At 38.5% G+C, this 144,179-nt stretch overlaps 1 protein-coding gene and 1 long non-coding RNA gene across 2 annotated transcripts; one reads left to right on the forward strand and one right to left on the reverse strand.

Annotated features, from left to right (window-relative positions):
- Positions 1-14,642: 14,642 nt before the first annotated feature.
- Positions 14,643-102,142, reverse strand: ENPEP (glutamyl aminopeptidase). The gene is made up of 20 exons (XM_047857149.1): positions 101,350-102,142; positions 89,436-89,577; positions 87,255-87,386; positions 72,483-72,603; positions 70,142-70,296; positions 67,924-68,037; positions 64,476-64,610; positions 62,386-62,451; positions 56,832-56,897; positions 56,547-56,698; positions 45,923-46,002; positions 35,597-35,733; positions 35,411-35,466; positions 28,170-28,320; positions 27,096-27,169; positions 26,885-26,989; positions 26,626-26,796; positions 24,841-24,981; positions 17,975-18,053; positions 14,643-16,573 (listed from the first exon to the last, which is right to left on the reverse strand). The coding sequence occupies exons 1-20, from the start codon at positions 101,976-101,978 to the stop codon at positions 16,421-16,423; spliced, it is 2,859 nt and encodes a 952-aa protein (XP_047713105.1). The 5' UTR covers positions 101,979-102,142; the 3' UTR covers positions 14,643-16,420.
- On the forward strand, positions 39,404-61,074 carry LOC125164434 (uncharacterized). The gene is made up of 2 exons (XR_007151762.1): positions 39,404-39,496; positions 60,788-61,074. It is a non-coding gene; the product is annotated as an uncharacterized LOC125164434 (long non-coding RNA).
- Positions 102,143-144,179: the final 42,037 nt, after the last annotated feature.

A 144,179-nucleotide genomic window follows, 5' to 3' on the forward strand; every position in this document is an offset into this window, starting at 1 on the left:
ACTCCTATGGGTTCTTCTAGCAGTTTTGTAGTTTTAGCGCTTAGGTCCGTGATGCTTTTTGAGTTAATTTTTGTATATGATGGAAGAAATGGGTCCTACTTCATTTTTTAATGTATATCCAGTTATCCCAACACCATTTTTTGAGGAGGCTGTTTTTTTCCCCATTGAGGTGTCTTGGCACCCTTCTCAAAAATCAAATGGCCATAAATGTAAGGATTTATTTCTGGACTGTCAATTCTATTCTGTTGACCTATATTTCTATCTTTATGGCAGTACCACGTTGTATGGATACTGTAGCTATGTATTAAGTTTTAAAATTGAGAAATCTGGGGCAGCTGGCTGGCTCAGTAAGAAGAGCATCTGACTCTTAATCTCAGGGTTGTAGTTCAAACCGCACAATGGGTGTAGAGATTGCTTAAAAATAAAATCTTTAAAAAAATAAGATTGAGAAATGTGAGCTCTTCAAATTTCTTTTTATTTTTGAGGATTATTTTGGCTATTTTGTGTCCTTTGTATTTCCATACGAATTTTATGATCATGTTGTTAATTTCTGCCAAAAAAAAAAAAATAAGCTGGGATTTAATAGAGATCATGTTGAATCTGTAGGTCAGTTTGAGGAGGATTGCCGTTGTAACAATATTAAGTCTTCTGGTTTATGAGCCTGAGATGTCTTTCCATTCATTTAGATCTTTAGTTTTTTTCAACAGTGTTTTATAGTTTTAGGCGTAAAAGTTTTAGACCTCTGTTACCAAATTTATTCCCAAGTGTTTTATCCTTTTAGATGGTCTTAGAATGACATTGATTTTAATTTCATTTTCAGATTTTTATTGCTAGTATATAAAAATGCAATTAATTTTTATATATTTACCTTGGATCCTGCAGCCTCTCTGAACTCATTTAGTAGTAAATGTGTGTGCATGTGTATTCCTTACAATTTTTATAAGCATTTCTTTTTTTTTTTTCAACGTTTATTTATTTTTGGGACAGAGAGAGACAGAGCATGAACGGGGGAGGGGCAGAGAGAGAGGGAGACACAGAATCGGAAACAGGCTCCAGGCTCTGAGCCATCAGCCCAGAGCCTGACGCGGGGCTCGAACTCACGGACTGCGAGATGGTGACCTGGCTGAAGTCGGATGCTTAACCGACTGCGCCACCCAGGCGCCCCCCTTACAATTTTTTATATACAAGACCATGTCATCTGATAATGGAGATCATTTTAGTTTTTCCCTTTCCAATCTGAATGCTTTTTATTTCTTTTTCTTTCTCAATTCCACTTGCTAGGACCTCCACTACAATGTTAAGTAAAGTAGCAAAAGAGAACATTTTGGCACTGCTACTGACCATTGGGGGAAAGCATTTAGTCTTTTACCTGTGTGATGGTAGCTGTGATGTTTCACAGATGCCTTATATCAGGTGGGGGAAGTTCCCTTTAATTCCTAGCTTGTTGAATATTTTATTATGAAGGGGTGTTGGATTTTGTCAAATGTTTCTTTGGTGTCTGTGGAGATGATTATGTGTATTTTGTTAACATGGCATGTTACACTGATTGATTTTCATAAGTCGGAACAACCTTACTTTCCTGGATAAGGTTCACTTGGCACTGGTCATGATCTTTAATTTTTTTATGTTGCTGCTAGATTTGGTTTGCTAGTAGTTTGTTGAGAATCTTTGTGTCTAGACTCAAAAGGGATATTGATTGGTCTGTAGTTTGGGGGGTTTTTTCTTGTCAGGTCTTTGCCTGGTTTTAGTGTCGGAGTAATAATGATGTCATAGAATGAATTGAGAAGTGTTCCCTCCTCTTCTATTTTTTTGCAAGAGTTTGTGAAGGATTGGTGCTAATCTTTCTTTAAAATGTTTGGTAGAATTCACTAGGAAACCATCTTATACTGGGCTTTTTTTTCGTGGAAACTGTTTTATTGCTAAATCAATCTCTTGTTATAGGTCTATTCAGATTTTCTATTTCTTCTTGAGTCAGTTTCATAGTTTGTGTTTTTCTGGGAATTTTTATATTTCATCTAAGTTATCTGATTTGTTGGCACACAGTCGTGTATAGTGTTCTCTTCAATCCTTTTTATCTCTGCAAAATTGGTAAGTAGTGTGGCCCCTCTTTCATTCCTGATTTTGGTCATTTAACTGTTCTCACTTTTTTTCTTGGTCAGTCTGGCTAAAGATTGTCAATTTTGTTCTTTTCAAAGAATCAACTTTTTGTTTTATTGATTTCTTCTATTGTTTTCTATTCTTTGTTTTGTCAAACATAAATAGCTGAAGTAAAACCAGTGAATCACCAAAGTATTAATTACAATGTATTGTGTGTCTACCAAAAGACAGTTTGCAAACTGGGCCACTGAAACCAAAGCATGGAATGAGGTTCACGGGTGTATTGTTACAAAGCAGCTTATATAATAAGAAAACAGTGGCTGTTTATTCTTCACAGTGATTGGTTATAATATTAGAATTTTTTTAAATGATAGGGGGTTGGTCAGTAGTTACCTCATATGAACCTTGGGAAACAGTTTAAATTTTGCTTATGATTTTCAGAGGCATAGGCAAGAAATGGCCCAGGTCAAGTTAGTCTTTTAAAATAAGCTAAATTAAGCTTTATTTGTACAACTTAACTGGTTTTGTCTGCTCAGGGAATTTTCAAGGCTGCTCTGTTTGTTTTTCATTTTAACAACCGCCTGCTTTTGGTCATTCTATCCACAGGCTGAGAGTATGACCAAGCAGTATAGTGTTATTCCCATTTACCACCAGTCAGGCCGGAGAATCACATATCTCCTATTTCTGTTAGTTGAGTTGTCAGGCTGGAGGACCATGTAGTGATCATTTATGTGGCTGTTATTGATTTCATCCAGTTGTCTGATCCTAATGGATACCATTTGGCATGTAAAGGACTGCCAACAGACTTTTAAAAACCTCAAGAGTATACACATTAGAGAAGTTAATATAGTAAGTACACAAAAAACAATAGCCAAGGTTTGAAAAATTTCCTGAAGCACAGATTTCCAGGAGCCAAGATTTAACCAATTAAATAACTCAAATTGGTTCTAATTTTTTAAAGTTGGCATTTTTATGGAAACAAAAGAAAAACAAAGCTAACAGTTTGAGCAAATTATAAATTCAGTTTCTGAATTTAGAGAGTGGTCAGTTGAGAAAACTTCTAGGTGTCAGGTTCTCTAAGCATCTTCAGATGGAGTGACGTCAAGCAGTGACAATCTGATAGGTTTTTCTGGTTTGCAGTTTGAATTGCCCTGGTGATCTTTCTTTTTCTTTCTTTATTTCTTTTTAAGTTTATTTATTTATTTTGAGAGAGAGAAAGAACAAACCAGTGGGGAGGGGGAGAGAAAGGGAGAGAGAGAGAATCCCAAGCAGACTCCTGGCCATCAGCACAGAACAGGGTTCAAACTCACAAACCTAACTGTGAGATCATGACCTGAGCCAAAGTCAAGAGTCAGATGCTTAACCAACTGAGCCACCTGGGTGCCCATTCCCTGGTGATCTTTCTGAGTGCTACTAGCAACAGACATGAAGTTTGTCCACACATGAGCTATTGTGATGATTTTTCTGAAGGTTGTATCAAGTGTCCAGCATTAATTGCATGGCTTTGAGAAAAGAGCAGTTTTAGTTTCCTGGAGGTTCCAAATGGAAAGAGTGGGAGAAAATGGGAAATGTTAGTTTGCAGAGTTCTAGCCTATTATCCAGTCCAGTTTTCCAGTTACAAAACAAAACCTCAATTAACAGCACTAGAATCTGATATCAACAAAGGTGTATGACTGAAACCTAATTTTTCTATAATCATTCCCATTTCTTTCAAAGGCAACCATAGTAAGACTAATTTGTTTACAAATTGAGTCTGGTTTCAATAAACTTGGCCTTATTACTTATATTAGTACAACAAATAAAGTGATAAACTGTAAGCTCTTTTAAATCTGTGTTGCTGGAATTTTTCATAAGGAATTTCAGATTGGACTTTTTAAAGCCTCCTGAGGCTAGGAATCCAAGCCAAGGACTTGTCTAGTTGTGTCCTGTTGCAAAGAGAACAAATTCTTACTGAACTTATGCAAATACATATATTGTCATGAAAAATAATATTTATTTAAAAATTTTTAAATTTAAATTCTAATTAGTTAATATACCGTGCAATATTGGTTTCAGGAGTATAATTTAGTGATTTATCACTTACATACAACATCCAGTGCTCATCACAAGTGCCCTCCTTAGTACCAATCACCCATCTAGCCCATCCCCCACCCACCTGCCTCCATCAAGCCTCAGTTTGGTCTCTATTGTTAAGAGTCTCTCCCTCTCTCTCTTTTGAAAATTAAGAATGTTTAATAGAGTTTCTAAATACTCTATTAGAATAGAATCAGGCAGGGAGAAGAGGATAAATATTTCAACCTTCGTTGCAAAGATCCACTTTCCCAAATTTCTATGAGTTACACATAGCTTAAAAGAGAGGAGTAAAGAGAGTCCTTTAAATCTGGAAAACAGAACATTTAAAAATTAGCAACATTTTAAATAAAGTCATAAAAATTATAATTATCTTTCTCAGTTCATTCAGTCTTATTAATTCTTGTTTTGCTCAGTCTTGGGTTAGCAGCTTTATGAGTCAATCAGTTTTCCATTAAAGTTTTAGAAATTCTTACCCAGCTTCAGTGTTACAATCTTCAAGTTATCAGAAACCTGCATTTTAGAGTGCCTGTCTGGGTCTTTTCCATGAATCTCTTTGAAGATAAAGCATTTTTGCTGGAACCCTTTTGCAAAAACATCAGAGTAAAACAATAACTGTATGTAAATGACAAAAGACTTAAATAGCCGTGGTTAAAGATATGGTGAGGGTTCACATACACATACACACAAAAAATGATGCAGTTGATAAGTAAATTTGGTTATTTTTGTGATATACAATATTTTAAGATGATTAGAATTATGACTGATAAGATTTACCAAGACATATCAAATTTTTAAGAATTTCATGTAATTTCTAAAACATTTATATTAATGATATATACTTATGTTACTATAACCCACGAAAGTTAAACATTACTTTTTATTTGACAGTGTTTCCCATTCAATTTAACATATCAAATACACCTAAATAAACATTTCTGTTTCTACTTCATTCAGAATTTGATTTGGGGAAGTTAAAAACGTCAAAAGATTAAAAACACTTAGTCAAATAGGATATAAACAGGTCATCATGAAACAATACTAAGTAATCCATTCAACCAAAGTGACAATAAAAGATTTCAAAGGCAAGTGTAGAAAGCTACATAGTTGTAAAAAAGCATAGTTCTTTTAATAGAGAAGAATCGGTTATTTTTTTAAGTGATCACAGACTTGATAAAAACAATATGAAGCACAGGAAATATTTTCATAAGACACAGAATCTTTGTTTCCTAGGCAGATTATATTAAAGGTAAAGAATTTCTTATTAACAGCAGACCAATAATCTAAAAAAACCTGTGATTTTAACAGAGAGAACACCAAATTCTAATTTTGCCCTAGTGTAATTTTAATATTAAAACTCTCCTTTTTTAAAAAAACTTAAATAAATCTATTACAATTTTATTTAGCTTGCCTACACATAAAGTTCCTTTTTCACAAACCATCTGCAAATTACTGTGTCCATTCAGGTTTTGTCCTTTTTCTTTCTTCTTCTGGAACAACCATTTTACCTTTACCAAAACAAAAACAAACACAAAAACACCTGGAACAAAAAACTATGTCCTTCATACCTTTACTTATCCGAAAACACATTCTATTTTCCTGACCCATGTCTTTTATTCAGTTATTTTCTTTCACCCTTATTATTTCTAGTAGCTTTAATTACATTTATTAATTAGAATTTTTAACCCTTAGAATCCTTAATTCCTAATGAAAACTAAGAAATAAGAAACTGCAAACTGACAAATTTATAAACATATTTTATAATTTCTAAAAGTATACTCTTCCTCATAGTACATTTTCCAGTGTAGTACAAAACATGTTTAGTTATAGACCCAAATATCTTTTGTTTCTCTGAAAAAATTAAAAAGTCAGAAGTAGATACACTTATGTTTAGCATTTAATGTTTATCTCATTTGCAAATTATTTAGTTATGCAAGGAATATCCATTATTCAAAATCTTTATTTTATTTACATTTATTTAAATTACTTGTAGGGCACATGGGTGGCTCAGTGGGTTCAGCATCCCACTTCTGTTGGGGTCATAATCTCACAGTTGGTGGGTTCAAGCCCCATATAGTGCTCTGTGCTGACAGCTGGGAGCCTGGAGCCTGCTTCGGATTCTGTGTCTCCCTCTCTGCCCCTCTCCCACTCATGCTCAGTCTCTCTCTCAAAAATAAATAAACATTAGAAAACTTAAATTACTTGCTTTTAGCAATTATTCCTGGATTAGACATTAACCAGCTAATCATTATCTTAAGTTATTTTTCTTGTTGACAAATTTTGAAGGTATAGAGACAGGATGAGCTTATTTGATTAGTAAACCTAGGTAGAAAAAGTTGTATGTGTGCATTACATTTTAATATTGACAACTTTAAACACATTCCTGTTTTTATTAAACCAACAAACTTATACTAGCTTTTATTTATCAAAGATTATCCCAGATCATGTAAACTTGAAAAACATTTGGGTTAGTTTCTATGTTTCTGAGACTATACTTGATTTATGTAAACGCTTAACTTTTCTTTAAGCCAATTAAGTAGAGCTCTTTACAAATTAATTTTGGCAATACTATTCAGAAGTAGAAAAATATCACGTGTCTGTAACATACATACATAGACATACATAAACATATAGACAAACAGAGATCTTAATAGCTTTTGTTTTAAAATTTCTAGCCATGTCTCAAGTACAAAACTCAAAAGAATAGTTGGATCCAAATTGTGTTTCTGGTGGATGGACTAAATTAAGGTTATGTTCAGATGGCCAAAGAGTTTTTACTAAAGATTTTTTATTTGCATGCTGTAAGGATCCTTTTAGAGATGTTTTTTGAAATCATTTTGTTTTTTAGAAGCTTCCGCATACCAAAGAATGCATTCCATTGTCTCTGAGATGTTTGGTATCCTCTCTTTTAAGGGTGCCCTTTAAGGTGGACTTACCTAAGTTAAAGATTCCCCATAGCGGCCACTACAATTCCACAAGTTCACCCATTTTCCAAAAAGGCCCAAGATCCTGGTCCATAGACCAGGTAGAATCCAACTTTGCCTTCAGATTCCCTAAGACCTTTTAACTATGAGTGGCTCTGTTTACCAACAACTGTTCTAAAACACATAGAATCACACGTTTTCCCCTCTTTTGAACAAAATAGGGGGACTTACCAAGAAGCTTCAACAAACAAAACATAGGCATGCATAATAAAGTTGGAATGCTCAAAATGCAGAGAGAACAGAGCTCAGATCCAAGAGAGATCCTCAGATTCCAGAGTCAGCGAGAAAGTAGTGAGAGTTCAGCGGCTCTGTGGGTACCAGCACTCTTTGCTCACTGGGCTTGGAGTCATTTGGGGTCTTCTTTGTGTCTCACTTCTGATGCCATGAAATGTCCAAAATTTATAAGTAGCAGAAATAAAACCAATGAATTACTGAAGTAGCAATTAGTAAAAGTTTATTGTGCACACATCAATAAGACAATTTGTAAACCGGGAGCACTCAAGTCAAAACATAGAATGAGACTTGGGTACAGTATTATAAAGCAGCTTACATAGAAAGCAGTAACTGTTTATTCTGCACAGTGATTGATTATAATATTAGAATTTTCTTAAGTGATAGGCAATTGGTCAATGGTTACCTCATATCAACTTTGGGAAGCAATTTAAATTTTACTTTTCATGATTTTCAGAGGCATAGGCAAGAAATGACCCAGGTCAAGTTAGTCTGGCAAAATAAGCTTTGTCTGACTAAATTGGTTTTGTCTGTTCACAGAATTTTCAAGGCTGGTCTTTGTTTTTGTTTTTTTTATTTTTTTATTTTTTTTTTTAATTTTAATAGTTTCGTTTATTACTGCTGTAATTTTTACTATTTCCTTTCCTCTAGTGGCTTTAGTTTACTCTTTTTTTTCTAGTTTTTCAAAGTGGAAGCTTGAGTTACTGATTTGAGAGCTTTCTTGTTTTTAATATACATGTTCATAGTTATGAATTTCTCTCTGAGAACCTCCTATACTGCATCCCGTAAGTTTTAGTGTGTTGTGTTTTTGCTTTCATTCACCTCAAGGTATCTTTTAATTTCTTTTGTGATTTCTCTTTTGATCTATGTTATTTAGGAGGTGTGCTGTTTAATTTCCGCATACTTCTGAATTCCCCAAATTTCCTTTTGTTTTTGATTTCCAAGATAATTTCATTGTGATTGGAGAACACACTTTCTGTGATTTCAGTTCTTCTAGATTTATTGAAGCTTGTTTTATGTCCTCACATGTGGTCAGTCCTCGAGAATGTTGCCTATGCACTTATGAAGAATGTATATTAAACAGTAGTTGGGTGCAATGTTCTATCCATGTCTGTTAGGCGCATTCGTTTTTAATAACTACCATTTTTGTTGTAGGACAGGAAGCTTTAGACTGAGAAAAATAAAGACAGCAGCTCTTTGGTTGAGAGGAACACTGACTATATAAGTTACATGTATAGAAAATAAGAAAAGCATTATGAGTTACTCTCTAAAAAAATATGTTGCCTTCATTTCCATTTCTGGGCTTTATCCCTTCTTAGGGTATAGGATCACATTCTTTTAATTAGACAAGTAGGCAAGGATTCAAAGATACAGAACGAGGCTTTGCAGTTGACAACTCTTTTCCTTCTTATAGAAAAATAACACACTATAAAATTAAAAAAAAATTAAATTGATATCTGTCATAAAAATTAAAATTCTCCCTAGGCATTTGAAAACATATAATATGAGGGGCACCCTGGGTAGCTCAGTCGGTTAAATGCCCGACTTCAGCTCAGGTCATGATCTCACAGTTCCTGAGGTCAAGCCCCACTTCCAGCTTTGTGCTGACAGCTCAGAGGCTGGGACCTGTTTCAGATTCTGTCTCCGTGTCTCTCTGATGCTCCCCAGCTTGCATGCACTCTCTCTCTCTCTCTCTCTCTCTCTCTCTCTCTCTCTTTCTCAAAAAATACACATTAAAAAAATATTAAAAAAATAAAACACGTAACATGACACATGCTTGAATTAACAAACAAGTATCTTATAAGCTGTAGGCTTTATCCTGCTTCATTAAACAGTTTTTTTCCTTCTTCATGTATTTTTTTAGCTTTTTCCCTCAGTTTCTCCGCTCCTCTCAGTTTTTTTCTCCTCTCCTCCTTGCAGGAAGGGGAAGTGGTTACTTTACTTGTTTTTCTCATGACCTTGGAAGTTCAATGATTGATTGCTTTTGTTTTCATGATAATAAGTATAATATTGGTCTTAGTTAATAGGGCTGTTATTTAATTTTTCTAACTCTGAGTTTTCAAGTGGAGAAAAAAATCGTTATGGGAATATCAGAAAACAAATTAGAGACTTTCTTCCATTTACATGCTGATATGTGATGATAATTTATGACAGTTTTCTTACTTTCCCTTCCTTTTCAATTAAAGTGCTTCCTTCCTCTCTCTATACCTCCCTTCTTCCCTTAATTTTGCCTCCCTACTTCCCTTCCTTCTTTTCTTGCTTTCTTCCATCCTGTAACAATTGTTGACCCTTTCTATTAGGCTTAACAATGTTTATTTCCTTAACATTCTCTTGTAGCTATATAACTTTTCTTGAGAAAATGTGAAGGAACTCTTTTCATTGAAAGTAAGAGAAACTCAATTTAAACTAGTTCAAATGTAGAGAAAATTTATAGGTTCATTTTTTTTCTTCAGAGAACTAGGGGATGCCTAAATACAGACAGATTCAGAGGCTCAAATAATGTAGGCAGGATTCTGTCTCTTTCCTCTCCTGCTCTGCTATTTCTGCTTGGCTTCTCTCCATGTGGTAGCAAGATGGCCAAGAATGGCCAGGAATCTTCTGGCTTGGAAACCCCAGCAGAAAGAGGACCTCTCTGATATTCATGTATCATAACCCCAGAATATGTTAATCTGCTCTGCTTTGGTCAAGTGGCCACTCCTGAGCTTACCATTGATCATTGGGATGGGGCACCAAGGTGGGAGGGGTGGCAGGTGGGGGAAATGAGGCACTGTGATTTTTAGTTCTGTCAAGATCACGTGGAATCCTGATGATGAAAAATGCAACTTAAGAACCAGCTTCATCTTTGAATGAAAATATAAGGATCTTTTGGAATTAACGATGCAAATTCTTGAATCTGGAAATAGAAGCAATTTTAAGGAGACAAAAGCACTTGGTGGAATGAGCATTGTCAGTATCCATTGCAGAGAATATAGGACTTTCTCATGAGCCAGTACTACTGTTTAGTGAGTTTTACTGAAGCTCCAAAAGGGGAAGACAGCTTTTTTGGTAAAGCATTATTGAGATATAATTCATATATCATAAAATTCAACCTTGTAAATAGTATTACAATTCAGTGGTTTTCAGTATATTCACAGACTTGGGCATCCATCACTTTATCTAATTCTATTTATTTTAAATTTTTAAGTAGGCTCCACACCCTACGTGGGACTTGACCCTGAGACTAAGAGTCCCATACTCTGTCGATGAGCTAGCCAGGTGCCCCACCATTATCTAATTTTGGAACATCCTCATCATCTCAAAACAAACAAACAAACAAACAAACAACAACAACAAAAAACATTACCAATCACTTCCCATGTCCTCCTCCTGAGCCCCTGGCAACTACTTATCTACTTTCTTTCTCTACAGATTTACCTATTTAGGACATTTCATAAAAATAGAATTATACAACATGTGGCGTTCTGTGACTAGCTTCTCTCATTTAGCATAAAGTTTTCAAGTTTCATCCTTGTTAAGGTATATATCATAATACTTCATCCCTCCTTGTGGTATAGTCACACCACCGTTTGTTTTATCCATTCCTTATGAATGATTCTGTGAATATTCACGTATCAGTTTTTGTGTGGACATACATCATCAATGCTCTTGGGGTGTTATTAGTAGTGGAATTGTTGGAACATTTGGTAACTCTATGTTTAACATTTGAGGAATGTTTGATGCTTTCTCAGTGATGCATTCTAATATGCCTATGTATCCCAACACAAAAGGAAAATACACTGCTCCAATTTTTTTCCCCTTTATTACAGATATGAATCTGTTTCAAATACTGCCTATCATGATTTTTTCCATGTTCTAAAACTCATCAAGGCTAGAGTGGTCTCTTACAGGGTCAATCCAGTCCACTAGTCTGTGTCAAACAAAGGACCCAGCTTGGAGCTTTTTATATATGAAGGACAGTGGGCAGAAAAAAGAACACTGGGTAAAATGGAAATACAAACCAAGACAAAATCTGTAGTCCACTTGTATCACTCAGGGCTCAGTTCAGAAAGCAGAAAAAGATTGAACACCAAGAATTAGACACTCATACATCACTAAAAGGGCAGGAGGAATAGAAGTTAGAGGGTCAGTGCTAGGCTTCTGGTTTCAGGGTTGCATATCACCACCTCTCTGACCCAGAGATCAGAAACTGCTAGTATCACCCAGAAGTGAGAAAACTATGAATGTCTCATCAGTGTTTCCCTGCATCACAGCGATGGTAAATACACAGGGACATGGAGTTCAGAAGCTGCCAACTCACATCTACCCCAGAAACTTCTTTCCCCTGCACTCTCTTGGAAACAGCCTCTTCTCTCTTTTCCTTCCAAGTCTCATAGAAGTGTATATCACTGGCAGAACGTAAATCATGCAGAAGCCAGGGAAGTACAATTTTTGGCATCCCAGCTTGGTAATAGAGGGGATGAGGACGGAAAAGATGATAGAAATGAAGGCACAGTGACAATAGACAATGTCTTTTTCTTCCAGTTGTCTTCTAAATCCATTCCTGAACCTAGGACAACCAGTACCTAAAACAAGGCTTCTCATACAATAGATATTTTATAAATATTAGTTATTTTTTTAATGTTTTTATTTATTTTTGAGAGAAACAGAGTATGAGTGGGGGAGGGGCAGAGAGAGAGAGGGAGACATAGAATTGGAAGCAAGCTCCAGGCTCCCAGCTGTCAGCACAGAGACTGACGTAGGGCTTGAACCCATGAACTGCGAGATCATGACCGGAATCGAAGTTTGATGCTTAACCAACTGAGCCACCCAGGCGCCCCTAAATATTAGTTATTTGAATGAATATATGAATGAATGCTTTATTCAGCCTTCTCTTCATCATCAAGCCTTTCCTCTTAACGGTCTTTGAATGTCTGTAGTCTCCTTACCTGTCATTTAAGGTGGCTAAATAATGCCCATAGCATTTATTCGCAAGTTTAATGTTAGGCAGTAATTCTCAACTGGGGAGATTTGGCCTCCTACAGGACATTTGGTCATGTCTAGAGACATGTGGGCTTGGGGGATACACTACTGGCAACTAGAGGATAAAGGCCAGGGATGCTGCTAAACATTTCACGGAGTACAGATCTCCCTCTGCAACAAAGTATTAACAGGCTCAAAAAGGCAATAGTGCTAGTGTTGAGAAACACTGGGTTGGAGTACAGAATAGAGGGGAGAAAGGGGGAAAATAATTGAATGCAAAAGGAGGGAAGAACTAAATATAAGATTAGGGGCCAGCAAACTTTTTTGGTAAGGGACACAGAGGTAACTATTTTAGGCTTTTTGTGGGCCATAAGATCTCTGGTGGCAACCACTCAGCACTGCGGTTGCAACAGGAAAGCAGCCATACTCAATATGTAAATGAATGCCTGAACTTGTGTTTCAATAAAACTTTAAGGGCACTGACATTTAAACTTCATACAATGTTCACATACCACAAACTATTATTTGTATTTTTCCCAACCATTTAAAAATGTAAAAACTATTTTTAACTGTAAGTCTTATAAAGATGAGCAGGCAGAAGTTTTCTAACCCCTGATAGAGGAAGGACAAGGTGAGAGAACTGGAACAAAAATAACTATGGGAGAGTATCACAGTTTAGTGTTCATACTAGACAGATTAGGCTAGCTTATGCTGAGGTACAGACAACCTCAAAATCTTAATGGTTTACAATAACAAAGGGCATTTCTCACAATGCAGGTGCACTGTGTGCCGGCTACATTCTGCTCCGTGTTGTTTTCATTCTGGAATTCAGACTAATAGAGGTGCCTTTATCTGGGACATCACTGGATCTAGTGGCAGAAGAGAAATGGAGGAGGTGGGAAACCATGTGCCAGCTTTGGACATTTTAGACTAAAATCAACATCGTTCTTACTCATATTTCAGCCAAAGTAGGTCACACACCCATGCTGGACCATGCTAGAGATAATGAGATCCTCATAAGGGAGGGGCAGTGACTGAACGACAGCATAGTTTGACACACTGCGTCTCCTTAGTGCCTTCAGTTGCTTAGGTTTGCTTATTCTTGAACCCAAGTTTACTGTGTTATGCAAACTAGTGTCTTAAGTGGGGACTAGGAGATACCATAATAACGGCAACAAAAGTGTCTAGTGTTTATCCAGTGATTATTTCCCATACATTCATCCTTTACATGCATTTTTGCATTTAATCCTCACAATAACCTGTTGAGATAGTCATTATTTTTATCCCCACTTTATAGATGAGGAAACTGAGCAATAGAGAGATTGAAGGTACTTGACTACCAAGTAGCTGAAATTCAAATCCGGAGCACTCCAATTATAAAGCACATGTTGCTGTTCTAACACTGGGGTTGAGGACAAAGGTTCTGATGATAAATGGCCAAGATTCAAATTCTGGCTGGTGCCAGACACTACTTTAATGACTTGAGCAAGTTCTCCAACTTCTCTTACTGTTTCCGTCTATAACATAAGACATTAACAGTATCTACCTCATGGGGTTTTTATAAATTTAAATATAGAAATTAATGTATGTGGAGTGCTAGTATTTAAAACAGTGCTTGGTTAAAAGAAAAACTTTGCTACTGTTATTAGTAATGTTTTGAAAAGCTCCACTGGTCATTCTATTCCCCTACTTCTGTTCCCTCCTTATTCTCAATTTCCTTTGAGAATTGTGGCACTAAATTTTTGTTGCCACCTTATGTTTATTTTTCGACTTACACTTTACCAACATGGAGGGTAAACTATAGGAATACCATTGCCATCAACCTAGCTGTATATCTCTGCTTCCCAGACCTTCTCCATCTATCACTTTTATGTTTATTATTTGAATTCCTAGTTTATATTCATGTGGGTACATAGCAGTGATCTGGGATACAGTAGACTGCCTAAGTCAAAGGTACTAATACCGGCCCTGCCCCTTGCTACATGACCATGCCGATCATTTCTTCCAGTTAATTTTTTAAAGTTGGTTTACTGTGTTTTAATTTTGGAAACAACATACTAATTTTCATCCCTTGTGAAAATCATGACAAACCAAGCAAGCAGAGTAGTAAATTGTTCTTGGCATAGGTCTATCGGTTGTCAGCCTTTTAAAAACCAGATGCTTATTGGAAGGGCCCAAAGGGCTAGTGGAGTTATTATGACAGAGGTGTACACATTTCTTTTTCACGTGGGGTAAAGAAAGCTAAGCAATTGATTCTCCATTGTGGTGCTTAAAGTGGAAGGACACAGAATAACTTCTAGGCAAGTTGGAATTTCTTTATTTACCATCGCCCTCAAACTTACATTTTTCTTTAAAAAATTATTTATTACATAAAGCAGGAGGATAAACCATTCCACTCCTTATTTGTCCACTTGAAACAATACATAGACTTGAACTGCTGGTTTTGATTATGATTAATCTGAAGTTAGGGTGTTAAGCCTCATGAGGATAGTGGGACTTTCCTGATGATTTATGGTGTTAATGTGTCTTTTCTTCTTTTCTTCTTCTTTAAATATTTTTAAAGTTCTGGTCTGGAAATTTCTTTTTTTTTTTTTTTAATCTTTTTTCCCCCCAGTCCACATTTGAATTTGCCAGTTTAGCTGCGTAGATGGAGAAGCAATAATTATGAAAGAGCAGTAGGAAAGTTTACAAAATTTGGGAGTATTAATGGAGGCACATTATTATGTAAGTAAAGTCAAAGCTAAGATTTTCATTGTTCTTATATGCTTGAATTATCATCAGACCAATCTTAAATTATTTTATACTTCTGAAGGTCCCAAATAAATTTAGATTTTCTAGATATAGCAGACTGGAACATAGTCATTTACCTTATTTTCTGCCTATTGGACTTACATTGTGGGTCCACTAGGCACCAAGTGCCATATTAAACATATTCTTGCCACCGGCTTCTACAAAATCGATGTCTTTAATCAAGTCACGAACATAAATTTGATCGGTGCTATTCTGTATGGATTAGGATCTAAGGGCTTATACATAAAAGTTGTCTGTAAGAAGAAATATCCTCAGATATGCAGAGTCATGCTGGAGACATACATGGGTTTCCTCATTTTCACACTTAGATTGCTAGGTTAGATCAAAGCTAAATTCTAATTCCATTTAGTTTTATGGAATAATCAGCCTTCTCTCTTTCCTGACCAGTTTCCAATTATTTAGCCTTTTTCCTCTAAAATCCATGGAGCAAAGTTAAGCACTATCTTCCCTCTAATTTCATAGCATATTTGAAGGAGCTTTGTAGGGAATGGAACAGGATGACAGAGTACCAAGCATGAAAAAGGCTAGGTTCTTGAATCATATTTGCCTCATGCTAAATTATTTGGGGAACGCTACAGTCATTATTATTCGAGAGTAAAGTGACACTGGAAAACAATACATTTTTTCAAGTTAATCATTCAGATTTATTTTAGAAAGGCAAAGAGAGTTCACTTGTTGATTTTATAGTGAAGGCAAAAGCCATTTATTTGGCTAATTCATGCAATCCTTGAGTAAAATTTAAACCTGGGTTACTTTTTAGGATTTAAAGGAGTAGGACACATGTGAATATAATGATATTAGATATGTGTAATTCTGAATAATAAAATAAAGATTAAGATGGTAATTTTGGTCCCTCAAGTACTGGTATTTAAACTTTAAAAATCAATCAAGAGAGAAGATTAAGTGGTGTTTCTTTGGTACTAAAAATGTAAAGCTAAGACCAAATTGTTCTATTTTCACAGATTTAAGATATAAAGAATGATATTTAAAGACATTAAAATGGCTATTAAATTCTCTTCAGTTTGCAAAGAATCTCCTATGAAGTACACTTAGAAGAAATCCCTGAGTACATTAACTACTCTATTAGTATCTTCCTTCATAAACAAAGAAGAACAATTTAAAAGTTTTGCAAGACATATAAACACACTACTTAGCAAAAGCAGTATCTGGGTATAAGACTCCCTCCATGGTGCTTCTAAATTAGGCCACCAAATGTTTAACAGGAGAAACAACAGATTCACAAAATTAAAACATGATATTTGAACACATTAACCATTCTTAGGTAAATCCAAAAACCATTGTCTTATGGTGTTTCTATTTTGTTTTAACCACTCAATATTGTTCTTCACTGTTTCCAGCACTTGCTGCCTAGGTTTTTCTCCTGCTCCAGCTTCTGGATATTTTTTGAAAAAGCTTTCCATCTAGAAAAGAAAGGGAAATAATGAAGAAAGTCATTTTAAGCCCAACTAGTCTTCCAGACTTTTACTTACAAACTGGATTGGTTTCTTTCTTCCCTGGAAACTCATTATTATTGTACAACACCGAGGTACAGTCTTGGTGCATCGTTTAGATTAAGCCCATCTCTTACATTAGCAGTCATTACTGGACTTCTGGCACCATGTCAAGTCAAAGGAGGCTCTGCCATATTGGAGAAGGAGAAGCACACTAAATTGCTGGCATGGCCTGCTGTGCTTCTGGGGCTTTCTCTGTTTCCTATGCATTCCCCAGGCATTCCCTGGAAAACCTGGTCTGTGGAATGATGGCTTTCCTTATTAGCCTTTCACTTTGGGAGTCTGGAATATGTTAATATACTCTCAATTCACTTATTAAGGACTTCCAATAACATCTCTTTTAACCTTCGTTCTATTTTCCCTCTTCCTTCCAAAGTCTTTCCCCAAATTCAATTATAGTGTTGTTTGCTACTTACAAAAATGAGAATTCTTTTGTTTCTTTCTAAATTAATTAATTAATTAACTAATTAGTTTTTGAGGTGGGGAAGGTGCAGAGAGAGAGGGAGCAGGCTCTGCACTGGTCCATGAACCATGAGATCATGACCTAAGCCGAAATCAAGGGCTGGACACCCAAATGACTAAGCCATCCAGGTACCTGAATTTTGTTTCTTAATACACAGAATATTATCATTCCAACATATAATATGCAGATACTGAAAATTCATATGATCTCTATTTGTCCAACATTAATAAATGTTTTTCCTTCTGGGAACTGAGATAATTTGAAACTGAGATAATTTGAAAGTCTTTAAATTCCAAAACTATAAAGGGGTGCCTGGGTGGCTCAGTTAAGTGTTGGACTTCAGCTCAGGTCATGATCTCAGGGTTTGTGGGTTCAAGCCCCACGATGGGCTCTGCGCTGACAGCCTGGAGCCTGCTTCAGTTTCTGTGTCTCCCTCTCTCTCTGGCCCTCCCCCACTCACACACATTCTCCCCCTCTCTAAAAAATAAATAAACATTAAAAAAATTTAATTCCAAAACTATGAATTTTAAGAGGAATCAAATCTTGACCATCTTATTCCAGGCTACATTTACCGGGGGACACATACTATCCAAGCTTTGGTAAGGCAAAAGGTAGCCTTCTAAGCCTCCCAAGGCCTCAGCTTTCTCCACTTTTAAACTTTGTTTCTTGATTATTTGAATGTTTTTCAGTTTAGAAAAAAATAGGTACACATTTAATTAGATATAAGAATTATTTCTTTCTCCCTGTCTTCTGCGACCCAAACAGAGAAAATGCCATTTCTGTTTGAAACAAAGAAAACAGTTAAATTCTTTCTTCCTAGACAAGTCCAGAGGGATTTATGTTCATACCTGCCAGAGCTGCAGTTCGGTGTTGAATGGTTCTGCTATGGTGACAATTCTGCCAAGGTTTCTGTCATTGAGTGTATATCTAAAGAGAAGTTTAAGGAAGTAAAAGGGAATATAAGTGCCTAGAACTTTAAATCATTTCTCTAGATGTAGACATCTGCTTTTGATTTGTGTGTGTGTGTGTGTGCGTGTGTGTGTGTTAAAGTAATTTGCAGAGTAAGTAAAACATAGAAACGCATTTAATTTAATATTTCTATTCAGGAAACATTCTTAGTAAATCCTTCACTTTTTTTGTAGACAGATCCACAACACTATCCCGGATGTGGTAGACTGCTTGCTGTATTCCCCAAATCTGTTCTTCTTTCCTGCACTGTGAGAACCCGGATAGAGATTACATTTGTCAGCCTCCCTCATAGCGAGGTGCAGATGGGTGGCTCAGTTCGTATCAGTGGAACACGAGCAGAAGCGGTATGTTCAACCACTGCCTCCTTGCTTCGGTAAAGGAAAATCGCTTGCCTCGGACTTCTTTTTCTCCCCTCCCTCCAACCTTCAACCACACCAATCGGATAAGGTCCTATGTCTCATAGAGTAGAACTACTTCAACAACTTAGAATGCTCACTTCAGCAGACTAACGTGAGTGAGAAATAATTACGCACATCCTTTAAGCTGCTGCATGTCTGTATTTTCGATACAGCAGGGTAGCTCTAGTCACCTTTATTCTGACAAATACTCTGTGCATCTTCCCGCAGGTGCAGAAATTTGAATATAAGCTATTCATTCTTCTTTCAAAAAGCTCTATTAGCTACTTGCATACCATATTGGTCTATATTAGTCTATATGATCTATATTAGACTAAGCAAAGACACAGCTAAGTGCAAAGATAGGATTTTAGAGATGATACTCGATTCCTTTCCCTTTTGCACTTTTTCTCTTAAAGAGCAAGGATCAGAAATTTCCTTACAGACCGTAATATGAATAATTATGATACAGGTAAAAATCTCATCACAACTAGTCACAGTGTAAGAAAAACAACCACAAGAATCATGTATTAACTTTGAACCACTGGAATGCCAGAAAAGAATAAAAGAAAATATATCACTATATAGAGAGGTAAACAAATGGTAGGAGAAATTCTACACTTAAAAATTGTCACATAACAGAAGCAGAAACCATGGAGATAAAAACTAAGATTATTACACACATCTTAAAAATTGTTTATACTAAAATTCAACCTCATAAAATTAAGTCAAAATTTGTTGTTTTGATGTGAAAAGAGCAAATATTTTCACTATGTAAATATTTCACTATACGGTTCTTCACTATACAAATACATTTCACTATATAAATTGGTAAAAGGGAGAAATATGCCAACGTGAAATTATCAAGGAAATGAATCCACAGTTTGCAGAAGAAACATAAAGACAAAATATGCCAATGGGAAAAAACATGAAATGTTCTAATAACTAACCATTGTCAGTGTACCAGGTCCAGTGCCACCAGACCATCAGATCTTCCTTTTCCTTGCACTTATTTTCTTATATAGTTTTGATTCCTTGGTCTACCATTTTCAACATTTTTTTCTCCTCAGCCCTAAACTCCCTTATAGTTTAATAATTTGTTTCCAGCAGAAATCCAGCTTTGGAGAAAATCAACTGCCCATTTCCTCTGTGTTTGCACCAGGTGGCTAATCTGTCAAGGACGGTCACCCAACTTTCTTCATAATGTTTCACTAAAAATTCATGAATATCAATCTTAAATGGACCCTCCACATTGACAGTCCTCCTACATTACCCTGGTCAATTCATTCTCTTTATCCTTGAATTACTTTTTTCAAGTGTTGTCACTCTCTTCCAACCTCCAGACGTTCTCCTGCTTTCCTCCCTCTCCAACAAAAATGACCTTGTCTTCTAATCCACAGAGAAAATATATAGTAACTCCTACATCTTTTAGTTTGCAAATATACAAAGATACCTAGTTTTCTTCTATCATCTGTGCATTGGCTCCGACTTCTCTCCACTTAAAAACTTTATTTTTGAAAGAATCTTTTCTGGGGGCGCCTGGGTGGCTCAGTCAGTTAAGCGTCCGACTTCGGCTCAGGTCATGATCTCGCGGTCCGTGAGTTCGAGCCCCGCGTTGGGCTCTGTGCTGACAGCTCAGAGCCTGGAGCCTGTTTCAGATTCTGTGTCTCCCTCTCTCTCTGGCCTTCCCCCGTTCATGCTCTGTCTCTCTCTGTCTCAAAAATAAACAAATGTTAAAAAAAATTTTTAAAGAATCTTTTCTGTACTACATGTTAAAGCTCTCATTCTTCACTGGGTCTTTCTCATCAGTTTTAAAATATATTAAACGTATTAAAATGATCTTCCACATAAAGAAAGAAAAAACTCCTCTTCCTTGATCTGGCATGTCTCTCTTAGTATATTTTTTCTCACCTTGACATCCAGAGTTAACTTATTTTTTTAAAGAATTTATTGTTATTTTTGATAATTTTTTTAATGTCTATTTATTTTTGAGAGACAGAGAGAGACAGAGTGTGAGTGGGGGAGGGGCAGAGAGAGAGGGAGACAGAATCTGAAGCAGGCTCCAGGCTCCGAGCTCCGAGCTATCAGCACAGAGCCCGATGCAAGGTTTGAACCTGTGAACTGTGAGATCATGACTTGAGCCAAAGTCGGACGCTTAACTGACTAGGCCACCCAGGCGCCCCCCAGAGTCAAATTTTTCAGAGTCCTCTACATTTCTTGTCTTCATTTTTTCACCATTGACTGTTTTATTAACTTGCTTCAATTTAGGTTCTGCCCCCATCACTCCACTGAGAAACTAGATCTCTAGAGATATTAATAGCTCTTATGCCAGTAAATATAATGGGCATTTTTTGACCCTGGATTTACTTTAAACTTAAATATTTAAGCATTTGACAAGGGACTATAACTTCCTTGAAACCATCTCTACTTCAACATCTCAAAAGAGACTCAAAGGCATCATAAATCGCAAACTGAAGCCATTGTTCTCCTTCTACAAGCCTTATGTTTTCTAGAAATCTAGGCACTATCCTTGTCCCCTCACGACGGTCCTGTTTCTAATTCACCAAGTTCTAAATGCTGTTCCTATCTCTTCATCTTCATCATTACATCCATCGTCCAATCTGCCACTATCTTTTGCTGGGACTGTTCTAGTAGCTCTCTGACTGCTTCTCTCAAACCCACTCTGGCCCCTATCTAGGTCTGTGACTTACTACCAGAGCTTTCTTTTTAAAGTAAAATCAATCATTTCACTTTCTTACTTAAAACCCTTTAGTGGCTTATCATTGCTCTTATAACAACAGCCCAAATACTAACCTGACCCTGCAAAGGTTGGCCATTATCTTTTTACTTTTCTGATAGTAGGCATTCAGCCAAGAGTGCTTCACCTCCTGTTCACATAAGTCACTCCCACTTTTCCTTTAGAATTCAGCTCAATTGTCACTTCCTTGGGGAAGCCCTTAAAGTCCAACTTCTCCTGACTTGGTCAGTTTCCCTTTTACATTCTTTCAGTGTACATAGAACCTCTTCTATTTGTAGTTATTACAGGTTTAAGTATACTTGTATTAGTGTGGTTCTTTAATTAATATTGCACTCCATCACCAGATTCTCAGCTCCATGAGGACAGAGAACCAGGTATGTTTCTACTATCGTATCTTCAATGCCAGGCACGGTGCCTAGCACATAATGGATGTTACACAATATTTACTGGGTGAAAGAATTATATTTAAAATGAGATATCAGTTTTTATATACTCAATTAGCAAGGATAGGAGTAATTTTTTTTCTGGGTGACAGTTCTGCCACATTCATCACAAAGTTCGGAGCAATTTTATGATCCAACATATGGAGATTGGCCAAATAAACTAAGATGTGTCTACACATTGAAATATGATTGAGCATTAGAAATAACATTGAAGAAGCATACTTAAAGACATGAAAAGACATCCATGATATAGGATGATGCAGGGGAAACAGCAGGTTATAAAATCACATGTATAATATGATTCCATTTTTATAAATAAACAGCCATAGGAAAATAAACTCAAGGAAACAGTGGTGTGACAATAAGGGTTATTTCTAAATGGTAGAATTATGAGTGATTTTTGCATCCTTATTTTTGCTTATCTGTATTTTGTGCAATGAAATACATACTCATTTTATAATAAGAAAATGGGGATTTAAAAAAGGAGAATCACACTAAGTTGCTGTAATGATATTCTATAGATTCAAAGAAAGTCTGCTAATTAGAGATAAGAACACAATTTTTCTCAGTGACTTTCTAATAACTCCTGTAATATTCCTCTTCTGCTTTGTTCCTAGTGACTATAAATTAAAGAATATTTTGGGGAACTAGCAATGGAGAGATTGAGTAAAGACTGAAACTACTTGTATAAATACTAAAAATGTCAGAACAAAATATGTTTATCCCAATAAACCAACATCACATAGCCTGTAGCATTTAAAGGGAAATATGCTGTATATTTATCCCATTAATTACTTTTAAAACTAAAATAAAGATTTATCTTAAATATTTTAAAAATAATAGTATGTAACAATCCTCTTCTTGGATTTAATATTTACGTAAGTTTTATCATATAATTCAAAAGAAATTATTTCATGCTCATAAAACTTGTAATTAAATTCTAATTAATTTTTTTTTGTTTGAGGCAGTCTTTAAATAGTTACAATCATGTCTCTACTGACTTAATTTTCATCCATAGTCATAAATTAAAATCAAACTCTAACACACCACACTACTGATTTACTAAGTTCATTCCCCTTCACAGTTTCATCTAAGACCTTACTGGGATAAACAAAATCAAAGAATAATTGCTGAAGTATCCTTGGAACTTTTTGGTTAAGTCTCAAACTAGAAAGGGCATTAGTGATGTGGCCATCAGTTGTCATAAAAGTCATATGACAAACCCTTTATAAAAAAGCAGCTTATTTATTTTAGGATGACAATAAATTGTTCAGGATCCTAGGCAGGAAAACCACTCATTCGAATTCTGGAAAATATTCAAGTTTGAACATATTTGTATATAGCTTGCTCATTTTTGTTTAATTTATCCTATCCAATTTTAGTGGGAAAATTCTATTTATTCAAACTAACCATAATTAATATTGGGCGTTATTTTTGTGTTCACCATGTGGTTGTAATATAATTTTATGTTTGAGTCTATGTGAAATAATGCCTCATGAGAATTAGATCATTAGACTATGAAGAAATATTAAAAGCCCTGGGCAAGGGTTTTGGAAGTAGCACTGGAAATAGTTTATCATTTTTTTTTTAATTTCAGGATTAGGTCTAATTTACTTTAGGACCAGATGGTTATGACTTTTATGACAAAGTAACACCTGTTTTTTTCTAGTTCTTAATTATTAAGAGGAATGACAGTGAACTAATTTTTTAAATGAAATATGCATTATTTGAAATCAATCACACTAGAACTATTCAAATAGGCCTTGAGAAGTATTATATTTAATAAACAATAAGGGAATGGCCACTTTATTATGCAAAATGGAACATTATTTACTTATTTTGTATAATAATTCAAAAGTAAGCACTCTTTATCTGCATAGGTTTCTTGCAGCAAATGCCAAAAAAAAATGACTTACGGTCTTTTTGATTAAAACAAAAAACTCAGTACATGTCACTAGGCATATAGTAAGCAAATGGAAGGTACTAGCTTGCATAATATGAAGTGTTATCTCCAGATAACAACATGTTCCCAATAGGTAGATTTATTAATTCCATCATGCCTTTCATTGAAATGGTTATACACAGATGGACAGGCATCACACACACATACACACGCACATGCACACGCATCAGTCAAACTTCATAGAAATGGAGCAGTTTCATTCAATAATTACAAGAACAGAAAGGGGAAAAATTCATCACAAATAGGCAAAAGCAATGTAGGGTATTGGGGCTGAAACATACAGATACAATCAATCTCAGAAGGATAAGAAATGTGAAGGAACCTAATGGCAGTCTGATGAATGATGGGGTAAAAAAGAGAACAGAAAATTTTCTTCAGAGTTAGTATCTCTGATAAGTCATTGTCAACTAGGTAGTGCTGATGGGAAAACAGGAGAGATTAGGAGAGGATAACGGCCCATTTCCCACCGTGGGGATTGCACACAGTAAAGGTCTTTTGGTCAATGTTTGCACATTTATTTGGGATCTATTTTTTAATGGGAGTAAGCAATAAATTTAGAAGATTAGCACCACGAATGGCAACATTTCTTCTACATGGGGCTGAAGAAATAAATTTGGGAAAGCATCCCTTTAGTTTGACTTGTTCTCTTGTCCTTTCTATTTCCCATCTTAAGATTGCTATTGCCTGGGAAATATAGGTCCCTTTTTAAGAAGTTTTCAAAATACCTAAAGTTTAATTATCTGGTCAAGGGAGATAAAAATTATCATCCATATAAGCTCAGTAAGATATAGAGCTACAATGTGAACCTAGGTCCAGAAGTTCTCACTTCGTTTTCATTAAATATTAATCGAGAATAAATATGTGTCTGCAATTATACTAAGTGCTAACACAACAGGGAGATTTATATTAACTTATTTTAACCAAACTAAAAATAATACAATTTAGGCATCTCTCCAGATTTCAGAACTCTGTAGATCAGTTAAAACAATAACTTCCAGAAAAGGAATTAGGCCTAAAATTAACTAGTATATTGCTTCCTTAGGAGGAAACTACCATGATTCTTTAGTTCTAATAATATGCCATTCCAGATAGTGTATAGATGTCAGAGAAAGCACAGCAAAAAGAAACAGAATATGTAGATGATATCAAACAAAGAGAACAACAGACCATTAGCTGATTATCCCACCTGTTGACTAGATAGTCCCAGTTGAGTTGAATCCAATTCCAGGCCATGGTCTTCCCATAACTGTTATATGAGATATATCGGATGACTGTAAACACATCCTGAGTTTTAATAAGATTTGGGTCCTTGAGAAAATCCAAATATCTAAGAAAATCCAAAGAGAAAAACAATTCAAATTTTAGCTATTAACTTTTAAAAATTAACTGCATTTATTGAATAAAAGCACTTCACCCACTTATTATCCCACTGGGGAAAAAAAAGGGGGAGCCAGTAAATTAAGGGAAAGTATTTATACTTTTATTTTCTAGAGGATAATAGTCACATCTTATTGGTTCTTCCTTAGATTATAGGAAACAACCTTTTAACGTAACCTATATGGTTAGATTAATTACCTATAATTATAGTATAATGCAAATAAGTCCAAGATAAATTAAGTGACCAAATCAATAGATTTTTTATTAACTTTATGCCATGGCTGTACCTAGAGGGCATACCTTGACATACTCTAGACCAGTGAACTTCCAGAAACTGCACTTTAGTGGTGGTCCTGAATTTTTGTGTAACTTATCTTTTATCCTCTAATTCATAAGAGTCTTAGTAAGGCATGTAAGCACTTGTTAATTTTCTCATCAGATAGAACAATGCCATCAAAATAATGGATAAATATCACGTTTTATGGAGTGGCAAAACGATCAAGTTCTTGATAGACTATTTTAGGGCAGCGAGAAGGAGAATTGGCATCTACTTTGAGATAAGATGGTGAAAAACTATTATTGGCTCTGCCAGGTGGATACAAGGCGTTGCCAATAGTCCTTACAAATTGGGTATTGCATTGTAATTTCCCATTTATACTGTGCCTCTCTCATGAGCTATAAGCTTCTCAAGGATAGCTATCACATCTTATTCATTTTTATTCCCACAGTTTATAGACCTATATATAGAAAGGACATCCTCAGTGTCGGTTAAATGAATGAAGTAAATAACTCAGAAACCATAACTGTACAACAAATGAATGAAGACAGATGTTAGTTGATTTGGAGGCATAGGTGTAGTGGGAGAAGATTCATAGATGGTCTTCAAGCAGTCTTTCTGAGTGGAATATAAATGTATTTGTGTGTGTGTGTGTGTGTGTGTGTGTGTGTGTGTGTGTGTGTACGCATATTGTGGCAGATACTCCTCTGCTGACAGAAACAATTTTGTTCTGGGCTTGGATCAAGGTATCCCTGATCCTAGGGAAGTAGGTAGGCTCCTACCCCAGCCTCAGAGTATGACGATGGCCCAAATCAGTCAAAGGAATTCAAGTTCTTCTTAGTCAGCAAATGATCAAGTGGTAGACCTAGAGTATAACCCAGAATGATCAAGTGTGATCCAGTTCTAGTTATGAGGGGAAGTGGAGATAATTCAACTTTAGCATAAAAGAAACTTGTGAGGAGAAACTCTTTGCTCTTGTTCTGCTTTCACTTAACATATTTGTGTGAAGACAAAATCCTTGGAGCTCTAGAAGTTATGAGACATCCAATATGTTGAGGATGGCAGAATATAAAGAGAAACACCCCAGGTCCTGGATGAAAATATTGAACCACTGCTCACAACTAGAAACTGCCTACTTCCAGCATGTTTTCATGTGAGGTTACACTTCTTTATTCCACTCTTACATTGATATTTTGTTTCTTGCTAGGAAAATATGTTTTAATAGATGTTCTTGGAAATGTATCTTACTTTAATTAGCATCTTAAAGTGACACATAAGCCATCAAATGCCATTCATATAAGTGAAGAGAAAAGTTACCTGGACAGAAGAGTAACATTCTTCACTGATGCTAATCCATACAGTAGTTTTTCTTTTTCCTGAGCTAATGAAGTTTTCTGGTATTGATCAAGAGTATAGTTCCATGAAGTCTCATTACCAGAGTTCTGCATTCCATACCGATATACCAGAAGCCTGAGGTTTACAGGAAGCCTAGAAGAAGAAACAGTGTTTCAGAGGTTTAAAGTCTTCATTTCTAAGTTTGAAGGCCTCTAGAAATGAACACCTGCTGGACAGTCACCTTACAGTCCCACTCAGCCACTGCTGAAATAATTGGGTAGCATTGTCCAAAGCTTCTCGATCTCCCATCTTGCACGCAAGCCCTAATACGGAAGCACGTAGTAACCTTAAAAAACAAACACACACAAAGCTGGGGCCTTGAGCACTTTTTAACATGTTTTAACATACACTGACAAATAATTAAGTGAAAATTTAAAAATGTAAGAAATAACTTTGTAAGGTGGTCTCCGATATCATTCCATCCCAGAAAATCTGCAATGGGCTTCACTTGACTCTGGAAGTATTCCTGAAATAAAAGCACCATGTACAGTGAGTAAGAATTTACTGTTTATCAAGTTTCTTAATAATTATAATATAAAGCCCCTGTTGTAATCTTCTTTCATACTAGTCCAGAGAACTTTGGGTCTCTCGTTAGGGAAGGGAAGTATTCAGTTCTATCACATTGCAAATTTGCTTCAGTCCTGAAGATAAGAACATCCTGGGTGATTCTCTAATGTTTTATAAAACGTTGGGTGAGCCCCTTTTAAGCTCTACTTTTTAGTTAACATTTGTGATATGTAGAGTAACGCCTGACCTACCTACTGCACTAAGAAGATTAATCAAGTATTGATGACATTAAAATAGTGATAACTAATGTATGTATATTGCTTTTGGATTTACAAAGGGTTTTTATTTTATATGGTCTGCACTATCCCATTGCCATGGACAGTGAAGTGCTGACATTCCTATTGTACGAAGGAAATGAAGATTCACAAATATTAAAACATTTGTCCAAGTTATTGCATTTAGTAAGTAGAAGAGCTACAGATTTGAATCCAGAATTTCCTTAAGATCGCAAATGACCTAGCAAAGTGTGTCAGAAATCACAAGACAAAGTAATCAGAATAACTAGCCCATCATAAACTCTCTACGTGGAAATAACAGCAGTAAGAATAAGGAAATATAATGTTATATTTTGGTAAGAATAAATTCATTTTAACATTGACAAGTCCATTAAAAATAAGATCTAGTTAGTATCTTGTCTATTTTAACTAAAATATTAATTTTTATATTCTTTCCAACACTAAAATATATCATTATGTGGTATACTGAACCAGAAATACGGACATACTTCAAGTTGGAAAAAACAGAGATAGCATCTCTTTGGTTTGACTAGTCATGTCATTGTACTTTCCTTTCATTTCACTTGGCAGGTAGATGTGCTTTGGAAGCTCCTTCTCTCAGAAATCTCCCTACTCTTCTAATTGCTACACATTTACTTTCATAAGATCTAGCATTAACATCACCTCAATCACAGGGTAAAGCTCTTTATCATCTTCAAACATGCTAATGATATAGGTTACGGCTGAAATTGCTCTCTGCCATGGTAAAAAATCTTCTTCCATTCTGAGATACTTGGTCAAGTTTAGAGCCATCTTATAATCTAGAAGTTGAGCTCTAAGGAAGAGAAAAAAAAAATCAGTTAATTTAAAACCAGAGACTAGTACTCATTTGACTGAAAGTACTCATACGGAAATCACAGAATTCAACATTAATGAGAATCCTTCTATTAAACAATTAAGAAAATGGATTTATTTGGGGGGGCAAGTCAAAGAGGTTTGTTCACATGATGCATTAGTGCTTTCATACTTTCAGTAGTAAAGTGGAAGACAGAATATTGAAAAGTACATTTGAAAAATTGCTGAGGTAAAATTTTGGATAAAAGCCATTTAGCTATGGCTAATATTGATGGATAGACATAAGCTGATTGTAATATACACATGTACCGTGATAAATATATCTTATGGAAATTACATTTGATGTGAAGAAGCATGAATGACAACACTCATGAATTATGAATACTTAAAACATTCCAATTTAACTTATATTGCCCATTAAAACATCTTTTTCATACACTTCCAAGTAATACTAATAAATATAGATTTTGTTCGTCCACAAAATCTGAAGTTTCTATTGACATTTCAAAGTTTAAAGAATCCAATTTCTTCCTCCTTAAAAGGGATTCTAGAGCCTTTTGAAATACTGTCTTCAGAAATCTGAATCTAAAATGCCTCACATTTAGACTAGGTTTTAAAAAAGAACCTTAGATGGGAATCCTGCCTTTTCAAATTACATTTTGAAAGTTTAAGTTAAATAATAAATGCTAAATTATTGAATTAGTAATATTGATGTGTTGGCTATTATGTTTGAAATTATTTTGTGAATGAATAAGACAGTAAATATATCTTGATTTCTTCCCAAGTTTGATTACAGGATGTACTAATATTGGACAGATAGAGAAGAATACAAATCTTTGATATCATTTGATTTACATAATGAGATATGATACACAGCTTGTTTTCAGTTCAGAGAGTTGATTTCCCCTATTTTCTCAGTTCCTGATCTTATTTAGAAGGAATTATATTTTGAAGCATTCAACCTCCCTTAATAATAGTATAAATAATATGGAGGAATGGTGTGTTTTATTCAGAATGTTGGTTAAGTAAAAAAAAAAATGTAGAATTTTGTGTTGATACTTGAAACTTGAGAATTTTCTAATTTTAATGATTCTCTATTTTCCCTGGTGGATAGAGCAACAACCATGTCCAGTTGGTGGTTTTTTAAGGTGGTTATGAAGAATAGTTGTTGCTCTGAGGATTAATTTAGCAAAGAGAACAATGAAAGTTTAGGAAGGATGATAGATTGTTTGGTCAGAAGCCAAGTGGTCTGTACATTTCAGATAGGTGAAGATTGGAAGGAATGAGTCTTGGTTACGAAGGCCAGAAGAATTGGCTAATTAGGTAGCATAAGTAGAAGTAAGAAGGGAATACTATGTATTCAAATGTTGAAAATCAATATCCTATCCCATTGCCTTATATTTTCCAACATGCTTGATAGCTACGCAACAGTTCCATTTTGGTATCACTTGTTTTCTTTAAGTCTGAGTCATGTGGTCAGAACGCTGGACTGGGAGTGAATTTTTGCTGATTATTATAGGGATGACATTTTGAGAAATTAGCTGATGCACCTTTCTTTTTCCACAAATTATGTTACTCCACAGCTCCTACTGGTATTTGATAACTCCAGAGGAAGAGCAGCATCATTTAACGTTTATTTTTGAGAGACAGACAGAGACAGAGTGTGAGCGGGGGTAGGGCAGAGGGGGACACAGAATCCGAAGCAGGCTCCAGGCTCTGAGCTGTCAGCACAGAGTCCGACACAGGGCTTGAACTCATGAGCCCCGAGATCATGACCTCAGCTGAAGTCGGACTCTTAACCTAGGCGCCCTGAAGAGCAGTATCGTTTAGAACTCTGATTCTCAAATTTGAGCATACATCAGCAACACCTGGAAAGTTCATTCAATCACATACTCCTGATTTAGCAGGGGTTCTGATTTGGCAGATTTGGAGTAGAGCCTAAGAATCTGAATTTCTCACAAGCTCCTAGGTAGTATTGATACTGCTGGGACCACATGTGAAGACCTGCTTTTGAGAACAAAGTCATCTCTAGTGCCCTTCTCAAATCCCCTTACAGTCCTGTGTTGGCTCACAGCTGCCACCTTCTTCAGAGAACAGCCCTTGGCCAAATACAGCCATCCTACCTAAAAGGTTATGCAATCCCTGCCCCTGGCCATTAATTTTAGGATTCAGGAATAAAATAAGCCAACCTGTTTCCCTCAAGTTGGACCCACTCTTCAGCACAATTCATAGCTTTCTAGTGGAATCTAGCAAAGCTTGACTCCATCTGAGACCATATTATGGCTTAGCTTTTTATCCCTGTCCCATTCTATTTCTCATACTCCCTATCTCATGAGAGTTCTCTCTCAATAAACTACACATACATTAACCCACATTTCATACTCTATTTCTAGAAAGGGAACTCAACCTAGGATATCATGCTTAGGCAACTTTGAGTCTCAAATTCCATTAGTTAAATCCATAGACATACAGCATTTCTGAAAGCCAGATGTGGTTAAGAATTTTCTTTATTCATAAATCATCCAGGGGCACCTGGGTGACTCAGTCAGTTGAATGTTTGATTCTTGATTTCGGCTCAGGTCATGACCTCAGGTTCATGAGATGGAGCCATGCGTTGGGATTTGCACTGAAAGTGTGGAGCCTGCTTGGGATTCTCTCTCTCTCCCTCTACCTCTGCCCCTCCTCTGCTCACATTCTCTTTCTCTCTCAAAATCAATAAACATTAAAAAAAAAAAACTTCCATCAATCTAGCAGAAGCCTAGCTTGATGGACTCAAACTGTCCTATAATCCAGAGAAGAGGGAAGCTAAAATTTAAAGTTTCCACCAAACTCAATGGCCAAGAGGATAAGCAGGTCTAATGAGAGAATTCTTGCTCTCCTATCTTTGGCTAGGGCAGCCAGGAAGTTTGGGGAATCCTGTAACAAAGGGTTTGTTTTTGCTTCCCTGGATGTGACCTGGAAAGACAGCATAGTCCTCAGAGAAGCTGAGGTAAGCATAGTGTCTTGCCAAACATTACTCTTTACTGGGACATTAGAAACAGTTCAGAGAGGTGCCTGGGTGGAAGGAACTGACCTCATGTGCTCATGTTCTCCCGCGAAGCCTTGGGTGGTGTGGAGAATTTCAAAAGTTCCCATGTGTCTGATCTCTCAGGGTTCACTTGCCAATTAAATTCTAATTTCTGGCTTAAAACAGTCTCTTTGCAAACAAATAGATCCTTTTTGGAGTCTTAGTTGATTACTTCTCCTTCTTTAAAAGGGAGTCCATGGGCGGCGTTGGGGTGGGGGGGAGATTGGGAGGGTGAAGTTGCTTATCCAGGTCTGTGTTGTGCTCTGGTCACCTCTCAAACACCTATAAAATGGTAAAACTAGTGACCTAGAGATCTGTAACCTGGCATAGCTGATGTTCACTGGCTGTCTTTATTTGCTAACCTGCTCCTCACTTTGGATGTCACAGGAGCCACTGCTCTGTGAAGCCTGGCTGAAATTCTGTCCACATCATTAGCTTAGGTGGCCCTTTAAGCCATCCTTTCTGCCTTTCTTCACCTAGAGACCCCTGCTCCCGCCCACTGGTTTGCTAGCCAGTACTCTCTGCTTTCCCTTATGTTACTCTTCACCCCTCTCCTGGCTGTAGCACAGAGTGGGCCACAGAGCACAATATAAGCTACTGAAAAGGAAAAACCTACAGTAACAGGTGGACAAAAAAAAAAAAAAAAAAAAAAAAAGGATTCTTTCTGTCTCAGTTTTGGCAAGGCCCCTTGCCTCACCCCCCTTGGCCTAAATCCCAAAGTAAGATTCAGGCCCACCAAATTGGAACTAACATGGTCAGGATAGATTTTTGTGATTCTTAGCTGATAACCCACCACTAGCATATTACAGGCATTGGAGAGGCTAGGGGGAGAGAGACATTTTAAAAGAAGCCTTTAGGGGGCCACCTGGGTGGCTCAGTCGATTAAGCATCCAACTTCAGCTCAGGTCATGATCTCACGGTGTGTGGGTTTGAGCCCCGTGTCGGGCTCTGTGCTGACAGCTCAGAGCCTGGAGCCTGCTTCGGATTCTGTGTCTCCCTCTCTCTCTGCCCCACCCCCACCCACACTCTGTCTCTCTCTCTCTCTCTCTCAAAAATAAATAAACATTAAAAAAATTTTTTTTAATAAAAATAAAAGAGGGCTTTTGGGAGCGCTGTCAGTGTCCTGTGAATGCTCTCCTTCCACAGGGGAAAGAGGGATACAAGAGGCTTTTCCCCTTATGTCAAGCTTAGGAAAAGAGGCTTTAATGAGACCACTTGACGAGTTTTACCTGTGTAACCTGGAGTTTGGAGGCACAGTGGCCTGGCGTCTGATACCCCAAGAAATCTAAAGGATAAGAGACTATGGTTGACTACTGCTCTGGCCTCACAGTGAAGAGATAAGACTGCATGGGGTGGCCCATCCTTCCAGACTATGCTGGGAGAAAAGATACATGAATACTTCCTGTGGAGCAGAGGTGGTTCTGAGGTTTTCACTTGCTCACCTCAAGGAACTGCAGGAGAAAGACTCTTAGCAATAAAAATGGGTGTGGATGGCAAACACCCGATGAAAACAGCACACAAGGAAAAGAGTCAGTATTCAACATCTACGAAGTTCAGACGGCACCAAATGTGGACAGTAGGTCAGGCTCTTTCTTCCCTTCACCTGCTCTCCCTTCTGGCTCTCCTTGCCTTAGGTCTGGAGGAGGCAGAGGCAGCCCAGTAAGGGGGGGAGAAGTAGAAGTTCCATGCCCAACAATGGGGAGGACATCAAGCACCTTGTTCCTGCTGCAGGTAGCCAGCCTACAACCTGCCTGAGTTGGGGGCAGGGAGGAACTTTAAAGGAAGTTGGTAACTTTGATGGTTTTACTGGACTGGCCATCTACTCAAACTGAGCCTGTCTGGGGGACTTGAAGCGTTGCAAGAATTTTTATTCCTTGTCTTAGACAAATGTACCCATCTGGATATTCATCCAGGGCAGTAAGAGTACTGGCTCCTCAAATTTGGGGACAGGGGAATCAAGAATGCATTTATTTTTAGATGTGCTCTTTTAGTCCTGCTTATGAAACATGATACTTACATTTCTCTTTGAACAACCGAGCGGAACTGCATGAATTCTTATCCTACCCCAGGCACTTACCTGTGTAACTCCTTTTTTCTCCCTAAAGCTTCAGAGTGATCTGAATGTGTTGTGTGTGAATGTGATGTGTTTCTCCTTTTTTCTCCCTAAAGCTTCAGAGTGATCTGTACCTGGCTGCAGTCAACACTAGTGGACTCTGTTTCCCTGAGTCTTGTTTTCCTCATGTATTACAGAAAGAAATTGGGTGATAGCTCAATAGCCCAGGTGGTAGCTCAGGTATTTTCCAGATGGGTTGCTGTGTGACTCTACATACTTTTTGGTTTTCAGATTTGTTTCACTTTCTTCCTTTCCTTATCTCTTCAAAATTTTACGGGGCTGTGGCCGAGGAGCTGAGCAAATGCAAGAAAGTCTTTCAATCCCATGAGTTATTTGCTTTATACACAGTTCCCCAGAGAGAGCTGTTCAAGAGGCTTTCACTTCTTAAAGCAAAAAGAACTGTCTGCATTGTGTTGTGATGGGAATTAAACCATAAAGAAAGATAGTGCCATTCTGTGTAATTTCTAACAGCCAAGAAGATGCCAAGCTTTGGAAACGGTCATGATGCATTCAGAGGAGAGTTTCCCCCAAAAAGAATTCTTAGTGGTTCTATTATGTTTTAAAATATTATCTTCCTTTACCACTTAATTTCCCAGGCCTGTGCAGTGTCTGGGACAGTCAAGGGGTACACTTTAATTAAGTACTTGCTACAGGCCAGACATTGTTTGGGGCGCTTTATGCACATTATTTCATTTATTTCTTACAAGTCTCACCAGGTCACCTCCATTCTACTCAAGAGTCAGAGAGAGGTTAAGAAATTTACTTAAGGTTATACAGAACCAAGATTTTAATCTGGTTCCCCAGCTCCTTTTTTAGCCCTACTCATTCCCTCCTTTAAAACTGTCGAGAAGGTTTTCTGACTTCCAGTGTATTATCGAGGAAGTCTGTGTAAAATAGTTCTCTCATTCCTTTAGTGCTGGCATACTATCCCTCAGGTATGTATTCAGCTCATATTTAATGAGCTTCTGCCATGGGCCAGTCACAGGAGCTGGGAATAAAATACACCGGGAACATGATCTGGGCTCCTACCCTCACTAACTTACAGTTTGGTAGCTTGGTAGGTGAGATGGACAATTAATAAAAGATGACCATATCATATCGTGGTGAAATACAGAGTTTGCAAAAGGGACACCCAACCCAGACAAAGGGGCCAGTGAAGGCTTTTTTATGTCTAGGATGAGGCCACTACAAAGCCACGAAACCAGTGGCTGTGTCCCTAGCTCCTACAAGTATCAGAAATTCAACAATACCAGTTGAATTAGTGGTGTTAGACTACTTGAAAACAAAACAAAACAAAACAAAAACCCTCAAAGGTACTGTGGTTACTACTCCTCCATTTCCCTAATATATGTTGATGATTTTTTTTCTAAGCGTAGGTTACATTCAAGCCATGGGGGAAAAAAAAAGTCAAATTTCTTAAACGGTACCTTAGTTCTGGTCAATCCTAGAGCACCATGTTTCATTCTTTTTACCTTGATTACTTCAACAAGATTTGACAACTCTGGCCATAAAATGATACAATGGGCTTAGTTAGGCTCATAGAACTAAGTTAATGAAATACATTGTCATTTTATTAAATCAAATTATGCAAGTGCACTTTTGAGCATTTGCAAATGTCACTCCTAATTAGCTCAAGGGCTCTGGTATAGTCAAACCCTACTCAAAGGTGAGTTTTTGTGGGTCTGATAAGAGCTAATATCAGTATTTGGGCTATGAGGCTTATATGGGTTTTTAAAAAGAGAGTTAAGGAAAACAATAATGTTATAAATGGTGGTTTTGGATATTTTAAGCTATAACTAATACTTAAACATTGTTGCAACTCATTAAGAAAAGAGATTTGGGATACAATCCATAGTATTTTAAATAGTCTAAACTCATTCCAAAATTCACCTTGCCAAGGCAAAAGCATCATCGATAAGACTTGCGCGGTCAGCAGAAGAAAACCCCTGGGAAGAAGAAGAAAATGAGGTAAGAAGCACAATTTCTAAAACAAAGAATGTTGAAAAAAATTAATATCATTCAAGCTGTTGTTCTTAGAACAAAAATAAAACAATTCACAACCACTGCTACTCTTACCTTGTGGTTGAAGGAAAGATTGGTAGCTATCCATTCCCAAGTTGGTACTTCATAATTTACACGATAAAACCCAATATGATCTGGGTTTATTTTGAGAAAAACATTTCCAGCAGGATTAGAAGAGTTCAAAGTGATTCCTGTGGTAGTAAATAAACACTAATGAGAAACATGTTTGCATATACTGTAAACACAGAGAAATTAGGCCCAGAGGGTCAGAAGAAAAGAAAAGAAATATCAGCTCAAGGAGTCAAGTTTGATTTGGATCCAAAGCCCCAAAGCCTAATTCTTATTTAGTTGCCTAATTTTAGAATGTCACTGTAGTACGTGAGCTGAAAAAGAATAACTTATGTAAATAAGCGTCCTGTGATTTGTGACTTATACTTCTTACTGGTAGTAGCTTGCCAAAGGAGTGAAATAATTCTGTGCTTGTCAATCCTTCAATAAAAGTAAACAATGCCCAAAGACAGAGTGGTTCGTGCTTCTGGGGGTAGTCTGCATATTTCTAATCGTGATGGATGAATTACACAAAGAATATGCACTGGGCAGCCTGGGGAGGCGATAAAAATGTAAACATTTCAAAGAATACTTTATTTATTAGAATCAACATTCAAATTGATGGAAATGGCTATTGCCTAGTAGAACAATGATTTGAGCATCAGTAATGCTTTTAAAATGTCAAGAAGGCTCGCAATAGAACTGAAATCCAAATACGACATTCTTGATTTTGTAATCCATTTCATACTTGCTCTTCCAATTTTATTTATCTTTGTAAAGTCTTCTGTTTCCTTATTTCAGTTGATCACATCAATGCTTTTCAGCAATGGATTTGCCAAATGAACTCTCTTTCTAAAGTAGCATCCAGTATTTACAGAGGGCTCTAGTATATAGATTTTAGAAGCTCAGCATTGAAGGAACAGAGACTTAAGTGTAAGATAAAAAAAATTCACTTAAAATAATAGCTGTGGGGCGTCTGGGTGGCGCAGTCGGTTAAGCGTCCGACTTCAGCCAGGTCACGATCTCGCGGTCCGTGAGTTCGAGCCCCGCGTCAGGCTCTGGGCTGATGGCTCAGAGCCTGGAGCCTGTTTCCGATTCTGTGTCTCCCACTCTCTCTGCCTCTCCCCCGTTCATGCTCTGTCTCTCTCTGTCCCAAAATAAATAAATAAACGTTGAAAAATAATAGCTGTGCTCTGACACGACCAGTATTTATTTGTTAGTGTTACTCCTATACTCTTTAATTCATACACTGTCTCGTTTGCATGGACAATATGCAGTGTAAGTAATGGTGTGAGAATAGTTAGTATATTTGAAAATTTTCAATTTTAATGTAGTGAGGATGTAGGATGTGATATCGGAAAATAGAGGATGAAGCTGGAAATAAAGTCTGGCTCTTCAAAGTACAAGAGCCACATGCCACGTGAAGGACTCCGTCTTCTGAGAGACAGAGAAGATTTTTAAGCAGGGAAATAACATGCTCACGTCTGCTTCATAGAAAGATACCTTTGCTAGTGGTGTGAGAGAGATATTGGGAGGAGATTTAGAGTCTCCTGTAATAACATAGGGCAAGGGGGAATAAGGGCTTACTCTAACGTGGAGGCAACGAAAAAAGAAAGGAAGTGATGCATTCAAGAGACACATCACAGGTTAAAAGCAACAGTTGGTTTTCTTACTTGATGTGGAAAGTCAGAGGAGAGGAAAGTGGCTTGCATGATTGGATAAATAATGATGTTGCCATTACGGAGTAGAGGAAGATGAGTTAGTCTGGGAGGAAAGATGATTTAAAATTTGGAAGTGTTCACGAGGGTTGGAAGATCTCCAGGATGCAGTAGTTTTTCATAATACATGAGTAAGCTCTTCAGCAAGACAATACTTTTTTTTAGGAGCGTTCAGAGGAGGTACTTGACAAATTATAAACCTTTACCTCACTCACGTAGTATTTATCTTTCTTTGTCATTCTCCCATGGACAGGTTGTTGAAAGGAAGCTAATCTTTTGGCAACCGTACACTTTGGATGTTTGGATCTGGAGGAGAGCCTCTTGCTAAGCAAAGAGACATATGTTATAGGAGAAAGAGCATGAACTTTCGAGTCTGACAGATCTAGGATAAAAAAAACCCTTGCTCTGTGACTGACTAGCTGTGTGATCTTGGCCAAATCACTTGACCTCTCTGTGTCCCAGTTCACCATAAGGGAAATAGGGATAAAAATCCCTCACAGGACTGTTGTGAAGATTAAATAAGATAACATCAGTAAAGCATTGGTCACATAGTGATTTGTCCAACAGATGGTAGCTATCCTCATTATTATGAAAGGGGATATGGCACAGTTCTATAAATAGCAAGGCAAATATAAATAACATTGAGAAGTTCCTGGCAATCCATCTAAATACTGCAGTATTTTAGTGTGCTTTATATATACCTAGTTAAGCCTGTCTCGGGTTACTGTGATTTTTCTCACTTTATAGATGAGGAAGCTGAGATCCAGGAAGTCAGTAGTTATGGACTTTCCAAGTTCATGCTACCTTCAGAACAGTTGTCAACAGCAAAAGACTGTTGGGTTGTTTAGTTGCATAGTGAAGTAAGTAGGACTAAAAATACTGGTGGCCATTCCCCGTGGCACATGGAAGTCAGGGCATATGTTTCCTTTCCTTTCTCCACTTGCCGTTATTTATTTATTTTTTTTTCTGATTTTAACGGTTGTATGTGTTCCTTACAGTTCCAAATATGTATTTGGAAGATAACAAAAAAAAAGCATAATGAAGAATATAAAAATTACCCACCACTAGTTAATGTAATACTTATTTCTACTGCATGTGTGTCGTCTATATATGTGCATAAACACGCACACAGTACACATAATGGAACTTTACTGTTTTTAGGATTCGTAATCCTTTTCATTTAAAAGTATATTTAGGGGGCGTTTGGGTGGCTCAATCTGTTAAGCAACCGACTCTTGATTTTGGCTCAGGTCATGATCTCAGTTCATGAGTTCGAGCCCCGCATCGGGCTCTGCGCTGACAGCATGGAACCTGCTTGGGAGATTCTCTCTCTCCCTCCATCCTCCCTCTCTCTCTCTCCCTCTTTCTCTGCCCCTCCCTCACTCTTGCTTTCTCACTCTTTCAAAATAAATAAATAAACTTAAAAAAATGTATATTGTAAACACCTTGAAATTTTGTTTTCTATGCAGAGATCCCCCACTATCAGGGGGAAAGTAATGCATTCCTGTGAAACCTTTCATAAGCTGAAATGACATAGAAGAGTATCTCCCACTTTCTAAAAGTCTGTATAATACCACTTTGTTTCTACAAAGGATCTATGTTAGTACCTGTTTTTGCCAACCGAAAGAAATCCAAAGAGCACATTCATTTTTATAAAAAAGTCATTACCATACCAATATAGGTCTTGTTTTAACATGAAATGGCAGAATATGAACTTTCAGAAAGCACGGAATACCTGTATGTGAAATGGAAATTTAATGGCCACATAACAACCTGTCATTCAATTTATAAATTGTCTTGTTCTGTTTCTTGCTAGTTTTATGTATAAAAGTGTTGCATGAATTCTTTCTGGGTAGGAGTTCTCTCTAGAAAATTCCCTTTTTCTTTTATTTGACTGGACGGTGGAGAAGACGGATAATTCCTTTTTCACAATTTCATCCAGGGGCTAATTAATTTCAATCCAGATAACTTCAGTAACAGAACTCATGTAACAGTTCTTTAATACAGGCATACCTCACTTTATTGAAATTTGCTTCATTGTGCTTTGCAGATACTACCTTTTTTTTTTTTTTTTTTTTTTTTTTTTTTTTTACAGATTGAAGGTTTGTGGCAACCCTCCATGGAGCAAGTCCATTGGCATCATTTTTCCAAGAGCACTTGCTCACCTGTGTCTCTGTGTCACATTTGGGTAATTCTTGCAACATTTTAAACTTTTTCATTATTACTATATTTGTTATGGTGATCTGTGCTCAGTGATTATGACTCACTGAAAGCTCAGATAATGGTTAGTAAATGTAGCAATAAAGTATTGTTTTGATTAAGGTATATCCATTGTTTTTTAGATATAATGCTATTGCACACTTAACAGACTACAGTATAGCGTAAATGTAACTTTTATGTTACGTAGTAGGAAACCAAAAGATCTGTTTGACTTCCCTTACTGCCATATTCACTCTGTTGTGGTAGTCTAGAACCAAACCCACAGTATCTCTGAGATGTGCAGGTATACCATTTTATATAAATAATTATAACAAACTTTAGACAACTAGACTATCAAGCTTGTGAGAGTTTGATAATTGTAGAGAAAGAAACATTTTTCTTTAGTGATGTAAATGCTTTGTTGCATTGAACTTTTTTTAATTTTTTTTTTAACGTTTATTTTATTTTATTTTTGGGACAGAGAGAGACAGAGCATGAACGGGGGAGGGGCAGAGAGAGAGGGAGACACAGAATCGGAAACAGGCTCCAGGCTCTGAGCCATCAGCCCAGAGCCTGACGCGGGGCTCGAACTCCTGGACCGCGAGATCGTGACCTGGCTGAGGTCGGACGCTTAACCGATTGCACCACCCAGGCGCCCCAGCATTGAACTTTTAAGCAAATTCTTTTTTAGCGTAAAATGACAGTTTGTGCATCACTTAATAGTAAAACAGCTGAAAAATACAAAAGTAGTAATTTTTGACTAATGACACACAATTTACACTTGGGGAGCTAAAATTTTCTAGTAGGATGCAGTATCAGAATTTAGAGTCAAGGAAGAAAGCTTTACTCTCTTAAACTAAGACTAACATGATCTATGATAAAATTGGTTGGTTATACATTGGTGGTAAAATTTTCAACAAATCACTTATTTAAGAAAATATTAATGATTGTGCTAGTAACAATTATAGAGTCCCTCCTAATCTCAGCAAGTGGCTTAAAGAATCTCCCTAAAAAGAAAGGTGTAGTTTTAATATGTAATATATAATAAACGGGAATCTAGAAAATGCAACCTGGCTACCATGATGAAGGATTATCACTGGTGATGGTTTTGTTGCTTGGAAAAAAATAATTGCAAAGAAGAGTTGGGTAGTAAAGATCTGTCAGTGTGTCTCAGTCTGCCTAGGGAAGCAGGTGCACCGTTGAGCTGGTACATGTGTTTCATATCTTTAACAGATTGCCTCCTATAGAGAATAGTGTATGTGGCAGAGGTCTATTGGTGATTTACCACACTCCTCTCTTCCTCCTGGGTATACAGCTAGACTACATTTATTAGCCTCCCTTGCAGTTAGGTAGCAACATTGGACTGACATCTGGACACAAATTGTGCGCAGAAGTAATAGATGCACTTCTAGACTTGGTCCTTCCATTATCTTCCTCTGTCTTCTGGTCAGATGCAAAGACCTGGCAGAGGAGTCGAAAGTTCAGGGGGTTGGTGGAGCCATAAGAAGGAGAAAGACAGGATTTCTAAGTTATTATTTGGGAGTGAGCCACCTAGAAGAGATGGCAGGTGAGGAATACCTCCATCGGATGTTGCATGAATAAGAAACTTTTATTGCATCAAAATAGCCTCTAAATACAATAATTAGACTCCCCTGGTTAATGCAATATATAAAGCTGTCACAGCTTGATGAAATCTCTAAAATAATTGATCTACCTTAACTCTCTCTCTACTCTTATTAAGTAAACTTTCTTCCTGGAAAGAGATACCTACTTAGCTGGCATGAGTATTCTGGTTCACCTTGGCCAGTATATTTTTATTTGTATAAATTAACAAATTAGCATTCTTATATGTTTGCTTTGTGTGAATAAATCTTTCAAGATTTGGTTGACCAGGGCTGAATTGATGAAACTGAGCTTTTGAATCTGCAAAACTGAATTCATAATGACTGAATCAAAATTCAAACATTCCAAGAGGCTCAGCTTGAAAGAATGAAGTCTCTCCTTCTTTCTCTTTGTGATTAAATTTTAAAAAATAGACACCCATAATTATTTTGATATGAAATATACTCAAATATAACCACCATAAAATTCTAGTAATATTCTATTTATATGTAGTCAAAATTTGGCTATCTAAACCATCCAGAATGTATTCTCAGACCTGAAAGATTTATGAAAACGGCTAACACAAAGTCATTACCATCTCTTATGGCCTAGGAGAAACTTAGGCCATTACAAACACCTATCTTATTTTTTTTTAACGTTGATTTATTTTTGAGACAGAGAGAGACAGAGCATGAACGGGGGAGGGTCAGAGAGAGGGAGACACAGAATCTGAAACAGGCTCCGGGCTCTGAGCTGTCAGCACAGGGGCCCGATGCGGGGCTCGAACTCACGGACCGCGAGATCGTGACCTGAGCCGAAGTCGGCGCTCAACCGACTGAGCCACCCAGGCGCCCCCAAACACCTATCTTAAAATACTATGTTTTAGTAGGATTAGTTATCTGGCATCACGTGATGACCTTCAAGTCTTCTAAATGTTAGAAAGCAGCAGATTAAAAAGAAAAAAGGAGGTATACTACTAAATGTAGGTGCACTGACAAAATAGTAGGCAGTACTAAGGATAGAGGCATAATTAAAGTATACACATAATTAAATATACATAACTAAATATACACACGTATCCTCTAAAAGCACAGCAGTCTGAAGGCAAACAAGCCTTCATGAAGCAAGGGCTTACTAAACTCTTAGTAAGTCTTAAGTTGTGCACAGAACCTCATTGGGAGTAGGGTGGTTTCCTGACCTGTCATCAAGGAGTTTGATGTATAGATTGTATCCTCAAGGAGTTTATAATTTACTTAAAAAAGAAAAGACAGAGCATATGGATGTTAAATAATGATATTTAAAATATAAAGCAATAATAGTAGGAATAAGGAAGGATTGGTTAAACTGATTGCACAAAACATACTATAAACAGTGAGAAGAGAGATTATGCAGGGCAGGTTAGAAGAGCCTGAGAAGAGTCTGTGATAGAGGTCCTCTATAAATTACATGTTAAATTTTTTTCATGTTTAAAATATCATGTGCAACACAAATGTAAATAGAAGGCCTTGGGGGAAGTCCCAACATTGCCTGGGAAATCTCTAACTGATGAATCATCAGAGAAACCAAGAGGAGGGTGGTAGGGCTGGTAACCTGAGCTGATTGTCCATTCAGTGCACTTGGGACTTGTTTGTCATCTGTGCTCTGAGTTGAGAACTGAAGATGTCCTTAAACAGGAAACAGGAACTTATTGCATAGCCTAAAAATGGAGCAGGCACTTTGAAGTAGGAAGAGATGTCTAGTTTGCTTCTGGCTAAGGGAGCAGTCATGATTCTGAAATTTCAGATAAAGACATGTTTGTCTTCAAAGCCCTGTAAACATTAGAGCCTCTCCATTCATTCTTTCACTTATTCATTCAATAAACAATTACTGGGTACCTGCTGAATATATAGAACAACCACAACACCAAAACCCAATAAGCTCTATTTCCTCAAGAAATATTCTATGGGGAGGGGAAAGACAGCTAAATCAATAGTTATAGCCACACACAAAAAAAGTGTTCAATGTAAAGACAGAGGGATACAGTTGCTGGGAGAGCCTTCTGTACTCTCAACAGAGTACAGAGGGATGTCTGTCAATGTACTCTGTCAATGTAAAGACAGAGGGATACAGTTGCTGGGAAAGCCTCACTTTCCCACTAGCATTCTCTGTCCAGAGCACAGTTCTTGTCTACACTTGGTCAATCCTATCATCCATTTAAACACTACTTCTACCACCCCTAACTCTCAGCCTAGATGTCCTTTTCTTTAGTAAACTTTCCTGAACCCCCAAATCTGGGCTGGTGCTTCCTTCAGTGAGCCCCCATGGCCACACCAGACACTTAGGACACATATTTGCCTGCTGACTCGTCTGCACCTCCCCAGACAGTAAGCACGGAGAGGGTAAGGATTTTTTTCCCCCTCAGCATTATCTCCATGCCTACCACTGTGTCTGGCACATAAGTGAGCTCTCAGTAAATACCTGCTTGAAAGAACTAATTAATTAATAAGGATTAAATTTATTATTCATATATTTTGTCTACCAAGCACATAATTCATGTAAAAAATGTTTATTGTTAACTCTTCAAGTTTATTTTACAAAACACCTGAGTAAGCTTAGTTATCTGGAAAATTCACTTTTACAGAAACCTCATTCCATGAAAATGCTGTTAGCATAGACAAATTATTCATGCTTTTAAACCTGTTAACAGCAAATCAAGAAGCTGCCAAAACATTCCTCTAACCCTCAGTTAACCAATGGTAACCAATGGCAAATATATGTAGTAATATGTTAAACCAAATTCACTGAGAACTTTCCAATGGAATGGTAGCCTCATTTTGTGCTTTATCAGTGGTATTGCACATTTTAAAGTGTCTCTTTTGTCTTCTCCATTTTCCACTGACACATGCTTATGAGTAAGAAAATGGTCAAAAGGCAGATTACAAAAGATAGAGTTCAGTATTCAAGTAAACATAATCATGTAAAAAATAGTAAGACAAAATGGCATTGATCTGGGAAGTCTAGAGGAATTCAGGAGGAATGTTGACCGTAACAATCAAAGTAATTGTTAGTATAAATGATCAAGAGAAAGTTTTATAGCAAAAGCAACAGAAAGGGTGCTTAACCTTGACAGTAACAAAGCTGGTAGAATTTATAGTAAAAATTAATCACATACACACAAATTTATAATAAAAGTAAAAAACCCCAAAGGTGAAAAAAACCTACTGCATTCACAGAAAAATTTGTACACAAATGTTTACAGCGGCATTAACAGCTAAAAAGTAGAAATAATCCAAATGCCCATCAAGTGCTAAATAGATAAATGAGAGGTCGTATATCGATACGATGTGAATATAATTCATCAGTAAAAAAGAATGAAGTATTGATACATGCTATGACATGGATGAACCTTGAAAACATTATTCTAAATGTAAAAAGCTAGCCATGAAATGCTACGTATATCATTTCATTATAGGATATGTCCAAATAGGCAAATCTATACAGACAGTAGATCCCTGGTTGCTTAGGGCTGGGGTATAGAAGGATAGAGGGATTGAGAGCTAAAGGGCATGGAATTTATTTTTGAGGTGACTAAAGTATTCTACACTGGACTGTGGTGATGGTTACACATACCTGTGAATGTAATAAAAAACACTTTAAATGGGTGAATTGCATAATAGGTGAATTTTATCTCAATGAGGTTGTTTTAAAAAATCAACCTCCTGGAAATTGGATGAAAATTTACTTGTTAGGGGAAATCATAATTAATATTTTACACTATTTTGTAGGAGCAAATATGTAAATAAAGGATAGATTATTTACTTTTATCCCTAAGAAGTCACAAGGGAGAGTCCATGCCAAATGCCTTTCTGAAACAAAACCTGCATGGGATGGGGTGAAGAAGAGTATCATTTGTCTTCTAAAAGAAATGATTTTGAAATGTAAAACAAGTACAATGGTAAAAGTATAAAAAGTAGCAATCTTCTAGGATGCCCTATTATTTTTTCAGCCATCTGAAAGAGAGAACATGCGATAAGGTCTCCTTGTTTTTATACTACTAAATTTTTTCAAGAAAGGAAAAGACAAACCACAGGGGATAGACTATAGAAACATATTTCCAGTTGATTTAAGTTAGCATAGTAGCCACAGCTGGATTTTAACACAGGTACATACCAAGTAATTCATTTAGGGGGATGGATGGATGGATGGATGGATGGACGGACAGATGGTTGGAAGGGAGGGAGGGAGGGAGGGAGGGAGGAAGGAAGGAAGGAAGGAAGGAAGGAAGGAAGGAAATAGATACAGATAGTGCTTTGAGCTATTGGTGACAATTTACAACTTAGAAAAGAATTTGGAGCCATTAAAAATTCTAATATTATACTGAATTGGAAAAATGATAGGTCTAATTTAATGACAGCATTTTAAGAAACCAGGCTTGGTTTTAAGAAATTCCATGACTTACTTCTCTGTTCTAAAGGAAAAATAGTACAGTTAAGAAAGAAGGAAGAAAGGAAAGGAAGGAAGAAATGAGGAAGGGGGAAAGAAAGAAAGAAAACTTATGCATTAATCATCCAATGACTGGGTGTGTGACACTTCTCCTTTGGGCATGGGTATTTGTTATTAAGTCATGGTAAATCATTAAAAAGAATATCACAAGGTAGAAAATTTCTCATTATTAGAGATAAGATCTTGAATTCATTGATAAATTACTTAAGAGTTCTGTTTTAGCTGAAATTTACATTATAAGCTCCAGATTTATTGTTGCTTCCTTACACTTACATTAGTTTAATGTGGTATATTAATGCAAAGAAGAAATAAATCAATTGATGAAATTTACCTCCTGTTTCTGACCTGTTGTAGAATGTAATACTTGATACATTATCTTCAGTCCATTTAACTGGAATATTCCATCTGTAACTAAAGTTTTTTAAAAAGGAAAATTTAACTTTTATTACTAAAAAATAAAAACATTTCCCAAATAAAAATTAAAAAGCAATAGACAAGCATATTTTCCTCATAAACGAATATCCAGTGTATAGGATACAATTAAAGCAATTAATCTAACACTCTTTAGAGATGAAGATAGGCTATATAACTGCTTCCAATTTCTATAAATCTCTAAAATTTGGAACTTTGTATCAACAAATTAGCTAAGCATGATGATTATTTCAATAAAATGTGTTGAGGCTTTGGAATAAAGATATTGCATAAATGTAACTCATTATATAATAACATTGACCATTCACACACTTACACATAATCTAATATGGTTTGTTCCTGTCAAGGAACACAAAGCATTTTTCAAATTCAGAAGACAATCTTAAAATGCCACAAAGGAAATAACACATTTTAGATGTTATGTTGAAATTCAAATTATACCACCACCATCATCCCTTAAAGATTCTCATGCTCTTCAAATATCTCCTATTTTACATATGAATCAGGTGTGCTGCAAAGGAAAAATTATCAGACAAACATGTTTCAGGGTTTCTTGGTGTTCTCTTTAGTTACTTAATATTTTCTTGGGGAGCAGGGTAAAGAGGTTATTTTTGTCCTTTGGTTCCATATATACTTAACGTTTTGTTTTATTTTATTTATTTATTTTTTTATAAATTTTTTTTTCAACGTTTTTTTTTTAAATTTATTTTTGGGACAGAGAGAGACAGAGCATGAACGGGGGGCGGGGGGCAGAGAGAGAGGGAGACACAGAATCGGAAACAGGCTCCAGGCTCTGAGCCATCAGCCCAGAGCCCGACGCGGGGTTCGAACTCACGGACCGCGAGATCGTGACCTGGCTGAAGTCGGACGCTTAACCGACTGCGCCACCCAGGCGCCCCACGTTTTGTTTTATTTAAAAAAAATTTTTTTTGGGGCGCCTGGGTGGCGCAGTCGGTTAAACGTCCGACTTCAGCCAGGTCACGATCTCGCGGTCCGGGAGTTCGAGCCCCGCGTCGGGCTCTGGGCTGATGGCTCAGAGCCTGGAGCCTGTTTCCAATTCTGTGTCTCCCTCTCTCTCTGCCCCTCCCCCGTTCATGCTCTGTCTCTCTCTGTCCCAAAAATAAATAAATGTTGAAAAAAAAAAAAAATTAAAAAAAAAAAATAAAAAAATAAAAAAAATTTTTTTTAATTTATTTTTGAGAGACATAGTGAGGCAGAGCACAAGCAGGGGAAAGCCAGAGAGAGAAGGAGACACAGAATCTGAAGCAGGCTCCAAGCTCTGAGGAAGCGGTCAGCACAGAGCCTGATGCGGGGCTCAAACCCACAAACCGTGAGACCATGACCTGAATCGAAGTCGGTCACTTAACCAACTGAGCCACCCAGGCGCCCCTATACATAACATTTTATTATTGAAATCTCATAAAAGAGGTCTTAAAGTTTTTTGATTGTTCTCATATCATGTACCATCAATCAGAAAATACAACAGATTTAGAAAGAAGATGAATGTGTGTTTGGATTTGGTTACCAACTCAAAGTTCACCGTGTTTTTCTACATCTGTGATCATTCAAGTCTCTAACAGAGAATGCGGAATGATACTTCTTTTCAATTTATAATAAAATTTATGTAATTCAGGGAGAACACATTTTGCCATCTCCATGAAAGAAGTAATCCTTTGTTTTATAACTGTTGAAATGTTTTATGGGATTGAGTTGTCACTAGCTTTCCTTGAGGATTTTATGGCTGTGGAATGTTTTGGGTTAGAAGTTCCATAGAACCCACGCATAAATTGTTTCTTGGGTCGTGTAGCAAAGATTGTCCCCTTGAATCCCTTTGTCATTTTTGTACACCCTAGATTCCAATGTGCTCTCCTAGCTAACGGCCAAGCACCTGGGGCTGTCTGTCAGAGAACTGCCCTCTAGCTGCCAGAAGTTCTTTGAAATTTACATTCGTGGATGCAGCCCTTCGCCAATGATGGATGGCAGGAGAATCTTCTTCGCCCCATCTGTCAGGACCCCTCTATAACAGCATCTCCACAACTTCCCCATGGGGTAGCTATCCTTTACAGCACCTGCTTGATATTTCACTTTTGCTGCTTGACCTCTCACTGCCCACTCCTTTCCCAGTCTTTCCTGGAAACACTTCCTGAGGAGTCGCTTTCACTTGAATCATCACCTCAGCATCTGCTTTTAGGGAAGTCAACCTAAAAGTGATCCCTTGTAGCTTCTCAACAGATAGACAAAGAAGCATTTGGTAAAAATCACACTCTACCTACATGTTTCGCCCTTCCACCACTCTTCTGTTTTGGTGTTGCCACATAAACGAACATTTCTTTCCCTCCCTTTCCCCATTGCCGACCTGACTGAAAGAACAGAGTGCGCAAGTGTCTGGATGCCCTGTGTGCACAGTCAAGACTTCACATTTTGACTACCTCCTGTAAAACATGGTCTCTGAGATGACACTGTGCCCAAAAGTGGGCATAAAATACACTACTAAGTTATGTACAAACGTTGCTCTCAAGTCTGTAAGAGAATCATAAGACTAAAAGGATTGAGGGTTGAGGCTTTATGATTTTACAGTTTTAGAATCACCTACAGGATCTAATGCAATCTGAGCAAAATAATAGATTTGAGTACAAAATGTCAAGAAATGAAAATTACATAAACGGAATGATGGGAGTCTCCTACAGGACATCTAAAATTTAGGAGGATCAGATTTCATTTTGAAAGGTACAATTTACTTTTTTGTATCCAACAAGATCTGGTAGTATTAAATATGGCCAATCTAATTTTCACTAAAGAAACTGACTTTGGGGGTGCCTGGGTGGCTCAGTCGGTTAAGCATCCGACTTCAGCTCAGGTCACGATCTCGCGGTCCGTGAGTTCGAGCCCCGCATCCGGCTCTGGGTTGATGGCTCAGAGCCTGGAGCCTGCTTCCGATTCTGTGTCTCCCTCTCTCTCTGCCCCTCCCCCATTCATGCTCTGTCTCTCTCTGTCCCCAAAATAAACATTAAAAAAAAAATTAAAAAAAAAACTGACTTTGCCCCCAAATAACACACCTACTCCCATCTTCCCCCTGTTAACGCTGAGTGGACTGCCAGAGACATGTAAGCTTGCCTGATGCTTGAGGCCGTAGTGTTAAAACAATAACTCACACATGTGTGTAAGTTTATAAAGATTATAAAGTTTCTCATAAAAATTCCCTCATCTTGAAATATTTAAGCAGTGAGAAAAGGGAGAGGGCCATTCAGTTTATAGTACAGCTTATTCAACCACATTTTTTACCGGACAGGAATATATCTGAACATAGAGTAAGGTGAACACTAGGGTTGGAGAAAGACCTAATTACCTTCTGGGGGGATGAGGGCATATGTTATGATCTAGTTTTTTAACCAGGTGAAAAATCATGAAGGATCACTTTTGATAGAATGTCATTTTCTCTCCTATTTGTTCAGGAGCTATTATAGATTTTTAACAAATGTTCTCAACAGCATAGCACATAAGGTTTTTCCTATGCATATATAACTTTTTTTATTTACAAAAATAGATCAAGTAGATTGACTTTATAATAAGCGATCACTAAAAACCATGCATCTGTGAATCTAAATAAAAAACAGTATCTGAAGGTAGAAATTAAATACTAGAGAAAAGTGTGAGGGGCGCCTGGGTGGCTCAGTCGGTTGAGCGTCCCACTTCAGCTCAGGTCACGATCTCGCAGCCAGTGAGTTCGAGCCCCGCGTCGGGCTCTGGGCTGACAGCTCAGAGCCTGGAGCCTGTTTCGGATTCTGTGTCTCCCTCTCTCTCTGACCCACCCCGTTCATGCTCTGTCTCTCTCTGTCTCAAAAATAAATAAACGTTAAAAAAAATTTTTTTTAATAAAAATAAATACTAGAGAAAAGTGTGAATGTTAATATAGTTCCATGTTCTAAATCTTGATGAATACAATTTAAAGATTTATTATAACTCAAAAAGTGAAGACTTGATAAAATATTCATTTCATTTACTTGCTAATAAATTTTTGTGTTTGTGTGGAGAGAAATCCATAACCAAGGAGTAGTTTAAAAAATGCAATCCCACCGTTTTAAAAACAGTGTTGGGTATGTCTTTGGCTTAACAAATCAGTACATACATATGTCAGAAGAGAACAATTCCTATGAAGCTTTCCTAGTGGAAGTTTGTTCCTCCAGAAAGAAAATTTTTGTTTAATTTTAATATACAAAGGCTATTAAATAGCATATTAAATATGGCCCATCTAATTTGCTAGAACATAAAACAGTAACTATAAAATAAACAAGTTTATAGTTAACAGAATGATCACAAGTCATTATGTTGATTTTTGTAACTGAATTATCACCTAAGTCAGATTTAGGTTTCAATTCATTCATATATTATGAAGAGGAAAGAGTGAAAACAAAGCTTTTCTAGCCTAATCTTTCCTTTCCAAAATAAAGAAAAGATAAAGAAGTTTATACTGACACTCTCTGACTGATCTCACTTGGTCTAGGAACTCAAATTTCCTTTGTTTTGGCATGAACTATTAATTTTCCGCATTTGCATACAGCAAGATACCCAGTCACTCTGAATTTCATTTATTGTGACTATCTGACTATCTGACATTTCCAGAAGCAGAGTCTGATAATGGGCCTCAACAAGGTGACCACCACTGGCTTTCTTGATATTCTTCCAGTTCAGGTGCCAGCCAAGATCTTCAAAGTAGTTACTTTATTTTTTAAATTTTTTTTCAAAGTAGTTAGTTTAATAATACTGGGTGCTCTTCATTTTTCTGATGCCTTGTACAGAAAGTCCAATTTGAATTTTGGCACTTTGAATTTCTGGAAACACCCGAGTGTGTTATTTATTAGTGTGACTTAATTTTCAAAGCCCTGAATCAGAAGCCAGAAAATAGGTTCTGTTACCCACCATATACAGTACGTGTCATAAGTGTGTCTCTACAGATCTTTCAGTTCTCTAGAAATTTGGTTAGACCACTGTAGAACAAGATGAGAACAGTATTCTAAAATGGGATTGTTACCTGAAATTCATCCAATTCAGTTCCCTGCATAGTGTTTACTCTTGAATGAGAAATTGTAGCTCAACCCAATCTTTGGAACATTTGCCACACCCCTCCAGCCCATGCCCACTCTGCTAATGCAGACCCCATCTTCGGAATCATCTCCCACGTGAGTCACTTGCTACAATTATCATAGTAACTGGCCTTCCTGCTTCCACTCTTGCCCTGCTCTGATCTATTCTCTGTAACGCAGCCAAAGGGGAACTTTGAAAAACGTAGAGGTGATCCTACCAATTCTCTCTCTCTGAAGTCCTTAAAGTTGCACACTATTGTTCAAAATCTTCAGTGTGGTCTGTGTGCCTGGCCCCTGCCTCTCTCACCACTGTGCCCAGTGCCTGTCTGCTGTTCAGTTTCTTGGAGCCAGACTTCCCATGTTCAAACCAGAGTTCCATCACTTATACTCTTTGCACCCTTGAATAAGTTATCTAATAAGTTTCAGTCATTTGTCAATTTCCCCACCTGTTATAATAAAATACTCTAAAGTGCTTAAAGTAGTGCCAGCTACTTAGTAAATACTTAGTAAGCATTGCATATTATATGTGTAATGCTACTGCCCGCCCCCGCCCCCTCCCCGGCCCAGGGCCTTCCTACATGTTGTAATTTCTCTTCTGAACATCCCCCATGGTCATCCCCTCCTATCAATTTACTTAGCTTAAATATCACTTCTTCAAGAAAGTCTTCTGTGCCCTTGCCTATTCAAGCACACCTCCTGTCCCATTAATTCAGGCTCAGTCTATCCATGGATACACATGACAGGAGACAGTAATTACTCCCCAATGGAAGCTTGTTTCACAAGAGAGAAATATTTTTTTAAGTTTTCATATCTAAATAGTCTCTAGCAGTATTAAATGTGGCCAGTATATTAGAACATAAAACAGTAACTGTAAAAGAACCAGCTTATAGTTATTCTGGGACACCTTTGTCACACCCTATAATTCTCCTTCCTCATGTTATCTTAATTGCTACTGAATAATTGCTCTTGTGATGATTTATATATAAGTAACTTTTTGTGTATAAGATCAATGAGACTCTTAAAGAGGAGATAAAGAGGGCAAAGGGCCTTTTCGGTGGAAATTAGGCACTGAAGATTAGAGACCAGCTGAAAGTGACCGTGGGTGCAAAAGTCTCTCTACCCAGACCGAGTATTCAGAAGTTGAAAGATGGGACAATAAAAATTGGCATGGGCGATGAACCTGTTGTGGTAATTGTTTCACAATACACATAAACCAAGCCATCGTGTTGTACATCTTAAACTGACATATGACATCTGTCAATTGTTTGTCAATGATATTGGGGGAAAAACTGGCAAGGGTGACATTGGAATGATTTCCAGGGAACTAGTGCTACACAGTGTTGTTCCCATTTATCAGGATGCTGTCTAGGAGCAGGCTCTTCTGGGTAATGGGGGGCTGAGATGACATCCCCAAAGTGGTAAACCCAGGTTTTTGTGGCCAGCCCCATACCAGAGCTCCTGAGATCCTGATTCCATTCTCTTCTGTTGGGAGAGACTGGCATCCCAGAAATGTATACAAAAACAACCAAGTATACAGAAATGGACATAATATTAAGACTTTTTATACAAGCCATATTCATGTAAGTATGGTAAGTGTGAAATCTTTGGCTGTTTGCACATTTTGTCAGCTTGTACAATATTTGTAGAATCATTCCAATTTCACCCTTGCCAATTTCTAAAAGTCTGGCAAACCGGAGAGAAATAACATATTGTATTTATAATTTTAACTGAAATTCTTAGGATACCTTAACTCAGTAGTCATGTTTAAACGTCTTGAAAACTCTGAGTTTGTAAAGTTAAAGGTTTGATTCTTAATATGTTGAAAATGCCCAATAAATTTGGTATACAGTATGAATTTTCATTACATTCGTAAAAAAACATATAGGTATGTTTTTAAAATTTGATTTATAAATCTGTGTCTTTGGCTGTTTGTATTTTGAAATTATAAACGAGATTTAATAAAATTTTAAGTAGTGATGTTCATAAGTTACTTATAAATGATATATGCAAGAGAATTTGATTGATTGAGTTTATAATTGCTGTTTAAATATTCAGGAGAACTTCATTTGTGCAGTTTGTAAATAAAAAACATTCTTAGCAAAAACTAGACGAACTGCTATTGGAAGCCAGTCTCCTTTTCCACCCTTCCCACAGCCCAGCCCCTCTTGGAAACATCCCCTTTTAAAAACGCTTCTGAGGGCGCCTGGGTGGCTCAGTCGGTTGAGCGTCCGACTTCAGCTCAGGTCACGATCTCTCGGTCCGTGAGTTCGAGCCCGTGTCAGGCTCTGGGCTGATGGCTCAGAGCCTGGAGCCTGCTTCCGATTCTGTGTCTCCCTCTTTCTCTGCCCTCCCCCGTTCATGCTCTGTCTCTCTCTGTCTCAAAAATAAATAAATGTTAAAAAAAATGCTTCTGGGGTGCCGGTGGATCAGTCAGTTAAGCGTCCAGCTCTTGATGTGGCTCAGGTCATAATCTCACGGTTCATGGGTTTGAGCTCTGCATTAGGCTCTGCAACGACAATGCAGGGCCTGCTTGGGATTCTCTCTCCCTCTCTCTCTGCCCCTCCTCTGCTCACGTTCTCCCTCTCTTTTTCTCTCTCTCAAACAAATAAATAAAACTTAAAACAAATTTAAAATGCTTCTGGATTTAATTCTTCTGACGTCTAATTCTATAGCTCTAAATAGCTTTTTAAATTTTTTTTCAGATAGTATTTATTAACTCATCCATGCTAGAGGGTGATTTAGTTTACTTATACTGCTTTCTCTTCCATTTGCCCTTTAACAGTCAAAATTTAGGGAAGTAAAATTATGAGACTTTCTCTAGGTTATAATTGTTCCTTTACAGTAGTGGAATCATGTTGCCGTTTCCTGTTTCATAAATTTCAGTGTTGCTACTCTCTCCCAACTGTAAAACAGGAGCAAAATCTCCTACTTTACAATGAGGAGAAACTGTAGGATATCCTATGGAGTTCTGGTAAACAAACAACTGGCTCTTGGGGGACCGGGGGAGCAGAATGCAGTATTTGCTAGTTTCCATTAATTCAGTGATGGATTTCAAGCTACCAGCATAATGGTGCTGAGTTGGGATTCGAGTCAGCACCAGCCCACCACTGAATCACTATCCTGACACTTTCTGCCACCTTTCCTTCCTCTTCCACCTCGTTTTCTCTGCCAGCCTTTTTTTTTTTTCTTGTTACAATGTTAAGACTGTTTATATTTACAATCTACTCTGCCACTGTAACACAAGTTTTACATGGTGTTCATTGTTGACTATAAAAGTTAAAAGCCAACAAGTAACATTTATGAAATTATACTGTTGTATACGTATGGTTGTCCGAGAGGTGGGTCGGAGTTACATTTCTTTCTCTATGGGCTGATATCTTGGCCCCCTGAGTCACTTAAATAAAAATTTACCCTAACACCCTGACATAAGAGTCAAAAGGACTCCTTTTTATTGTATGGATTGTCAGTGGCATAAAATTATTCTACTGGTTTACATTCTTGGATCACAATTTTTACATACAGCCTTGATTTGGTTTCTCTAGTTTTCTTCTTTACAGTTGCCCAACTGATGGGCATTCACAAACTCATAATCTCACCGTTTTCTCAACCATACTTGCTTTCTCATGGCAATCACCTACCTGAACCCAGCATCCTGCTCTTATGCATGGCACTGTGAGCCCCCTGGGTCGCTATTGGCCAGCATTTCCTTTCATGACTTTCCTCTGTTGTATACAATGTTTCCTGGATGTGTTTCTTCTCTTTCTGATTTTTCGTGTTTTTTCTCTTCTTCCTCCCCTGGGATGTATGTAGCCTTAGTAACTTTCTTAAAAGTGCTGTGTGGAAAGCATTTTCTGGAGTTGCATGTCTGAAAATGTCTTTGCTGTTCATTTGCATTTGGTTTAGTTTGGGAAGAGAATTAGAAGTTATTTTTTGCTGCAACCATTTTAGATGATTGTTCCATTTTCTTCTTGCATTCAAGGTTGCTGTGGACAGGTCTAATGTCACTCTAACTCATGTATCCTTGTTTTCTGGAATTTCATGAGAATGTAGCTAGGTTTTTTTTTTTTTTTTCCTTTTTGTACTGTGACCTCAACGGGGCTTTGTAATCAGAATACTTGTGTCCTTTATTATTTGCCCCTCAAGTTTCTCTGTTTCCTTTTTTGAGAGACGTCTGTTAGTTGGGTGCTGGACATTCAATATTTGTCTTCTCTTTCATATTTGTCAGTTCTCTGCGTTTGCCCTATAACTATAGAGAATTCCCCACATTTCTTGCCACTTGGTCTATTAATTCTTTGACAACCACACATTTAATCTTTCAGAGCAATTCTATATTCCAAGTTTGTTTTTTCAAAGATACTCTGCTCTGAGCTAATGAGTGTTAATAGCTTCTTTGATCTCTGAATGTATTTCATAAATTTATTTTCTATTTCCTCAATTTTGTTCTTACAGTGACAGGTTTTTGTTTGTTCAACCTTTTATGCTTTTAGATTTTTTTATGTGTCTTGTGATCTTAATTGCCCATTCATATTTCGGGAAGAAGGACTAAATTAATTACTCTTGGTGTCCTGTATGTAACCCCTCTGCTTTTGAGGGGGAAGGTATATTTTTGAAACAGCCTTTTCCTCTGGACAGAAGTCTGACTGGGAGCTCTGAGCATGTATGCAGGGAGCTGGCAGTTCCAGCCCACCCATCCTACAAATGCCATGAGAAGGAAAGCTGTATTCTGGGCATCCTAACCAAGTGGAAATCTTTAGTTCTCCTCCACTGTTTTAGTCCATTTATTTGCGGGGGGTGGGGGGTGGGGAGGTGGGGCAGGGGGTAGAGTCTTTGGATTTTTGCCTTGGGTCATTGCCAGACTTTTGGCAGACTTCTAAGAGCTCCAAACAGAGGAAAGGTTGTTAGTAGATGACGGAAAAGTGGAGTGGGGGTGTGTCTGACTGGCACAATTGTCCTGAGTCTCGACTTCAAATTAATTGTCCTATTTTCAGCCTCACTTCTCACTCCTGTGCTCCACTCTTCATGCTGACAGTCAGCCCGGAGCCTGTCTAGGGATAGGGAAGATGTTTCCACCTCTACAGCAAGTCCCTTTTTATCTGGCTTCATCTTCTTCAGTTTGTTTGTTTTCTATCAATATTTCTCCTTCTGGCTTTCCTTCTAGAATCTATATAGCCCCTCCTCTTTCTTTCTCTTATGAGTTTATTTCTTTTAGCACTTCTTTATTCGGTGATTTCTGGGAAGAACAGGACTTGGAGGCATGTGTTCAGTCCACCATCTTGAACCTGGAGACCATGGACCTATGTTTGAATGCTTTTGGTTCCCTAAAGACATTGTGCTTTAATATTATCATCTATCAATCACGTACTGGAGACTAAGATCTAAGCAAGTGGCCAGTATTTCCATCAAATTTCTGCTTTTTTCTTCAAATGCATTTTAGATCCTTACCCAAGAGCTGAATGTGGCTCAGAAGAATTCGCTTTTGAGTCCAACAGAAAACGTTTCTGTGTGATGTTCCTCATATCTTTCACATTAAGTACAGGATAACCCATCTGTTTGGTCCATGTATCCATTACTTCTTTCACTGGTAAATTACTTGCCTGATATTAAAAAAAAAAAAAGACGAGGAATAATTAACACATTAGGGAAAATAAAAGGATAGAATAATCAGATCAAGAAATGATTGATAAATCATATGTTAATCAAAGAAATACTTGGGGATAGTCTCCATACCTCTTCAAGTGCTCTCCAAAAATGCTCAGTTTTTGCATTCCCAAATTTGTGTTTTTTCAAGTAAATCTGTATGTGAAAGATAACAAGTATTTTAGAAATCAATGTATGCTTTTCTCATACTTCCACACATGAGCTGAATCCATCAACATATTTCACTCTAATGTATAATATTGCAAGTGTACCTGCAATAAAAATCAAATGACACACGGCATGCAAAACATTTTGTAACCTATAAGAACGTCAAATACTTTATTTGTAAAGCACAAGGAATATTTTTCCTTATTAATGATGTAGCTTGGTTTTTTAATTTTTTTTCATTTTTTATTTTAGAGAAACATAGAGTGTACAAGCAGAGGAGAGGGACAAAAGGAGAGGCAGAGAGAGAGAGACAGAGAGAGAGAGAGAGAGACAGAGAGAGAGGGAGAGGGAGAGGGTCTTAAGTAGGCTCAACGCTGAGTGTGGAGCCAGACGCAGGGCTTAATCCCATGACCCTGGGATCATGACCTGAGCTGAAATCAAAAGTCAGATGCTCACCCGACTGAGCCACCCAGGAACCCCTAGCTTGTTCTTTTTTAATAGTCTAATGGGCTTGTGCACAGGAAAGGGAAAGCTTAATTTTTTTTTCAGGACAAGAAATATGAGATACTTAAGGGCAGTCAAGTGTTCAGTAAATAGTCAACAGTCCATAACATTTGTGATCCAGTATGAAGAAAGACCCATAATTCTATGATCTTAAGTTAGAGCTGTCAACCTGTCACCACTGGCTACATCCCTTACCTTCGTTTATTAGTGATGTTTTCTCATCTCAGACACTAGATGACCCCACCACACATGAATGACTGAGGCAATATGCAAAATATGCAAAGATAAAACAGGTGAGCTTGTCTCTAAGCCAGGGCTCAGCCAAAAAAAAAATTTTTTTTTGTAAAAAGCTATATAGTAAAGGTTTTAAGGTTTGTGGGCTCTATAATGCCTGTCACGACTACTCAACTCTGCCTCTGTAGCACAAAAGTATCCATAGATAATGTATAAATGAATAACCAATAAAACATTATTTATGCATTCTGATATTTGAATTTCATGTAACTTTCATGTATCATAAAATATTGTTATTCTTGTGATTTTTCAACAGTTCAAAGTTGTAGAAATGATTTTGTTTGCAGACCTTAGCAAAATGAGTGGTGGGCCAGATTTGGCCTGCAAGTCGCTGTTGGTAGACTCCTGCTTTAAGGAAATGGATATACAACCTTTTGAACAGTAAGAATGATAATGATGATCCTGATCATGAATAAATCTGGGAAATTATTCGCTTTAAAGAATGTCTTTACTCTTCAAATGGCTTTAAAATATGAATTATTTTTAACTAGAAAGCTCTCCCCTTTAACGATTTTGTTCACAGAATCTCTCTATACGCGAGTTTTCAGATCCAATGTGGTAGGTCCCTAAAGAAAATCCCCACTTGTCTCCTAGTCTCATAATTGGGTGCCACTTACACCACTTCTCCTCTGTTGCTGTCAGGAATTGTCCCATGTAATAGGGACATCTTTGGGGCACCTGGGTGGCTCAGTTGGCTGAGCATCTGACTCTTGATTTCAGCTCAGGTCATGATCTCATGGCTGTGGGATGGAGACCTGCATTGGACTCTATGCTGGCTGTGCAGAGCCTGCTTGGGATTCTCTCTCTCTCTCTCCCTCTCCCTCTGCCCCGCCCCTGCTCACGTCACTCTCTTTCAAAAAATAAAATAAAATAAAATAACATCACTTTCTTAAGTGTTTCTTGAGCCTTCAAAGAATAACAAGTGGTTGACTTCGCACATGACATTTACACTCAAAGTGACTATAATTTTCAGGAGGTACTGTGCCTAAGTCACATTATCGTCTAAATTCCTTTCTTTTCAGGCATAGAGAGATAAAACAATATTAGCAGCCAGCTCCAGGAAGCCTGGACTAGGGTTGCGACCAGTTAGGAATGCTGCCTTTGTTTTTGTTCTTTCGATTAGTTCACTGCTCAGCACTACCACTGGAGGGCAGGCAAAGGAAGGGAGAAGAAACGAAAGGCGCTCACTGGATATCAGTTTTAAGCATTTGTTCCAGAGCTTTGCACAAATCATTCATTCTAAATAAAATAAATGGATACTTGAGTATTAGTAATGAATTGTAACCATAGCTACCTGTTAATGACAATTTCTAGTGAGTAGTAGCTTTTTAAAATTAATTTAGAGGAGTTTATTTGTATACTCACAATGCCTTGAGCTTAGAAACATGCCATCTTGGAATTAGAAGGGACTTTAAGTATTATTTAATACAACTCACATTTTGGGGGGTGAAGAAAACTGGTGCCTAGAGAGGCGATGAGATTTTTCTAAGGTAACTTTGAAGGAATTCTGAATCCTTAACCAGTCTGTGTGGTTTCTGTCAGTGGTGTCGTTATTGTTACTGCTTTTTAAACTGCAGTCTCTTGCTTCTTCCGAACTATAGGCTACATAGACATTTATATAAAGAGTATATTAAAAGACATCAATTTTGAGGTGCCTGGGTGGCTCAGTCAGTTAAGTGTCCAACTTTTGATTTTAGCAGCTCAGGATCTCACCCTCATGAGATGAAGCCCCGAGCTCCATGTAAAGCTCCGTGCTGAGTATGAAGCTTGCTTAAGATTTTCTCTCTCCCTCTTATTCTCCCCTCCCCTGCTTGTGTGCACGCGCTCTCTCTCTCTCTTTCAAAAAAGAAGACATCAATTTTATTTTGTCTAGATTAGTGCATTTCTGAATACTCTATATTGAGATATTTCTTTCTTCACCTTGAGTAGTCACAATGCAGTCATTCCACTCAAAATTTCATGATGACCTACATCCCCCAATAATAGTCCCTCATTAGTTGGGTTTGGTGTGGTAAGCACAAAAGGAAAAGAAGACTGTTTCTGTTACTAGTATCCCAGGAAGGGAAAGGACAAGTTGCAGCTGAGCCATTGCTGTCCCATCAGGGCTATTTCTTATACTAGGAGAAAAAGAAAGGATGGATATATTTCTCAGCTTGATTTCATGACCATATACTGTTACAAATTCCCCATTACCTGTTATCATTTCTTATGCACAAGCACAGCCTTAAAGATTTTCCAGGTGACGGCTTTGATCTTATTTCCCTTCACTACTACCTACTTTGAGGTCTGAGATAGGGTTTGGGGGAAGGTGATGAGCTTGAAAGAGAACAGACAGCTGGCCATCCCCAGGTTTAGTACCACACCAGGTCAGCTAATGAAGAGTCACTTTGGTCAGAAAGTAGTTGCTAGGGAAAGATCTTGAGCAATATCACAGATTGTGGAATTTAGGGGCAGCAAACATAGAGTGATGCTAATTCAAGTAAAGACACTATTCAGATACTTGAATGAAGTAAAAGAATGTTCCAATTGGCTTGAGAGCTCATTGAGTGTGGTCTATACTGATCATATGCTGTTTTCAGATATTAGCTAGTGTTTGAAGATTGTAGGGGAAAAGTGAGTGTTTTAGTGGCTAGTGGGTTGTGTGTGTGTGTGTCTGTGTGTGTGTGTGTGTGTGTTAATTTATTCCACAGCACTATGATGGCATGAAAAAATTAATATCTATTCATTCTAGTTTGGTTTCTAGCTCCATCTGTAGTCACAGGGTAGAGGAAGACATATTTCACTTGAGAAATATTAGTTTTAGATAGGACTAGATTTTTAATTAACTATACCATAGATACCAGGCTAAAGGAAATATGAGAGTATTACTGAATTATTAGAGTAGCTATTCACTTTTAAAGACTCCTGGTACATCTCTAGGAGTTGCTTTAAAAATCATTTAATTTGAAGTCAGCTTTGAAAATTCCAAGAATGTGTTATCCATCAGTTTCACTTAGAATGAAACTATGCAAATGGAATTTTAACTTAATTTTTAAAAAATGAATTGTCTTTGTTTTTTTTCTCTGTGTTGTTTCTTACAGGCCATTCATTCATTTAAGAAGCACTGTTTGGATTGTCTATCATGTGTAATGCAGTCTACTAGGGACTGGAATATATACAAAGATACAGAAGACAGAGTTCCCCACTAAAGGTGCTCACAGCGAGAGAAGATATGATGAAATGTGACTTTGAAGCTGGTGGAAAAGTTACAAGGTGTTCTAATGTACACATAAGAACAGGCACACGGCTTCTCCCTTTCTTCCAGTGTCCACAGAGAGTATTTTATTAGTAGACAAGAGGAATAAAATGCATTGATGTACCCCCTGAATATCTCCTAAGTCTTGGTCTTGTGTCTTACGTAAATAGTCACCTAGGAACTTTGCCATTGGGTAAAGAGACTGTTTCTTTTTGGGGTGGCATAGAGACTGCTAGATGCCACATAAGAAGGCTCAGTGGTGGTAAGAGCTGAAGGAATAGTGAGCGGACATTGTCCTGGGGAATTACATCCAAAAGGAGTACTGGTACTCTTTGGGAAGGCTGGCAGGACGCTGCTCTGACCTGTTTTCTACGTTCTGGACTGGCACCCCAGCACCACTGCTCTGCCTAACCACCCGAGGCCTCACAGTGAGGAGGATGGAGGAGAATGGGAAGAAGCAGGAAGACAATTCCGACTCCAGGCTGCAATGGGCCAACCTACAGACAGGACAGTTACAGGGACAGAGTGTAGCCACACTGATGCCATTAAAACCCTGAGAGATTTGGCTTAGGTTTTCTAGAAAAACAAAAAAGAAGCTGAAATACCCACTGGGGCAGTATGCCTAAGGGGGATGTGTGCAATGCTCTTGAACATGTATTACCATTTCTGCTTCCAAAAGGAAGCAGGCCCTCTTTATTCCTTGACTCTACACATTCCTTGAATGTGTGTATTTGCCACTTTTAAGTCCAATAATAAGGAAAAAGTCCTTGCACGAACGATAAAGGAAGACTTTTATAGATACACTTAAATCTTTATGTCATGTCACTATGGACTGAGTTATGTTCCCCCAAATTCATACATTGAAGCTTCATCTCTAATGCGATTGTGTTGGCAGATGGGGTCTTTGGGAGGTATTTAGGTTTAGATGAAGTCATGAGGGTGGGACCCTCATGATGGGATCAATGCTTGATGATAAGAGGCACCAGAAAGCTCTCTCCCTCGGCTATGTGAGGACACAGGGAAAGGCAGCCATCTGCAAGCCAGGCAAACAGCCCTCTCTAAAACAGGAATCTGCGGTGCCTTGGTCGGAGACTTCTCAGCCCCCAGAACGGTGAGAAAATAAATTTCTGTTGCTTAAACGACTCAGTCGATGTATTTATTATGGCAGCCTAAGCCAATACACATGTAAAGGATATCAAAAATAACTAAGGACTCCATGTAACTTCTCCATGAAATTTCTGCTAAATGGTAATTAGAGGTAACAGTGTGGGCACTTCACTGGATGTGAAGTCACCTTTCTGTGTTTTGCTGTTTAATCTGTCCCTGCGTAAGGAGAGGAAAAAGTAAAAGAGGAGTAGTTCCTTGATTAATCACATACCGACATTCATCAGCCACGGACCGATGTGGCTCACGCGCAGAACTATTAAAAGTCATAAATCATACCTGACATCCTTTTTGAAACTTCTCTGGGGTTATCCAGTCTTCAAGCATCCTCAGAATGGAAACGCCCTATGGTGGAAAAGAAGAGCAAATTGAACTAGTAAAGGATACCAGTGACCACTGTCGTGACTAGTATTTCATGATCATATGTGTGAGATTATCTCTTCAATATGACTCCACTAAATTACTTGGCTATAGCTCCATGGTTTTAAAATAAAACTAGCATTTGGCACACCTCCTGTATCTATGCTTCTAAAATAACAAAAGGTCAAGAGTAGTTGATAAAGGGGCCATCATTTCAGAGACTTGGGGGTTAAATAATTATTGCACTTCATCAAATGAACCAGCAGATGGAGCTTTTCTAATGAAAGAGAACCGTTAGAAAGACTTCGAAAACTCTTATTTTTCAGTGAATTAGGAAAGTAATTCCATGATAAAATTCTGGCTACTTCTTAAATTTATTTCAATACTTTTCAAAATACTACATTTTGTGGAAATAGTTGAGGAATTATCTGGTCAAATAGTTTAATATAGATACATCATTTAGGTATAAAATCCTTTTCAAAAGTAGTTCATCTCATTTGGTTTTATTTTGTCTGAAGAATCTAATGAATACTTCTGCTCTCTACTTTCTCTGCACATGTTATAAGATTAATACTAAAATGCACTATTGAGGGGCGCCTGGGTGGCGCAGTCGGTTAACCGTCCGACTTCGGCCAGGTCACCATCTCGCGGTCCGTGAGTTCGAGCCCCGCGTCAGGCTCTGGGCTGATGGCTCAGAGCCTGGAGCCTGTTTCCGATTCTGTGTCTCCCTCTCTCTCTGCCCCTCCCCCGTTCATGCTCTGTCTCTCTCTGTCCCAAAAATAAATAAACGTTGAAAAAAAATTATTAAAAAAAAATGCACTATTGATAAATTTTTATACCCATTTTCAAGTAACTTGCCGGAAGAACATGTGCTTCTCCCCATCTGTTAGCAATTTTTACTGCAATTTATTAAGTATAAATTATTTTTGCACAGAGAAGGCTAAAGGCTTAGAACATTTATTTCTGACCTAGTATCTTAAACCCATGGAATATCTAGGACTCGGAAAGAAACCGATGTAATGAAATATAAACATCTCCATGTGAGTAATTAGAATATCCTGTAAGTGGCCTAGAAATGTTCACTTTAACAGAAATATCAAAGGATCATTAGCAATATGAAAGAAAAATGAGAAAAGAAGCCTAAAAAGATGCTGTGGGAATGACAGGGAAAGCCAAAATTATGATGCTATAAATGTGAAGTAGCCATCTATAGAAGGCTTTTCTCACGTAAGCCATTTTATCTAGTATTCATTTTAATAATTAAAATATTTTGTCTTAAACAAAACTCGGTATTATCCAGAATAACAAGCTGTATTCATTTCCAGTGGCTTTTGAGCAACTTAGCATAGTGGGTAAACCTTGAGCAGCAAAAGGGAAATAACTACATCATGCTGCATGCAGGCATGAGTACACTTGGAGGAGGAGCTGTAGGAAGGAGACGCTGTGGGAGAACACGGGTCGCTGCAGACCTTCAGTAGTTTTGCAAAAAAAAAAAAAAAAATTCTTGGATAAAAATGCCCCGTCTGCAACATGCTAATAACGTCATCTTTATGTCTTATATAAAAATGGATGAAAGGAATTCCTTCCAACTGAGTTGGGTTTCAGTTCTTCCCGGAAGCACTAAAAGATTCTATAGAAAAGATGTCCCCATATATGGTGTTTTCCAAAGACCACATAGCAGAACAAGAAGATTCACTGTCTTTTAAAAAATCAGATAAAAGAATTTTAAATCTGAAGCTTAAAGTGTACATGTTCAGTTAGAATGAGAGAGGCTATAAACAAAAGTGAAGGGAGAAATCTTTCAAAGTCTGATTCAAAGTCTTGTGACAATGACCAGCATCGATCGTTTTGACCGAAAAGTACCAACTACTGAATATTCAGCATCCAGAATAAGTTCCACACTGTTTCCTAAAGCCCATGAGCATAGTCTAACCTTCTTACCGTTTTTAGGCATTTACTAGAAGTCACTAAACAGGAAGATGCTCACAACAATGCCCTATCTTCCCCACCTTGCTATAGGATATTCCATCAAAGACAGATGTTATTTCAGCAGGAGTTGTCACAGTGACAACAATTGGGTGCGAAGACATCAAAGAATCGTCCTCTTGTACAGGTAACACGTCTTCAAGTAACATCTGATCTCTCTGAAACGACACAACGCACCAAAGAAATACAGCACTTCCTCTATACTGATCCATATTTCAAAATATCAGTGATATAAAATTGGGGGAGAATAAATACAAATTGCTCAAATTACTTAAGACAAGCGTTAGGTGTCCAAATGAATCACATGTTGCACTGATTCATCTGCATGGATTCCATTCCCTTCTTCTAGTATAATTCCTTTGACTTCGCCCCTATGTGACAGGCCAAGAAGACACAAGCATCTGTGAATTCTGTCTCTGCCACTTCTGTGTGACTTTCAGACATGTGCCAAGCTTTTCAAGCCCTATTTCCGCACCTGTGCAATGGGCATGTTACCGCCTCACACCTTTGTTCTCAGAATTAAGTGAGGATACATGTTGATCTGCCAAAAACTAATGTTCGGGATTTCTTTTTTTCAGTCAACTAATCATTAGAATTTGGATGATTCATAATTAATCAAAGAAAATATTAGCTTTTGCCATAGTTCATCATCTTCTCATTCCAATACTATGTTTTCTTGGCAAAATACAGTGGTTGAGAGGTCTAGCCATCTAGTCAGACTTCCACAGCTCATAACTCAATTTTTGCCATTTTCTAGATACGTAGGTTTAAGCAAGCTCCCGCACCCATCAAATAGCGATAATAATGGCATCTACTTTTTGGAATTGTTAGAGAATTCAATGAGATAATGCATGGTAAGCATTTGGCATAGTCTCTGGTGGAGTGAAACCCAACACATTAGCTGCTATGATTATTTTGATTCATAATCAATTAGATTCTGAAATCTCATTCTGTTAAATCATTACTTAAAAAAAAATCAAAAGCCTTATTGGTCTTCTTTTATTAAAAATATTCCCCAAAGAGGAGCATACTATATTTACATTTTCCAATTTTGTGATTTCCATTTGTAATAGACAAGGTACTATTGTCAAGTGATGATTGCCAATCAAGGTAATTTTGATCTGGACTTAAAACTTTGTGCACCTTTTATTTTATTTTATTTTTTTCCAATATATGAAATTTATTGTCAAATTGGTTTCCATACAACACCCAGTGCTCATCCCAAAAGGTGCCCTCCTCGATACCCATCACCCACCCTCCCCTCCCATCAACCCTCAGTTTGTTCTCAGTTTTTAAGAGTCTCTTATGCTTTGGCTCTCTCCCACTCTAACCTCTTTTTTTTTTTTTCCTTCCCCTCCTCCATGGGTTTCTGTTAAGTTTCTCAGGATCCACATAAGAGTGAAAACATATGGTATCTGTCTTTCTCTGTATGGCTTATTTCACTTAGCATCACACTCTCCAGTTCCATCCACATTGCTACAAAGGGCCGTATTTCGTTCTTTCTCATTGCCATGTAGTACTCCATTGCTTTGTACACCTTTTAGATGCAGAACGCATTCAGGTCTCAGGGTCAGGAAATTTGACTCTAGTCTTAGTTGTGCTACCAATTTTCTATGTGAGATTGGAAAGTTAGATTACCTTCCTGGGCATCAGAGTTTTCACCTGTAAAGTGAAGCTCCACTATTGTGGTACTTATCAGGCTCTCTTACAGTCTGTCTTTTTATTTATCTGTCCCCTCTACCCACCATACCCTTAACTGGGAGCTCCTTGAGGGCAAGAACTATGTTTTTTTTCAGTTTTGGATACTCTGTAGTGTTCACTAAAGATAGAAGACTGAATGAGTGGATAAAGAATGAATGAATGGGGGCAACTTGGGTGGCTCAGTTGGTTAAGTGTCCTCTTCTTGGTTTCGGCCTGGGTCAGGATCTCACAGATCGTGATTTTGAGCCCCACATCAGGCTCCATGCTGACAATGCGGAGCTTGCTTGGGATTCGCTCTCTTTCCCTCTCTCTCTGCCCTTCCCCTGCTCATGCTCTCTCACTCTCTCTCTCTCTCTCAAAATAAATAAATAAACTTAAAAAAAAAGGAATGAATGAATGATGATGAATGGGTGAATAAATGAGTTGGGCCATGTGATTAAATTTCACTTAAGAACTGCATACTAAATTCTTTTGAAATTTCATTGGTGTTTTGAAATACTGAATTGGAATATTAAAATGTTATATATATAAATAAAATATATATATATATGACAGCAATTTAAAATGTTATACTTTCTTGCGATACCTTGATATAAGTATGGCATCAGGATATTTTATACAAAATAAAGGACAACATATTTTTTCATTTATATAGTTTAGTTTCAATAAATTACAAAATCAACAATTTTCAACATATATGAGTGATTCCCAACTAGTGGAATGTTTGTCCCCCAGGGAACATCTGGAAACATGTGGACACATTTTTGGTTTTACAACTGGGGAGGGAGGGTTACTTGTATCTCTATATGGGCCAGGGATGCTCTTAAATATCCTACAATACACAGGACAGCCTCCACCACTATCAAGCACTCCTGAATTATCTGGGCCAAATTTCAGTAGTTCCATGGTTGGAAAACCCTGATGTAGATTAAAAGTTCTAAAGCAGGAATTGTTGCAAGTTAACTTCTTCATTTTTTAAGATAGCTTGTAGAATCGGCCAAAGGCTTCAAGTTTGTCTTTTTATTTTTTCCAGTAGAGGGCGGTAGTCTTATAGTACACAACTTTCTGTAATTCTCTACTTTTACACATCTACACATTTACACTTTCATATATACTAACAGACAGGCATACCTACACCATCTAAATAGAGATAAAGACAGATTTAGCTTTTCAGAAAAAAATCTTTAGGGTTCCCAGACGCCTTTGTTCCAGGCCCCTCAGGGACATAAGGTAAGATAATGGTAGTTACATGTATTTTTAGGAGCTTTTAAGCTTACAAGAGAGAGAACAATGTTCTTCTTTTATAGAGGAGAGAACCAACTCAGGATACGTCACTTGCTCAAAGTCACATTCTCTGTAACACTAAGTTTATGCTCTTATTTCTTTACCACACTATTTCACCATAAGGTAAGTGGTTTGCAAAATGAGAGATTTTTCAAAGGACTAGCACTACAGACACTTAAATATAGAGCTGCGTTGCCTAAGCTCACTATGTTTTTTTTTTCTTACTTTGACACATGTTATTAAGGGACTCTGTCAAGGATATCCTCAGACTGGGCTGGTCAATTGCTCTCCAAGACCTTGGCACTCACCCTAAGCCAGATAGAGTTCAGTGGAGCTGACCGATTCTACTCCATACACACAACGGGCTTGGCCCCCCAATTCACCATTGCACCAGGCCCCTGACTCGGGGACATTGTCATTGTGTACAGGTCTCAGTCACTTTCATGAGGAAAATAGACATTTGGAGCTTATGTGTTTAGGGCTCACCATTTGCCACTCTTTTTCTGCTTGGTTTACTCCCAGGAACTCAAAGAAGGAAGCAAAGCCTTCATTCAGCCACAAGTCTTCCCACCATTCCATGGTCACAATATTTCCAAACCACTGGAATTAAAAGTAATAAAGAGATGGTTAAATTGTTATGCTTGTGGTAGAGAGGCCTAGACAATTTCAATACGTTTATTCGTCCATGAAAATGTCACTTGACACAGAAGTGGCAGGCATTGTACTTAATTAGCATTTATTTCCTGCATTATTTCTCCTGATTTTTTTCCACTTCTCCTGATTTTTAAATGATCTTAAATTCTCTTTCGTTTATTGCCTTTATTTTAGTATCACCGGGACTATTTAAAGTCATAGCAAAGACTCCTGTATACTTACTACAGGCAAAACAATGTGTCTTAAAAGGTTTTTATGGTAAAATATTTAGTAGCACTAAGAAAGACTTTCAAGCAGGATTTTCTGGTTGGCCGTTTTTTATTTATCAAGTTATAATTAATTTCAGTTATTCCTATGGTCTTAAGCTACTTTTTTTTTAATTTTTTTTTATTTTTTTATTTTTTTTAATGAAATTTATTGACAAATTGGTTTCCATACAACACCCAGTGCTCATCCCAAAAGGTGCCCTCCTCAATACCCATCACCCACCCTCTCCTCCCTCCCACCCCCCATCAACCCTCAGTTTGTTCTCAGTTTTTAACAGTCTCTTATGCTTTGGCTCTCTCCCACTCTAACCTCTTTTTTTTTTTCCCTTCCCCTCCCCCATGGGTTCCTGTTAAGTTTCTCAGGATCCGCATAAGAGTGAAACCATATGGTATCTGTCTTTCTCTGTATGGCTTATTTCACTTAGCATCACACTCTCCAGTTCCATCCACGTTGCTACAAAAGGCCATATTTCATTTTTTCTCATTGCCACGTAATATTCCATTGTGTATATAAACCACAATTTCTTTATCCATTCATCAGTTGATGGACATTTAGGCTCTTTCCATAATTTGGCTATTGTTGAGAGTGCTGCTATGAACATTGGGGTACAAGTGGCCCTATGCATCAGTGCTCCTGTATCCCTTGGATAAATTCCTAGCAGTGCTATTGCTGGGTCATAGGGTAGGTCTATTTTTAATTTTCTGAGGAACCTCCACACTGCTTTCCAGAGCGGCTGCACCAATTTGCATTCCCACCAACAGTGCAAGAGGGTTCCCGTTTCTCCACATCCTCTCCAGCATCTATAGTCTCCTGATTTGTTCATTTTGGCCACTCTGACTGGCGTGAGGTGATACCTGAGTGTGGTTTTGATTTGTATTTCCCTGATAAGGAGCGACGCTGAACATCTTTTCATGGGCCTGTTGGCCATCCGGATGTCTTCTTGAGAGAAGTGTCTATTCATGTTTTCTGCCCATTTCTTCACTGGGTTATTTGTTTTTTGGGTGTGGAGTTTGGTGAGCTCTTTATAGATTTTGGATACTAGCCCTTTGTCCGGTATGTCATTTGCGAATATCTTTTCCCATTCCGTTGGTTGCCTTTTAGTTTTGTTGGTTGTTTCCTTTGCTGTGCAGAAGCTTTTTATCTTCATAAGGTCCCAGTAATTCACTTTTGCTTTTAATTCCCTTGCCTTTGGGGATGTGTCGAGTAAGAGATTGCTACGGCTGAGGTCAGAGAGGTCTTTTCCTGCTTTCTCCTCTAAGGTTTTGATGGTTTCCTGTCTCACATTCAGGTCCTTTATCCATTTTGAGTTTATTTTTGTGAATGGTGTGAGAAAGTGGTCTAGTTTCAACCTTCTGCATGTGGCTGTCCAGTTCTCCCAGCACCATTTGTTAAAGAGGCTGTCTTTTTTCCATTGGATGTTCTTTCCTGCTTTGTCAAAGATGAGTTGGCATACGTTTGTGGGTCTAGTTCTGGGGTTTCTATTCTATTCCATTGGTCTATGTGTCTGTTTTTGTGCCAGGTCTTAAGCTACTTTAAAAAACAAGCAAAAATTTGAGGGGCATCTGGGTGGCTCAGTCGGTTAAGGGTCTGACTCTTGATTTTGGCTCAGGTCATGATTTTGTGGTTTGTGGGTTTGAGACCCGCATCAGGCTCTGCACTGACAGAGCCTGTCTCCCCCTCCCCTGCTTGTGTGTGCACTCATGCTTTCCCTCTCTCTCTCTCTCTCTCTCAAAATAAAAAAAAAAATTTAAAAAAAAGCTGATTTGATGCTAAAATTCTATACCTGATGCACAAGTTCATGGGCAACCACACTGGCCACCCTCTGCCGGTTTGATGAAGCTGATTCCTGAGGGTCATAAAGCAAATTTGTTTCTCTGTAAGTGATGAGTCCCCAGTTCTCCATAGCCCCGGTGCCAAAGTCTGGAATAGCGATTTCATCTATGGAAAAAGAAACAGTCCCATGAGAAATACTTCTTTGCATTTGTTTATAACATTTCTTACCAAATTAAGTTCTTTGGATGAATGTGTTTTAAAAAGGCTAAAAATAATTTCTTAGAATAAAAAACAATAATCTATTTGTGTGAACTATTCGATCTTCATGCACTCAAACTTTCCATGGAATGTTTCCTGTTGACTCCAGATATCAATGTGTCTTCTATTTTTCAAAGAAGGATACTAATGGAAATGCTCTTTTCAGTCCTCTATAATTTTATGTCTTTGTCTCTGTCTGTACTTCATTTTTATTAGAAGTGCAGGGCTTCGAAGTACACAGAGATATATTTCTATCCAGGGATGCAGAATATTAGAGAATATAAAATTCCACTTTTTCCCTATTTCTGTACAATTTATCAGCTCGATTCCCTACTAATTGAATAGGGTCCCATCCATTTGTGTGCACTAAAGAAGTTGGGTCAACACGAAATAAACTGTATTCTTTCTCAATTCTCTTCCAGACCTACCATGTCGGGTTCTACCAGGACTTTCTATTCTTTATTTTTGTTTGGGCCCATAATCTTAGATATAATGATAGGAAGAAGTGGTGCTGATCAGTTCCATGTTAAATCGCAAAAGGGAAAATATTGAGCTTGATTAGTGGACAGGATGCAATTTCTTCAGTTAATGAACTATAATAAAAAAATGTAATTTCTCTATTAGCACCCAGAATTTCAATGATTCTAGTTAAAATAAGGATTCCTAAACCTTTTTATAAAGAATGAAAAATGGGTATATTATCTTCAATAAAAATCAAGATTACAGCAGTTTTCTTTTTGTGTCATCGTCATTCTTAGGTTTGGCTATTTTGTCACAAGAACACCCACTTAAAGGGTTTAGAACTATTCCGTCCAAGGACCAATATTTTCTATAACATTATGGAGTATAATCTGTACCTAATCTTTGAACAAAAGGACTTTTTTTTGTGACCTGGTTTCTCTAGTGAGTATTAACGTTATAATTAATGAACTCTAGTGTAGTGTTTAATAAACACTACACTAGAGATCAGGAGGGAACAAATGCAGAAGTCATCGGTAAAAAAAAAGTCTAGGAAACAGTTAATTCTGAAAGGGTTGAAATGCATTTTAAAGTATAAAGAAGGAGTAAGGGAGAATGAGGAAGAGAAAAGGAGCAGAGAGAATAAATTTCTAAGAGCTCCACTTCCCACTTTATCCTGGGTGGTACAAGTGAGATAAAGAGAGAAGAGACTTTTAAATTGATGTGCTTAACATTTTATTAAATATTATTCTGATTTTGATGAAAAGTTGTTTCTCTTCCTGTCTCTCTGTAATAGTTGGGAGCTGATGCCATTGAAGAGAAAACGGACCATCTACAAAGGTGCTCAGAGCCACAGCTATTCCCACTCAGAGAACCTGGTTTCCCAGTCACTTTGCACTGCTAATTTGTTAAAGTACAGGCATAAATTGAAATGGAGAAATAAATTTTGGGTTGGTTGGCATTCTTGTTGCCTCCATTTTATCCCTACAGACATCTATATGGATGTTTCATTTAAAGTCTTTGCAAATACCACGCAAGCTTACTAATAAAGCATTTTTGCTGTTGGTAGAAGTGTCATATCCACACCATTTCGATTATAGCCTTATTTTTATTTTAAAAAGAAAACGTTCCCCCCCCCCATTAGAAAATAGATATATATTTTTTTTCATTCTAACTGCTGGAGAATCTAGAATTAGTCTTGTCCAATGGAAGGACGGGAAGAACATAGGACTCCGATAGCATCATTTATCTCTTTTAGTTATGAACTCATTGATGAGAGAGCAGCAATGTAAGCTATTGGAACAGTAATGACTTTGAAATCAACTAATCTAGGTTGCTATTTCTGGCTCCATTATTATCAGCGTCTGCAGTTCCACACAATACTTTAATCTTTATTTGGAAGTAAAAGTCTTTGCATTTAACAGGTAAGAACAGAGTAAGTATGGACATTATTCTTGGAGGAATCCAAAATGCGTCTTTCAGGGTCTAGTAAATATTAGACACATATTTTAGGCATATAATAAAAAGACTAAGGGGTGACTATTAACTGAAAATGCTAAACCTGGAGGAAATGATTTAACTTAGGTGAAAGCAAAGGCAATATTAAAAATAAGAAAATAAAAAATGAGTCTCACCTAATTTAGGAAGAGCATAATCCATAGCAAAGTATTCTTCAAAATAATCAAACACAATTTTAGTTATGGTTGCAGCATATTCAGCTGTGTGCTTTTGCTCTGGCTGGACATATATAGTGAGCTATTAAACAAAACACAAAAATTCAGTGAAAATTATTCTTTGTTTGATAAAACACAAAAACTATGACATATAACATAGTGGAGAGAAGGTGAGCTTTGGGGCCAGGTAGAGACTTGTTTGAATCCCAGGTCTTTATGGTTTTGGACAAATCACTTCACATCTCTGAGACTGATGTGTAAAGGAAATTATGCTATATAACATTCTGAGTAATTTCAATAACTAGAAATTATGTAAGTCGCAACAGTTGGCATAGTGTCCAATATATTTTTTAAATGTTATTACTTTTTTCTATTTAGAACATATATTCTTAATATCTATGTGTACCTATTTTTCTATCAATTTCCTTCTCTCTCTCTCTCTCTCTCTCTCTCTCTCTCTGTGTGTGTGTGTGTGTGTGTGTGTGTGTGTAATCTGCCTTTGAGGAAATGAGTCATGTGATTTTCTCATCTAAAGAGCCCTTAGATACATTTTTTTTTGCTTGCACTATTCATTACTGTCCAAATTACCCTTTTGATATTTTAACTATTTTACTCCCAGAGTCTAAAATATAGTGATTCAAAATTTTCTGAGAGGGAGGCATCTTGACAAACTACACCAATTCTCTATTTGTGTGCCTATGACATGATTTATAAATCAAATCCGAGTATAAAATTTTTACCCCCCAATTTCATGTATGACCAGAATAGCCAACACAATATTGAGGGAGAAAAACTAAGTTGGAAGATTGATACTACCTGACTTAAAGACTTACTATAAAGCTATACTAATCAAGACAATGTGGTATTAGCAAAAGAATAGACAAATAGATCAGTACAACACAGTAGAGGGCCCAGAAATAGACCCAATAAAAATAGTCAAATGATCCTTGACAAGGAAGCAAAGGCAATACAATGGAATACAGATCATGTTTTTAACCAATGGTGCTGGAACTGAACTTCCACATGCAAAAAAATGAATTTAGATACTGACCTTACACCCTTCACAAAAATTAACTTAAAATGGATTGCAGACCTAAATGTAAAATGCAAAACTGTACAATTCCTAGAAGATAACATGGGAGAAAACTTAGATGACCTTGGGTATGAAGATAACTTCTTGCAACACCATGAAAGAAATAATTGATGATTTGGACTTCATTAAAAACTTCTGGTCTGTGAAAGACAATGTCAAGAGAATGAGAAGACAAGCCACAGACTGGGAGAAAATATTTGCAAGAGACATATCTGATAAAGGACTGCTACCCAAAATATACAAAGAGCTCTTAAAATTCAACAAGAAGAAAACAAACAAGCTGATTAAAACATGGGCCAAAGACCTTAACAAACACCTCATCAATGAAGATACAGAGTTTGCAAATACGTACACAAAAAGATGCTCCCCATCGTATGTCATCAAGGAGATGCAACAGTAAGGTACGACTGTACACCCACTAGAATGCCAAAATCTGGAACACTGACAACAACAAATGCTAGCAAGGACATGGAGTTCCCATACATTGCTGCTGGGAATGCAAAATGCTATAGCCGCTTTGGAAGACAATTTGGAAGTTTCTGACAAAACTAAACATACCCTTACTATATGATGCAGTAATTATGCTCCTTTGTATTTACCTAAAGATTTTAAAACATGTCCAACAAATACTTGCACGTAAATGTTTATAGCGGCTTCACTCACAATTCCCAACACTTGGAAGCAACCAAGATGTCCTTCAATAGATAAATAAACTGTGGCCCATCCAGACAATGGAATATTACTCTGTGCTAAAAAGAAATGAGCTATCAAGCCATGAAAAGACAGGGAGAAACCTTAAATACATATTACTAACTGAAAGAGGCCAATCTGAAAAGGCCTCGTACTGTATCACTCCAACTATATTAATTTTGGAAGAGGCAAAACTATGGAGACAATAAGGAGATCAGTAGTCGCTAGGGGTTAGGAAGTGGAGGAAGAAGGAAATATGAATAAATGGACAACAGAGGATTTTTGGGGCAGTGAAAGTAATCTGTAGGATATAACAATGATACAAAAATAACATTATACATTTGTCCAAATCCATAGAATGTACAATGCCAAGAGCGAACCCTATGGTAAACTATGGATTTTGGATATTATGATGTGTCAATGTAGGTTCATCTTTGGTAAAAAAAAAAAAAATGTACTATTTGGAGGAGTGATAGTGATAATGGGGTAAGGGATGCATATGTGGGGGCAGGAGGTATATGTAAAATCTTCATACCCTCCCTTCAATTTAATTGTACACTTAAAAACTTCCCTAAAAAAAGTCTTTTAAAAGTAACTTTGAGGAATTCAAGTGAAGCGTACTTGCTAAATTTATGGCCAGATTCAAAACCCTCAAGTAAAGCAAAATATGCAGTCATTTGGTAAATCCAATCCCATCTACCTAATGGCACAGGTGACCCATAATTTTAAAAAAGGAAAAAAGAAAGAGAAATTATGCCTACTTTCTTCCTTTATTATGCCAAAAGCATTGTTAATTTTGGTATTCTTATAGGCACGGATCTTGAGCCATTTTTTCTCAGCTGTGAACAACAGTGGAAAGATCCAATAATTTAATGGACAAATACCAGAGTGCCTGGGTGGCTCAGTCAGTAAAGCATCTGACTCTTAATTTCGGCTCAGGTCATGATCTCATGGTTAGTGGGATCGAGTCTTGAGTCAGGCTCTGTGCTGACAACTCAGAGCCTGCTTGGGATTCTCTCTCCCCCTCTTGTTCCACCCCTCCCCGACTCATGTGCGCGCACACACACTCTCATTTTCAAAATAAATAAACATTTTGTAAAAAGCAAATAAAGGACAAGTACTGAAAGATCATCCCTGAAATTACCAGTGCTGGTTCACTGTTCCCACATCCACTGGGTCATTGACATTCTTGCTTTATTTGCAAAAGTAAAGATGTGTTCATCTTCATCTCTAAAGGCAACACTATTCACACAACTATCATCACAACATCCTTTGAGGTTTGTTTTTGGTTTTTTTTCAGCTGTCAGGATAGATGATACATTTTCTCACTGTTTTCTCTTTCTATGGAAACAATGACATGCATTTTCCAAGAAGTTCAGTGAAACTAAGGATCCAGTCGGTGGCCACTGTATAGAGCAGAGGTAGTTGCCCCCTGTAAAATCAAAACTATCATGACTAGACAGGATGGCTCCATTAGATGCAGAAATTCTGAGAATTTTTCATCTGTGAATTAATTAGGGTGTCAAAACTCCCTCAGAATTTCTACTACATCTATTCTCATTAAAAAACTTCAGGAAGATAGTTCCATCATGACTTCCTCCACTGTTATTGACACCCTACTTCTGTGCCACACATAATGTTTGAACAATGAAATGTTGAGAAAGAGGGAGAAAGAGGAAGAAGCGATAACAGTGAGTCCCTAGACTCACCGTTGAGAGTTAAGAGGAAGAAGAGATAACAGTGGGAACCCCAGGTGGAAAATGGGGAAGAGAAAGACTGTGCTCTTTATACCAGATCTTCTTTCCCATGCTAGTGGATCAACTCCCTTTAAGCACAATGCTTCTGAGACAACATATTCTGTTTTTTCTCACTCTCTAGACTTCTGTTGGTAGATTGATATTAATGTGGATTCAATCAATGAAAGTAGTCCTTTCTTCTTTTGTTTCTGAGAAACTCAAGCCCCCAGAGCTATGTTCTGTCTTCATAGTCTAACCAGTCTGAAGATCACATGGGATCCATGACCCTTATTTTGAAGGGTCATCGATCATATTTTATGACCATTGCTCTGATCAACTGAGCTAAGCAATCGCAGAATATACAGATTCAGACATTAATCTGGTAACATAACCAGCCAAAGTTTATCTACAAGCGTGTCCTATCTGCTATATATAAAAAAAACCATATTCTTAAAGATGGCCAACTGCCAACATGGTGTGCCATTTGAAGCTTCAAAATCCTCTCATGTGGCATCCATTTCATAGCAGGTCATCTGTGATGTTCAGATTTGCTGATTCAAGCGTTCTTCCCTCTGCTGCTGCCTTCACTTGTCCTCTGCTCAGCCCTTCCTGCTCTCTGACCTCATCTTCAACTCATGCTCCATCTGTATCTCCCGCTCCCTTCTGTGGGCTTTAGTAAAGGTGGCTAGCCTTCCTCCACCATCAGCCACCATCTGTCCACGACAGAGTTCAGGAAATTACCCCGAATTGTCATCACTTTGAAATAATTGCCATCTTTCTTGTTTATGTGTTTGCTTTACTGTGATGATTTTTTTAAAGTATATGACTGGCAATATTGAAACAGCTTGGAATGAGAAAGAAGAGATGCGTGCATATTCTTTCTTCTTGCCTTCTGAGTCATATATCTTTTATTATTCAAGGACTCTATTAAAGGTCAAATATCAAGTTTATATACAAGCTTTACAACCTTATATATAAATACAAAGTTTGTAAGGCTCTAAGAACCTAATTTGTATGCATATATTTAGTTTGCAGAGGCAAGTTCCCCAAGTAAATTAAATGACCAAGGTATACCACTGTTGGATACCATGAGTCATATCTCAAAATACTGAATCTATGGAGCTAGTGTCCTATTTAAAGTCTGTGCCTTCTAATGCATATATTCAGCTGATTATTCTTTTGGGAAGAGTGATACATCTGAGTTATCGTTGTTGTTGTTACTTTTCTCTGATCATACGGGAACTGCCTGTAAAGAAGGCTTGCAGAGTTCTTAATATTGTCCCTTTCATTCAAGGATCTCCAGGAATTTGAGAGGAGGAATTTACGTCCATGAGAATTAGGAACCTGATTGGTTGCTGCCATTTCCTTTATGTGTCATCATTATGATTAATCATTAGTCCCACGGAGTACTTTAAAATTTCCAGGTAATGGAAGAAGCACTTTCCATGCAGTGTGTCACTCTATGCATCACTTCTGTGAATCTGAGACTATTAACAGTAATAGAATATTTTGCATCACTGACAAGTTTCACTACTCCAGTTTTCACAATGATAAAATCCAAAGAGTTCTGAAAATATAAAGCTTTTTATGTGTTCAGAGCAAACTAATTTTGCAGACTCATCTGACCTGAACAAATGATAGTTTTTTCTAATCTTTATTTTTCTCACCACAAAAACAGTGCTGCAGAAATCAGTATTTCTCTTTGACTGTAAGGTGCTGCCCCAGATCCTGCTGTAGTTATTCAAGACTATGCAGTATTTGTACCATTTGACCTTCACAAATCAGAAAATTGCTGAATTTTAACATGCAACTAGCCACATGGTTTTAGAGAAGAATTGTAGACCTCTACATCAGACTTCACAGTTTGAAGGGTTTTAAAAAGAAACTTCCTTGTGTGTACATGAGACCAATGAAGACTAGGGCAAAACTGACTAGGATTCAGCCCAAAGTTTGGTTTTTACTGTATCATACTGCCTCTTTTCTCTACCCTAAGAATGACACCTGACTTTCCCTAGCTGCAAAATAGGAATAACAGCACCTATCTAGTGTGGTTGTGAACATAAAATAAGCTAGTATATGAAGCAGTGTTTGACACGTGAGAGTTTTATGCGTCCCATCGAGAAGACTAGTATCATTGCAGGTAATGTACTGAATTATTAACCTCTGTGATTTTCTTTGTCTGCACTTCCTTATAGGTGAGCGATATCCACATTACCAGTAGAATATTAAGAGAATACAAGGGGGAAAAAAGTGGAGTTTTTCACTTCCAAAATAGGCGTTTCATGCCCACACAATAAAATTGAAAGCCAAAAGCTTTTGACTTGCAAAAGTCTCATTAGAAAGGCTTTTAGGGACTGCTGGGTGGCTCAGGTGGTTAAGGTTAAGCGTCTGACTCTTGATTTTAGCTCAGGTCACCATCTCACTGGGAGATCGAGCCTGGCATCAGGCTCTGTACTGACAGCACAGAACCTACTTCGGATTCTTTTTCTCCCTCCCTCTCTCTCTGCCCTTCCCCTGCTCATACTCTCTAAATAGACAGTCAGACAGACAGACAGACAGACAGACAGACATAGAAAGCAAGCAAGCAAGAAAAAAGCTTTTTAGAAAAAAAGCAGAAGGCCAAGAAAAAAAGCAAACCATAGAACTTATGCTGTAACAATGGACAGGAACGAGAACAGAGGAAGATCCAGACAGCTTTCCCTCAAAAAATTACAAGACAGTTACTTGTGCCAGTTCATTTGAGTCAAAATTTAAGTTGTTTGGTGCCTGATGATTACAACTGCTGCAGAATTTTCTTAGAACAAAAACCAAACATTAAAGAAGTCTAACTTACCTCATAGAATTTTATATTTTAAATTAGTATTATGTTTATCTTTTTGTAAATTTAAATAAAGAATATGAATCATTAGCAATTTTCTATGGCTTCCTGGATTGAATACACACTTTGGGGGAAGATTAAGAGCCATTAATTTCGAATAGCCCTTCCAATAAAGGAAGGCATCTTTTTAAAAAACTCATAAAAATGTTATTGAAATTAAACTCATTCTGAAAACTTTACAAAGCCACAGCAAACATGTCTTTTTAAAATAATAAAATAAACCTATGTCAAAAACACTTCTGAGGCAGAAAATTGTCATTAGAAGGAGAACTGCTACAGGTAAGATCCACTGGCGAATATGACAATGAGTGGTCAAAGTTTTAAGGAGAAATAGGATATGTACATAACTTTTAATTATCTCTCCCTGCATATACTTATTAATTGCTGAGGTGGCTATAATATATATCCATAAATTCTTTGATAGTCCTCCCTCCAGGAAGTGGAGTTTAATCCCTTTCCTCTTGGGAATGGGCTATACTTAGTGATCACTTGTAACAGATAGAATATGGAAAAGAAAAATAGTAATTTATACTAGGGAAACCTGGCAGATACCACCTGAACCAAATGACCAAAGCTGGCATCACCAAGAATAAGTTGTGTTGATAGCATGTGTCCCCTGATATGATCTAATGAGAAGTGTACCTTTTCTCTGAGGTATTTTCCCTCCAAATCCAAAACCCCACTCTAATCATGAGAAAACTTCAGGGATATTGTACAAAATATCTGACCAGTCCTCTTCAATAATATCCAGATTATTAAAAACAAGGAAAGATGGAGAAAATGTCTTAGACTAGACAAAATTAAGGAGACATCATGACTAAATACGATGTAGTATCATCTATTGGATCCTGGAACAGAAAAAACACATTAGTGGAAAAACTGGTAAAATTAAAATAAAGTCTGTAGTCTAGTTAATAGTTTTGTACAATTGCTAATATCTTAGTTTCGATGAATGTATGATAAATGGTTTTGTAAGACGTTAACTTTGGAGGAAGCTGGGTAAATGTTACATGGGAATTCTTTTGTATCTTTGCAACACCTGTACATCTAAAATTATTTCAAAATAAGAAGTTTAAAAATATATGAGTATGAAAACAATAAAACTTATTTCTAAGAAGACTATTTTCATGTAGGAGAATGCATAAATTAAAATCCATGGCATAAAACCAAAAACTGCTCTAAAATATAAAGTTTATTTTAAAAAGCCCCATGATATACATATTCCCTGCCCTCAATCTTTCCAATCCAGACAAATGGACCAAGCCAGAAGCAAGTAAGAAGACACAGGCAGTAGGAAGGATTCATTCAAAGGTATAATTCTATTCAGGAATCATCCTATAACATTTTGGAAGCAGGCACAATACAACCTCTTCCACTGAGTCAATCAAATTAATATGGTTATAGTATAAAACTAATTAAATGGACAATACCACCCTCTCTTAGTGAGTAGTCCCCCTCAACTTCCTCCGTCTGATCATGAAAGCCAGGGAATTTGACTACAGTTGAATTAATCTCTAGCAAAGTAACTGCTCCTTTTTTGCACATCCCTCTTTACAAAAGACGGAGGTCAAAAGCCCAAAGAAACCCAAGTCCTAATTAGAACCTACTGTTTCTCAGGAACGGGGTCACTCTTACCATTTAATTTGTCCTGAATTTGGTTCCTGGAAGACTAGTGCCAAGCTAAAAAGTCTAGCAAAGTTATTGAGGTCATAGGTCAAATGTACTTCAGATGGCATCACAAAACTAATAACTTAGAATGATTTTTACATATGGTAATATAGGCAATTTTCCTTTTTTTTTTTTTTTTAACATTTATTTGTTATTGAGAGACAGAGACAAAGCATGAGCATGGGAGGGGCAGAGAGAGTGGGAGACACAGAATCCGAAGCAGGCTCCAGGCTCTGAGCTGTCAGCACAGAGCTTGATGCAGGGCTTGAACTCACAAACTGTGAGATCATGACCTGAACTGAACACAGACACTCAACTGACTGAGCCACCCAGGCACCCCTAATTTTCCTTTTTTCTACTTGCTTTCTTCCAGCCACATTTTCTTTTCTTTTTTTTTTTTTTTTTTACGTTCTCCTACAAATGGACCTTGAGAGCTTGTTTGGAGGTTCTAGCAGGGGAGCGCAGCTACTCGTATACCCTTGACCGAAGAACGGTCCTCGTCTATCGGGGAAGGTCGTCCTCTTCGACCGAGCGCGCAGCTTCGGGAGGGACGCACATGGAGCGGTGAGGGAGGAAGGGGACACCCGCCTAGCCAGCCAGATCAGCCGAATCAACCCTGGCGATCAATGGGGTGACAGATGTCGCAGCCAGATCGCCCTCACATCCCACATTTTCTATAATGTATGGGTATTAAACCTATAACTTAAAAATATATTCATAATCCACGTTGTTGTGGATTTGAAAATGGAATGCAATACAGCCCAATAGAAGACTTTGAACTAACCTAAGAGGTTAATGACATGTTTATCAAGGATATTGCTTCCCAAAATTTGACTCCTATATAAACAATAGAAGTACATTTTATTGATAGTTCGGGAGTTAATTCAGAAGTCATATAATTTTGTACTACATTTTGTACTAATTGTTTTTCTAGAGTAGAATCCAGTGATTTCATTTATTTTATTTTTTCATCCCCCATAAATTATTTATTTTATAACTGGAAGTTTGTACCTTGTGACCCCCTTCACCCATTATATGTACCTCCCACACCCTCCTCTGGCAACAACCAATAAATTCTCTGTATCTACAAGCCTGTTTTTTTGGTTTGTTTTTATTTTTGTTTTTTAGCTTCCACATGTAAGTGAAATCATACAGTGTTTGTCTTTCTCTGACTTATTTCACTTAGCATAATGCCTTTGAGATCCACCTATGTTGTAACAGGTGGCAAGACTTCTTTAATGGCTGAATAATATTTCTGAGTGTGTGTGTGTGTGTGTGTGTGTGTGTGTGTATTTATATACTTGTCCATCAACAGACACTTAAGTTGTTCACATATCTTGGCTATTGTAAATAATGCTACAATGCAATGGAAAAAAGACAGTCTCTTCAGCAAGTGGTGTTGGGAAAACTGGACAGCAACATGCAGAACAATGAACCTGGACCACTTTCTTACACCATACACAAAAATAAACTCAAAATGGATGAAAGACCTAATTGTAAGACAGGAAACCATCAAAATCCTGGAGGAGAAAACAGGTAACAACCTCTTTGACCCTGGCCATAGCAACTTCTTACTACACATGTCTCTGGAGGCAAGGAAAACAAAAGCAAAAGTGAACTATTGAACTTCATCAAGATAAAAAGCTTCTGCACAGCGAAGGGAAGAATCAACAAAACTAAAAGGCAGCCTACAGAATGGGAGAAGATATTTGCAAATGACATATCAGATAAAGGGTTAGTATCCAAAAATCTATAAAGGACTTATCAAACTCTACACCCTCCAAAAAACAAATAATCCAGTGAAGAAATGGGAAGAAGACATGAATAAACATTTTTCCAAAGAAGGCCTCCAGATGGCTAACAGACACATGAAAAGATGTTCAACATCCCTCATCATCAGGGAAATACAAATCAAAACCACAATGAGATACCCCCTCACACCTGTCAGAATAGCTAAAATTAACAACTCAGGAAACAACAGATGTTGGCAAGGATGCAAAGAAAGGGGAACACTTTGCACTGTTGGTGAGAATGCAAACTGGTGCAATCACTCTGGAAAACGGTATGGAGGTTCCTCAAAAAATTCAAAATAGAACTACCCCACAACCCAGCAATCATACTACTAGGTATTTTTCCAAAGGATACAGATGTGCTGATTTGAAGGGTCACATGCACCCCAATGCTTACAGAAGCACTATCAATAATAGCTAAATTATGGAAGGAGTCCAAATGTCCATCAACTGATAAATGGATAAAGATGTGGAATATTACTCGGCCATCAAAAAGAATGAAATCTTGCCATTTACAACAATGCAGATGGAACTAGAATGTATTATGCTAAGCAAAAAAAGTCAGAGAAGGACAAATACTATTTGATTTCACTCATACGTGGAATTTAAGAAATAAAACATATGAACATAGGGAAGGAGACAAACCATAAGAAACCCTTAAATACAGAGAACAAACTGAGGGTTGCTGGAGGGGAGGTGGGTGGGGGGAATGGGCTGAATGGGTACTAAGGAACACATTTGTTGGGATGAGCACTAGGTGTTATACATAACTGAAACCATTATTACACTATATCTTAATTAACTTGGATTGAAATAAAATTTAAAAATAAAAATAAATAAAATATAGTAAATTAAATTTTAAAAATAATGCAGCAATGAACACAGGGGTGCATATATCTGTTCAAGTTAGTATTTTCATTTTATTTGGATAAATACCTGAAGATATTACTTAAAGATTTTACTGACTTTAAAACCCTGAAACAATCAACTAAACCTAAAAAAGTCCTCAGGAGATTTCTTACCAACAGAGTTGTAAAAAGTCTTTCCATCAAAGGCTAGCCTCAATTATTGCTAAATTTTATTTTTCAGGACTGAATCAAAATGCATGCAAATAATATTCAATAAAGGAAATATACAAAGTTAAAAGTCTTTTGAGCTACCTTCCAAACTCAGTTACCTTTCTTCTTAACAGTTTTTTTGGGATGAATCCTCTATTCCAATTTTTTCTCATGAGCAGCAAGGACATTTTAAGCATAACGAATGGTTCAACTACTAATACCTGCTGTGTAAATAATACCTGCTAGTAAACAATTCAGAAGAATATAGGTCTGGATTCTATGTTTATTGATATAAAGGAACTTTTGCCAGAATGGTGAACATACCCAAGGGTTTAATTAGGGTACTACTGATTGTTGATTGCACAATATAATCCGATTATGAATAGCAAGTGATTAATGTACCAAAATAATACTGTCAGAAGCAAAGTATCTTTTGATTCATGAAATTTCTACTAAAAGTATCGCATTACACAAAAGCTACCTAGTTCCATTTTTTAAAAACTGAAATAGAAGTATAGGGACTTTGGGTCAAGATGGTACAGTAAATTAAAAATTTGATGTACCCCCACATACTGAAATGATAGATGCAATGGAAAAATGGGAAACCAACAAGACATATCAGGACTTTAAACAACACAAATATCTCCATGAACTTGATAAAAATACAAAGCAGATGGCAGGACTGAAGCCATAAGCTTATCGGTAATTAGTAACGGGTTACTGGGGATCAGAGCCAGATTATGCTTTGGAAATCGTGTTTTATTTTAAACTTGAACTACTGATTTCTGATTGTTTTCTCATAGCTTTCTATTTTATGGTGATCATATCTTCTTGAATCTGAGAGTAATAATTAAAGGTTGTACAGGTGAGAAAGTTTAATTTTTTATGGCTTTTTTTGGAATTCTCTTTAGTTTCCCCAATCATTACTTTTGGCCCCCAGAGTGTTTTTTTGTTTATTTGCCTTGGATTTTCTTTTATGTTGTTTGTTTTCCTCAGATGCCTGTTTATCTTAAGCTGTCTGTTCAGCTCTAAGAATGTAGTACTGAGGCTGGTTTGCATTTCCATTGATGTCACATTTAAGTATATTTAAGTAGGTCGGTTTCCCCTTAATTTTTTCTAGAATGGGAGACTGTACTGGGGTACCTGTGCTTGAGTGTTAACTGTTAGATTTCAATTTAGAGTGAGTGGGTAGGAAAAGCCAGGCAGGGAACCTCTCAAATGCCAATGAGGCAGAATTTACCATAAATTGGCATTCATACTAGATGCCTTGCAAGTTCTCTAGTAAGGGTTCTGTCTACCTTTTGTAGAAAACAGCCCTACCAGATTTTGCAGGAGGGAAAAATCTGGTTGCCTGTCTTCTGTAGATGGGGTGGAAGGGAAGGGCCCCTACTTTGTTTAGCTCCATGTTTCACTTTCACTGAATTCTCCCAACCCAGAGTCTCTGGGACGTGTCCAAAGAGATTATAGCATTCTGTTTCCCTTTTACCAAATAGATCATCAGAAAGCAATATATTATGACAATATTCATTTCCCACCCAAATGGTGAAAACTTAACCAAATTTACAACAGAATAGTATGCAGTCAGCTTTGATACTTAAGAAATATTTACCACTCAAAGATACCATTGGGATCTTCTGCCAAATTGTATTTTCCTTATGTCATCTAAAACCTTTATACAAAATCCACCATTAGAGCTCAGCTAACTAACTGGTATGGGCTCTGATGACTCATCCAGCCACTATCACACCTTACAAATAAATATCCTTGGTCAGAGGACCAGGTGCATTGGAAATGCAAACTCACCGTCACTATAGGAAATAACTCCAAGTACGCTGTCGGTTGCTGATGAGTTGACTGCATTTTCTTTTTCTTTTTCTTTTATTATTATTATTTTTTTAAATGCTTATTTATTTTTGAGGGAAAGAGAGCATGAGTGGGGGAGGGGCAGAGAGAGGGGGACAGAGGATCTGAAGCAGGCTCTGGGCTGACAGCATACAGCTGGAGTTCATGAACCATGAGTTCATGACCTGAGCCGAAGTCAGACGCTTACCTAAGTGAGCCACCCAGGTGCCCCTACATTTTCTTTTTATGCAATTACATCATCACTAGTGAATTGTTTAAGCCTTCTGCTTTGCCTTGTCATTTCCACCCAAAATAAAAAACTTGCCCAAAAAGCAATCATTAGGTTTTTAAAAAATTGGTGTAGAACACACCAGCACATGATGAAAAACATTCATGCAACTGAATTGCAGGTGATGAAGAAAGCACCTGCAGATAAAAATTCTATGACTGTGAGGAGTCTGTAAGAAAAACCAAGCTGAACTACTGCTTTCACCTCTATGTTAAGCAGGAGGAGTGCCAGCAAGGACATTCAGCACAATATAGAAAAAACAATTTCCTCTTTCTAGCAGCACTTCTTTCTTACCCCTACTATTATCTGTTAGCCCCCGGCAGTGCTCTTTATCGTGACTGAAGGTCACATCAAAGCAACACGTGTGGCAAGGGATGACAAAATTCATCATGATATACAACCCCTTTGAAAAGGTGTTAGGACATTCCCTCATTTGCTATAATTTGGTTACAGTAAAGGCAGCATGCTGGAAACCACGCTCGACTCCTACTATACCAACATTAAGGTAAATTTCCTTAGGAGATAGTGTCACAGGAAATGGAGGAATTCATCCCTTCCCTCCAGTGATTGGTGAAGAGGTAAAGATATTTTCAGAATATCATATTTCAGAAGGTTTAGCAGCATACAGTATCCACCACTTGCCAGTTGGGTGATCTTGAGCAAATTACTTAAACATATTAAGTTTCGACTCTCTCATCTGTAAAATAGGAGTGATGATTTTTTTCCTTATAAAGTTATATTGCAAATATATATATATGTGTGTGTGTGTGTGTGTGTATATATATATATATATATATATATATATATATATATATAATAGATAGCACAGAGGTGGACTAACGGAAAGAAAATCAGATTAAGCAAGTGTTTAGGGCATGAGCAAAATGGGAGCCTTCAGAATGAGAAGAACAATTAGGTAAAAGTATTTGTGTTTTCAAAAGAAAATTATTGAATTAATCATCTTGATTTCTAAAAGCTTATTTATCTCTTACACTGTAAAAATATGCTTTTTGACACTTTGTTGTTATCTTATTTTGAATTGCATATAGGAATGGCATCACAAACTTTGAAGGATATTCATCTTCCTATGGTTTCCTCCTTCCTCTCTGGCCTCCATTCAGGACCCCACCCAAACACATATACTAACTACTTCACTAAACTGGGCATGCTCAAATATTTTAATATACTTGTGCTGATATACTTGGGAGCTAGCTTTAGATTTATAGTGAATTTTCCCTTTGAAAGAATTCAGAACTATTCATTCCTATGTCTGTCGTGTTTATTTTTCACATGTGTCCTTTAAGCTTATGATTTTCGATATTTTCAGTGCATCTATCATCAAGCTTATAGACCCTGATGACGAATGGGCTTTCTTAGTCTGTTAAGTCGGGGAGGGGGGGGGACATTAAAAAAATAGAAAATTAATGACAAATCCCTAGGTAGGAAATTTTTAAAAATATAATGGGACTCGGGGAACCTGGGTGGCTCAGTCAGGTAAGGCTCAGGTCATGATCTCATGGTTCATGGGTTCAAGCCCCACATTGGGCTCTGTGCTGATGCTGTGGAGCCTGCTTGGGATTCTCTCTCTCTCCCTCTGTCTCTGCCCTTCCTCTGCTCTCTCGCTCTCTCTCTCTCTCTCAAAATAAATACATAAACTTAAAAAAATAAAAAATATATAATGGGACTCACAGGTACTCCCCTTTTAGATATTCTGTCAACGCGGTCAAATTGATGTACAGCAAAGCACACCAGGTAGGTGCTCATAGGGACGGACTTCTTGAAAGTTGTTCTATTCCATTTATGGTCCAGTGACTCTTCTTTCTATTGAAAACAAAAGATAATCTTTTATTTATCAAAAGATCAGTCACAGACAAGACAAACAAATGATTCCTCCAAACCTGGGGTTTTAGTCAGAAGTCCTTTGTCAAAGCTTAGGGGTAAAACTTCCTCTTACCCATGAATGGTGATATTGAAAAAGACTAACGGAAATGGCACTTAATTTTTAGACCTGTGAAAGAGTGATTGAACTATACACTGTATGAGGTTTCTCAGGGAAAACACAACTTTGACTAGGATATAGGAATTCTTCTGTCTTTCTACATTAAATATACAATCCCAACCATGATATTTGAGGGGATAGCAGATCTGTCAATGAAGAAAAGGCTAGTGCCCAATGCCTCACACAAAGGAAGAACTAAGCAAATGTTTGTTCAGGGAGGGCAATTGCTGTACCAGGCATAGCAGGATGTTGGGTTCTCTTTTCCATCTCTGATGCCTACATCAAAGACCCAAGGTATCATCACTAAAGTCACTGTCTTGATTATCACGGACAGAAGAATTTCATTACTGATGCCACTACTGACTCCATCTGTCTGGTTTTCTGCCCATGCCGGCTTTGCCTTCCTCTTCCCCAATCACCAGGCCTAATATTCCATCCACATATACTTGCCCAATTCGTGCTACCCACTGTTTAAATATTTCCATGTGCCTTGTAGTCACACAGTAAGTCACCGCAGTGGGAAGCTTTCAAAGGGGCTTAAGTGAGGAAGGTTGGACTAGAATCGATGCCTCATTGACAAGCAAGCATGGGTGTGCAAGTGCTTGTAGAGAAGTATCTGAACGCCAGCAAAGTTACTCTAGTAACCACTACTAGTGAGAACTCCTAATGACCCAATATCCTTCTTCTTCCAGGACTATTGTCTGGAACTAGTAAGAGGTGAAGAATATAGTCTGCGAAATGAAAAGGTCCTCTGAGAGGTCTTAAGCAGAAGTTGGTAAGGTTTGCATCCTTTCTCCTCCCACCTGCCCTTCCCATCCCGACCAAACATTGAAAGGATCTTTTACCCTGGCCCAGCCTTTTGGGTCAGTGTGCCAGACTCTTTTAGTTTATCCTTTTCTCTTTCTTCTCCAGTCAAAGCTCAACTGCTCAGGTGCCTGACACCAGAATAAAACAAATTGATCAACTAATTCACATTGCAAGGCATGGATAGCTGACAATTTACTTTTGAACCCTCTTAAAGCTTTTGTTGGTTTTCCTTTGTTCTTGCTTTTCTGAGGAATGCTGGTCATTAAGAGGGATGAATTTCAATGATGACATTTCAGACAGTGGATCAGAACAATGGCAGATATAATGTAAGCAGGGTTTTTTTCTGGTATCAGTTAGAGGACAATTATATATAAGGATGGGACTGACCCTTTTACATGTCAATATATGTGCATTTATTGTATGTATAAGGTACAATAATCCCCAACTTTAGTTAGCTGCATGACTCTTTCTGTGGTTGAGGGGCAGTAATGGAGGAAAAAGTCTTATGCCAGTAATTACACAGACAGAACTTACTGGAGCCTACTTTTTTTTTTTTTTTTTTTAACATTTCATGATCACTATTTGTTCACTAGAAAATCTTTGGGCATGAGTTTCCCTGGAGTTGGCTTCTTTACTCCAATATTTAAGTGATGGATTTCTGCAGCAGGTCAGTCTTAAACACTGGGCTTCTATTTATCTGAAAATCAAGAATAGGCACTGGGCCCAAGAATGTTTTTCAGTCTCTAATTCCATGAGTTTGCCATTAGTCTGTCATGACTAGGGGGTTGTTTCAGTTAAGCAGAGCCCAGCCAATGAGGGTCAACTGTATTCACTCTTGCTTGGGACCCAACCATGGCTTTTTGACTAGACTAGGATATGTCAGGTTAAAGACTTCTAGGACTCCAAGAAAAGAGATTGTCAAAATGAATTTTCAAGCCTCTAATGAACTATGAGGGCACATTTAATTTTAGAATTCATTGGGTTCTCTCATAGTAAATAAGATAATTTACCTGCTATTTTAAACAGACGATCTGCAGAAACAAAAAAATTTTTAAAGGACTTACCTCCACTGGCATATTTGAAATTGCCCTATATTCTTTGAGGTGGGTGATGGATATCGTATAGGTTGCCTTTTTGTTGGGCTCATCAAAACAAGGGAAGGATTTCCTGGCATCTGTTGGTTCATGATCAGTGGCTGCTATGCTCCTTAGAAACAAACACACAAACAAAATACATGTCACCTCTTATCACAGTCCCTGTGTTTCTATGCCTATAGAAAAAGTCAACTATGTAATTACAGCTGCATGAATTTATAACTACTATGTAATTATATTGCAGGTCTTAAAATGACCTTCTATCCAGAAAACTATCAAATAGTTGTCAAAGCCTTTCTTGGAATTTTTAGGTCAACAAATAAATGAAAATCTGGAAGTTTCCAGATTTAGATATTTTATATGAATAGTTTGATATTTTGGTGCCATAACTAAAAATCTGTGAACTGTAGATAAGCAGAGATAAATCCAATTATGAACTGTCACTTTTTCCACTCAAAAGCCATCAAGCAACAAGTAGATAAACAACAAAGCCAAACTCAAGGAGTTGTTTCTAATTGTCCTTCTGAGAGTGAACAGCTGTGTCCTGTCACAGAGCAGAGGAGTATCTTCCAGAGTCCCCAGCTCCTGTCCCTAATGGCACATTCTTTCTTATTTATGTTGCACCGGGGACAGACTCCAATTTCATTTCTATGCAAAGGCAGTGCTCTGAGTAATCTCCCAGGTGAAATAACCTTTGACCAGGTGGAAAACCTGCTTTTGAAAAAAGAGCATTTTGAAAAGCAGGAAAACCCACTTTTGAAAAGAGCATTTTTTATGGCTCTGACTAGGCAAATGCCTTTGTAAATTAAAATGTTAATGTTTAATATTTCCATCATTTCAAAGTGGAAATAACATTTTTTTTCTGAGTAACTGCTCAAAAAATCAATGAATATATACTTTTTAAAGGTAGTTATATGACAATAAAATATTGCACACTTGCTCATTAGAAGAGTAAGCAAAGTAAAAAGCATAAAAGAAAGGGGGAGGACAGAAATGTTGACATATTTGTTAATAATTTGGCTAAGGAAAATATTTTGTCCTTCAGGCATATCATAAAGAATATGAAGCTAAAGTATTAGATCATTCATTCATCCAATATTTATCAAACCCTTTCCTTCCACACTCCTTACCCACCCACCCCATCCCTCTCCCTGCCGTACACACACAAATACATTTGCCAAGCATTATTCTAGGTGCTGAGGGAACAACAAAGACTAAATAAGCACATAGGAGAGTGATAAGAGGTATACGGAAAATAAAACAGGGGAAGTGACAGAGAAAAACCTAGGAAAAGTTGTGGGCACCGTTAGGTAAAATAGTCAGGGACAATCTCTTGGAGTAGGTAATGGTTTACTGAGGTCTGAATGATGAGAAAAAGCCAGACAGGGGAAGCATAAGAAAATTGTATCCTAGCAGAGAGAACAGAAAAGTGCACAGGCTCTAGAGTGGAAAAGAACTTCATGTGGTTGAGGACCTGAATGGTGTCCAGTGTGGCTGAAAGGTGTCTGCTGAACTAGAGGGACTGGGGCCAAAGAAGTTTGGTCAGCAGAGGCCATGCTAAGAGTCTGCATTTCATTTTGGCTTTAAGGATGTATTATATACATTAATTTATCCAAAAGATAATATGCCATAGGTCAACATCCACATATAAGAAATATTTTTTTAAATTTCTTAAAAAAAAACCTCTCTAGATATAATAATTTCCTGTTAAAAACTCAGCCAAGGGGCACCTGGGTGGCTCAGCCAGTTAGGTGGCTGACTTCGGCTCAGGTCATGATCTCGCGGTCCTTGAGTTCGAGCCCCGAGTCGGGCTCTGTGCTGACAGCTCAGAGCCTGAAGCCTGTTTCAGATTCTGTGTCTCCCTCTCTCTGACCCTCCCCCGTTCATGCTCTGTCTCTCTCTGTCTCAAAAATAAATAAAAGCATTAAAAAAAAAACTCAGCCAAGAAAACTAATCTGTAAAAAGTAAAACCAGAAAAGTGTCTGTCTTTTGGGAGACTGTTGCCTGAGGGAGGGAACTTTCTTGGATGACTGAAAAAAATTTCTATCTTATTAGAGATATGGGTAACAAAGATGTGTGCATTTTTGTCAAAATTCATTGAACTGTGTCCATTAGATTTGTGTGTTTAACATATGAACATTTTCCCTAAAAATAATTCTAAGTGAATACTAAGTTCCAGTAAGTAAGTTTGTGTTTTCTAGTGGTATGTGTTAGCAATTCAGAAACAACATTCTCTGTGTCCTAATGGCTTGAGCAAATGAAAATAAATAAATAAAAGAGGATAATGGAAAGCAGGTTTCTCACTGTTGGGGAAGAGAGTTATAAATCTGGAAAGGGGAAAGACTAGAATGTCTCTCCATATTAAATTATAATTGCAGGTTTGGTGTAAATTCAATGATTTTTGTGTGTAGATATAGGTAGGTGGATATAAAAATACAAACTGAGTTCGCTCTGCTGAGCGGGAGTAGCAGCACTGACAAGCTTGGAGCAAATGAGCAAAGCTAGTTCCCAGATGATGAGTTCTAAATACCACTCCCCACTAAAAGGAACCAGGACTCCTTAGAGAAATGGCCAATTCCAGTGATGAGTCAGCAAGAGTCCAAGATGATCCTGGAACGTCTTTGCTTTGCCCAAAAGTAAGGAAGTTCTCAAAGAACCATGGGAACGAGTCCAAAGGACACAGGGGCCCACCTGAGTGGACTACCATGGTTGAATCTGGGAGAATTAGAATGTCAAAATTAATAATGAAATTATAACCCATTGACTAAAATAAGAATCCATGAATCCTTACTCTGATATAGATACAGATATAGATATTTATGGGTGGTGAGGAGAAGGGAAAGTTGTGTTTTTTTTCCACACATAGATTGCCTATTAGTGATTTTAGGAGGAATGATGGCCTTAGAAAATTGTCAGTGGATGCCAAAACATATAGGTGACAGTTTGATGAGGAAAGGTGTATCTGAATGGTTTCAAAGAATCTCTGGAAATTACTTACAAAGAGATAAATTGTAACTTTACAGTGGAGGAAGTATTAGGTACCACCTTAAGCAAGTGATCAATGACAGCATCACTAATAATGGTCAAACCAATGGAATCTGTCTCCTGATAGGATTTCCTGAGAGGGACACAGCACCACTTTTGTGAAATGCCTGACCCAAAAAAAAAAAAAAAAAAAAAAAAAAAAAAAAATGCTTAACCTGTATTTTTAAATCATGAGGAAAGTCAGATAAACTAAAACTGGGGGACATTCTCAAAATAACTGTACTCTCCAAAAATATCAAGGTTATGAAAGACAAAGAGAGGCTAAGGGACTGTTCCAGTTTGAAGGAATCTAACAAGGCATAACATTAAATGTAATGCATGCATTCAGACTGGATACAGGACTGAGAAAAATAGCTCAGAAGGACATTTTGGGTTAATTGATGAAGTTTGATTATGACTGTGGATTGGATAATCATATTATATCAATGTTAAATTTTCTGATTTTGATAACTGCACTGTAGTTATGTTAGAGAATGTCCCTTAAGAAACATATACTGAATGTTAAAATGTAAAGGGAAATAATGTATCAAAATACTCTAACGGGAAGGGGGGCATGAGTGGGGGGGGGTAGGACAAAATGTTAACATTGGTGAATCTGAGTAGAATGTTTCTAGGAGATCTTTGTACTATTGTAATTTTTCTGTAAGTTTGAAATTCGTTCAAAATAATAGTTATCCTAAAAAGCTTCAAGAATGTATTCTTCTTCAACAGAGGTAATTCCTGATTAGTTTTGTGATAATAGCTTAGTCAATTGAAGTTTCTAATACAGTTCAGACAGTAGAGAATTACAAACACATCAGGATATAAAGAAACCTGCACACTTTCCCAGGGTACTAAGGTTTTATAATCAGCTCCACCAAGCCCCAGCCCCATGTTTAGTCAGCTGCCTTTTCTTCTGAATTCTTCGGGCTTCTGATTTCTTCCAGAGGCAGAAGAAAAAGAAAAAATCACTCTCTGCAAGAATGTTTCAGTTTAGTCACACCTCAGAAATAAGCCAATTAACTAATTTGGGAATAGGAGTGGGTTGGGGGAGGGGGTGGGGCGGGGGGGGGAGAGAGAGAGAGAGAAAGAAAGAAGGGGAGAGGGTACAGGGGCAGGGTGAGGAGGGAGGAGGGAGTGGGATTCCACTGTCCTAAGCAATAGCCATTGGTAGATTTTTTAAATGCTCTGTTTCAGTTTCTGCTCTGGGCAAGAGCACATACACCCCCACCCCCCACCCCAAGCACCCACAGAGAGAACTTTCAGTTGTTCCTCACCTTCTCTCTTTAAAAGAGGCTGTGCTTGATTGTATGCAAAAAATCCTTCCCTAAATTAGGGTATCTCAGACTTGCCTTTGGAAATGGAACAGAACAGTGTTGATGGTGTCACTGGGTGCTGTGTTTGGTCTATCTTGGTGGCCCTATCAGTGAACGTTAATCACACCAAGTGTAGCTCAATTATAGTGACCTGTACTTACACTGATGTAAGGTAAAGTGACACTCAACAAGCAGAAGGGCTACAAAATGCGTATTGTTTTCTGGCTTATTCCCCATGATTTCATGGGGAAAACCCTCTTCTAAGAGTAAAAATTCCTAGATTCCAATCCTACTTCAGCCCTTTAAAGTGCGATCTTGGGCCAGTCACAAAACATACTGATTCTTAGTGTCCTGATCTATAAAGCCTGGTAACCAAAGCACATCTGTCCCCATCACAGGGTTATGTGGGGGTAATAAAGGATAGATCACGTGTAGTAATATATTTGAAATTCCCTTCATATTTACATAATGGGATTAGGATACACCTCACCCTATTTCCTTTAACTCTAGAAGGCTAACTATGCTGTATGTTAATGCACTTTCCACAATGAACAGACTTCAAAATTCATTCATTAAACAAGAGTATCTGTCCTGGAACAAAAGTACTTGGTATATAAATACTGTAGGCAACATAACAATATTTTTCAATGGTAACTTGTTATTTTTTCTCATGAACTCCTATAGAACTCAAAAGCCCCTATTTATATCTGCTAAATGTCATCCAACGTTACTGAAGTTTTCTAAATATATGCAAATTTTAAACAAGGTATAGAAGATGCAAAACAATTTTAGGTCATACCTTCTTGGGGGAGGTTTTACTCGGTGATTAAAACCTCTTCTTTTTAGAATCAGTTGTGTTGTGCTGCAAATTAATGGGGAAAGCCTGGCCAAGTGCACGATGTGTTCAGGAGTGACTCGTGAGCATGTCCTGAATAATTATAATGCCAGGCAAATGTGCTGAGCTAAACCATTTTTCCGTAGGGGCCTCTCTCTATGTCATGTTAATAAGTCACCTACTAGACCAGCACATTAAAAATACAATTCTGTGTAGCTTATTAATTCACAAAAGGGAAGAAATCCCTCTGACTTCTCAGAGTACATCAGATCAAGGTGACTTTAGAGAAAGCTGGAGGAAGAGGAGGTGAGATGCAAGTCACAGACCAGTTCACTCTGAATCTACTTAAAAAAATTTTTCCTTGATTACCTCATATATCATCTGGCATCTCCAATGAAGACTCTCAGGCTATGTTCAGCAATTTAGTAACTTAAACCAGCAAAATCAATGGCAAGATCTGTGTGAAAACCTTCAACAAAGGCCTTCTGATGGAGACGAGGCAGCCACAATTGCTAAGAGGCTGTGCAGACTAAGGAAAGGACTGCAGAATTAAATAGGGGAGCTGATTAGCGCCAAGACAACCCATCTAGATTATTCAGACTCCAACATATTTTCATGGTGGTTTGAATGAACCAGTATTTTTTAAATGTATCATGGTTTAGCTTTGCTTTCTTATTTATTTATTTATTTAGTTTTGAGAGAGAGAGAGAGAGAGAGAGAGACAGGGAGAGAGACAGGGAGAGAGAGAGTGAGCCCACAAGTGAAGGAGAGGCAGAGAGAGAGAGAGACAGAGACACAGAATTTGAAGCAGGCTCCAGGCTCTGAGCCGTCAGAGCAAACACCGATGCAGGGCTCGAACTCGTGAACCATGAGATCATGACCTGAGCCTAAGTCAGATACTTAACCGAGCCACCCCAGACACCGCACCAGTTAATTATTTAAATGTATTTTCCAGTTGCTTTTTTTCTATGTAGAAGACATTCAAGGTCAAGTAAAATTTGTTTCCTTGCTTCCAAAATAAAGGAAATTACCATGCCTCCTGCAACAGGCAACAAGACCAAAAATAGATATATTGTTTATTGATAATAGGTATACTGATAGCTCAACATATCAGTCTAAGAATATAATGAACAAACTGACCTACAACTAAAACTTCAAGATTAAACCTACAAATGAGTACACATCTCCATGCATGTGCAAATATATCATACACACACACACACACACACACACACACTTAACTAGAACCATCTCACTGGTTTCTTTCTTTCTTTCTTTTTTTAATGTTTACTCACTTTTGAAAGATAGAGACAGAGCACGAGCAGGGGAGAGGCAGAGAGAGAGGGAGACACAGAATTTGAAGCAGTCTCCAGGCTCTGAGCTGTCAGCACAGAGCCTGACGCGGGGCTCGAACTCATGAACCATAAGATCATGACCTGAGCCGAAGTCGGACACTCAACCGACTGAGCCACGCAGGCACCCCTCACTGGTTTCTGTTTTGCCATGTTTTCACATTAATTCCTAATCTTTCTTATAAGCCCTAACCTTGTGCTTCAGACTTATGTATCCAAATGCCTATTGGACATGTCTTCCTAGATGTCTGATAGGCATCTGACAACAAAGTCATGACCTTCCCCCCCAAACCAGGTTCTACCATTCTATTTCCAGTATCAGTTAAAGGTGTGAGCTATCACACCTGTGATATATTGTGGCATATTGTACACATAACTAACTCACCTCTTTCTCACAGTCAAGCAGTCTTCAAAGCCTGACCATGTCACCTCCAAACGATTTTCTCCACTGTGTCCTCTTCTGTCTGTCCTGAAATCACTGTTCTACCTGATCCCCATCTTCTCTCTCCTGGATCACTGCAAGATCTTCCATGTGCCCCCGCAGGGACTTAACTCTTTCCCTCACCATCCACCTAAATAGCTGCTAGTTAATTTTTCCTACATGCCTGCCATCAGCTAGCCTTTCTTTCCCACGCCCCGCAATGAAATTTCCAGTTATCTCCAGCTCACCTCTTCATCTAAACCTCTCCTACAAGCTAATTTCTTTTCCTCACTCTGCTTTTCTCACTTGTGCCTTTCCTTTTTTATCTGCTTTTATGTTCTTGCTTGCCTCTGCCTTTTGACATCCCACCATTATATCAGAATTCAGCTTCAATCCTAGCAATGCTGTGAATACCCAGAAAACCCAAACTAGCCTCCATCTGTCCCCCTTGTAAATTCTAATTGTAATTCCTGCTAATTCCAATGATTCTCAGTCCTTGAAATATGAAGACTGCAGTCCTAAGTTAAAAAAAATTTTTTTACCAATTCCTCTTCCTTCTGAGGAGATGGGGAGAAAAGGAACCCAGAAAAAATGTCCGTCCTGACTGAGTGGGAAGACAGAGAGGTTACTGGTAGACGTTGGACTGCATAACGGGAAAAGGGCTCTGGCTACGCAGCATGTCCCAGCATGTGCCAGAGGACAATAGTCATGTGAGAGCCTACATAAAAATGCTTCTTTATATTCATTAATATTGAAGTATTCACTGTGTGCTAGACAGTGAACAAGAGAGGGACAGCCCTGCTCTCAGGGACCCACAGAAGATTTCACAGCCTCACACAGTTGGGAAACTGCATACTCCAGAGATTCATGGCAGTCTCTAGAGATTCATAATGTATGTTATTCTATAAAAGTCTCTCAGAAGTTCCATCGTTAAAAAAAAAAAAAAAAGGAAACACGCTTTTTTTTTTTTTTTTTTTGTATTTAGTATTATTGCCCAAACTGATTTGGCCACAGAATCCCTCCCCTGATTTTGTTCTGGAAATATCTGTTAATATCCTGTTCAACTAGAGCTCTGTGGAACAGCAAGCTGGGAAATGCTGTGTGAGAGTAGCTCAAACACCAAGAAGGAAATGCTGACCCTTAGAGAGAAGAAAACAGTATACACTTTGGAGACAAGAGTAGAAGGCAACTCTGTTTGGGAACGGAACCACTGGAAATGCTTGCTACACAACACAGTGAGAGGGTGGCGGGTATTAGCGGTATGCACAGAAAAACATTCCAAAGGTTCTGACCCTTTTAAAAGTAGTTTCTTCCGATCACAAGGAACAGACCAGAAAGTAGGAAAAAGTGACTTTTACGTTTCTCAAACTTTCTTCTCCTAAGCCTCACTATAGCTCTGTCCCCAGCAAGATGACAGGTGGGTATTAATGCCAGGGAGCTCTAAACTGACTCTACCTTCTTCTCCAACTCTCCTCTTGCCTCCGAATCTGAGGGAAAGCAGCCCAGACGGTTGGTTCCTCTCTGTGACATTCAAGTTCAAGTCCTGGTTGTATATGCAGACATCAGGAAATGTTGGTTGCTACTGAGCACACTCGTGTTGAGTTTGCGTTGTGGTGGCAACGATAATATCCCAATGATAATATGCAACAGCCAGTACTCAGTCCTGGAGTTTAATTTTACAATAAGACAGAAGAGGCAGAAAATACCATTGGACTGTATACTTAAAAAGCATACTGCTATGATGGTATTTTAAATTGCATGTGCATCAAATATCACGCAGCTCGCTCTAGAATATGAAAGAAAGGTGCTGCTCCCAATGAACTCACTCCTGCGTCCTTATATGGACACTGTGGATGAGAACCCCTATAGGCCTGCATTGTCAAAATGTTATGTAGAGGCTGGAATAAAAAATGTATGGACTTTCCTCATACGCTTGAAATATTTCAAAACAAGATCAACAAAAAGGGGTCCATTTAGCCTAACTAAGGCTCCTGAGTACGTGCCAGGACTGTTCCCAAACCATGTATGCAGTGAAGAACTGGCAGCATCCTGTGTAATGTGATAGCGTCAACTACTACTGATAAAAGCAGACAACCTTGGGCTCCCAATCCTCCACGAGAACCTGAGCCCCCCTATCTCGCCAATCTTGCTGTAACTTAGATTTGCTGAACAACAATCACAGACAGCTGAGTTTCAGAATAGCAGCTCTCGGGTGTATATATCTTACGGTAAAATTACCTGGCCAGTAAAACAATCCAGAGTTGAATGAATACTATATATGTTCGCACATAGTGCTTTTTTAAACTTGTGAAATACAGAACAGAAATTTATTAATGGAATCTTGTTCCATCTTTGTTGGCCTTCGGTCGTGCACAGAATTTTTATAATATTTTGCTGGCTTTACTCAGATGAAATCTCTATTGTTTTCTCAACCCAAGCAACAATTTTAACGTCTTAGCAACAATCACTTAAAAGTTTTGACTTGTTTTCACCTTAACTAATGAATTTTTAGAATCTCTTGAAAGTGAGTATTCTTCCAAATACTAGGCCTTTCCCCCCCAAATTGGAAAGTCTAAAAACTCATTTAATCACTAGCGAAGGTCAGAGAAATAGACACTGTTACTCATCATTTGTGGAAAGGAAATCTGGGACAGATCTTTCAAATTCAGTTTGGAGACACATGCACACACATGGACATGCCTTATATATATGCATATGTGTGTATACATACACACCTGCATACATACATATGTACTTTGTAGTTTGGGCCAATTTCCTAGGAAGTTTCCTATAGAAATATTAGAAAGCGTTACACATATTTTTGTAAGGATGTTATTACATTTTTATGGGTATTTATTAAAAAAGGTAAAAAAGTAGGAGAAACGCCAATGCCCAAATTTAATGGAAAAGTTGATTATATTCATATAATCGATGATCATGTATCCATTAAACCATCTACAAATCACGTAAAGGGGGGATATATTCTAAAAGCTTGTTACATGATACTATGTACAACATAAGGCCATGTTTATCTGTGCTCAGAAAAAATACTAGAAGAATACCTACTTAAATATTAACAATGACTATACCTGAGTGAGAGCAATTTTCTCTGGTTCAAGTGTTCTGCAGTGAATGTGTGTCATTTATGAAATAAGCAAAATAAATGTTACAAGTTTCTCGATATATTTGTACTCTTTGAGCCCGCAATTAATTCTATTTTATTGGATATCTCCTAACATAAGGAAATAAACAGATATATACTTAAAGGCTTACTTACAACTATGGTCTTTTCTGACTTGTTTATTGTAATATTGAAAGCAACTTAAATGTCCAGTATTAGGAAACAGGGGTTAAATAATAATGCACTATTATTAGTGCATTGCTAATATTTAATTTAGCGCATGCTGAGTCTTTAAAATCAGATTCTTGAAAATATAGAAGAATGAGAGGAAATGCTTATATGAAGTTAAAAAGGTATGTAGATACATAGACATAATATGATTACAATTTGATTGCCTAAAAAATATTCATTAACATGTTACCAAAGTTACCACTGGATGTGAAAATTCTCTTTATTTTTTTTTTATTTTCCATCTTTATAATTTTCCATGCTTTCATTATTTTTAATTTTTGTAAGGAGAAAAAAATGTCAGCCAAAAAGAAGCTTGTTTTATTACTAACGATATTAAGATATCGTATCTAAATGAGCGTGCTCTCCATATATTTTCTCAAATTATCATTTCTGCTCAATTTACTAGTGTACCTCACAGTAAGACAGAGATACTTAAACATTTCATTTTAGTCCCTGGGTCTCTCTGACAAACAGTAGGAGGAATTTTGACCAAAAGGCTTACTTTGCTCCAATGGTTTCCAAGATGCTTAAAACAACATAGGGCAGGGATATTCAGTGGGCTGGCCCGGACTCACATTTGTGAATGGTGACACTTAATCATTTACTTGTCAAGAATCCATGTAAGCAAGGTCAAAGCAGTTTCAAGTTCAGTGATACCTCAGTACAGCTTTCCTTCCTGATGCAAGGGCCACACCCACAGGGTGAAGGGTTTTTTAAAATTCATTGAGAGAGTTTATGCCTTTAACATAGTTCTGGTAATAGCATCTGATTGATTGTCAAGGCAAGTAACCATCTTTGCTAAACATGGAAATGTACAAATACGTATATTAATTACTTAATATATTTTTATGTCTTTAATTACTTAATATATCTTTTATATTGCACTATATCGTTTATGGAGCATTACCATTGCATACTGCATGATGGACAATAAGCCCAAAGATTTATCCGTGTGCTGCCACTAATGGGTGGACTCAGTGAGTGTTTATTAAAAATTTATCAGTGAAACATGGTTCTGGCCATTATAAAACAAAGACATAATCCTGCCTTCCTTCCTAGATACAGACACAGAGACAATTCCACGGATTCTACATACTCTTTCAACATCTTTTCTCCAAAAAAAATACTCAAGATTATAATTGACATTTACTGACTTTCACTTGAATTTAGTGTAATACATTTTTTAAAGTTCAGTTTAAAATCACTGTCCTACAGCCCAAGACTAATGGCAGTGAAATTTGCCAAACACGTGTATTTTAAAAATCTGAGGTAGTTTCTGTAGGTAGTTTCTGCATTCCGACAGGATGCAGTACATTATGATTTCTCCCGATGAAACAAAAGAGTTACACTGATTTTTTTGAACTCCATGCAGCTCACTCAATACTTTCAAGTTTTAGGACAGGCTTTGAAAATACAGCAGGGCATGGGTTTTTGTCTCCCAGGCGAACAGGCAGAATTGAAACCAAGTTTAGAAAACAGTCAGACCAACGAAACAATTAAAAAGTGGAAAGTGAAAAGGAAAGGAAAAGAAATGAAAAACAAGTAGGCGAGCCGAGGGTAAAGGAAGCAAAAGTTAATATTTACTTGATCTGTCCGTTCTCCACGTAAGTCGTTCTGTAAAACCCCACGAGCGAGCCGTTCAGCCAGCCGGCGAACTCCATGGTCAGGAGATAGACATCCCGGCCACTGCTGGGTGCAAGCTCCTCTCCCGCCTCCACCACCACGTACTCCTGCTTTTTGTACTCGAAGCACCGCCTGACTTGCACCTGCTCCCCCGAGGGCCTCCTCAGCTGCGGGAGCCGGGTGAGCCTGGTCTCCCGCAGGTGCAGCCACAGGTGCCGGGTGGGCGCGCTCACGTTGATGGAGATGGTCACGCTGCCTGTGTACGTGTCCTCCTCCAGCAGGGGCTTCACCTGCAGGTCGTAGTGCACTGGGTTGATGAAGTCCGGCAGCCTGAAGTTTTTCCAGTCCCCACTTTCATCTTCGCTGGCAGGGCAGACCCCCTGGTCCTGTGGCGGGCTCTCGGTGGAAGGAGAGTGGGAAGGAGCCGGAGCTGTGCCCTGCCCAGCGTCCCCGCTGGAGTGATTCGACCTGGTCAAGCCCATGGAAAGTCCTACTATTAATCCTACCCCCACCACCACCGCACAGATAATAGCCACATGTTTCGTTTTAATGCAGTGTCTCTTGGAGGCCTCTTCCTCCGCAAAGTTCATTTTTGTTTCCAAAGTCAAATATTGCACATAAAAGGATGTTAAATTTAACTAACTAACGTCAGCTGACTTCCTTTTTAAATTGTTAGGAATTCCCTGGCTTGGCAGCCTGTGTTCCTTTTTCCCACACCCCTCTCTGACAGCCTTGCGTCTTTCCTCTCCCCTCACGTTCCCCACCGGCCACTGAAGGATGACGGCGGAAACCAGGGGGTGGGATAAGGGCTCCAGAAGACAGGCTGAGCTGGAGGAAGAAGACTGACGAGAAGACTGTCACGGCTCCCCTTATAAACGAGGCATCCCCACCCCACCCCTCGTGCTCAGGAGTGAGTTAAATATAAAGTAGGGCTTAGCTTATCAGGGAACGGGAGGATGAGTCTTTGCCAAAGCTCTGTCAGCAGCTTTCAGAGAGAGGGCGTATGGAAAAAGAAGTGTGCTTGCGATAGGAAAACTCAACCTTTGCTACTGGGTCTATGGCTTCTTCCTGTTGTGCTCACAGTCTCTCTCTCCTCACCAGAGGGCTTCTTGAATTTCAGCTCTTTAATCAGGTAGCTTGCCAAAGAAGCTGTTTTCTTTTCGGTTCCCCCCCCACCTCATGTTAGGAAAACATTCAGACTCTGCCTTTACCGGAGTCATATCCTGGGCTTGCATGTTCAAAGCGATACCTAAATTCAAGGACCACTTAGGTGCTCAGTAACTATTTGTTAAATTGCTGGGTTAACAAAGCATAGCCAAGTTGCCTGAAATCAGTTCAGTATAATGCTGGATAGAAGGAGGGAGGGGAACACAAAATCAGCCAAAGCAGTACTACAGCTGAAAAGCATAACAAGAAGTAAGTAAAAAAAAAATAATAATAATAATAATAGTAAATAAAATAAAAAGGAAAGGATTGAAAGGACAGAATGACAAGGGAGATAAACTTGTTAAGTTAGATAGCTAAACTGGTGTAGATAAACTCCTCTCTGCAGTTTGCCTGTGAGTGAGATTGGCTTCATTAGACTTCAAAGTGTAGATCATGTTTGGAGCAGATTCCAGATGGGAAAGCTGGCTTGTTGGGAGATCCATTATCTGTGCAAATCTATCGCCTCTGAATGATAAGGTCGAGATGGAAATCACAGCAGAGACCTGAATGTTTATGAGTAGCTAAGGTGTAGACCCCAAGCCACCTCTAATAATGACAATACAATAATAATTATCAAAAATTTGAGAGCTTTCTCTGTGCCAAGCACTCTGCTAAGTACGTTATCGAAGCTATTAGTGAAGTCTTCCGACAACTCTGTAAGGTTGGTACTATTTTGATGGCCATCTTAGAGATGGGAAAACTGACATTTAAAGAGGTTAAGGCACTTGCTCAAGGTCACCCAATCAGTAAATAGCAGACTTGGAGCTTGTACCCAAGTTGTCTGAGTCCAAAGTCCATACATCTAACTACACTGTTCTTTTACTACCTTCTATTCTCTCAGAGCTTCCAGATGGTAACATACATTGTAAATCTCCAGACAAGGATATACTATTGAATAATTTCTACATTTAACTGGTGATGAACATTTTTAGTGAGGTAACTTTTGTGGGACTTGTGTTCCGTGGAACTCTCTGAGAAATGGTACTTTATACTGTTCCAAAGTACCAACTAAACAAAAGGGCGGGGGGGGGGGGAGACTTTAAAAGCAAGAGAGTCCATTTTGCTCTGTACATTTCTATTGTTTTCTTATAAAATAGTAGTAAAAATAGAAAAGGAAGAGGGATATATTTTTCTAGATTACAAGTTCATCTTGTGTTTGTTAACTTCACATTCTGAAACAATCCTAGACTTTTTAAATCATAGTGTGTTTAATTTTGAAAAATCGAATCCCGGGGCGCCTGGGTGGGTCGGTCGGTTAAGCGTCCGACTTCAGCTCAGGTCATGATCTCACAGACCGTGAGTTCGAGCCCCGCATCGGGCTCTGGGCTGATGGCTCAGAGCCTGGAGCCTGCTTCCGGTTCTGTGTCTCCCTCTCTCTCTGCCCCTCCCCCATTCATGCTCTGTCTCTCTCTGTCTCAAAAATAAATGTAAAAAAAAAAAATTTTTTTAAATAAAAAAAAAAGAAAAATCAAATCCCTGTGTTTTAGCCCTTAAGAAACCCCCTTTTTATTGGAAAGATCACCTGACATTTCATTAGATGAAAGGGAAAATGTGGATCATATTTATCTCAATATCATGACTAAAATTAAAAGTATTTGGAAGAATGTACATAAAATTGTGTTAAACTGGAAGCATTTCTAAAAAGTCTCAGCTGAGGCAAACACACCTGAAGCTCTTAAATTCAACCTCACCTAGAAAGACAGCAATGTTACCACCAGGCCCTATGCTTGTGGCTAGATTGAACAAAGTAGATAATAGACTTTTGGGATAAAGTGAACTTAAGGGGCTTAAGAATGGTCAACTGCTGGGGCGCCTGGGTGGCTCGGTCGGTTGAGCATCCGACTTCGGCTCAGGTCATGATCTCGCAGTCTGTGAGTTCGAGCCCCGTGTCGGGCTCTGTGCTGACAGCTCAGAGCCTGGAGCCTGTTTCAGATTCTATGTCTTCCTCTCTCTCTGCCCCTGCCCCACTCATGCCCTGTCATAAATGAACATTATCTCTCTCTCTCTGTCAAAAAAAAAAAAAAAGAATGGGGCGCCTGGGTGGCGCAGTCGGTTAAGCGTCCGACTTCAGCCAGGTCACGATCTCCCGGTCCGTGGGTTCGTGCCCCGCGTGGGGCTCTGGGCTGATGGCTCAGAGCCTGGAGCCTGTTTCCGATTCTGTGTCTCCCTCTCTCTCTGCCCCTCCCCCATTCATGCTCTGTCTCTCTCTGTCCCAAAAATAAATAAAAAACGTTGAAAAAAAATTAAAAAAAAAAAAAGAATGGTCAACTGATTTAAAACTCTCCCCCGTTCTGCCCAAAATTCCGCCACATGGGACCCATTATTTAAATGTAGTATTTTTGATGGAGGAAATGAAATGCCTTAAACCCATGTATGTAGTGTGTGTGCATACCCACACGCACCCATTTGTGTAAATTTTGAGTCTCAGCCCCAGTTCTTACCACAGCATCTTGGTATCAACCCGTAAGGGCTGCCTAGACCCCATGAAGGGCACTGCATCTTATCAGTATCACATGTTAGAGGGTTGCCTGATGTTGTAGTTGTAAAACATCCAGCCAGCTACGTGGGGATAGCAGAGCCAGCATGTGCACTGAACACATCTAGGAACAAATTATTAGGGGTTACTAAATACAAAGCCCCTAGCTCTCATAATTTGATGACACTGCACTTCATTGCAGTAGCACTTGCTATCCTTCCTCTCCTTGACACTGAAGTATCGAGTCTGTGGCAGGAGGCTCTTGATCTTGAAAGCCAAATCTAATCCACAGCAACGGTCAAGGGCAGCCACTGATGGAGGAGAGAGAGAGACAAAGAGAATCTATTCCTACAAGGAGACCAATCAACCATCATAGGCACTCACCTAGATTAAACAGTTTATACTGATGAATCTTGTGTTGAAAAATCTGCATTAGACATAGGTAACTTGAAAAGGCTACCTCTGGTCAGTTTCCATTTAGCAGATTCAAGCCAGTGGAGTGAATGCAAAGCCATTCATTATGGATCGTAGACCACACTCCCCCTGCCCATACCTTTTGACAATGTGTGTTATCATTTTGTACCCAGGGAAGTAAGTCCAATATCTGTCCCCTATAGAGCATAAGTGTTCATTGTTTGCTTATCGAATAAACAAATAGATAAATAGAATGGAGGGTAGAGAACACCAAGGATCCAGAATGGGAAGCATTCATGGACATAATATGCCAGAAATGTTGAGATAAAATAAACTCAGTTCAAATTTCAAGAACGGTCAGAAAGAAATTCCCTAGAGGTGAGGACATGGAAATCATACCTGGTCTTGAGTAGGTAAGGGACTTCCTGGCTAATTCCTTTCCAGAGCAGGTAGATTGATGCAAGAGACCCACTGTAATACTGAATAGACAATGTGTACCTCCCTTTTACACTTGGAGCTTTAATTTAAAGATTTTTGTTAGGTCCCAGGAATTACATGTACTCCAGAGACTACTGGCACTTGTATGGACATAGGATGCTGCCAACTCACCAGAGAACTAGGAACAACTCCAAAAATGTCAGTAATTAATACAACAGTGTGACTATTTGTCTAGCTCTTTACTCCTATTAGTTGATCAGAGCTGAACTCCATGGTTTAGCAGAATAACAGGCAATAATGACAAGCTAGAGTCATGACGGAGGAAGCAGAATCTGCAAGTCGGGCTGTATAACATAGGGAACAGGGAGGAGGGAAACCCGTTGGTCTTTGCCTTGCCACAGGGTCACTCTTATCAGGCATGTCAATTCTATAAACCCATGGTTAATCCAGGCATTTCCAAATGGTAAAGGTTTCACTAGAGTCGAAAAAGGAGAGTGACATTGCATATGACTTAGCTGATCGGGAAGGCCAAACCCATGCTGGTGATGTTCACTGTGACCTTGGTCAGTGATATTTTATTTCCTATTCTTCATATTTCATTTGGCCTCAGCAAAAGTTATAAGGGGTTCAATTGGTTTTCAGATTAAGTGATCTCAACTATCTTTTTCCAACAGTTGAAAATAGCTGCACATATCAGGACAGAAAATGTTCAGCATGCCACACCGAACTTGGGTTGGCCGGTCATAATGAATTTGTCCAATGACTGGCACAATATGGAGAACTACACTGCAGTGAAGATGAGGAAGAGGAGAGTGAAAAAGACGGTCAAGAGGCAAGGAAGAAGAGAGGGAGAGAGGAAGAAGAAGGATGTTTCAAAGATAATGATGAGAAGAAACCTCCAACACGTATCCAAATGTAATTCAATATAAATATTGAATTTATTCAATTTATTTGATATTTTAATAATTTTTAATAATTTTATTTTAATAATTTTAAATAAATTTTAATATTTTAAATATTTAAATATTTTAATTAATTATATTTAATTAAATATATTTAATTAAATATATTTAAATTTTTAAATATTAAATTTAAAAAATTTTTAAATTTAAAATATTTACATAATTTTAATAATTATCAATTTATGCAATATAAATATTGAATTGAATTCAATATAAATCCAAATGTAATTCAATATAAGATAAAAATCAATGAAACAACAGGCTTGTGTCCTCTCTATTCCGTATTGTTTCCGGACTGATTCTGAATGGCCTTCTGCAGGTTTTTCTGGGATACACAGATCGTGTTCATGAAGTCAACACCCACGTGACCCACGGGCACCAGGGTTTCGCGAGTCACAAGCAACAATCTTTTTGTTTCTTTTACTCGTTTGGATCGCCCCGGAAAAAATCAGTTCACTTTACCCACCTCTCAAAAAGTGTCTGCAGGCCACTATTCAGTCATTCAACAAATATATATTGACTCAATAAATATTTAAAATTTTTTCCATTTTTATTTATTTATGTATTTATTATTATTTTAGAGAGAGAGAGCATGTGAGTGGGGGAGAGAAGCAGAGGGAGAGAGAGAATCTTAAGCAGTCTCCACATTCAGTCCACACTGGGCTCAATCCCATTAAACCAGGATCATGACCTGAGCTGAAATCAGGAGTTGGATGCTCAACTGACTGAGCCACCCGGGCACCCCAATAAATATTTAATTTTTAACAAAAATTTACTGGACAAGGAATTCTAGAATAAACTTTAAAAGATGGACATTTTTTTTTTAATGTTTATTCTTGAGAGAGAGAGAGAGAGACAGAGCACGAGCAGGGGGGAGGGGCAGAGATAGAGGGAGACACAGAATCCCAAGCAGGTCCCAGGCTCTTCGCTGTCAGCATAGAGCCCAACACGGGGCTCGAACTCACGGACCAGGAGATCATGACCTGAGCTGAAGTCAGAGGCTTAACTGGCTGACCCACCCAGGTACCCCAAAATATGGACATTTAAAAAAATTTTTAGTATATACTTCTAAAGGCATGTGTTTACACCCCTGCTTTGTTCTTAGAATGTAGAGATTTTGAAAATATTCAGAAAAGCAAAGAAAATAAACCAAAAGGATTTATTATTTCTGTAATTTTAAACTACTTTGATATTGGGTTCCCTAATGTGCAGTAATACACTGGGCGACTATGGTAGGATAGAGAAGCAACAAAAGAAAAATAGTGATAATATAGGCTAGATTTCTGTTGTTCTAAGAATTTCAAAATTATCTTTATAAATTTTCTCAGTGCACTAAGCAATGGCTGTATATTCTGAGTGTTAAAACCTCCTAGAGTTCTTAATTCACTCAACATTCCCTTCCAGTCTTTGTAGTGTCAAAATTCTTGGCAATATTTTCTCTGTCCCTTCTCTCCTATCTGCAGAAGTCTGCAAAAAATCATGTTAATGTAGGGAAAACATCTCACCCAATGTTCTTTCAGTCTATGAGAGGGCCAAGTGAATTATACTAGCAATGATGATTTGGGAGCCTGTTTCCCAGAAAAATCCTAGTAGATCCATTCTTCATCTTCAGGAATATCACTTATTTCTTTCAGAGGAAAGGACTATAATTTTCCAATTTTTATTTATTAACATTGGTTTGAAGATCTCTTTATTAATTACCACATTAATTTTATCAAATAAAGTTGTCTTTGATTGTTGTTTCCTTTGGGAGTAAAGACTTGAGCTGCATTAAAATGATCAAAGTCATCCTTGGGGGAACAGGGATGTTGTTTCTCCTGTTGGTGCTCTCTTTTCTTAGCATGTCTTCTGGTTTTTGTTTATCACTCTTTTCAGTATGCTTTTGTCTTAAGCATTACTCTTGCTCACAAGAGTTACTTAAGCATTATTCTGGCTCAGTCGCCAGAAATAGTCACATGACTCCCTTTAAAAGCCAAGAGGCTGGGACAGGCAGGCAGCCAACAACCCTACCCTTCAGGAGAGGGGCGTGCATCTTTGGGGGTCAGCTAGCCATGTCTGCCCTATGCTGTCCTCCCCTCATTGTAGGATTTATTTTGCTGCAGTATATTTCACTGCAGTAACTCAGAAGAAGAAAAAAGGCCATCCATAGATGAAAAATACTGTGCCAATTGCTGTCAACATTTTTATAAAGACCTGAAGGCCATAGCCAAGGCAAGGTGCCTTCTCTCTTCACGTTCTTATAAAGATTATTCAGCTGCATGCTGATAGTTTATGCTTATTTTTCATCATCACTGTTCTGTATGTCTATTTCAACTTGATTGTTTTCTGAACAGACTTGTACTGGGAGGGGAATATATTTTTATTTTGCTTTCCAAAGGTCATTTTATTTGCACTTCAGACTAATGTAGAAACAAATGTAAGTAAATGTAATTGCATTCAAGTGGAAGGAAAGAAGAAGAAAATGGAATGACCCGGAACCAACCTTCATGGTACATACTTGGGACCAGATGTCTTTTATTTGCTGTCTTTTTAATGAATCCAGCAGTTCTGTGAGTTAGTTATTATGAGCCCCAGCTGCTACTTACCACACCGTGCTGCCTCCAAATGTAACAGAAGGAATTTAATACTATTTGTGGGTTAGTCCAGGCTCCTCCATGAATAATTTTGTATTTTGGTTACATTGAGACTGTGTAGATCTTGCAACCAGCCTGGGCAACAAATCACAATATTGTTTCTAAGAAGCAATGTACTACAAGGTCCAATATATAAGGTATGCTTATTTATCTGGTCTTCCAACCTATCAGGTCATCGGGAGTGCCCCTTCCTGAACATGTGGGGTGGCTCTTGCATTACTTTGTGCCTTCTAATGCCCTGAGGGTGCTTTTCCTGCCCTGGGGTGCTGAGAAATTGGTTTGGTGATCTACGTAGTATAGGTACTGTCTAGCTTATTAGTTAAATGATGAGAAATATTAGCCTAGTGAAAGAACAAAAAATAAACATGAGAGGTGTGCCACACTAATGCTGTTTAATGCAAACTATTTGTTATTCTATGTTTCACATAAGTCATGGATTTGAGAAGCCGAGTGAGTTATCATCTCAGAAGATTTTAATGAAGCTGTTTCATTTTCCTGATGATGGATGGATCCTGTGTCTCAATTCCAGCATGACAGACATGAAGTAACTATACCCGGATCCATATCCAGAAAGTCAGCCATGTGACTTTCCTGAGGTAACCCTGGCTGTCAGTTCAAGTCCCCATCCAATCTGTGATTTCAGTCATAACATTTAATATTCCATCCTGCATCTCTCTGAAGGGCAGCATTGCTCATTTGTCCTAAGCGCTTACAAAACTATTTGCATGATGAGTGTGCGTTGTTCAGTATAGAAACCCCAATTCGTTTTGTTGCTTTCCCTTAGCAACTGAAACCCAAGACTGCCAACCCTAAAGCAACAGTGTCTGTACATGGCAATAAGACACGTGGAGATTTAGCTAACAATTTTATCAAGTTGACTGTTGTAGATATTCAAATCTGATAATAAGGACAAAGTTACATTTGAGATCTAAGGTAATTGTGGCTTATTGGCAGTGACTGGCTAATTGCTCATAAAGCACATTTCCCTTTCCTTCTGGGTTCACAGTGGCGCCAACACTTTTAAGCCTTCTTTGCTGTGGAAATGGAATGCCATGTTAGCTAATAGAATGTGGAAAGGAATGATCGTATTCTCTTCAGACCTGGTCCGTGAATACCACCTATGTGACCCCACACTCTCTCTTCCTTGGCCTGCCAGCTAAATGTTGACACCCAGGGAAATCTGAAGTCATATATTGAAAATGGAAGAGTCACAAGATGGAAAGAATCTCAACTTCCCAATGATCACATACCCCTTCCCAACTCCATACTACCAATGGACCCTCCTATGAATAAGAAGTTAAATTCTATTTATTAAGCTATCAAAAGTTGAAGGACATATCCTCCAGCATGATTTTAACTAGTATTCTTTACCATACATAATCATTTTAATTGCTGAATTTTTACTTCAGGCTGGTAGTTGTCAACCATGAAACATTTTGCCCTCCCCTCAGGGCACATCTGGCAATATCTGGCAACATCTTTGATTGCCAAGACTCAGGGAGGGAAAGTGAGGGGGTTTCTATTAGCATCTAGGGGGTAGAGGCCTTGGATGCTGCTAAACAGCCTACAAAGCACAGGACAGCCTCCTCGTGCATTAGCCAGTCCGACTGTCAATGATGCTGGGGTTTGGCACCTGCTTTATACTATATCTATATGCCAAACATAAATATAATTAAATATTTTATTAACTTCATTATATGCCTTATTCAGTATTCCTCTCATGCCATTTTGATTCGTTTCTGTTCTTGTGTTGATTCTGTGATACACTGATAGCTTTGTTGACTAAATGTCATTTGTGCAAAGCTTTAGAATCTATTTGTCTCTCCACCGTCATAGCCTCCTCACCCAGTCCTCCCTCCCTCTACACTATACTATTTTCACCACCAATGTTTATTGCCATGTCTCCAGCAAGCCTCACAATATCTGGCATAGAGTAGGCGTTTATTAAATGTTTGGTGAATGAAGACTGAAGGCATATAAATAAAAGCACTGGAGGAAAAAAGAATGAACCATTCCTTGCCCTCAACCCTTTTCTCCCTCAGCATCAATGACACTATATTGCTTTGGTTTTCGTCTCCCTATTCTGTCTTCTTAAGTTTCTCTCCTCTTTTCCCCTAAATGTAGTTCTTCCACAAGTCACACATTTTTCTTTCTTTCTCTTCCCCCTTGTATAATCCAGTCACCACATCTGTTCAGAAAACTCCCAAATTTCATCGCCAGTCCCAATTTTCTCCTGAGATTCAAGGTCAAAGCTATGCCAGTCTGTGTGCACTTGGGTATCCCACCATCACCTGTAATAATTTGTCTAAAGCTAAGTATCATCACTCGCCGCAAAAACATTGCACCTCCTCCTTCCTTTCCGTGTTTGATTGGTTTATGAGAATGACAATTCTTTATTGGTATTAGCCAAGACTCTTCCCTCCCCCTCACATACTGCTGAATGGATTGTAGCTGCCCAACAGCCTCAGCTTCTCTTTCCTGCCTCCCTGCATTTGGCAGAGCTTGTCTTGTGTGGCTTCAACTTGCCATTTTCTTGTTCAGATTTTAAAAGTCCAGAGCAGCACTGATTAATAGAAGGCATGATGTGAGCCACAGATGTAGCTTTCCATTTTCTAGTGGCCACCTCAAAAAATGAAAAAGAAACCAGCGACACTAACTTTAGTAATATATCGAATTCACGCAATAGGTCCAAGCATTATCATTTCATGTACTCAAAGTTTAAAACTGAACTCAATATAAAAAAATTAAGGACCCATTTTACATTTTCTTCATGCTATCAAACTCCAGTGTATTTTAGGTTGGCAACACACCTTAATTTGGACTAGCCACATTTGGGGGCTCTGTACGTACATGTAGCTAGTGGCTACTCCAGTGGACAGCACAACTCTAGAACTTCAGGATTGTATCTCTTGCTGTTTTGGGTTCATAGTATCTGGTCCAATGTCTGGTACATGTGTTCAACTAAAGAAACTAATTTTGGAAATTGCTTTTCTTTACTCTAAAGTGCTGTGGAATGTGTACAGCACCGTCTTTTTAAAAATTTTTTACATTTAAATTTAAATTTTTTAAATGTTGTCCATTCCCTCCCAATCTTCTCTCCCACATCCCCCCACCCTGCCCATCCTGGGCTCTCTTTTGGGCATCATTTAACATTACTCCTTCCCTAGGAGATTGTTTCTTACAACGTGGGTCACAGGGCAGTACATAGCAAATGTGCCTTATTAAGCCTTTATTGAAGACATCTGACAGGCAGATACACATGCAGATAGAGTGAATGTTTCACATTTTAAATCTGATTTTTCTTTTTTATTAAAGAAAAGCTTTATGAAATTTTTCTGTGTAAAATTTATTTTTTCCTTTCTCAATCCCACACAATACAAAATACACAGCAGCCGGAGTAATGTTTTTAAAAGGCAAGTACTCGGGGTGCCTAGGTGGCTCAGTCAGTTAAGCGTCCGACTTCAGCTCAGGTCATGATCTCGCGGTCCGGTCCGTGAGTTCAAGCCCCGCGTGGGGCTCTGGGCTGATGGCTCAGAGCCTGGAGCCTGTTTCAGATTCTGCGTCTCCCTCTCTCTCTGCCCCTCCCCCGTTCATGCTCTGTCTCTCTCTCTCTCTCTCAAAAATAAATAAACATTAAAAAAAAAATTAAAAGGCAAGTACTATTACTTCTTCCTTAAAACTCTCAATGAATTCCCAATGCAATTGAAACAATGCTGAAACTCTTTTTCCATAGCCCGCAAGTACCACAAGTTGTCTTTTCATCCCCTGGGGTTCCATCGTCTAGAGCTCTCTTTCTGTTCCTTTTTTTTTTTTTAAGTTTATATATTTATTTTTAGGGGGAGGGGTGCGAACCGGGGAAGAGCAGAAAGAGAGGGAGACACAGAATCGGACGCAGCCTCCAGGCTCTGAGCTGTCAGCACAGAACTCAGAGCCCAAGCAAGCGAGGCTCAAACCCAGAAACTGGGAGATCAGGACCTGAGCGGAAGTCGAAGTCCGAGGCTTAACCCAGGAGCCACCCAGGCACCCCAGGGCTTGCTTTCTGTTTCTGTTTCCTGAGCACTCCAGAGTCCCATTTCTGGGCTATTTCTTTAAAACGCATTTCCCCAACACCTTTGCAAGTCTGCCTCCTTCTTGCCACTCATGCGTCATCTCGAATGGCACTTGTGCAGAGGCACTTTGCTGACTACCTTAGTGTCATTATTCCTGCCCTTCTCCCTCCTTCCTCGCACTTTCTATCCCATTATGCTGTTTCCTAGTTTCCACAACCTTCTCTGGACCTGGAGCTGTTCCACTTAGTTATTCATTCATGTGTATTGTCTGTCTCCCCAACTAGAATGTAAGCTCCACCAAGCGGGGACTTTTCCTTGTATCCCCATTGCTAGAAGGGTGCCAGGTACACAGAAGGCACAAAATAAATATCTCTTGTTTGAGGATCTAAACAAAAATTGGCTTTGAACAATGCACAGTACCTGTGCCTTGTTTTCTCCCTCAAATGGTCACAAGATCGACTCCACATAACATAGGAGCGCACCTCCCATCTCTACATAGAGAAAGCCTTTTCTCCCGGTTTCCTCAGCTTCTCACTGTCACCATTCTCAAACTGTCGGCACCTTGCCAGGTAGCCACCAAAAGGGCAATTATCCTGATTCCACTTTCCCTTTCTGCCTTTCACCAAGTTCCTTGAGAGACTTCCTTATTAGTTTCTATAATGGAATATCAACTTGAATCAATGAATCTCAGTGTTGTCCTTTGGTCTACAAAGGTGAAATCATGGTGCTATCTTTGTAGGGCTTGGGTTTGTGGTTGAATTGCCACTTATCTGTCACACCCACGCCCTAAACTTGAATCAGAGCTCTTGTCTGCAAAGCTGGTGTGAGTCTGTTTTAGGCTTTAGGTCAAAATGGAAATTATGAGCCTGGTTTCATTAGCATCAGAGCCTACCCATTTTTTTTTTCTAGTTTGTCCTAAAACTTTATCCAACCATAACTTATTTAAAAATAAAGGCGAATATGTTTTTCATAAGAATATGGCAACTTAGGCTGCAAAGCAATTTTAGGTATAATCTCACTTACTGATAAGGAAACTAAAATCAAGGTGAGATTTAGTAACCTTCCAAAGGTCACTAAGCCGGATGAGGAAAGAGCCACATTTAGACATCCAGCCCAAGGTTCTTCCCACTACATTTAATAAAATTCCGTGTTTATTATTATAAGATTAACCATTTTGCAATATTTAATAATTCCTTCTCTGTCACAGTACTTGGCACATAGAAGGTTATTGATAAATTTGGCAATACATGAATGAACAGTTAACATGAAGGTTTAAAAACATTTTTGTGTTTATGAATTGGCTTCAAATAAATATTGTTAAAATGTCCATACGACCCAAAGCAATCTCCACATTCAATTCAATCCCAATCAAATTGCACCAGCAGTCTTCATGAAGCTATAACAAGCAATCCTCGGGGCGCCTGGGTGGCGCAGTCGGTTAAGCGACCGACTTCAGCCAGGTCACGATCTCGCGGTCCGTGAGTTCGAGCCCCGCGTCGGGCTCTGGGCTGATGGCTCAGAGCCTGGAGCCTGTTTCCGATTCTGTGTCTCCCTCTCTCTCTGCCCCTCCCCCGTTCATTCTCTGTCTCTCTCTGTCCCAAAAATAAATAAACGTTGAAAAAAAAATTTTTTTTAAAAAATAAAAATAAAAAAAAAAAAAAAAAAAAAAAACAAGCAATCCTAAAATTTGTATGGAACCACAAAAGACCCCGAATAGCCAAAGTAATATTGAAAAGAAAACCAAAGCAGGAGGCATCACAATCCCAGACTTTAGCCTCTACTACAAAGCTGTCATCATCAAGACAGCATGGTATTGGCACAAAACCAGACACACAGACCAATGGAATAGAATAGAGTCTCCAGAATTGGACCCGCAAATGTATGGCCAACTAATCTTTGACAAAGCAGGAAAGAATATCCAATGGAAAGAAGACAGTCTCTTTAACAAATGGTGCTGGGAGAACTGGACAGCAACATGCAGAAGAATGAAACTAGACCACTTTCTTACACCATTCACAAAAATAAACTCAAAACAGATGAAGGACCTGAATGTGAGACAGGAAACCATCAAAACCCTAGAAGAGAAAACAGGAAAAAACCTCTCTGACCTCAGCCACAGCAACTTCTTACTTGACACATCTCCAAAGGCAAGGGAATTAAAAGCAAAAATGAACTATTGGGACCTCATCAAGATAAAAAGTTTCTGCACTGCAAAGGAAACAATCAACAAAACTAAAAGGCAACCAACAGAATGTGAAAAGATATTTGTAAATGATATATTGGATAAAGGGCTAGTATCCAACATCTATAAAGAACTCACCAAACTCCACACCTGAAAAACAAATAATCCAGTGAAAAAATGGGCAGAAAACATGAATAGACACTTTTCTAAAGAAGACATCCAGATGGCCAACAGACACATGAAAAGATGCTCAACGTCACTCCTCATCAGGGAAATACAAATCAAAACCACACTGAGATACCACCTCACACCAGTGAGAGTGCCTAAAATGAACAAATCAGGAGGCTATCGATGCTGGCGAGGATGTGGAAAAATGGGAACCCTCTTGCACTGTTGGTGGGAATGTAAACTGGTGCAGCCACTCTGGAAAACAGTGTGGAGGTTCCTCAAAAAATTAAATATAGATCTACCCTATGACCCAACAATAGCACTGCTAGGAATTTACCCAAGGGATACAGGAGTGCTGATGCATAGGGGCACTTGTACCCCAATGTTTATAGCAGCACTTTCAACAATAGCCAAATTATGGAAACAGCCTAAATGTCCATCAACTGACAAATGGATAAAGATGTGGTTTACATATACAGTGGAATACTATTTGGCAATGAGAAAGAATGAAATCTGGCCATTTGCAGCAATGTGGATGGAACTGGAGGGTATTATGCTAAGTGAAATAATTCAGGCAGAGAAAGACAGATACCATATGTTTTCACTCATGTGTGGATCCTGAGAAACTTAACAGAAGACCATGGGGGAGGGAAAGGGGGAAAAAAGTTACAGAGAGGGAGGGAGGCAAACCATAACAGACTCTTGGATATTGAGAACAAACTGAGGGTTGATGGGGAGTGGGGGAGAGGGGAAAGTGGGTGTTGGGTATTGAGGAGGGCATCTATTGGGATGAGCACTGGGAGTTGTATGGAAACCAATGTGACAATAAATTATATTTAATTAAAAAAAAGGAACTGGCTTCAGTTTGGAATAGTGGTTATAATGTCTTGGTGTTTTTCATTTATCTGCATTACTGCATTCCTTTAGCAGTAAAGCATAAGTTGACTGTTACACACAACAATTTAAACAATATTAACTTATATGATTATCTGTCTCTCACATGCTTCATTTTGCAATCACTTCTGCCTGATGAACACCCTATGTGATAGGTCTCCATCTTAATATTCATAATGGAACATATAAAAATCCACTTCTGATGTGAACAGTAATGTTACTTCATTTACTTACTGGTACTTAGTTCTAAAAGGGGAATAAATTACAATGGGATTGCCGGATTTAATTATCAATACTTACTTTTCACATAGAAATGGTTTGAAAATATTCAGGCACTGGAATAATAGAAACAAAGATTTGGCATTATATCTTTGAATGCTCTCTTCCCGTACTCACGGTATTTGAAAATTTACATGATAAATGTGAGAAAAAATTTTAAGTTGACATTAAATGTTGGATGTTGTAGGAAGTGGGAAATAAAATAAAGACTTCCTGAAATTTCAATCTGAAGAGTAATTATAATGGTGACGATAACTCTATGGAATAAAATGCCAATCTTTGTTTAATATGTTTTGAAGCTTATGCTCTAAATTTTTAATGACACAGTCGAGCCAACTCCAGAAACGGTCTCATAATCTGATCACTTACAAGCCCTGCAGTGGGTGAGCGTCTCCCTCCTGCTCCAATTGGAATACCCACCCCGCACTCCTCACCGGCTGTGCGCGCCCTTGTCCAACTTGCCCCAATTTGCCTTTGCACACAGCATTGTCCTTTCCTTCCCCATGGGCTTAATTGTCTTTATTTCTTCAATTCCATGTGTCTTCATTTTCTCTAGCTGTATTAAAATTCCTCTTGGTACGTGCAGAACATTTTTGCTCTTCTGTGTCCGGGGTGGGGCAGGGGAGGAGTAAGCAGCATCCTCTCTCCGCTTCACTGGCAAGCAGTCCCGCGTTCAGCAGTTTTCCAGGCATCCAGTCTAGAAGATACTTCCACAGACAGCAGAAAAATGATGCTACCAGTCTGGCCTGAACATACACAGCAGTTCTGGAACAGCTTTGGGTCTTGTCCGTCAGTCGTGTTCACTGACTCGGGTAATGATCAGAATGATGGGTGATTCCTCGCACTATTTCCTACTCAATGAAACGGTTCCCACCTTGTGAATGATGGCTCTCCTTCCTCGCCTTGGTGGAGGTTAAGAGTCTGCAAGCAGTTTTGTGGGACTGCCACAGCTTGAGAACCAGGAGCATCTGGGACTCACCTTTCTCTAGGACTTAATGTTTTACCGTTTCGACTGTGAGAAATGCAGAATGTCATAATGGTTGCCGCTCTCCCTTTCTTGAAACTCTCCTTTTCCTCTGAAGGTGATCTGGTGAAATGCAAGTTCTATGGAAATGAGTCAGAATGGCTCTTGGGGAGGGGGTAGCGGGGGGATTCAAAATCTGTTCATTGAAATCCTCTCAAGCTCAGCATAAGCCTCATTTTTTTTCCACGAGGCCTTTTTAAGCCATGTCAGCCAGTGACTACACAGCCTTTTGAGCTGAAAAACGTTTTTTTTTCTCTACCACATATTTGATTACCTTTGACATTTCTTCTATTGCCACGTGATATTGTTATTGACCTCTCCTTCTCTCGTGCTACTTTTAATAAATATGTGACTTATTTCCCTCCTAGATCACAGGCACTTTCATGTCAGACACTTCTATATTTCTCACAGCATGTAAAGCTGCCATTCTTGTGAACTTTCCTTAAAAATTTAAAGATGCATTTATTTTTTAAAATCTATTCATTTAAATTCAAGTTATTTAACATACAGTGTAGTGTTGGCTTCAAGAGTAAAACCCAGTGATTCATCATTTGCATATGACACCCAGTGCTCATCCCAACAAGTGCCCTCCTTAATGCCTATCACCCATTTAACTCATCCCACACCTACCTCCCCTCTAGCAACCCTCAGTTTGTTCTCTGTATTTAACAGTCTCTTACAGTTTGCTTCCCTCTCTCTTTTTATCTTATTTTTTTCTTCCCTTCCCCCATGGTCATCTGTTGAGTGTCTCTAATTCCACATATGAGTGAAATCATATGGTATTTGTCTTTCTCCGACTGACTTATTTTGCTTAGCATAATATATGCTAGTTCCATCCACATTGTTGCAAATGGCAAGATTTCATCCTTTTTGATCACCGAGTGATATTCCACATTATACATATGCCACATCTTCTTTCTCCCTTCTTCAGTAGATGGACATTTGGGCTTTTCCCATACTTTGGCTATTGTTAATAGTGCTGCTATAAACATTGGGGTGCAGGTGGCCCTTCAAATCAGCACATCTGTACCCTTTGGATAAGTACCTACTAGTGCAATTGTTGGGTCATGGGGTAGCTCTATTTTGAATTTCTTGAGGAACCTCCATACTGTTCTCCAGAGTGGCTGCACCGGTTTGTATTCTCACCAACAGTGCAAAAGTGTTCCTGTTTCTCCACATCCTCACTAACATCTATTGTTTCCCGAGTTGTTAATTTTACCCATTCTGACCAGTGTGAGGTGATATCTCATTGTGGTTTTGATTTGTATTTCCCTGGTGATGAGTGATGTTGAGCATCTTTTCATATGTCTGTTGACCATCTATTATGTCTTCTTTGGAAAAGTGTCGGGGCGCCTGGGTGGCACAGTCGGTTAAGCGTCCGACTTCAGCCAGGTCACGATCTCGCGGTCCGGGAGTTCGAGCCCCGCGTCAGGCTCTGGGCTGATGGCTCGGAGCCTGGAGCCTGTTTCCGATTCTGTGTCTCCCTCTCTCTCTGCCCCTCCCCCGTTCATGCTCTGTCTCTCTCTGTCGCAAAAATAAATAAATGTTGGAAAAGTGTCTGTTCATGTCTTCTTCCCATTTCTTCACTGGATTATTTGTTTTTGGGGGGTGTAGAGTTTGATAAGTTCTTTATAGATTTTGGATACTAACCTTCTATCTGATATGTCATTTGCAAATATCTTCTCCCATCCTGTAGGCTGCCTTTTAGTTTTGCTGATTGTTTCCTTCACTGTACAGAAGCCTTTTTTATCTTGATGAGGTCCGAATAGTTCATGTTTGCTTTTGTTTCCCTTGCCTCCAGCAACTTGTCTAGTAAGAAGTTACTATGGCTGAGGTCAAAGAGGTTGCTGCCTATTTTCTCCTGTAGGATTTTGATCATTTCCTGTCTCATATTTAGGTCTTTCAGCCATTTTGGATTTATTTTTCTGTATGGTTTCCACACCATTTTTTGAAGCTACTGTCTTTTTTTCCATTGGATATTCTTTCCTGCTTTGTTTAAGATTAGGTGACCACATGGTTGTGGCTCCGTTTCTGGGTTCTCTATCCTCTTCCATTCATCTATGTATCTGTTTTTGTGCCAATATCATACTGTCCCAATGACTACAGTTTTGTAATGCAGCTTGAAGTCCAGGATTGTGATGCCTCCCGCTTTGGTTTTCTTTTTCAACATTTGGCTATTTCTGGCTATTTCCTTTGGCTATTTCTGGCTCCAAAATGTATTTATTTCCATGTGGGTGAGTCCATGGGTTCTTGCAAAATGTGGTGTCTGCTTTAGAGGTGCCAGAAACTGTAGCTTTTGTAAGAACTCAGGTGGAAAGCAGGTGTTTCTTTTTTTTTTAACGTTTATTTATTTTTGAGACAGAGAGAGACAGAGCATGAACAGGGGAGGGGCAGAGAGAGAGGGAGACACAGAATCTGAAGCAGGCTCCAGGCTCCAAGCTGTCAGCACAGAGCTGGATGCAGGGCTCGAACTCGTGAACCGTGAAATCATGACCTGAGCTTAAGTCGGACACTTAACTGAGCCACCCAGGCGCCCCATGGCAGGTGTTTCTTAAATCAGTGTGTCCTCGTGCGTGGAAGGAAAAATAAATTCTCTGTCTTTCTCTGATGGTCCCTACAACTCTACTCTGGAGAATCACCCAGGCTTCATAAAGGCACAGGCTGGACTGCTTTATCGCCACATAAAATATGGATAGTGCAATAAATGTGGCAAATGTAACCAATATTTTCAGCAGGAGTATGCTTGTTGGCTTCATTCCACTCCTGAGGTACCTCACACTGTGTTCCCTTTTGCACTGCATCCCAGATACACAACTAATAAGCCAGTCTATGCAAAGTTCCAAGGCAGAAGGACCTGATATATTTATTACATACTACCAAGTATTGTCCTCTCCACGGGTGAAGTTGTTGAGAAGGGGTGGGTACAATTTTAATTTTGTGTGGGTGAAACTTTTCAAATATGATGTCTGAACCTGCTGTTGTTATGGAGGAAAGATTTCATAAGAATCCCATGGGCTTATTGGTGGAACAAACATTGAGACCCCAACCCAATGGCAGCACCAAGAGTAGGGTTAGCCCCCCCCCACAATCTCCCTCATTCTTTGATAGAATGTGAATTTTTTTCAATCTTATGTAAAATACTATGTAAACACAGCTTTAGGTCCTTTCTTCTAATAAGATTGCTAGCTCTCTTATTCAGACAATCTCAAAACATCACTTCTTCAGATCTTCCTTTCCAAGATGGAAAATTTTTGAAGTCTGCCTGATATTCAAAATTGGGTGGATTTACACTTTCGTCCAAGACTGAATAACAGGTACTGGATTTATGCTTCCATCTGAAACTACAAAAAATGGCGAGAAAGGAAATACATGATTTTCAGGACAGCAGACATCAGGCAACTTAGGATAGTTACCCTTGCAAGAGAGGAAACAAGTTAGATGAGCCCATTTTTTTCCCCAGAAAAAGTGAGTTTCCAGGCCGTGGTTCAGAGAAGGGGAACACAGGAGGAGCCTAACAGATTCCAGGTGTTGAAAAGATGGAGCTAAGAATCCAGGAAGCCAAGGCAACTAGAGGTCACAGGGCAGGATACCAAAGAGGAGTGGGAAACCCAGAGATCTACAGTGTGTCCCCCTGACTGTGTGACACAATACTCGGTGTATCTATGTAAGGAAACTGTTAGAGACAAGGGAAAGAACCAGAGAGGATAATACAAGCACACATAGGCTGGGTATAGTTCCTGAGTGTCAGTCAAATGGGAAATCTCTATGTGCACAGGGCATTGGATAGATTGAAGGGTTTAGTCAGAGCCATGGGAAATAATTAGCCAAAGACTAAACATGGCTTTGGTCTCACCTGATAAATCTTAAAAACAAGACCCAGAGGATCGAAGTGTTTTCCTACTATCTTAACTATATCCCAGAACAAAGCTCAAAAATATTGATAGGAATACAAAAATATCCAGCACTCAACATGATTTACAACACCTGGCATCCAGTCAAAGATTGCTAGGCATGCAGAGGAGTGGGAAACAGGAACGCTAGATGGATGAAAAATCTATCAATTAAAACCAGAACTGACATACATGTTAGAAATAGCAGACAAGGGGCACCTGGGTGGCTCAATTGGTAAAGCGTCCAACTTCGGTTCAGGTCATGATCTCACAGTTTGTGAGTTCAAGCCCCGCATCGGGCTCTGTGCTGAGCTCAGAGCCTGGAGCCTGCTTCAGATTCTGTGTCTCCCTCTCTCTCTCTGCTCCTCCCCCACTTGCTCTCTCTCTCTCAAGAATACACAAACATCAAAAAAAATTAAAAAAGAAATAGACAAAAACAGTAAAACAATTATTATAACTATATTCTGTATGTTCAAAAAGTTAAGTAGATGTGGAAGAAGTAAAAATAGCCAAATTGAACTTCTAGAGATGAAAACTACAATGTCTGAATTCAGAAATACACTGGACAGGATTAATGGTAGCTCACACATTGCAGCAGAAAAGATTAGTGAATTTGAAGGCATGACAGTAGAAACTGTCCAAAATTAATGGATCCATGTGCTCTGACTAGGTCAGGGAAGGGCATGGAAGGTCCTAGGGAAAAAAGTTTCTATGAAGGTAGAAAGGGAATTGGTGAGCTGATCTGTGCTCCAACTGTGTAGTCAGGGGGAGCTGTAGGTTTGGGTTTATGGCTGGAAGACATTAGTACCACTCCCAGATTAGTCATCCATTTCCATGGGGTGGGAGTGTGGGACTTTCATATCTAAAGGACGGTAGTCTGAGTGACCTTAAGAACTGTCACATTTGAAGCTCAGACCAGTGTTAATGCTAATATTTGTGGCTTGATGATGGCGATCCTTTCTTGCACCTTGAAGAACGACTCTGGTGATTGCAGCAACCACCATGAAGGCACCAGTAACATGATCCAATGCTGGCTAGGATTAATGGAGAATTTCCTTAGCCTATACAGGTTTTAACTCCATTAACATGTAGAAACAGCGTAGCACGTTTTAGACACCCAGCTTCTCACAGCATTTGTGGACCTTGTCATTCTCAGAGACAGAACAATCTGAGTTCTGATTCTAGCAGCAAGCCAAAGGCAAATATAGCTGGTCTTTCATAATAAGTAAGCATCCTGTGAAATTCTGGAATATATCAAGGAAGGCAGAACCTAGCATAGCAGAGAATTGATCTTCTTGTTAACGTGAGCGTGAGTGTTATGTTTTTGAATGCTCCTGGGGGTAGTTATTATGTGTGCAATTGAAACTTAGACCCTCCAATTGCAGAGGAGAAGTCAAAGATGTGTCTGTTATCTCTTTATCTGCTAAAGCATTATTAGAGATATGTACCAAAATAAGACAAGAACAAATAGTCCTGGAATAGATATTTTGGGGAAATCTGCCCCATTTAAAATTACTTACTTGCAGGTTTCACGTGATGAAACTTTATTTGTACTTTCTTTTGCGAAACCTTACAGTGCAAGCACATAAACATGCTTACAATTGCATATAATGATTTAGGACCTATTACACAAAGGTAGTTGCAACTATTTAAAGCCATGTAAAACATTAGATCTAGAAAAATGCTTTCCCCTAAAGTGCACATAAAATAAATGAGACTAAGAGGGAGTGGTAGGAAGAGATTGCACTAATTTGAACAGAACTGCCCATGCACACAAATCCCAAGAATTCCAACAGTTTGTTATTTTCAGGTAAATCTCCTTCCGAATATGTAGTCTCCTCTGCCTCATTACAATGGAAATTGTATCCAACCATTTTGTAAATTAAAAAAAAACACGTATCCCCTAATTATGATTTATATAATTATATATAGTTCTATAGTCCAAAGCAAAAATGTCAACTATACCTTCCTTTTACTATTTTAAAAAATACCATTCGTAATATTTCTTTTGTACTCAAAGAATAGCTTTCTAAGTGAATAATTTTAAGACCATGAGAACTAAAAAGACATTAACTTAGCAAATATACTATGTTTCAGAATTCATGGGACTTGGTTCTTTGTGGGTTGTATTTTTAAAAGAAATACCTTTTCAGTGAGTGTTCTTGAATTATGACACTTTCAAACCAAATCATAAAACACTGCAGAATTGGAAATAACTTTTTAAAATATGTTAATTCAAAAAAATAAAATTCTCAGGTAATTATATACTTTACCTATGGCTAGTATTTCCACATATACAGATTATGTTTAAAAAAGCAGACAAATGACCACCTTACACTTGTCAGAATGGCTAACATTAACAACTCAGGCAACAACAGATGTTGGCGAGGATGCGGAGAAAGAGGATCTCTTTTGCATTGTTGGTGGGAATGCATGCTGGTGCAGCCACTCTGGAAAACAGTATGGAGGTTCCTCAAAAAACTAAAAATAGAACTACCCTACGACCCAGCAGTTGCACTACTAGGCATTTATCCAAGGGAGACAGGTGTGCTGTTTTGAAGAGACATATGCATCCCCCATGTTTATAGCAGCACTATCAACAATAGCCAAAGTATGGAAAGAGCCCAAATGTCCATGGATGGATGAATGGATAAAGAAGATGGAGTATATATATATACAATGGAGTATTACTCGGCAATCAAAAAGAATGAAATCTTGCCATTTGCAACTACATGGATGGAACTGGAGAGTATTATGCTAAGTGAAATTAGTGAGTCAGAGAAAGACAAAACTCATATGACTTCACTCATATGAGGACTTTAAGAGACAAAACAGATGAACATAAGGGAAAGGAAACAAAAATAATATAAAAACAGGGAGGGGTACAAAACAGAAGAGACTCATAAATATGGAGAACAAACAGGGTTGCTGGAAGGGTTGTGGGAGGGGAGATGGGCTAAATGGGTAAGGGGCATTAAGGAATCTACTCCTGAAATCATTGTTGCACTATGTGCTAACTAATTGGATGTAAATTGTAAAAAAATAAAATAAAAAATAAAAGTAGAAATAAAAAAATTTAAACATAAAAAAAATCAGACAAATGAGCATCTCAGATTTAAAGGAAAACTAAGTACTCAATTTTCCATGCTTTTCTTGTCATCCTCAATAGGGTGAGAGCCTACTCATTAGTAAATTTCTTAATAGGTAAAAATAAATAATGGCATGAAGTATATTCAATTCTTTTGGCCACTTACTAAGATTCAACCCTAATGTACTAAGTAAAAAGTGGATGTAATATTAGGAAAAATAAAAATAAGAAGCTAAGGGAAACAGCTTTGATTCACTCATGGGAATATGACCAAGAAACCAAAACAAAAATCATAATTATACTTGTTAATTTGCTTTATTTTAAAATGTTAATACAAACTATTCCAAGAGATTATGCCTTACTGCTCCAGAAACAATAGCATACTGAAAATCATACAGAAGCAGGAAATTGTACTAAACAGGCAGCTCTCCCTAATGAAGTATTCCAAGCTTCAATACCAACATAAACTTTTTTAGAGTATCAAGGTGAAAGTCAGCCCACGATTTCTTGTGAAAGTCATTCTTTCCCCTGTATATGAAAATACCATTTATCAGAATCAGAACCACCAGAAAAATACTTTTCAAGTCTGTTGTTATTCATGTAATATGGATAATAGTGCTAGTTACATGAGTTTGATGTCAATGTATTGCCCAGTCTACATAGTCACATCTAGGGACCAGTGCCAAACAGCACTCTGTTCTTAAAATAACATTTTTGTGGGGGATCTCAGCTTACATTTAATAGAACTTAAGGGAATTTCTCAAACTTATCTCAAGAAGTCAAGAGACTGAGGACTGGTGATGCAGAGACACCAAGAGTCTATTTACATCTGGACTGAATGACCTCTTTTAAAACATTTTTCTTAATGCTTATTTATTTTTGAGAGAGACAGAGACAGAGTGTGAGCAGGGGAGGGGCAGAGAGAAAGCGAAACAGAATCCGAAGCAGGCTCCAGCTCTGAGCTGTCAGCACAGAGCCCGACGCAGGGCTCTGTGTGAGATCATGACCTGAGCCAAAGTCAGACACTTAACCAACTGAGCTACCCAGGCACCCCTGGATTGAATGACCTCTTGAAGCAAAAGTCATCGTAAGGGAAGAGAGAGCCCTCAAGTATATTCTGGCGCAGTACTCCACATCAAGAGAAGGGTGATTTCTGAAGACAGCTGTGTCTGTTGTTTGACTCAGGTTGCCCACCTTGACTTTTGGCTGAGGCCATGCAGTGACAGAGAGACAGAGAGGCCTGACCCAGTTCAGCACTCTTGCTGACAGGGTGGGACGTCTGCCAGCAACAGAAGATTTTGCCAGGGATGGCGGCACCGACCCCGCTGGGTGTTAGTGGCTGTACCTGCAACTGGGCATAAGGACCAATGGCATGAGAGGGTCAGCAGTAGAGTACTACACCATCAACAGCCAGTGCCTTCCTGAGGCTTGGCCGATTGAGGGGCCGTAACCATGGGGACCAGAACAGAGCAGGAATGTTAGAGAAAATGGTGGCTATCACGCAGCAGCTGAAAGTCCTATCTGCACGGGTCACATGCTTGCAAATTCCTAGATATAACTAGAGGACTTTGAATGAGCCTGAGGGAATCCAAAGAGTGGGTTGTGGGAAAATACTGTTTGGAATGCGGCACAGACTGTAGAAACAGGCTGTCTGGGTTTAAATCTTGCTTCCGCTGCTTGTCAGCTATGTCAGCAAATTAATAGTCGGTTTTCTCATTAGTAGTACTTACCTACCCCATCAGGCTGTTATGAGGGAGAACGAAATAGATTCTGTCTGCACAGGAAACTTTCACAATTTTGCCTCATTAGGACTGTGATATAGCCAACTGTCCTGGTGAATCAGAATATGAACTTTTGGTGATTCATGTCCCTTCACAAGCACACATTATTTTTTTCTCAAGCTGTTTTATTTAAATTTACTTTAATTTGGGCATTGCGAAGACTTTCATTATAAACTAGATCTAAAATAGAGGTTTTGCTTTCAATGACTCCTTTTATTTCTGTTTCTTGTTTAGCATGCCTTTTGCTTCTCACAATGTATTTAGGTAAGGATAAGGAAGTTATAATGATATAAAGGTATACTATGTTTAAATCCATATCTGGATCCATATACACATCTCTGCTTCTCTCTCTCTCTATTTTCAGTCTATATCTTTTCACACTGTGAGCGATTGCTGGCAAGATGATTGCAACAGTTCTCCTGTACCTCTATGCTTGCCTATTAGCGTTGCAACTCTGTGTCAGATTTTCCATCAAGAGGTAGGGCTTATGCTCCCAACTTCTTAACATGGCTGGCCTTGTGATTCACCTTGGCCAATAGAATGAGGCAGAAGTGATGCTGTGTGGCTTTAAGGAAGTCCTTGCAGAGGACTTCCAGAATGGCCATAAAGAAGATTCTCTCCTCTCAGAGGCAAGCTTAGCACATACTTGCCTCAAAGAGTAATGTTAAAAACTAGATACAGTTTTTCAAAAATGATGATTTCAAAACTATGGAAATTCACCACAGTTATATAACAATTTGAGAAGCATAGATTCAACAAAAATTACTGAACCACTGTACCAGCAGCGGGAATTTGTGAAGTTTTAGGCTGAGGCTGCATCCTTTCTGTAACCCATGTCCCATCAGCTTCGTGGCACAGAGTTCTACCAGGGCAGAACAGGCTGTGAAGATGGGCAGCCTCAGTGCCTGAGCAGACTGATCTGAAACAGAATGCAGAAAAACACATGCCTACTGGTATTGATGATAATAATAATGATCTCTGGCAAATATGCAGGGAAGCCAACATTGCAGTTAGCCTGAGATCACACTAGTTGGAACAAGTAACAGATTAGCAGAACAGCAAGAAATGTAACAAGGAGATCTGGAAAATGAGATAGAATAGTGGGTCTTGGTAAGCTCCCTGTATTTCTAGGGCTCAGGAAGATTGCATTCATACACAAGGACATGCTTACACGCTAGAAAGACTGGAGAAGGCTATCTGTCATTGGCTGAACATGGGGCCTTGTGCACGCAGAAAGTAAAATCTGGGGCAGACTTGTAAACTGCCTGTAGTTTCAAAGCATTCCCCAAGCCACATACAGGGCCCATGGCAAAGAGTAGAAGCCTCAAAGCAAACCTCTGACCTGTTATAGGCTGAGAGTTATGCTGATCCAGGGGAAATTCTAGGAAGCCAGATCTAAAAATAAAAAAAATTAAAACAAACAAACAACTAGTCAGAGACATCAATTTCCCGGGGGGGGGGGGGGGGGGGGGGGGCGGGCAGGGGGAGGGCTGTTCAAAAGCAGATATGAGCGGGCAGAGAAAAAGAATCAGGAAATTTGGAGATAGATCAATAGAAATGATCCAATCTGAAGAAAGTTTAGAAAAAAGAATAAAGAAAAATGACAGAGCCTCTGAGACCTGTGAACATATTAAACATACCCCCATATGTGTAATGGGAGTCCCAGAAGGAGAGAAGAGAGGAAAAAACCCAAAATTTTGGAGGAAATAATAGCCAAAAATTTCTCAGATTTGATGCAAATCATTCCATATCCAAGAAGCCTGAAGAACTCCAAATGGGATAAACAGAAAGATATCCACATCTAGAGATATCATAATCAAGTTGTTGAAGCCAAAGGCAAGGAGAAAACCTTGAAAACAGCAAGAGGAAAACAACTAATTATGTACAAGGAAACCACATTGATATTAACAGTTGACTTCTCATTAGAAATAGTGGTGACCAAAAGGCAGTGGCATTACATATTTAAATTTCTAGGAGTAAAAAATCTGTGCCAGCAGGTGCCGTGCCAAACTATATGGGAGCCTGAGGCGAAATGAAAAATCCGTAATACTCATCTTGCTTTTGTTTGAAATTTTGACGTTTTGCTCATCGTGGATTTTACTGCACCAATTTTGGTTTTAAAATATTGCATCAGAATATTTTTCTTGATTCCTGAGATTTTTGGTTTCCCTTAAATTTTGTGCCCAACGTGAGTGACGCACTTGCCTCACCTTAATCCCAGTCCTAACCAGCAAAACCGTGTTTCAAAAATGAAGGTGAGGGGCGCCTGGGTGGCGCAGTCGGTTAAGCGTCCGACTTCAGCCAGGTCACGATCTCGCGGTCCGTGAGTTCGAGCCCCGCGTCAGGCTCTGGGCTGACGGCTCGGAGCCTGGAGCCTGTTTCCGATTCTGTGTCTCCCTCTCTCTCTGCCCCTCCCCGGTTCATGTTCTGTCTCTCTCTGTCCCAAAAATAAATAAGCGTTGAAAAAAAAATAAAAAAAAAAAACAAAAATGAAGGTGAAATAATGCATTCCCAGATGAACAAAGACTGAGCAAACTTTTTGCTAGCAGACCCGCATTACAAGAAATTCTAAGTCCTTCAGACTGAAAGGAGTAACACCATATAGTCAGTCAAATCCATATGTATAAAGAACACTGGTAATTACATAGGTAAAAATAAAGGGCAGTATAAATACTCATTTTTTCTCTTCTTTTAATAATTAAAAGATAATTGGATAAGCCAATAATTATAAAAATGACATAAAGACCAAATATTGTGACAATTGTAGCAGAAAAAAGTGAGAGTGGGCACTGGAGATATATTGGAGCAAGGAAATGAGATCAGACAGTTAACTAAAATCCACAGGCAGAAGTGAGCATCAGAAATGGTAAATATGGGGCGCCTGGGTGGCGCAGTCGGTTAAGCGTCCGACTTCAGCCAGGTCACGATCTCTCGGTCCGTGAGTTCCAGCCCCGCGTTGGGCTCTGGGCTGATGGCTTAGAGCCTGGAGCCTGTTTCCGATTCTGTGTCTCCCTCTCTCTCTGCCCCTCCCCCGTTCATGCTCTGTCTCTCTCTGTCCCAAAAATAAAAATAAACCTTGAAAAAAAAATTTAAAAAAAAATGGTAAATATGTGGATTAATATAAAAGACTCTATGTCTGTCCTCTCTTCTCTTCTTTAAAAGACATAGAATGTACAAAGAAATAATTATGACCTATAAGACAATAATAGCACAGTAGAGGGGAGAGAGAATCCAGTTCCCTTGGAACAAAGTTTATATCTTTCATTTTCACACTCATGGAACACTGCCCATGACCATGATGACAGAGAACAATAAAGCTTTGGAGAATTTACCCTACCTAATTTCCAGATTGTTATCAAGCTACAGTAACGACAAAGGTGAGGTATTGATATAAGAAAAGAGTGGTGCCAGGGTGGCTCAGTTGGTTAAGCATTCAGCTCTTGGTTTTGGCTCAGGTAATGATCTTGCAGTTTCGTGGGTTCCAGCCCCACAGTGGGCTCTGTGCTGACAGTGGGATTCTCTCTCTCTTCTCTCTCTGCCCTTCCCCCTCTCGCACTGTCTCTGTCTCTCTCAAAATAAATTAAAAAAAAAAAAAACTAAAACACAAAACAAAACAGAATAGATACACAGAACAATAAAAGAGAATAAGGAGACTAGAGCCGCATCCACAAACATACGGACAATTAATTTTTCACAAAGATACCAAAGTAATCCATTAGGAAGGAACAGTGTTTTGTTTTGGTTTGGCATTTGAACACATAATACTAAAATAACTGGATGAAAGATGCCAGCCGCATTGAAGAAAATGAATTTTGATTTGTAATACTTTGCCACACCCCAAAAACTTAACTTGAATTGATCAGAAACCTAATGAAAAGTAAAAACTACAAAACTCCTAGAAGAAAATATTCAGGACATGCAAAGATTTCTTAGGACACAAAAAAGAATTAAATTAAGAATATTAAAGAATTGATTAATCGGACTTTACTCAAAACCTCTGGTCTTTAAAATATACCACAAAGAATATGATAAAGCACACTAGAGACTACGAGAAACAAGATTGAAACAATCTGATCTTGTTTCGTAAATTTGAGGATTTGCATGTCCTGTGATCCAACAGGTCCATTCTTAGGAGAAACTCTTATATGCTTTAGGCATAAAAATTGCATATGGGATCTGGGGGGTGGGGGGAGAGAGATGGGTTTATTTCCATCTTAAAATCTCATTGTGTCCCGACCCCCATCTCCCCACCCCCCACTTTTCTGCCACCGAGAAACAAAACAAAACAACCACGAAACACAAAACTTTGTTAATAGGGTCTTCCTATGTCTTTCTAGTCCTTTTTTCAGAGCCAATGACCCACTCCACCTCCTTACACTCGTGCCTTGTAATCTCCAGAGGTCTTGAACTATGTTCTATAGTTCAAAATCCTATAGACAGGTGTGTGTGTGTGTGTGTGTGTGTGTAACTTTTTTCAAAGCATACACAAAACCTCCCTCCATGACATTTCTTCCTCTCTTTCTAATTTCCCATCATAATATTCATGACTCAACGAAGCTTTGAAAGGAAAAAAAAAAGTGAAATAAGCTAATGGCCTAACAATGCCCTAGTTTCCAAGCGTGTCACCTTTGCTGCCCACAACCAGCTAATGTGGGAGACCCTGAAGGCCCTGTCCGTGACAACTCCTGACCTGAGCTCCAGGCCAATGTGGATTTTTGTGACTGCCACTGCCACTGCAGGGTACCTTGTGCCATCCCTGCTGCTAGATGGTGCTGTCAGAAGATGAAACTTGGGGGGCACCTGAGGGGCTCAGTCGGTTGAGCAGCCAACTCCGGCTCAGGTCATGATCTCGCAGTCCATGCATTAGAGCCCCACGTCGGGCTCTGTGCTGACAGCTCAGAGCCTGGAGCCTGATTCAGATTCTGTGTCTCCCTCTGTCTCTGCCCCTCCCCTGCTCGTACTTTGTCTCTCTGTCTCAGAAATAAATAAACATTTTTTTAATTAAAAAAAAAAGAAGAAGAAAAGAAGAAGAACAACAAGAACAAGAAAAAGAACAAGAAGAAGAACAAGAAGAAGAAGAAGAAACTTTGCTTGAAGAGCAAGTTCACCCAATCTCAAGCCATGGAAATATTTTCTTGTGTCAGTACTTCTCAGGGCAAGACAATCTGGGTTTCCCTGTTGCGTAAACCCACCCATGTTTAACTTAGGAAGTACCTGAAGCCACGGGTATGCCTCTGGTAACGCACCCTACACCTTACTGAGAAGGAAACTCCCCCTAGTTTAGTTCTGCTGTGGAATATGATCTCTCCTGTCATTAATTCTCTTGAAGCAATGCAGTTCATTAGGGGTAAGTTTACATAAGAAGTTAACTGAGAAGCCCAGTAAAACCAGATTTAAGAACATTTCACCATATGATGCACTGAGAATGTTGCAAACACTGGTTTTTCTTTACCATCCCTCCCCATTACTGTTGTGAATAGTGTATATATAATTTAAATATATTAATGTAATTCGTACATGTTAAATAAGTGTAATATAGTATTAAACTAATACACTCTATTGTTTTAAACAGTTTAGGTTTAGAGAAAAATGAGGAGAAAGTACATAGAGTCCCCCATATGCCCCCTTATTCTCTTCCATTTTTCCCCATTATTAACATTTTGCATCAGTTTGGTACATTTGCTACAACTGAGGAGCCAATACTGATTCATCGTTATTCACTCATGTCTATAGTTTACGTGAGGGTTTATTCTTTGTGTCAATTCTATGGATTTTGGCAAATGTATAATGAAATATATACCCACCATTAAATTACAGTGTAATACAGAATGGCCTCACTGTCCTAAAAATCCTGTGTTTCACCTATTCATTCCTCCCTCTCACTTCCTCCCTCTCACTTACTTGTTTTACAGAGAAGGCTTCCCTTCTCTGTAAAACAAGTAGGTGACGTGTGCCCTACTTACTTCTCAGGAGTTTTGTTAGATGATGTAAATTAAGTGTGTGACACTCAGCATTGTCCTAGGTGCTATCGGTAAGGAGATCAATAAAACAAGGTCCTCCTTCTCCCTGAGTTTATCCAGAGGAAGGAAATAACCATAACAATATTAATGTGCAGTGAAGTATCAGAGATGCTCTCTGATGGACGTTAGTACAGGGCACACCTTGGGCACCAAGGAGAGAGACTGTGTCCACCTGGGATTAATGAGGAAGGCTCCCTAAACGCAGTAACACTCAGCCTGATGTGTGAATGTTATCAACTTACCTCAGGGTGAATCACTGAAATGCACTGAGTACTGAGGATCCCGGGTACTTTTGGATGCCATCATCTACCTTTGAACTTGGAGAGACTAGTTGAGCAGCTGGGATTAGAATTTCAGGGATACTAAGGCCTGGCGGTGACATTTTTATCATTTTGTTTAGTTTTGTGTTTTTTTTTATTTTTTTGTTTATTTCTTTTTGACAGAGAGAGAGAGAAAAAAACAGAACATGAGCGGGGGAGGGGCAGAGAGAGAGGGAGACACAGAATCTGAAGCAGGCTCCAGGCTCCGATCTGTCAGCACAGAGCCTGATGCGGGGTTCGAACCCACGAACCGTGAGATCATGACCTGAGCCGAAGTCGGACGCTCAACTGAGCCACCCAGGCACCCCGTCATTTTGTTTAGTTGTTAAAATTTTGTCATTTATTTATAAAGAACACTTCATCTACTAGTAAGTACAGGACTGGTAGAATATGAAAAATTATCACTTTGTAACCCAAAATGTAATGATCATCCAGAATAGATTTTTAAACAATAGTTTAAAGGTTCTTAGGGCACAGGAGAGTCTCTCAGTTTTAAAGTATCCACCCACGGATGACTTCTTGATTACAAAGGACAAAATCTGCTTTTATAATGGAGAGATCACCACATTAACCAAGTGTTCAAGCTTGGCAATGCCACTAGTGGGGTGGCCTGATGTCCTGCCTCCTGATATGTGGCAGGAGACATTTCGCATCACCTACAGTGTGTTAATGCCAGAAATGTCCAACCTGAACCTTAACACAAGGAAACAGACAAATCTGGAATATGAAGTGTTCTTCAGAACTCTTCCAAGGATTTAATATTATACACAGAGGAAGCACTGGTCCAGATGAAAACTGGGGGAGTCTGAATGAACAGACATAAGAGCCAAATCAGTATATCAACGCTGATTGGATCCTGGATTGAAAAAAAAGAACAACTAGTAAAAAAAATGATATGATGAAACAATTTAGGAAGTTTGGATATGAACTGCATGTTGGATGTGGTTATCAAACTAATAGTGATTTTCTTAGGTGTGGAGTAGTGGTATAGTTGTGTAGCAGAATCCCCTGGGGTTTTTTTAATTTTTTTTAATGTTTATTTATTTTTGAGAGAGAGACAGAGACAGAGAATGAGCGGGGGAGGGGCAGAGAGAGAGGGAAACACATAATCCGAAGCAGGCTCCAGGCTCCCAGCTGTCAGCCCAGAGCCCAACTCGGGGCTGGAACCCACGAACCGTGAGATCATGACCTGAGCCAAAGTCGGAGGCTCAACCGACTCAGCCACCCAGGCGCCCCATTCCCCTGTTCTTAAGAACTGTTTTTAGGAGTAAAGTGTCCTCATGTATGTAGCCTAATATTTGGATGGCTGAGTAAAAGGAGTGTGTGTGTGTGTGTGTGTGTGTGTGTGTAGACAGAAAGAGGAAAAGAGAGAGAGAAAGAGAGAGAGAGAAGGAGATCAAGTGTGGCAAAATATCATTTGATGAATCTAGGTGAATCTAGATGAGCATTTATTGTATTGTTCTGTGACATCTTTCAATATAAGATAAAACATACTTATTTAGTTTTAAATGTTTTAACGTTTTAATATCATGTTTATAATGTATATCAGTATACATATAGGCATGTATAACTTAACAATACAAATCATTTGCTTTGTATGTTTTTAGTCCAATGGAAAATTTACCTTCTATGCTTGTTAATACTAATATCCAACATTAGCATGGCACATCACTCAGAACAAAGTTAAAAACTATATGAATGCAAATAACTGAATGAAAGTATGATTCTGGAGGTTACTTAAAGTAGTAATCATGCATTAGTATGAGTGTATAGTTATATTCAATTTTATATCACTTATGCAGTAACACTAAAAATGTATGATTTATACCAAGAGCACTTACACTCGCATATATGTATGTGTGTATACCTAGACGCATACACAATCACGATATATAAGTTTTGCCTGGGTGGCTCAGTTGGTTAAGTGTCCAACTCTTGATTTTGGCTCAGGTCATGATCTCACGGTTCCTAAGTTTAAGCCATGCGTGGGACTCCACACTTTCAAGGAAGAGTCCTGCTAGGAATCCTCTCTCTCTCTCTCTCTCTCTTCTCTCTCTACCCCTCCCCCACTCACCTCACGGCACCAGGTACCTCCTGTGTTCTCTCCCTCAGATTATGCAGATTGTTCTGTTAATCCTCCAATCGACTTCCAAGGAGTTCTAAACGCTTTGTTGTTCATGTAGCTGTGTTCAAGGGACAAGACAAGCCCATCTTAACTCTGCCACCTTAACTTCCCTTTCAAGATCTCCTGTATTCTTAAACTGACAGAAGGAGACCCTGCCTTTTATATCTCTCTTTGTCCCTAGATCACACTGTACAATGCTCTGAATAAAATGGGCATAACATAGCGTTAGGAGGAGAAGGAGGAATGATAGTGAATATGGGAAGCCATTATTCATACTCAAAAAATATGAGAGTGGTTCAGTAAATCGTTTTAACTTCCAACTTAACAGATGATGCTTTGCACATGGTCGACACTGGAAATACTTGTTTAATAAGAATTATTTAAATTATCTGCCTTATGACTCAAATTTAAATTGATTTGGTCAATAAGAAACACTTGTTGAACACCTTCTGGGTGTCGGGTGCTATATGTGGCTACCGAGAAAAAATGAATAAAAGGTCCCTATCTCTGAATAGATCCCACAATACAGAACAGGGTACAAGTATAGAAGCATACATCATGCAGTACAATGTGGCAAGGGTTGCCAAGTTTTAGTGGTTTCATGTAAATGCCAAAAGCAGGCTCTACCCATGTAGACAGTGCTCACCTTCATTTTCGAAAATCCCCTCCAATGGATGAGCAGTTTTTATCTTTCAGCAAGATTGTTAAGATGATGCTCTACTGTGGTAACATGATTTCTGAAGAAGTTGCTGTCGCTCTTCTCTGCTCTACTTTGTAAGTAATAAATTTTCCCCCTCTGGTTGCCTTAGATGTTCGTGTGTGTGTGTGTGTGTGTTTATCCTGCTCAGAGTTCAGAATTCTCTGTGCTTTTCAGGCATTGTGGTTTGTTGTCTTTCAATAATTTCAGAAAGCTTGAGCCATTATCTCTTTAAATGACTCTTTTTCCCTGATGTGCCTCTCCCTCCCTCCCTCTCTCTCTCTCTCCCTCTCTCCTCTCCTTCTGGATATGTATTTACACCTAATGTGTTCGATGTTGTTTCACAGATCTTGAATGCTCTCCTGTTTTATCACTCTTTTTGGTCTGTGTTGAATTTTGGATGATTTCCATTTTCCTACCTTAAAGTCATTGGCACTTCCTCAGCTGTGCTTATCAGCTCCATCCTCCCTCTTGGGTGTGTGGCAAATCTTGAAAGGATACCATAAGGCAGGCAGCTACCTGATTCAGCCTACAGTACGGTCAGGCTCTCCTCTTGGTAAGGAGTGACTGTCTCTGTCATGTTCCCCATTCTCTCTGTCCCCAGTCTTGGGGTGGGGTGATGAACACAAGTTTCAGAAACATCCAAATTAACTCCTAAACAGGAAAGGCTGGGAGACCCCCGGGCAGACTGATCAATACATTTTGCCAAAGTTATGTTATTTTAAGCCAAACCTCCAGGCAGGCCATGAGAGAAAGAGGCAAAGCTGCAAACAGTGGCAGATCCTGCCAAGAATGACCAAGCAAGGAACAGACCATGAAGAGCCTGCTGTGAGTCACAAGGCAGATCCCATAGCCTCGTGTGTGCACCTGCGCAATCAGCAAGAGGTTCTGAATATGGAAGATCATGATACCGGTATCCAGAGAGGACAGGGTACACAAAGATACCAAACCCTCCATCAATGGATATATGCACTCCCTCTGGATAGAATTACCATCTTCCCTCTCAGCCAGTCTGATTCTTCTATCACAGAACTGTTTTAAGCAATGGCTGTGAGAATGTGTTCTGGAAATACTTGAAATAGGACGACAGAGTATGTGATACAATGGAAACATGTCCATATTTATTTTGTATACGTCTATTGAATCTTTCAGCGAACATTCTGTATAATATCTGTGTAGTGAAGGAATGTTTCGGGGAAGCTGGGTGGCTCAGTCGGTTGAGCGTCCAACTTCGGCTCAGGTCATGATCTCACAGTTTGTGAGTTTGAGCCCCAGATGGGGCTCTGTGCTGACAGCTCAGAGTCTGGAGCCTGCTTCAGATTCTGTGTCCCTCTCCTTCTCTCTGCCCCTACCCCATTCAGGCTCTGTCTCTCCATCTCTCTCAAAGATAAATAAACATTAAAAAATTATTTTTAAAAAAGAAAAATGTTTCTTTATCTGTACAAACACTACATAGAATACAGTGGTTCTTAATTCCTGTTGTGCATCAGACTCACCTGCTGTCATGGATGGATGCTTGTATTCCCTCCAAATTCCTATTTTGAAACCCTACCCCCACACACAATATGATCAGAATTGCCGACTCTGGAACCAAACTGCCTGTCTTCGATTCCTGGCCTGTCAAGTATCAGCTGTGATGTTAAGCCAGTTCGTTAACCTCTCTGGGCCTCAGATTCTCATCTGTAAAATAGGAACAATAAGAGTACCTCCCTTATTGGATTGTTATGAATATCCAAAGCACTGTTCAGTCAGGTGTTCAGACCAGAGTCCGGCACATAATACAGTGCTATATTAAGTATTGACTATTTTTGTCATTTATTCATTACAAGAACTCGTGATATACTGCTGACAAAGGAAGCTTGGGCCATTTTAATCAGGCTCTCGGGTAAGAAATTTAAGACAGATGTGCTAATTCCTTAGTGCGTTTGGCCTTGGCTATGACAAACAAGCAGCCACGTTCTATTTCTGTTGTACAGAACTCTGGTTCAAACTGTTATGCCGACACACTGAAGTCCTTTATTTCTTACTAATAACTCCCCTGTTTCAACTAGCACCCCAGCTCTGACCGAGTATAGGAACACCATGAGGATGCTGCAGTGTCTCAGGCTCTTAGGACTGGGGTTATTACATCTCTGAGCCTAAAAAGAATGGCCTAAAAAGGAAGAACACTGCCTTAAAAGCTTTGGGGCGCCTGGGTGGCTCAGTCGGTTGAGTGTTTGATTTCGGCTCAGGTCATGCTCTCACAGTTCGTGATTTGGAGCCCCAGGTCAGGATCTGTGCTGACAGCTCAGAGCCTGGAGCCTGCTTTGGATTCTGTGTCTCCCTCTCTCTCTGCCCCTCCCCCACTCATTCTCTCTCTCTCTCTCTCTCTCTCTCTCTCTCAAAAATAAATAAACATAAAAAAAAAGCTGTGACTTTTGATACAGGGAAGGACCTCTCATAGCCACTGGGAGAAATCTGGAGAATGAATGCCCCAACCTCACCTTTCTCCCTGCCTCCTTCCCTTTGGCCAAACCTAACGCATCAGCTTCCCGGGACATGAACAGGTGGAGAAAGGTGGAGAGGGCAAACACACTACCAAGCACAATAAATCTTTATTGAACACTTGCTGCTTGGAGGCACTCTGCTAAATAATGGGAAGGCTATTCAAGATCAATTCAACTCAGGCCCTGCCCTCCCGAACCTTGCAGACCAGTGGGTCAGAGACACTATATGCATCTGTCAGAGTGATTTTGGTTATGTAAATAACCAAAATGTAAATAGACATCTCCCAGAGTGATTTAGGTTTAAATGCTATGGGAGTATTAGAGAAAGGAGGGTTCAGAGGGGTGATAGTGGCATTGGATGAACAAAGATTTCATGGGGAAAACAGAACTTCTGTTGGGACTTAAAGGATGAGTAGGATGCAATCATACAGAGATGGAACATTTTGGGTAGAGAAACTTAGCAGAGCAGTGACACATCCTGGGGCCTAGAGTCAGAAGAGCCAAGGTATGAGGAGGGAAATAATGATACATAGGATCAGAAATGTTTTGGGTCACAGTTTCACGGTGTAAACTTCTGCGAAACAGAAGGTGGGTTCATCTTGAACATGGTGACGGTATTGTAATGCTTATATAAGTAAAGACTCATTCGTTCTTAAAATTAGTTAGGTAATACACTAAACAGACTGAAAGACATGGACTGAGAGTACCAGCATTACCAGGGCATTTGTGGAATAGGTTTTTTGTCACTGTATCGAGTGAAGAGTAACTTTCAGGGGTGCCTGGGTGGCTCATTTCGTTGGGCACCTGACAATTGATTTCGGTCAGGTCGTGATCTTGCAGTTCGTGGAATCAAGCCCCACATCAGGCCCTGCACTGAGAGCGCAGAGCCTGCTTGGGTTTCTCTCTCTCCTTCTCTCTCTGCCCTCCCCCACCTCAAAATAAATTAATAAACACTTAAAAAATAAAGAAGAATAACTTTCAGGATCTCCTCTTTTGTGATGTAAAGCACAATATTTATGCTGTAATATGTGGCTATGAGAAAACCTGAGTTGTAAGTATGATCTTTAGCTGGAGCGCATTTTATACCCTCTTGTTATTTCTCAGGATTTCAGAATAAGATCTAGACAGTTGGCAAAAGGGAGCAGAAAACTCAAAGTTTTCTTGTTGTTGTTAGAGGTTTTGGGGGGTATTTTTTTTTTGGTGGGACTGCAGTGGGGAGAGAGTATTAGAGCAAGTTATGTGGAAACAATTTTAATTCTGTAATCAAGATCCACAACGCTGAAATTTCATCAGCTGCATAGACTTGAGCAGTCCTAAAACCTTTCTGAACCCCAATTTCTTCTACTGACCCATGCAATGGGGGATCCCCAGGGCACGTACCTACGGTAGTGCACACTGAATCTGGCACATGTCTGGGGAGGCGGTGCCCATCATGGTCTAGCCAGGTCCTGACAGATTCTTACCTGTGGAACAGAGTGGTGGCAAGGCTTCATCCTCATCCTCCTGGGGCAATCTAATCATGACACTCTCAAAATCTTCAATTCCTCCCTATTTCCTATTAACGATTTCAAAGTCTATTTGGCAATGGTGTCCACTGATATAACAAAAACCACTTTCTGGGATTTCCCCGCCATTTTGTTCCTTTTCAAGAACACTTTTCTTCCACTTCATAAAATCACTTCGTGTTCCCAATGCTCACTGCAATCTTTTCTATTTCTGACTCTCTTCGTATCATTTTCATGTCCCTGAATTCCCTGTTTTTCCACGTTTGTTAATACCCCAAACGTTCTGGTTCTTCAAAGCTCAATCTAAAGTCCACCTGTTCCTTGAACTCATCCCTGACATGTCTCCAGCAGCACCATTTATTTCTCTAAATTTCCTGGCATTGTCCCTGCATCTGTCTCTAGCCCAGTCTTCCGCCTTGAACCACTTTATGCACGAGTCTTGTCACCTCTGCCAGACTGGTAGAAGGATGAGAAGATCCACGCATGAATCATTATTGTGTCCTCCACAGCACTGAGCACTGAACCTTGCAACTTAGTAGGTGCGTTGGATGATCTGGAATCAGCTTGGCATCACTGCCACCCCTTCAGCTCTCTATTACAGAAGAAGCTGAGAACTACATTTCCCAGAATCCTGTGGTAATGAAAGGCACCAGCACAACGTTTAGAAGAGAAGGGGACCATTATTTTCTGGAGGCCGTTGCAGACAGATGACCAAGCAGATGTGAGGTTCTAAGAAGCTTCTATGCAAGATTCCTGAGAATCATCTGCATCAGTCCAACAGGCTGAGGGGTCAGTGGAGTTCTAGACATTCAGGGAGTCTTTTGTGCCAGCAGCTGAGAATCTTGTGGTGCTACAGGCTGAGATTGTCACTGACAGCCTCCCTGACCTTAGTTTCCCTACCCTTCCAACCACTGTGTAAGCCTCTAATTCCTTGCATTAAAAATATTCACGCTTGGAATACAAAACGACATCTGTTTTCATGCCCAAACCCTGATTGGTTTATTTAATAAATATTTGCAGAAGGAAGGAAATACAATTCTATCACACGGACAAGTCTGCAGATATTCCACTTATGTTTATTGTTCAAAGGGAAAGAAAGTAACATCTATGGTGAGTTGATTATGGGACCAGCAATTTCCCATGCAATATTTACTACCTCCCAATAATTCTGAAACGTCAGTGTCATTGTTCCCATTTTATACATGAGGATGTGGAATGAAGATAATTAAACAGATACCCTGACTCCCAAAGAAGTACATTTTCCACTCTCTGATGTTACTTTAGTGTATGTTACTTTCATGTATTTAGTGTATGTCAGCTTAGTGTATGCTTTTGTGGATAATCACAATTTCAGGAACCATTGGAACCCAATATCAGCCAAATTTTCAGAACAGTTTTTTCTGCCCAAACTACTAAGTCTTGAGTTTCCCCTCAGTGATATCGCTGAATAGACTACCTATAACTAATGGTTTTGATTAAAATATTTGAGTCGACTTTTCTTCAATTATGGAGAGACCACATGCTTACAGGCTGCTAAGAATGAGTCCTTCTTATGGTGGATGAAATGACAAAATTAGAATTTTTTTAAATATCTGAAATTTGAGGTAAAGTGGGTTTACATATTCAAAATTAGAGGCATTGTGGGGCGCCTGGGTGGCACAGTCGGTTAAGCGTCCGACTTCAGCCAGGTCACGATCTCGCGGTCCGTGAGTTCGAGCCCCGCGTCAGGCTCTGGGCTGATGGCTCAGAGTCTGGAGCCTGTTTCCGATTCTGTGTCTCCCTCTCTCTCTGCTCCTCCCCCGTTCATGCTCTGTCTCTCTCTGTCCCAAAAATAAATAAACGTTGAAAAAAAAAAATTAAAAAAAAAAAATTAGAGGCATTGTAAATAAAAGACTAAGCAACATTACCTTTTCTATTACCCTTTAATTACCTACCAATGTCTGTTGAGAGCCCTTGGAGCTTATCCAATAACTACTTCTTCTTGACCTTAGGGAAATGCTGAAGACTTTGACCCTAAATACAATGACCCGAAATGCTTTTGAAAGATTTACTGTTCATTGCAAATTATGCAGAATGTTCTAGATAATGCAATTTTATATGTGCTTATAAACATTATAGTCATGCCATAAATAGTTTTCTATGTTGAGCAATGATGTTGGTTTATGTGTTTGATTTAAAACATGAACAGAGGGGTGCGACTCTTGATTTCAGCTCCTGTCATGATCCCAGAGTTGTGGGATCAAGCCTCCCATCAGGCTCCATGCTGACAGTATGAAGCCTGCTTGGGATTCTCTCCCTCCCTCTCTCTCTGCCCCTGCCCCATTCATGCTCTCTCTCTCTCTCTCAAAAACAAATAAATAAGTTTTTAAATAAAAAATTAAACATGAACAGATAAAATTACCAAAAATATGTAGGAATACAATACATTTCAGAAAAACTTTATTCAAAAGAAGAACTATGTTTATGAGTTAACACAACATTTTTTTTAGAAACTTGGCAATTTAGAAAATTGGCGATTCCACAAGGGATTTTTGTTGTGGTTTGCCCTTTATTATTTATTCTCTTTGTACTAGCTCTGGATAGGTAAAGTGCACTTCTCGAAATAAGAAAAAGAAGCTGGCTTTACTTCAAATGACAGAGTTCTTATATTTGCTGAGCAATTATGACTTGGATTGGGTATGTGATTTTTTAATTTCTAATTCTGTCAAAATTAGGTGTTTGCGGAGACACAGAAATGTCAATTTAAATTTCCAGAGAAATGACAGGTTGTTGTTCAAAAGCATATCTTATTTTGTGATGATGACTCCAAATCTATTTTGAATGTTCATTTACTTCCATTTTTTTCAGGATGATGTGACATAGCAGTAAATGTTGGGTGGATAAAACAGTCTCACACCGATAAACAATATAATCAATTAAAATAACTTACCAGCAAAATACATTACATTTCAGAATTAAAATCTTCAGAGGACGGGCAAATCACCTTGCCTTATCAGATTTTTTTAGAGTAGTGACATTTATAAAATGAACACCAATTTTCCCTGCCTGTACTAGAGTGAAATAAGTTCAAAAATCCCTCAATTATTACGTTCAGTTAACCAAACATTAACTTGGCCCGGAGTTTGCTGTGACATGCATCTTGAGGGCCTTGTAAGTTTTGTCACCTCGGACTGAATCACTGCTGACTGTTTATCAAACACATAACCTTCAGGGAGCTGAATAAAGCTGCCTTCCCTAGAAGACCCTGTATAACTTAATTAAATAATCACATTCAGGGTTATAGATGAGGCAAAGAGCATCATTTACTTAGAAAGGGAAATCTTATTCCTTTCTGGTGGAGAAAAAGAAACATCGAATAGAAAAGAAAATGACTAATAAAGAAAAAAAGAGTCACTTACGCTAGTTTGCTCATGAAAAAGAAGTCTAACTGTGAAGATGAACAAGCTAGAAACACAGCAGACTAGAGTGGAGGAAGGAGAATGCTGGAAAATAAAAGTTTATTTTCCCTGCCCTCTGTTTATAAGTTAGTCTGTTTATCCTTTAAGGCCACTCTTCCAAAAGCACAGACTTTACAATATATTTCCATGCTAGGCTCAATCACAAGTTGCTCTTCTCTTCTAAGAACATTATACACTCATTGCTAAAAAAAGAAAAAAGAAAAAAAAAAGCAACCGCAGACAAGCAAAAAGCAAAAACTAGAAAAAGTCCATCACTGTCTTTAATTTGGTGCACCCACTTCTCACGCCCACTCTTTCCTTTACTGTTGCATAAAAATTTTTAATTTCAAAATGCATATGTAAATATTCACCTTCACAAAAATATGACCATATTAAACATAATTTTTTGTCAAATATTTCCTTCCACGTTAATGATTATGTGAAGGCAGCAGAATGTCAAGAGAGGCAGGTAGTGTGTGGTGAAGCCCACAGACTCTAGAGACAGACTACCCAGTGTTGCGTCCTGGCTCTACTGTGAAATAGCTGTGTGATCCAGCTAACTGTTTTAACTGCTCTGTGCCTCAGCTTTGTCACCTATAAAATGGGGTAATAACATTATTATATTATAGTAATATTTTATACTATATTACATGACATAATGTTATGAGGATTAAACAGCATTGCTTTTGAAGTGTTTAGAACAGGGTACCTAATAAG

Source organism: Prionailurus viverrinus, chromosome B1, assembly GCF_022837055.1.
Source record: "Prionailurus viverrinus isolate Anna chromosome B1, UM_Priviv_1.0, whole genome shotgun sequence".
Classification (NCBI taxonomy): domain Eukaryota; kingdom Metazoa; phylum Chordata; class Mammalia; order Carnivora; family Felidae; genus Prionailurus; species Prionailurus viverrinus.

Coding starts and splice junctions, on each gene's coding strand:
- ENPEP (XM_047857149.1), bottom strand. CDS start 101,978: ATGAACTTTGCGGAGGAAGAGGCCTCCAAGAGACACTGCATTAAAACG. Junction 89,578..101,349: donor GTGGAGAACGGACAGATCAA/GTAAATATTAAC, acceptor TTTGTTTCTAAG/GAGCATAGCAGCCACTGATC. Junction 35,734..45,922: donor CAACAGGTCAGAAACAGGAG/GTAAATTTCATC, acceptor TTACTACCACAG/GAATCACTTTGAACTCTTCT.